We start from the raw sequence: 142,151 nt of genomic DNA, 5'->3' as shown, positions 1-142,151 counted from the left end.
TCAGAGGAAACAAGTAAAACCCACTTTATTCTCTTTATAACCTTCTGAGGATACACATGCTACCAACCCAATTCTGACTTCATTACCTCCATGCAGTTCCACACATGGAAGGAGGCTGCAGGCATGAGCATGGGGGCAGAAGTTGTACAAGTAGGTTGAGGGAGTTCACAGCAGTGCTGCTTTTGTCCCTGTGAGGACAATTACCCTGCTGAAGCACATGGTTGCTGGCACACACCAAGCTCGCTAGGTCAGAAAATGCTGGAGCCTGTCCATGGGCTCTTTGCTTTTTAATCTCAGCTCTCTATGTTCAGAGTAACTAATTACACAGGTTTTTGGAAGAAGATTTTACTGATTTGCAAGGCCTAGGGTAAGTTTTTCCAAAAAATCCCAAGGGACTTAAAAGCACCACTTCTTGCTTTTTAGCAGAGCATAGATTTCAGTGCTCTAATGCACCACCACAAATCAGAAAATGCTCACCAAACTCTGCTTGCACATCCTTGGTAAACAGCCAGCAAAAAACCAGGAGACGAGACACAAAGTGGGATCCTGGCCTCTGTGTCCCTGCAGGGGCAGAACTGGGCACAGAAACCAGCTTCTCACTGCCTCCAGCTAGTGCCAACCATCCAGTTGCTACATTCAGAAAAAATAAAAACAAATTTTCAAAACACAATTTATGTTTTGGCCTGACATGAGCATTGGAAACACTCCTGTTGCAGACTGTAGCCATGAAATATTTCTTCACTAAGAGGCTTCCTCAGTCATAGGAAAAATTTCTTCACTGGAAGAGCGGTCAGGCACTAGAATAGGAAGCCCAGGGAGTGGGGGATACCATCCCAGGTGTTCAAAAGCCATGTAGATGTGGTGCTTAGGACCATGGTTTAGGGGTGGACCTGTCAGTGTCAGGTTAATGGTTGGACTTGATGATCCTAGACATCTTTTCCGACATTCATGATTCTGTGATTCTGTAATATTAAGTAAAAATATTAATCCTCAAATTACAGCAGATTGGAAAAGATAACAGCTGCTGTAAACTAATATCTCTATGCAGGAATCAGCACTGGCTTCCTGAGGAACGAGAGCAATGGGAATTTACACCACATGAACCTCTGCCCCTGAGCACCCACTCTTTGCATGTCAAACCACAAAGACATCTTTAGCATTAAAGGCTCAGCTGCAAAGTCAGACTCTTCATTAATGTAAAGACAAATTATCAAGAGTTTAAGACAGTTACAACAGAAACGCTATTTCTGATCCATTAAGGCATTTTGGAGGTCTTGGTTTAAAGCACTACCTGAATCTGTCCTAGAAACAAAGTAACAGGGAAGCAGCAATATCATACAAATTAGATTTGACTAAATGAAGGCTTTTGGTAAGTAGAGTAACTAGTTAAATATTTTTAAACTGTTGGTAAGGATTTGGGTTCATTTTGTTTTAGAGCAGTGATGGCATAAAGGCATTTATAAGCATAAAAGGGAGGAGGGAAAGTTTTTAATTGCACCAGATATAAAAACATTCTTCTAGACCCACACATATACAGGTAAAGAAAATGTACAAGTGTTGCATCAGTGAAAAAACAACACATGCAGTTATATTGCTGGTTTCTTTTGTATATTTCCTTGATTAGCAAGTTTTTAAAATCCTTTTACAGTCTTCACCTTGCGCTAAGGGAAGTTATTTCTGTTAGATAATGGTGTGGTTTGTTGCATTGTGGTTGATGGATGAAGGTGTAGAGGGGTGATGCTGCTAGGCAGTACTTGTCCAGGGTTCCCCAGTCAAGGTTATAAAGAGCTCCCAATAATTCTTCACTGGCACTGGAGAAAGGAGGGTCATGACCCTCCTGACTCTGAAAGAAGAGTGTTTCTCATTTCTGCTGTTTCACAGGTTGCTACCTTTTCAATGCAGGCTGCAAGGCTATAAGAGGGCACCAGAAGCTCAGAAACCTTTCTTCACCACGACACTTGAGCATACCCCTTCTTGTTCAGACCCACAGTGTGTGTGATATCTTAAAGCTGGATATGGAGCTGCTACACTTTAACATCTCAGCTCTTCCTCGTGCAAAGCCTTTCCCCTTCCCAGCACCACATACCATCCTGGAAACCAGTATCCCATCCTGAGATGGTGGCCACTGGGATTCAGCTTTACAGTCACTCCTGCTTTATGTGCTTTCAGTAACAAGTGAGGGCACTGTCCCTGCAGCCACACAGACCCTCTTACCCACATCATTATCACATCCATGCTGTGGCTTGGTTAATTAACTGTGGTTGTGCCCTTGGGCAAGGTTGAGGTCCATCTGTTGGAGCAGGACCACAGCCTCTGGGAGGAGAGGCCTGGTTCTCTCATTTCTGGATTTCTTCCTCTGGCTGTACCTTGCAGGATGTCTCTTCTTCAGGTCTCACACTGTATCTGTGCAGCAATTTCATGCCTCAAACTGTGATGGTGCTCCTTCAGTTTTGTATCTCGTGGTAGCAGGTTTGTTTTAGACATAGTTGGCCAAAGACTTAGCAATGTGTTAATAGGAATGTGAAGTTGACATTTTCTAGAAACAAACTCAGGAACCACCTCATCTATTTTCAGTGTCTAAACTGAAAAGGAATGTAATACATAAACATACAGTATCAACTGCCATAAGCTATTTCAAAATTATTTTTATCTTTAAATTTTAATATTAAAAGCTCTTGGTCATAAGATCACAGAAAATCTTTGTTTGTTTTCTTTTAAAACAAAAGCATTTTCTGCATTCTTAGGAGATGATTTTTGTGACAACCTGCACTCAAGCCTTGAGATACTCAATACAACATATCATAAATGCATATTCATTTAGCTTTTAATAATGAAGCTAATCAGCATGTTATTCTTTCTCCAAAGGATTAACTTTTTCCTTTGTCACATCTGACTTTTAAAAACAACAGTCTCAGCACTGAGTAGACTGCATTAACAGAAAAGATGAAATCACTTCATGACAAATACTCAGTGTACTGTTATATGCTATTATTTCAAAGTCTAACTGCAAACTTCAGCTTTTACAAGCAGGACACTGGCCAAAGTGCTTAGTTACCAAATGTGTTTGCATTTGTGTTTACAAACTGAACACATCCCTCCCTTCTTTTAATTAAAAAAAAAAAAAAAATCAAATCTTTGTTGTTTATTAAGCTAATCCTGCACTTGCCAAAGGTTGGACAGGGAATGTCCCTTCCAATCACCAAAATTAGCAGTTCTCCCCATCATCCCTTTGCCACACCCTGTGTCAGTGGAGACATCTCCACCCCACTGAGAAACGATCCATCTCCTCCAGACAGAAACATGATGTATGCTAGGGAAATCAGCTGGTCTTTGGCAACTGCAAATTTTCTGGGCACATCAATCACAGTGCAACATGCTCTTGGTGTAAGTGGGGGGGGGTGGTGATAATTCTTCCTTATCTGACAGGATTATCGTGGAATTACTCTATTTATGTTTGTAAGAAAGTCTGATGTTCTGTGCAGTCTGAAGGAGAAGAGACTGACAAAAACCAGGGATGTAGGTCTGCGGAGGATGCTGGGAACTGCCTGGGAAGGGGGATGAATTGGTCCAGCAGAAAGGACATACCAGTGGGATACAAGTGCTCAGGAGAAAGTCAACATTGCATGGACTAATTTTTCTGTGAGCTGATGGAAATCTAACAAAAAAAAACCCACTCCAACCCCTCACCAAACCACCTCCCCCAGCCAACAAACTAACCAAAACCAACAACAACCACAAAACCAAACAAAAACCACAAGTAAAAGCCCCCGAACCCCCAAACCAACAAAAACCAACTTGTTCATCCTGTTACTACAGAACACCAACTAATAGTGACAAACTGACTGATTGGACTGGCCAACACTGTAACATCATATTTTCCAAGGAGGTTATGTTAGAAAACAAAAGTGCACACCGGGGGCAGTCCGCTGGGATTGTCTGTACCGGCACAGCGCCTTTGAAGAAAAACCACAAGCGTCACACAGCTCCAGGACCTCTTTGGCATGTGACAAACATAAATGGGCAGAAAAAGGACTCTTTCTGCTCCTTCCCTTCAGAGAGGCCTTTCCAGGTTTCTCTGTCCCTGAAGGAGAAACAATGCAGTATAGCTTTGGTGGAAAGCATGTAAACAGATGTAATATCAAATACTCATTTAGCCAAGGACTGAATTTTCCCTGGCACACATTACTACACAGTTGCAAAATTTCTTAGGAGTCTGTTGGGGAGATTCCTGTACTGCATGATCAGAGACAAAATTCCCACCCACTTCAGCAGGGCTGGAGTGTAACTCAGTCTCTCATTCCTTCATGCCTTTTTCTGTCTGGAGGGGGAAGCTTGCACTAATCTTTCATATCATGGGCTGATTAACATATACACTCAGTTACACCAAGCCACAGCTTGGCTGTGCACCATCCTTCCGGTGCAGCTCCCCACCTTTATGCCCTTACACAGAACAGCAGCCAGAGCTGAAGGAGCATCCTATTGTTTTCAATAAAAACACTCCTGTGGCCTTTGGATTTTTCAGTTTTGTTATTCCAAGTGAGTCACTTTAATTTTGTGTTACTCAGCCTGTATTTCAAAGTACTTTGCCTCCTGTGGGATCTGAAGTAAATGAAAAGTTATCATAAGCTAGAGGACTTAGAAAAGAAAAAGTACATGCACTCTCTGAGCAAATATGCAGAAATCAAGTCCATTTGTGGGATTCTTACCTTTCAGAAATCCCATCTCTGATGTGCAATAGATAACAAGGTTGCCTGCCAGACATTTATTCTTCTTTCTCCTCACCATGCACAGAAGAAATCAGGGGCTAAACCACAGTGACGCAAGATAAGGATAAAAGTGACAGCTCAAACTACTGTAGCCAAAAGCTGGCAAGAGTGCCCATGATTCCCCACATCAAGGCAGTCTGGTGGAAGTCCTGTGACACCAGATCCCCCCTCTGCTGCCCAGCACAGGGAGTTGAATGAGCTAGAGAAGAGCTCTGCTGGATGCAGGCCCTACAGTGGGGCAGCCCATGGGACTGCTGCATCTCATTCCACTGCTGGGAGTGGGAAGGAGTGCCTGTTCCCACGGGTGCTGGCTGGGGTGCCACTGAGGCCAGCCAGCAGGGAAAACCACCAGTAAAGCTGCTGCAGCATCCCAGAGAGCAGGAGGAGTTCTCCCTCCACCCCAAAGCACCCTATGGTCACAGTGAGGCACCAGCCCCTCCAAAGTGCTGACACCAGCAAAGCCTTTTGCTGTTGGAGGTCTGATCCAGGTGTCCCCACCACTACTGCAGAGCAGGTTCCTGGTGGAGTCACATCATCCTCCTGCCTGTGGGAACCAGCACCCTGCACCCCTGCTCAGAACCCCCTCCTGGGCCTGGGCCAACCTCCTCAATACCATCCCAGAGATGTGCCAGAGAAGGCTCTGCCTCCACTCACACCGGCCACTGAAGCTGCTCACCAGACTTGACAAGGGCATGAAGTCCAGAATGAATACATCTTTACTATGTTTTCCTTAGGAGGGGAAAAATGCCACACCAAGAGAGAAGTTGTGTGAAAATTGAATAGACACATGCAATGCTTTGCAAAGGAGGTCTGACTTTAAGATTAGATCATTTTAATAAGCAGCAATAGCAGTGTCTGCCAAAATACTTGTTGTGTTAAGTCTCTCTCTATCAAAGGACCAAGCAGTGAAACCTGCATGCTGTATGGCAACCCTAATTACCTTCTATTAATTCACATTTATCTCCATACTTTACTTATAAATGTTCAGCTGATCAATTCAATTAAGCTGCACTTAACTGATGTTTATTGCATCTTCATGTCAGTATTACTCTAAGAAACCAGCTAAAACTGGTGTGAAGAACAGTGAAAACCTCAAACCACAAAAAAGGGTGAAGACTAGTTTTTACAAAATGAAGTAAAATGAAAAATATTCTAGGCATAAGTTTAAAAGTTTTTTGACACAGGCACAAAAATTACTCTCACACTGTGTTTTAAATAAAAAAATATTATATAGAAGAGCTGCATATCTAACTGAATAAAATGCTGGCACAAAAATTAGTATTACCATAAAAAAGGGTAAGCACAAACAAGCACATTCTGTAGACCGTGGGAAAGATGAATTAGTCAGTAGAGAAGCTTATGGTTTGAAGTTCAGGAAGTATAAGTATAGAAATTAAAAAGGCAAGTAGTTGTCAAGAAATTAAATATTTTTTCTGCAATGTATAGAAGATAGAAGGACTGAAAAATGTGGCTGATGTGCAAAATGGAGAAGGCTGAAATGAGGGATAATCTAGACAAGTCCTACAACCTGTGCTTTGAAAAAAGATGCTGATCTTGAACACAGGAACAAAGATGTAATGGCTGGCACTAGTTGGAGAGATAAGATTCCCAAAACTAGGATGTATGTAAATTTGAAAGAAGATAATGCATGAAACATCAATGGCACATACATTCCCCATAAGCCTGGAGAACCTACAGCTGGAAAAGGGTGAAGCCATGGTAACTAATGGCACTGTGACAAGCAGAAAAGGCAATGATTTTTGGGGTACAGGACAACTGCTTTCTGGAAGAAGAAAATGTGAAAGACCTGTTCTTTTTGACCTTAAGTAAAACATTTCCCACTGCATTTCTTGTGGGGATAGCAGACTAAAAGCAGAGAACAGACTGTGTTGGAAGGGATGGGTGAAGTTCATCCAGTGGAAAGTATTGGATCTCAGAGCAACGCTTTCAGAATTGACCCGAATGACCTGTTAGTTTTTCATGTGTTAATGAAATTTTTGCTAATGCAACATAGAAAGGAACTGCCAAGAGGCAAGGACTGCGATGTCATTCGGGAAGAAACTGGATGACCTTGAAGTCTGGAACGGTAGAAATTAAATTAAAAGTACAAAGTCACATACTTAATGTCTAGTAGGAAGGATCTCTGCTATATCCCAGGAGTGAGTTTGTGTGAGATGATGGAGGAGACAGACTGAAGTGTGTTACTTACGGTGATGTCAAGCCAAAAGTGTGGTGCATCCATAAGAACAGCAGATGTGATCACAAGATGAAAACAGATATTTTCAATATGAGGACTCATGAGTCAGTGAGATTACACAAAGTTCTTGTGACACCTAATTTGTACTGCTGTGCACAATTTTTTTCTAAAGAGTAAATTAAATTGTAGTAGTGCTAAGTACCCAGTAAGATTACTGGGAGGATCAACTGATCAGAGAAGTTATTCTACACCAGAAGAACAGAAAAACAAGGTTGAATATGTGCAATTGGTCTCTAAAGCTGTATCAGATAAAACACACCAGGGATGGAAAATAGCTTTTTTTCAAAAGAAAGGTTAATGACTGCACAAAACCCCAGGTCAGTAAAAATGGTCTTTAAGTGAAAGGATTGCCTCCTGTCACCTCTGAAAAAAGGTTTGGGGCAGGTATGTAGGCTTAAAGCAAAACCTGATCCACTTACTCTACTTATTCAGTAGGCATAGATGGAGAGGAGAGGGAGTGGGAGGGGAGATTAAGATACAGTAGGAAAAAAGTTACCTCTGAACTGCAGCTCTTACTTCACTGAAAGGGTCATTGGGTTCCAACCCCACCCAAGGCAGCTGTGCTCGAGTTTTTCAAACCAAGCCCAAAGCTTGTGACTTTGTTTTTGGCTGAAAGAGAGAACAGAAGATTGCTTGAAAAGAATTCTTGGAAGGAAGAGGGAGGGTGGAAGAAGAAAGCTGCACATGATGTGCTGGTCAGGGAGGATGGAAAGGGGCATCTCAGAGGTGGAATAATGGAGATCCAGCAGTGGATAGAAATACATGAAAATCAAATGGATAAATTAAGGGTAGCCAATACACAGCATATGGGCATGCAACAAGTGTGTCTGACACAAAGAGCAGACACAGCCCTGAATACCTCTTCAAAGGCTTTTTAATAGAAATTAAATTAATGATTCATCTGGGATTCATTTCAATTTTATTTTATTTTTTAAGGAAATGCTCTACATTTCATCTAATCATTTGCAAATGGATGGAAAAGGTAGGATGTGTTTAGGAATCCCCAATACATGTTTTACAAACAAACCTGCAACTCACTTCCATCATCATTCCTCTGCTCCGGGTGAGTCACCAGCAGACATAAAAAACAAGGAAGGAAGCACTGGGGTTAATGAAAAACAGCCTGCTTGCAGACTTAATTCTTATGTTAACAATCAAAGAAAACAGAAGATACGGTATTCCCTCCATAGCAAAAACATTCCCTTTGTTCAAAGCAAGCCAAAACTGAAACAGGAATAATCTATTCCTCACGGTGTTGCATACGAAGAAAAATATAGAATGAATACACTGTGCATAGGAAAAGCCCTGAAATTTCTGCAGCACTGTCAGTGGTAGCAGGAGCTGTATATGTGGATAAGGGAAGCAGCTCCCAGCCATGGTTAGTCTTTGAGTGGGTCTCCATATGCACAAGAAATGGTCACTGGGTGGCCTTGCAGATTTTCTCAACATCCAGCAGTGATGTCCCACACAGAGGATATTCGTTGGATACTGCTATCAGCATTCCCATTTGAGCTGCCCTTTTAATTTATTAGGGTACTTCATTTCAGAGATGTGTTTTCCTAGTTCGCCTAAATCTTGTCACCCAGTAATTGTGGGCATACTGGGAAACACAGAAGCTGGAAAAAGGAGACCCTGCAGAGGCAAAGGCAATGAAGCCTGACCACCTAACAAGGGCTACCACATCCTGTGGCCCATATTCTCATCACAGTATGTAAATCAGTACTTGTATCCTTTCCTCTGAACTCCTCCTCAGAAGACTTATTTAGTCAGAGGGTCCTAGATGATTTCAGCAGCATAAAGAATTGACTTTTCCAAATAGACCTGCCCTGGGAACTTATGCCACTGCAAGGATGTCAGGTGCTGCTGATGCAAGTACAACGCTACCAGTTGTTGGGATAGCTGGATCCTGCTCCCTGGATGGAGCACTGGGCTGCCTTGGTGGCATTCTGCTGGCATGGTCAGCACTGCCTGCCCAAAACTATTGCTGCATGGTGTGCTCCTTCCTCAGAATCCCCAAAAGTGGCTGTGCAGGCAGAGCTCTTCTGGCAGAAACCTGAGCTTAACATCCCATTCTGTCACACTCCCTACACCAGTCAGAACAGAATTTCATGCAGAAGAATAGGTCCAATACCCTGGGGCATCTCTTTCTAAATAAATCCACAGATCCTGTCTGCAGACAGTATCTTGTGTATCTATAGCAAGATAAAGAAGTCAATGAATCAATCAAGCAAGCAAGCAATCAGCACCTCCCATCCTTTATCAGCTGCTCAAATGACTAAATATTCACCTGCAGACAGCTCATTAAAGTTCTCTTCTTCAAGCCTACATCAGACTCACATCTCTGGATCTACCACCACTATTGTGCTTCTACCACATCTGGCCAAGTGTGACTCTATTCTGTCAGAAAACAATGCTGCTAACTAGGAAGGAGGCTCCTGCAGATGAAAGACAGGAATTCAGCTGCCAAAGGAATCATGCCTAGAGAAATTTCCCCAGAAAGTGTATTTCTTAGCCCTCATGTCATATTATTTGAAAACTTGAAATTTATATAATCTTCAGAAATGGATAAAAGTGTGTCCTTTCCTAAATGGCAAGTTACTTCAGGGACAAGTAGAGAGTTAACTTTCTGTGGTGCAAGTTGCTTCTACTCCTAAAGTCCTCAACCATGAGGCTTTGCACCCAGTATCTATTTCATTTACTGGCTCAAAGGTCTTTACTGTCTTTTAGAAAGACCTGCAGCTTGCTGAAATTATACTGCCTCATTGTTGCTAGTAAATTCCTTGTGCCTTCCTTTGGCAATCAGTCAAATAAGGAAATGTGGGAATAAAAACCTTTTCCTTCTTAACGAGAAATCTTATAAACAATAGAAAAACAAATTACATCTTTACAAGTACCAGATACATAAAACTAAATCTAAAAAAACCTGTACTTTCTGTAGGAAATGTTATGAGCTGTTTACCCTGATCGACAATTGCGAGCATTGACTCTTAAGTGTTTCACTTAGAGTAGCAGCATGGAAAAAAGTTGCAGCAGTGGAAACTATTTCAAGACACTTCTGCAATGTGCATCAGGGCTTGTTTAAGCATAACCCACCCTAGAGATTAACACAAAAATCCAGGCAATGAACATCTCTGCCCATTCTGCTCTGTGTCTGTCCATAGGACAGAGCAGGTTCTCTCCTGTGAACAAAGTATTTAAGTGAGATGAAACCACTAAGCCTTTAGACAATGATTAGTTCATTTTTTTTTTCTCACATAACTATGACCAAGCATCCACACCATGGCTGGTGATGCTGTTTGGATCTGGTGATTCTCCAATCTTTAAGGCCCTTTTCTGAGGGAATATGAGGCTTGGAGACAGTACGGGATGGGCAAACCTTCCTCTACAGAGGTGGCTGCAACCCTGGTAGGGCAGGACATGTTCTGTCCTGATCTTCCTCTCTCACACCAGCTTCCACTCCATTATGCTCAGGCATCCTGGGATGGAGAAGTGGTGCCAGCCATTGGTGTGGGAATGGGAGCAAGGCCACCCCTGCAAAGGAAGGCAGGTGTACAGGTGCTACCACTGCAGCTGCAGAGAGGTGGACCAGGTGAGGATACATTTGTGATGACTGAGGTTCACCAAGTCATTCCCATAAGGTGGAAGAAGAAACACTTCTAGAAGAAACACCTGAGCAGATGCTATGAGACATGGTACAGCTCACCCCCTGACATCCCTCCACTAAGATCTCAGCAGCTCTGTGATGCTCGTAGAGAAGATGCTGAAAGTGATGCTGTGATGCTGAAAGGCTGGCACTTTTGTCTCTGAAGCAACTCTAATTCAGAGTGATCAAAAACATTGACAGACAAAGCCTGAATGTCCTTTTTTAGGATGATGTTGATATTTTTGATATGTCACACTGATACATCAATATCTGACTGGAGATTTCTCATCTAGCCCTGTTGATATTATAAATGTTCTGCAAGAGGACAAAGTTCACCACTTTTGCCTCAAAAAGATAAAAGCAGACATAAATACATAGCAGAGAAGGGATCCACCCTGAAGTCTGTTTCCTTTATAAGTGCTAAAAATATTTGAATAGGTCTTGATGCAGTGCCACAGATTTAAGTCATTATATTCTATTGACTTTGATGTAATAAATTTACCATTATCTACTGACACGTGTTATGATAGTTTCATACCCTGATTGACATAAACCACTACAAAACCTCATATCTGAACTCAGATCAAAAGAGATTGTGCACTAACTCAGACAGATGCTTTTTATTCAGTTCTCTCAGAAATGCCTGGAATTTCTATGGCAAGCCTTCTTGAGACTTTCTGCAGATAGCTGGTCATCCACTGAGCAGTCTGCAGATTTACAAAGGTTGCTGCAGAACTTATGAGAGCTGGAAGGAAACTCATTTTCCATAGCTCAGGCCACATTTTTTTCTTGGAGAGCTCTGCATTCCATGGGTTTCACTGTCTGAGTTTAATATATATGACATTCAAGTTTCTAAATGTGTTCTCTGCGAGTCTTTTTTTTTTTTCCTTCTACCACAAATATTTTAAAGCAGGCATCATGATAGGAAAAACACTGGAAGAGAAGTGTTAGATGATAGAAGAGTGAAGTAACAGTATCATCATTTCCCAAAGGTTGATACACTCAGAGAAACCTGCGCAAGCTGGCCTTTAATTTAGAAAGGAGGGTTAATAGGAGCTGACTGGCAATTTTTTTTTGCTGGAGCCTGAAAGTCCCAAACCCTAGTGACCACCAGCTACCCCTGGTTTCAAGGCTTCTCGAGGTGGACACGCCTTGTGTGTCACCAGAAACACCCTCTGTCAGGAGAGCAGACATGGAGTTTCTGAGCATATTGACAGTTTTTACATTTTCTGACAATACTAACAGTGACAGGAGGAGTTTCTTGTGAGCACAAGCAGCAAGTGCTCTATGTCATAAGCCTGGTACACAGAATTATTTAGATAAAAATTTTATCTTGACACACATCCCCCACTACATAGCAGTAGAGCTGGGGCTGAGCGCTGGGACTCTGCAGTGACTCGCTTGACTTGTGCTCCACAGTCTCTATGGCTGCTTGTAAAAGCCTATTACTACCTGCTTATCAGTGCAAGTGTTAGTGAGATCTGGCAGCAAGAAATTGATAAATGCACAATGACAGTGCAAGACAAGGACTAGTTTCCTGTGCAATGCATGCCACTAAGTTGATGACACCCTTGGGGACAGGGGCCCTGCTATGGCAGTTCTGTGTGCAAAGATTTGTGGCCTTGCTGTGCCCCTGCAAAGCCTTGCTGTGAGCTCCAAGAGCAGCAGAAGAGCCTTTCTTCTCCCTCCTCCTCGTTTACACCTTGGTCACCTTGACCCTCTCAGCCAGCCAAAGGCAAACTCACGATCCTGGAGAGATCCCAGTGCTTCTCACTGTGTTCACAAACACCCTTAAGTCACTGGCCACGTCAGCAAAGCTGGAAGGCAAAGCCCAGCTGTAGGAAGATTTACTAGAACTTGGCAAGTACTAGGTGACAGCTATCTCAGCAAACCTGAGCCCCTTCCCAAACACTGTCAGCTTACAGATGGAGGAGTGGCCATCCAGGATGTCCCCTGCCAGCATGGAGGGAAAAGCTGTGCACTGGGGGAATAAGGTGACCCAAGGCTTGGATTTGGTTGTGATCCATCCTCTCCTTAGATGCAGGCAAGGGCACTGAAATAGGCAGAAGAGCAGTTCTGCCTAAAACACACTTCTTTACAGAGAGCAGTGACATGGAGAGCAGTCCAGAAGCATGATGTCATCCTTTTTATCATCCATAAATCTCCTGCTTTCTGTACTCCTAGCCAACTCTATGATGTGGGTCAAAGTTTTCTGGAGAAGGAATAGGAGCCCACTTGTTATTTCTTATGAATTACCCTGTGGATCTGCTACAAAGGGATATCAAACACTGTTTATCCAAATCTATAAATCTTGTAAGACTTAACATAGAGGTTAGGATGTAGTTTCAGTGCAACTCCATTACATATGCTGTAAGAGAAATAACGTTACCCTGAAGGGATGGCGCTTGCAAATTTTGAGAAACCAGTGCCATAGAATATCTCCTTTGCTTCATACAAATACTCTCTATGAGACTGAAATCTTGAGCCTTTAGCTCTGCTAAAACCATCAGACAGATAAGAGTCTCTTTTATCCAGATAAGCATCATGGGGGAGGAAGTGTTGCCCTGAATTTTAGGACTGGTTTCATGTAAATGCAACACTGTAGATCAGATTGAAATAGAATGATTCAGGAGACATGTAGGAAGATAAAGATAAGGCATATCCCCAGATAAGTATATTTTTATATAAGTATCTTTTTATCTAAGATACTGCTGTCAGTTTATAAGTATGTAAGTATATAAGTATATAAGTATTTAAATCTCATAGGACATAGCAAAAATCCATGTTTAGCCAATGTCAAAGAGCAGGTGACCACTACATGAAAAAGGAACACTCAAGAATATGTTCATCACTGTTGCAATATATTACCTCAGTTTGCTTGGCAAATTAAAAGAAACATTTTACTTGCAATGTGAGTGCAAAAATGTTGGTGAGCTGAGAACCCACGAACGCTCCAAAGCCAATGTGACAACCCCTGTCAGCAGTCCTAGCATAATGCATCCAGCCCAAGGGGACTGTCCTGGGGAGAAGATGTTTATTTGAGGCAGAGCCTGGATCTACAGTCTCCAGCAATCTCTAAATTATCTTCATATAGAAAAACCACTGTGGGGACCCAACGCTAGTGCCCCAATCCCACCTCTATTCCTGTGGTACCTTGTGTTTGTGACTTTGGCACATTTACAAAGAGTTTGTTAAAAGCAGTTTGCTGGGCAGTTGTAGCTGTGGGTGTGATGTGAGGTTGATGTCTGTCAAGTGTGGGGCAGGAGGAACGAGTGTTTTACAGCCCATTCCAGACTGAAGCTTGATCCCTACTGCTGGTCTTGTGGACTGGGCTCACCCCACCACATTTACACCTGCACTCACCAAATAAAGAATAAATTCAGGTTTATCATTCTTCTTCACTGTATGTCTGAACTCAGCCTAACAGAAAGGTGACAAAGGACCTGAGCCTCAAGGTGCTTTTGTATGTCTCAGAAATCCTTGAAGAACTGCTCATCCTTATAAAACTAATACCCTTAAGGGGCTGCCAAACTTATGGTTATCAACAACATAAATGGCAGATGGATAAAAGAAATGTGACTTTGCACAGGACTGGCTGCCAGAACTAACTCCTGAAAGCATTTTCTGACTCATTGGGTAGCCTCACCCTTGCCTGTCACTGTTGACAGGCACAGCACATAACCAGCTTTCCATCCTGCAAAATCAGCAATGTGACAAGAGCACAGATGAGGCAAACTTTGGAAAGAACAGGTGTATTGTTTGGCTCTTGCTGGGTTACTGACATCCATCCTCAGCTGGACTCTCATATACATAAACATGATTGCCTTTGAGCCAAGAGATCTATACTTTGGTATGGACTGAGTTCAGCTTAGTTGTCTTCCCTTCATTCAGACACAGAAAGCTTTGATTCCTGTTGTGTTTAAAATCAGCAGGAAAATCTATAGTGTTCATTCAGTCTTTGCAGTAAAGGCATTTAGGCATTTTTTCTGAAGATCTGTGCAGAACATTTTGCAATAAAACAAAGGCAAAGATTATCCTCCAGTTCCCCACATGATCTCACAGCAGTTCTGCCTCTTGAACACTAAAACCAGGCTTTTCTTTGAAAAGTAACATACCATGAACAACTCAGTCCTCAACAGGATGTGTGTATCAACCTTTATTTTCCTGCAGAAAGGATGGAATAGGAGATACCTGTGTTGTTGCATGAAAAGGAAAATTCCATTTCCCTGCTGCAGGGAAAACACCTAAGATTAAACCTGAGTATTCTGTGATCCACCAGCATGCCCATGCCTGATGTATCCTGCCTGCACACAGTCCTTGCCAGTATGTGTAAAGCAATTCTAAAGGGAGACTATTTTGTGGAGGAAGAGCTACAGCACTGTGCCACCATGGGCAGGACACGAATCTGGTCAGAGCTCAGTGAGCATGTTACAAAGGTGCTGTCTTGTGGGGATGTGGAGCAGGAGATGCCTTGTGTCCTGCAGCCATTAGCAGGCTATGCTGGATTAAATACAACACTGATGGAAGAGAAGGGCACAACCATGCAGGTTGGATGCAGGTGCTGACACTGCTTGGACCTTTATTTGTGTTTGGTCACACCCTCTTCCCCTGTACCTCACCCTTTATCTCACCTAGCATCAGGGGCTATCCAGGGCCTTGTTCTCAGTAAGAAAATGTCATTTAACATCTGCATCACAGAAGCTGTAACCATTCAGGGTGTTACTTGTTGATATTTCTTAAGCAGTGTATCTGGCTAATTCTCACAGCTTGGGAGCCTGGAGCTCTTCTGTTTCTTACTTAGGCTGTTTACAGGAACATCAAACTTACTTTTTGAGAAGTATATATTATTCATATTTATTTATATCAAGGAAGTGCCTAGAAATTCTAGGCATGGACCAATGCACAGCTTTAGGGTGTTATTCAAACATAGAACAAAATGATTCTCCACCCCACTTCAAGCCCATGATCAAAACAAAAGAGGAAAAACAGAGCAGGCACACATGGAGCATAAGGAAGGAACATCTGTGTATGACAAATGTTTACTGTACAACTTGTTTGGTTTGATTGATTAAAGACTGTGAATGTAATTTTGACTGAAACATCAGAATTAAGAATCGTTGTGCTGGGTCAATGTAGGCTGATGAGCTCCTTCTCAGTTCCCTTCACACCATTATGCACGATCTCCTTGCTTTTCCAAGTCCAGGGCTGACACCTTTGCTGCACTTCTCTGTGGCAATGGCTGTTCATGCAAGAATGACAGCACATCTCCATCTGTCTTCCTTGCCTAGAACTCCACATGCAGAAAAAGTGCATTGGGACTTACACACCAATCCTAGAGGTAGTTCAGATTCACACACAGCTCCCAACTCAGGAATTTCCTCTGACCTGGGTGACTGCAACAAAGCCCAAGTTTGGCCAGTGTACTTTATATAAGCTGTACATCACAGTCAGGTGATGATGGCTTAAAACACTCTCAGAGGAATGCAGAGCTATAACGATTTATACAGCTGCTCTGAAGAAAATTCCTTCCTTCCTTCCTTCCTTCCTTCCTTCCTTCCTTCCTTCCTTCCTTCCTTCCTTCCTTCCTTCCTTCCTTCCTTCCCTCCCTCCCTCCCATCCCCCCTCCCATCTTTTGGCTCATTAACTTCAATGAGGAAATTTAAATGTAGTAGAAGAAAAGCAATTTCTGTAACACTGCTTCACCTCCAGAAAGATCCTCATGAAGATGAGATGCAGGTGTGTATTTCTGATGTGCCTACACATCAGCTACTCTTTCAAAGATGAATCCAACCTTTATTCTTAGTTTTCCATTACTATTTCTTGCCCTCCCAATGGGTTTCAAAAGTTAATAGAGCTTCTTCAAAATGACGATAGTGTTCCCTTTTCTTGAATAACAGGAAAATCTGATACTCACGGTAATGATTTATTTGAAAAATCTTTCCACTCACCTGCAGTTATGAGTAATACTAAAACATACTGTAAGATCATCAGTCTGAGACATCTGAGTGAAAATGTTCTTCTTTCTATGATATTTTGCAATCCAACTAATGAGGCTAATGGGATTTAATAAAGACATTTATACAAAGTGAGCAGTGTTGGAGGAGAGTGTAAGAGCACTTTACAGGTGCAAAATATCCGTCACCTGGTCACCCTTTCAGCAGATGCAGGTGGGTGGCTCCAGGGATGGAAATGCTTGTGAATACAGCACTCTCATTTCCTGAGAATCAGAAAAAAGTAGGGGTCCATTGCCTTCCTCTCAGGCATTTTTCTTGTAATTGTTAATTTCCTTTTTTTTTCTTGCGAGTTATTGAAATAACACATTTAATCTGGAGTCAGAAGGGGTATGTCCTGCCAAACTATGGAGGCTTAGTTTGATTCTGCTTCACTGGGTGAGAAACCAGACTTCCTTTTTCACACTAATTCAGTCCAAAGCCAAATAATTTTTTCCCTTAATCAGGGAAATCTTGATGATTTCGCAAAGCCTCACGAAGCCTCACGAAGCCTCACGAAGAACAAAAAGCCCAGCCATGTCCCACACCACCAACAGCTCAAGTACAAGGGGAGAGTCAGGAGATGAGCACAACACTCTTGACTCCTCCTGTCTTTGAAGAAGTGACAAGAGTAGACAAGTCTGTCCTAGTCCCCAAATTTATGGCAAGGACTGTTGTTCCAAATGCTGCTTGCCTTGGGCTTATCTCATCCTTTATTCTGTGATGAACCTTTGTGTAGTGTCTGACATCTCACGGGCACCTGGGATGAGACCATCCCTTTTCAGATATGCCAGAGACCAAAACAAAACTGGAATACTGACTGAAATAAAGAGGAGCTTGGTAGTAGTTACCAAGTTTCTTACACCTCAGATAGCTGCCCTCCATCATCACAGTGGCAGCATCCTCCTGTCAACCCTGTTCTTCATTCCAATTAGCTTGTGGGTGTGTCTGCCCTGGCACAGGTACCCTGGTGTGGGCAGAAAGGAGAGAAAATTCCCCCAGTGGTAAAACAGCAGCTTCCTCTCTTGTGCTGCACATCTGGAAGCATCACTACAACCACCTCAGCTGGCACTTTAATCTCCTCCAGGCTGCTCAGGAGCAACACAGCCTTGTAGCCTGTGCTTAAGTGCAGGCATATCATACAGGGCAAAAGCAATTTCCATGACAGTAGCCAGTCTTTTCTCTCCAGGGGAAATCTCCCCAAAATGCCTGTCTCAGGGTCCGAGTGCTTGGGATTTTGGTAGTGGGTGTGTAATTGATACTGAAGAGGTACAGTCAGTGAATCAAATGCTTGTGGCTAGAAAAGCAAATGGTTTGGCTGAGGCAATCCCCAGTAATTATAGAGATCACTGTAATTAGGAGGTTAATTCTGTCCCAGGAGCCTGGAAAAGGAGCTGTCGTCCTGTAAGGATCAGCAAAGAATTTCCCCTGCCATTCCTCACCATGCAGCATTGCTTTGTCCAGGGAATGTCCTGACAGACATCCCAACCTCCAATCTGGGAATCTGGAAATTCACAAATTTCACATGAAATTCACAATTTTCACATGAAAAACAGCGAATGACCAGTGCTGAGCTCCAGCCCTCAATGGGAGCATCACAAACTTGAGACATTTCCATGGAAATGAGCCATGGAAAACATTTGTCTTATACTAGAAACCACAGCCATGCTATTACAGAGCATTATCTGGGCTGTTCCAGCAGTGACCATCCCAGCATCCTGCTGTGGCTGCCACATGGATCAGCTTGTGGTACATCAGTGCCCCAATCCTCTTTGCAAAGTCACTCTGATTTACCCAAACAGCAATTCCAAAATCTTTCTCTCCTTCTCTTCCTCTGGCCCTGCAGCAAGGCAGCATCTGGGGAAAGTGCAGGTGAAGCAGGAGATGTTTGTCCTACAGCTCCACAGGTTGGACTCGAGGATCTTGAAGGTATCTTCCAACCTGATCATTCTGTGATTCTGTGACAGGCTCAGGCAACAAAGACAGACCTGAAGACAAAGGTCTTGTTCATGACTCTCCAGTTTACCAAGAGCTCTTTTTGGGGTGGGAGATGACAGTGAGGAGGATAGCATGAGTTATCTGCAGGACTTCCTAGTCAAGTATAGAGCTATAAGCATGGGCAGATATGCTTGATTATACAGAAATCATATATGTGTATATATAAATATATCTATATGTGAGTAAATGTATCCGTGTGTATGTAGAAGACATCTCTATACATGGCAAATCCATCAGTGAGCACTCCCACTGTTTGAGCATGCTAAGACCTTGGCTCGGATCACATTATCTATAGAGAAGTAGAACATTATTTTTCCAACCTGTAGGCTGAGGTGACAGGCTGGGTTTTCCTCCTTCAATTGAAAAATACTGAAATATTCACCCTTCACGTGAAGGGTAAATGTGCCGATTCCATTAACTTCCTCAATCATTGTCACAGCATCACCATGAAAACACATTTGTCCAGAGGTGAATTTTTCCCTAATGGGATAAACAGAAGTGTCTGTAAGAAGTATTGTGCCCCTTGCTCCCCACACAGAAAGCTACATGAGAGACCAGCAAGGATGGGAATCTAATGAATCCAAAAGAGCCCAGTAACAAAAGCAAAAGTGGTGCTGGTGGCCTGGACCAAGCCAAAACCTTCCAGCTGTTCAGTTTACTTTCAGCAAGCACAAACCTGGCAGGTAAAAACAGAGAAACGTTTTGGGAGTTGTTGCTTCGAGTTCAGATCTTCCCTTCCTCATGCCCCACATTCCTTGGGGGCACACCAACAGAGCTTTTGCTTTTTCCTTTTGCTTTTTCTTGCTTTTTGCAAGCCACCATCAGGCTCCATGGATAAGAGACAGCAGCCAGCTCTCTGAATTAAAATGACAGGCAGAGGCTTCCAACCATGTTTTCAGTGCAATTACTTCAATTCCTCTTATTGAATTATCTGTCTGCTGCAGCTAATCAAACAGAAGAATGTTTTCTCTGTGAGTCAGGGAAGAGTTTGGTTTTGGTAACAATGGAAGATGACAAACCCACATTTTGCCTTTGGTAATTCAAGAAGATACAGCCCAGAGAACCAGTGAAATTTTTAACCTGCCTGACAGTTAAAGTCCAAATCTTCAACTGGGACTCTTAAAAAATGTGGGGACAAAATTCCCTTCAGAAAACATCATCAGTGGAATTGATGATCAATTCCACACCGTGAGATTGCTGCAGTATAACTCTATAAACAGAAAATGAAAAAAAAACCAAAAAAAACCAAGCTGAAGTTGCTGAGAACCAATGGACACATGGTGAGATTTTACCAGAAAAGATCTGAGGGATAAATACAGAGGGATGAAGAGAACCTGCTTCAGGAGTAGCAGACATACCACAGAGGTGCATGTTAAAATAAGTTGCAAGGAGAACAGTGGTGGAAAAGACAACACACAGTCTCCAAGGGGAGGCAGGTGGAAGAGGCTAATAACAGGACTTCAAAATATCCATTTCAGGACTTAATGATATTCATATTTCTGAATTCCTGTTTCAGACACTGAGCATAGTTGTAAAATGTCTGTCAGCACATGCTCTAAGTCAAAAAATACATCTCATTCCAACACTTTGGCAGCACGTTACAAACAAGTTTGTTGTGTCAATGACACACATTCATGTTCAAATGCTTTATTTAATCTAAAGTTCACTTTTTACCCTCAAACAGGGATTAGAGTTTGAGCACTTTTAAACCTCTATAATAAAACCTTTTCCTAGAAACATATAAGTCCATTGCCCGACTGAACTTTCAGCTAAGCCTCAGCCAACCCAATAAAAGAAGTTATTGGCCAGTCACTAATGTTGATAGGAAATGTTTCAGGCAAAGCAGGTTCCCCTGATGATTTTGCAAAGAGAAAGCCCTAGAAATCCAGTTGCTTGTTGAGGTATTCTCACCCCCATGCTGCTGTGTCTCCAAAGAGGACGTCGTCTCTGCAGAAGTGCCACGTTTTCAGAAATACAGCTAAGAAACTTCTTGGGCTTTCCTCAGTCTCTTATGTTTTGAAGCAACAGGAATAATTTTTCTTGGCAAGCATTCTGTCCAAAATGTGCAGATAGTTCCTATACAGTAAAAATGAAAGATAAAATTGCACTGTACAAGAGGAAAACTTATAAAACAGACTTTCCTGAGAGGAGCCAAACTAAATGTGTCTAGCAGTCTTCAGGAACCTGCTCTGCTTCAGCTCCTGTTGCCCAAACCACAGGGCTTGGCAAGTGCTGGCCTTGGCAAAACCCCGAATGCTTATGCTGTTTACCTGGGGATCCTAGGAGTCTGCAATCCCTCCAGATGCACTTGGAAGCCAGCACCATCCTCTTTTCTGTGACAGGGCCAGAGACTGCCCCCATCACACAGATTTGCTTGTAGAGCAGCACTTCTATACATCTCCAGGCTCATAATCTTTGTTTATTTCTAAAGTATCTCACGTCCTTTCTCTGAACAATTTATTCTCTTCCCTATCGTCCTTAAGGGTCTTCAGATAAAAAAAAAAAATCTTCAAGCTTATCCTCCTTCCCACTTCTCCAGTGAGTCTATGCCTTCTCTCTTTCCTTCTTTCACAGGCCTCCTGCCCACTGTGCCTGTGACTGTATGAGCTCAAACACTGCCCAGGTCTTAGCTGCTCCATCAAAAAACTTCATTATGCACAATCCCTTGTCTGGCTACTGGCAAGCTTATTCCTGTCCTGTTTACTTTGTGGCACATGTCAAATCTGCCAAGGTGCATCTGCTTTCATGAACCAGCTGAAACTGCAAGTTTTTCATCATTTTCTCATGCAACCAGCACCAATTTCTCTCACAACAAGGCTTAAATTTATCCTAAGTATTCAAAGCAGAGCCTTTTAAAGAGCGAAGAGTGTGAGGTCACATCAAAAGAAGTGTGACCACCAGCATTCTTCACCTGTACTCTGCTCTAGTGAGACCCCATCTGCAGTGCTGTATCCAGCTCTGGGGTCCCCACCACTGGAAGGAGATGGATCTATTGGAATGAGTCCAGAGGAGGGCCATGAAGATGATTAGAGGCCTGGACCACCTCTCCTTTGAAGACAGGCTGACAGATTGTTCATTCTGGAGAAGAAAAGGCTCTAGGGTGACTCTTGAGCAGCCTTCCTGTACTTGAAGGGGGCCTACAGGAGAGCTGGAGAGGGACTGTTTACAAGGGTGTGTAGTGACGGGATAAGGGGAATAGCTTTGAACTGAAAACAGGCAGGTTTACATCTGATATGGGCAAAAAATTCTCTCCTGTGAGGGTGGTGAGGCACTGGGTTAGGCTGCCCAGTGGAGTTGCAGATGGTCTATTCCTTGAAGTCTTGGGGAGGTCAGGCTGGATAGGATTTCAAGCAACCTGGACTATTGGAAGGGGTCCCTACCCATGGCAGGGGATTGGAACCAGATGATCCTTAAGGTTCTTTCCAACCCAAACCATTCTATGATTCTGTGAGTCCCATGGCCAGATGTTTCCACTGTTGTAAAGAGGATGGAGGACACACAGCTTGTTGCACAGCTGCAGCTCCATTGAGGCCTGACCCACCTGCTGCTGTACTTTGTGTTAGCAGTCATTGCTGAGTTAATTTGAACCATCTGGCTGCTGCCATCCTCAAACAGCCACACATTTTCTGCATATTTTCTTGTCATTGCACTGCTGTGTTCCGGTGTCTTTGACAAAACATCTGCCCTGAGGATTCCCCTTTTATAATATCTTTAAAATATGTCACCATCTGCTCACTCTTAAAATCTCTTCCTTTATCCCCCCACAAGTAACTGGCCCCTCAGTGACCTCCCATTTCATAGCAAGGTGCTTTAGCAGGGACATTCATTTCTTTGCATCACAACGAGCAATACTCTCTGTCAGGTTTTGATCCATTGGTTTGTTCAGTGTATAGCACAGAAATCCCTCTGCCTTAGCAAACATCGCTTCTCTTGACTGTTGTAGGCTTCTCTGCTTCTTGGCATTGGTGCAATGTCAGAAAGAAGACCTCCACCCCATCTCCCCCTGAAGCAGCCCAACTCCAGGCAGAAATTCCTTTGGTTCTTGTGTTGTAATAAACCATTTTTTCCACTGCCCCAAAACCCATCTGCACCACACAGCAGATGCAACCACTCCAGAATCTTCAGTGCTTGCTCTTCCCCTTGTCACCTTGTTTCCCCTCTGCTGTGTAGATACCACAACCCTGCTGCTCTCTCTAACAGCCCACCATGTGCTGTGTCCATTTGCTTTACCTGTTTTTATTTTTCTCAAAGAGTAAAATCCAAAACACACTGCATGTCATGTCCTCTGGACACATCACAGAATGGCTGATTCTTTACACACCCCAGCTGAGTGAGCAGAGTGATTCTTCCATTTCCAATTCTGAAGAGAAAAAAATTATGAAAATTGATTATGAAGGCCCAAAAGCTGTTTTCTCATGCCCAGTGGGCTTGGTTTCCCATGTAACTGCTATTTTACAGCCAGTTCCTGATACAAGCAGCTAATATCTGCTTTAAGATGAAAAAATTATCCCCAGGTCTTCTGCACAGTTCAGCTTTTAGCTGGGATTTTGCCATGTTGCACAAAGCAAGCCACCAGGATGGTCACAACTGCTAGGCAAATTGCTAGTATTTTAGCTCCAGACTATCTGTATAAAGAAACACAACCTCTTTTTCCATAGATTTGAGAGGCATGAAAATCTATCTTGCTAATATGTCTTGAAACAGAGAACAAGGAGTAAACCTTCCCTTGCATCTGTCAAAATACATACTTTAAAAAGTGCTAAATGATTTGGTTTGCATGAAAATACAGGAAGATCAGAAAAACAGACTTTGATTTCCTCAAGCAAGTTTATAAACTAAAGGCAATTGACTTAGCTAATTTGAAAATGTGAAGTATGGAAAGGGTAAAACAGTTCTGTAAGAACATATCCTGGGCAAAAAACAGGGAAGAAGAACTGCCCAAAGAGAGGGATGTCATTGACACCAGCAAAAGGGTGTCAAACTGGATTTAGTACAATTAGCTTGCAAACTGGGAGAAACCCCTGGACTGGAGTCTGATGAGGATGAAGGACAGCCCCTAGACTCTGCTGGAACAAGCAGAGCAGAATCTCCCCGGCTCCCCAGAGGGGCCTGCTCTGGCAGCTGTGACTACACAGCCTCTCTGGCACCCCTCAGCAGAACCTGGAGCTAATTTGTGGCAGGTGCTGTCTTTCTGCATCTGAGAGCTGAGCCCTACCCCAGCAATCCAGCTGGTCCTGGTTAACCAAAACACTGCAGAATGTGAGAGAGAAATTCTAGCATCTCAGAGACCCAGAGGACGTCACTGCTGTCATTGGACATTATTTTTGTTTGTTTGAATGCAGCAATCTCAACCATTATCTGTGTTACTGTGAGGATCTGAAACTGGAATCTTTGAGATGAAAAGAAGAAATTAGTTGATTCTTTTCCTTTCCTTTCTTTTTTTTTTTTTTTTTTTCCATTTGCTTTTAGTTTATTAAAATACTTGTGAATTTTCCTGGAGATTCACCAGGAATAATTCCAGAGGGACTAATACTCATCATATTTCTGGATCCAATTAAATCTAACATCCACTGCCCTCATCACTAACATATGTTCAACAGAACTAAATATTTCATCCTATTGTAAATAGCATATAATTTGGCTTCTTTGTTTTTCTTTTGTGGGCACTGATAGCTGTTTTCTGCTCTGAATTTGTCATCAGTAAACCAGAACTCATCCAGACAGAGCAGTTAACTGCTTGTATAAAGTAATCTATCAGAAGAGGTTCCCAAATAATGTTTGTAATGGACATTACAGAGAGCTACAACCATTTCTAAAATGGGGAAAATTTTGCAGTTCCTGCCACTGTTCATTGCACAACTTGTCTTCTAAAAATGCTGGCAAACAGAAATACAACACTGCCAATTTTTACAATTGTATCATAGTTCCTAATACTGAACTTTTTTATGAAGTCCCTTCCTCTGAAAGCATCTGGATTAGATGAAAATCTAAATTTTCATTTGTTATAAACACACTGTTTTTCTAAAACACACGGTTAGAAAAGCTTGGCAAAACATGGGTGTCATCTCATCTGGATATACTGTCTGTAACTTAGACACCTCCTCCACTCTACAGTCCGTGAAAGAGGCTGGTACCTGCACAGATCATCCTGCTCTCTCTACTCACTGACAGCTCAAAGTGAGCCTGAGCTCAAAGAGGTGGAAAGCACAGGGCTGCTGTCCCTCCCCTGTGCTCACTGCCCTGCACTGTCCCCCAGCAACGTGATTCAGCCCCCAATAACTTGATTTCAAAGGAAATGCAGCAGTGGAAACAAGAAACAAATCCAGGTGGCTGTGTGGCCCCACCATCACCAGCATTCCCTCTCCAAATGGTGGTCTTGGCCTGAACCTGAGAATGGTGCTGGGTGTTGCCTGAGCCACAAAAACTATCAGCTGCCCTGGCAGAAAACTGAAAGAAAATAGAGGTGATGGAGCTGTGAGCCAAACTGGTCCCATGGGTGCCAAATCATATAGAAGACAAGAACCACAGAACGTGACTTGGGAGATTTTTCGTAGTATTAGGAAAAATGTTTTCCTCAGGAGGCAGTGCTGTGCTGGAGCAAGTCCCAGGTACACAGTGTGCTTCCCTTCCTTGGGGGTTTCCCAAGGACTATCCTAGTCTGCTGGAAGTACAGAGTAGGGCTGAGCTAGTGATCTTAAGGGTTTCTCTCCTGCCTGGGTCAGGAGATGTCACGATATCCTCACCCTGAAAGAAGTGGATTTCCTGTGAGTGATTATGCCAGCCCTCCCTAAAGAGAACTTCTGACACACTCCTCAGGTGCTGCTGGCAGTCAGCAGAGAGCCAGTTTTGAGAGGCATGAATTGTGCTCCATGTGCTGGAACATGGTCTCTTTTAATTTTTAATGCTCACCTTTCATCTTCACTTTCTTAGAGCAGCTGGGAAATAAGACATAATGTTTTAAGAGCTCCCTTCAAAAAATGGTTGTGGCCCTGTCCTCCCCTCTCCTCCCCTCTCCTCCGCTTCTGAATGTTTTATAGCCCCAGAAGGCTTGTTTGAGACTTGGGGATGTTTGATGATGACTGGAAATATTGCGTTAATAGAAGGAAATGCAAGTTCCATGATGAAAAGTATAGTGTGCTATGCAAATTTAGTAAAAGACTATTTGAAAGACAGTTTATCATAGGTAAAAATTATTTTGAAAGAAGTGATGATTAAGAAAACCTAGTACTTGCTCTCACTTTCTAAGGAAGATTCAAAATTTTTAAAAAGCCCACCAGACAAGCTGGAAAACAAGATGTTTTTCTATGTAAGATATAGCTAGACATGGAAGTTCCTTAAGTATGCTACTGAAAGAGCAGGAAATGCCATGGGAGGAAGAATAGAGTAATTTCACAGTAATCTGAGTTTGAAGCTCAATGAATGAGTTTGTCAGCATGGGGAATGCCTCCCCATAGACCAAAAAAATCACTGTATTTCTGCTTCATGAAAACCCTAGATGCTCAAAATACTTTATTTAAAGAAAACCTAGGGAACAAGAAAAATGTCATCACAACACAAGTAGCAGGCATATCTGGACCCCAGAAGTAGAAAGGAAACCAAGGTCTTTTTGGGGGTTGGAAGATCAGCTGCACTGGTTTTGGTGTGCAGCATCTGAAACACCATGAAGGATCTGCTGCAGAAACCATGCAAGGCTAGGAATAAGAGGAAGATTTTTTTTTTCCAAGTCAAAAATTGGTACCAAAAAAGCAAACACAACCCTGCCCAGTGGAGCAACAGCCTATCATTGTATGGTCTTACCTCTCACTTGGCATCTCACAGCAGCATTACCTCATCTTGGCTACTTTGGCTGCAGAAGAGCAGAGGCAGAAACATGCTCCTAAGGTCACATGCAGACTTAGAGGTTACATTACAGAGTACCTACATTGCAGCCAGCAGTAAACAATCTCTGTCCATGTAAGCTTGCTTTCAAGTTGCCATGTGTCCAGCACATGGGGAATGCCCTGGGGGAATCAACACACTTACTGGCAGAATGTGCAGGAACACACACAAGGGAGAAGTGTCAAGAGCAGTGAAAAATTCCCCCTTAATCATCTGTGGTTTTTCCACAGGCTTGAAACAGGGTTTGTGAACTCAGAGCTCCAACACCCCAGCTGTAGCAGGGTCTTGGTGGGACATCCTCCCTCTGAAGGACAACTTCAGAGTGCTGCTGAGTGACTTCCTCCCTGCCCACGTCTGTTTGACTAAAATGGCTGGCTCAGTGTTAGCCCATGCTGCCCTGCATGACCAGGCTTTTCCATCTGTGGAAAGGTCATGAACCAAAATGATGACAGGAGTTTTACACTCCCAGGTTCCTCACAACACGGCTATCTACAAGACCTGAACTCAGGAGAGAGCAGCACAGGGCATACACATCCTGGGGCAGCAGGGGATGGTGCCCAGGTTGATGGCTGGGCAGGAAATTAGTTCAGCCTTTCATTCCTGAAGCCACAGCATTCACATTTGCTCAGGAAAAATTGCCAGTGGGATCCAAAAGCCCTTCAGTGGTTCTCATGGTCAGCCAGGACTTGTGACTAGGAAACATTAATGCTATCCATCTTCAACCACAAAAGAGAGAGCTGCTGCAGCTTTGGGGGTCATTCTCCCCTTCTCAGAGGGATGGGGCAGGGACACCCTCGGGATACTCACATGGATTTTCAGTCAGGAGCAAAGAGGAGGTCAAGCCACTGCTGGACAACGAGCAAAGTGAAGACCGCTTTGAAGGGTAGCTTTGTAATGTTTTTTACATTACTTTGCTGGCTGGACAGCAGCATGGAGCATCTGTTTCCAGCTAGAGAACTGCTCATGGAAAATACTCTGGTGATGGCAAAGACTCCCTTCCCTCTCCCCAAAGTCTCCCCGCAAACCGCACAGGGCTGGATTGCAGGCCTCACCACTCAGGGCATTTTGCCTGTAATCACTGGCAGTAGATTTAGACATGTAGTCCAATTATGTCCCAAAATTTGTGATTATAACAGGGTGATTAATGCTTCAAATGAGAGAGCTAATGGGTCACAAGACTTGTCTTCTATTGTGTTTCTATTTGTTTCCCTAATGTGTTGTTTTTTTTTTTTTCTCTTTCACTTTTGGGGAGCTGGAGTTTGGGTTTTGCTGCTGGTTTGGGCTTTTTCCTGCCAGAGGAGCTGTCTCCTCATGGCTTGACTGTACCAGGCAAGAGAGAGGAGACATGCCAGCAGGAAGCAGTGACTCGACATGTCTTGTACAGTTAATTGGTTTTAATTTATGAGCTGCAGGCAGATGGTGGCTGCAGCACATTAAAGCTTCTTTGGGAAATGACATATAGATTTTTCCCTCTGGTGCCTTTAAATTTTGCAGCCTGAATAAAATTTTGAGACGACACAGCCCAGCATCAGCACTGTGGTAGCACCTGTGTACAGCTGATGAGCCTTAGGCTCCGTTGTTTTCCAGGGCTTTTGTTGCATGAAGGCAGCTAAAGAAAAGCACCAGAGCTCAAACAAAATCAGAAAAGCTGATGACAACAGATGCTTGCTCCCTCTCACCCTGTGCAACACTGTCTTCGTATCTATTTATCTTCCCTGAACTGGTGAGAAACCTCAAAGGAAAAAGAACAAAGTAAAAGCAAACAGAATCTTGGAAGAGAAGAAGAGCTGCTGCTATTAATAAAGGATGCCAGATGGGAAAATCACGGCACAGAAATGCAGCATGAATCACCACAGAAAGAAATACGGCTCTTCTGGCATACCTGGACCACTGAAGGCAGACGTAGTTGCAGACACCGTGTGTCAGAAGCTTGGCATATACTATTACTATTACTAAATATTTCATCACAGGTCACTTGGAACATCTGGTTATAGAAAATGTTTGCAAGAAGACTGAGCAGCCCTCTGGATCTCGCTGCTGACAACTGTAGAAAGGCAGGTAAAACCTTTAATTCTGCTCATGACATGAGGACTCCTCCACCAGTATCTTTTCACCCCAAACAAACTTAGCATGGGATTGCTGCAGGTAGGAAAGACTACTTAGGTTCAAGTGACAACTTTACACATTCATGAGCCAGAAATTCATCAAGAGCTATTACATACTCACTTCTAGCTTATACACAAATTTCTGGAGGATAGAGAAACATCCCTGTGCATTTGCCCCAGTCTTACACCATTCCCTGGCTTTGAGTGTGAGTAATGGCAGGGCTCATCTTGCTGGGCTGGGTGAACCTCTGTTCTGACCACTTGGTTGGTCTTATGCTCCTGTAAGATGCATTTTATGGCAAGTCTGGCCAATTATTGGCAGATCATTTCCACCCCTGCTGTAAGATCTTCCTTCCATAAAAGAGCATGTTACCTACACAGTAGTTTCCATCGGTGTGGTAGCTATTAAGTGTTTTAATGAGTCTGACTGAGCCAATGAAAGCTTATACACAGGCACAAAGTGCTGTAATACTGTTAACTTTGAACTTTTTTTCTTTTTAATTATTTTCATCAAATGAACAGAAATCTGAATAAGCCACTCCTTACCCAGCCTACACCTGTGCTGTCCTATACAGCCACACCAGCTAAAATATTCAATGTTAATTAATCCCTGATATTTTGCATGGAGAACAGGCCTTTTTTTGCAGTTCCTTTGTTCAGCACTATGAATTTGGACACGAATTTTTGAGAGAACAAGCAGAGGTGATACAATGTTAGGGTCTGTCTAGCGTGTCACTCTGCATGCCACAGGGTTCCAGCAAACCCCTCCCTGGTTGTTGAGGGTTGAAATACTGCAGCATCGACACTCTGCACTTATGCCCCAGATTTGAGGAGGTGGAGACATCTTTTCCCTGGAAAGGCTGCTTGGAGTAACAGAATGCCTTCAAGGCATCCAGTCCCCATATGGGATGAGCACTTTGTTCCACTGCAGTGAGGGGAGCAAACCTAACTTGGATTTTGGACTGTTTTAGAATACAAGTATAAATAGGAATTATACCCAACACATACTTCACTCCTTGTAGTGACAGAATGTGCTTAAAATTGTTCTTTCCATTTGTCTGTTCCTGCTTCCAGTAAAATGATTCAAGCTTGCACACCATTCAGAGCTTGAACCTTGTGGGGGTTATTTTACGTGCACGTGTTTGCAGAGATGAGAAACTCTTCTGGCCATAGGGCCTTACTTCATGTTTGAAACAAAATCATATGGAAAATATATTGCAAAGAACCATATTGGAAATCTTAAAGCTTAAAAAATACAGTATTTAAAGCAGCTGACCGCTATTGAAGGACAGTGCAGAAGAAGTTGGTAAAGACTCGTGTCCCAGACAAATCTGCAAACAGAAGACAACTCCCTTCATAATCCCAGTTTGGGATTATGAAGATTCCTAACACTACCAGCAATATGTACTCTATGGTCAAAGCAACCAATTTAACAGGTCAACAAGTTCAAGCTGCCCTTGTGCTCAAGAAAAGAAAGCATTGAAAGTCTCCTGGGCTCATCATAAAGAGCAGGACTGTGCCAATCCACACCATCAATGCAGTGGAGCAAGAGCACAGTTTTTGTTGGCACCACTTGGTGTAACTCACAGCTCAGTGCCTGTTCCAGAGCACAAGCACAGCCTCTGTGGGAAGGCTGCTGGGAGCCCGCTGGTGCCAAGGGGTGGTGCTTTTACCCACTGGCAGCATAGATCCATCCATGTCCTTGTCACCTGCAGGTGGCACAGCGGCCTTGGGCTCCCCCAGGCCACAGCTCTAGAGCAGGGGGGCAGAAGCTGGTGGAGGCTGAGCCGTGTCCCTGCCCTGGGCACAGGGAGAGGGGAGCAGAGCCTGGGAGTCCCTTTCCCACAGGCTGGGTTCGTGGGAGCAGTGCGGTCCCCATCCAGTGGCTCCTGCCAGCACCGCTGTTTTCTCTCTGGGCTCCTCTTGGCTTTGTCCTGTGCAGCTGCGCTCTCCACATCAGAAGGGACTTTTCACAGAAAAGGGAAATTAGCAAAAATAAAGATAGTTGAATGCATTTTGTTTCACCAGAGAGACTGTTTGTGGTTAGCAAATAGACATGAAATGTTATAACATAATTTCTAACAGTACCCTATAGAGATGACTTGTCTGTTAAACATGAAATAAAACTGGCAGGAAACCACCATATTGACTTAATAAGGCATAACACTAACTGACACCAAAAAGCAACTTAGTTAAGAACTAGAAAACTTTACAACCTCAGTTATTTGAAAAATACAGAGGTAGCCCAGCAATTAAATTGAAAGTGATCATTAGGGTAATTTGCACTATTCAGTACACTGCAATTAAATATGATGCCATGAATGCAGTGGGTTGCATTCTTTGACTCCATTATTCTTCTGACTAGTCCTGATCAAAAAAATATTAAAATACTAACTGCCAGTTGAAAACCATACATTGTTTGGCAATATTCATTTAGAGATATTTCTAGCTGAGCCAGTTAAGGCTTCAGAGTTTATGAAGCACACATCTTCCCAGTCCATAATGGTACATACATTCTTGACATACTCTGTGGCTGATGCTGGGTAACTAGAGGTACTGCCTGGGTCTAAGTGAGGCCCTGGAAGCAAGTATTGTTAATCCTTTCTGTCTTTTAACTGGGATTTTGCAGGAACATTTGTGCCCCAAAAAAAGTGAGAAAATATATTAAGATGCTAAGCTAGAAGATAGTTTCTAGTTCATACCTATGCTTCTGTACTGTGTTCACCCCGATCCTGATTTAACTCCTTGTGCCATGGGGCCCAGAAGAGCCTCACATTCTCTGCTGTTCTGCCTGTCATGAGTAGCTTCTTGTAAAATCACAGGATGCTCAAATGGTTGGTGAGGTGGGATCAGTGTGAAATCAGAGAGGTGAACACCACTTGTTCATGCTGCGAGCAAGCCCTTGTGACAGTGCAGCTGTTACTATTTTAATTGCAATACCACAGTCCCAATTCCTGAATGTTTTGGGAATCTAGGGTACCAGATCATCTCCTGTCAGCAAAGGGCTGGTATAAGTTTACCTTGAGGTGGTACATAATCTCAAAGTATGGCCCATAAAGGCCTATCCTATAACTGGATGGGCCCTGACCCTATTCCTCTCTATTCTCCCCACTGTCTGAGGTGTCTCCTTTTTATCACATCTCCTCTAATAGCACAGTCATTTGTTCACTTTTAGATGTACAGCTTCCCTGAGACAGTCAGCAATTACCCCTTTTTTTGCTGAAGACAAGCACAACCCATGTTGGGGTGTCAAGGCTGCTTCCAGCTGCCTTGTTGCGGGGCTGATGCAATAATTCAAACACCCCTGGTGTGAAACAAGAAATACAGCTACTGTAAACATTTTCCCAGTACCTAGACAGCCACAGAAAGAGAGAAAGGTGGGAGTATTTTGGTAGCTGTGTGTGCTTATAGAGTGTCTAGTACCATGGATTATAGCAAGTACCTAAGTGGTACTTCCTAAGTGGTAAAATATTATAAGGAAATTAATTAGGAGAGCAAAGGAATTATAGGGAATAAATGTGTAAGAGCAATTGATTCAGCTTTCCTCCTTAAACTCTAGAGTTGTGGTGCCACTTGTCTAAAGATAGAAGACTTCAAATGCCAACACACAAAGTTTTAATATGCTTTTCCCCTAAGGCTAAACTAAAGAAAAATTGGCTGCGCTTTCCTGGAGTTAACAGGTCGCATTTATCATGCTGCCACTTATGTTCAAGAACTAGCAACTTAATTGTTCCTAACTGGCTTGGTTCAGCCTCCTGAAACTGGAGATGGGCTGAAGTTTTTATGCAATCTTATCTGCTGGAAGTGACTAATATTAGAATAACACAGGACTACAATCTTGGCATGCCGGAAAACTGGTGAGATCCTATCCCAAAATTCTCCTTAAATACTGCTGCTAATTTCAGCAGTGTTTGTGTTATTACTATGATTTATATATATATATATATAGGTCCCAGATAAGTTAACCACGAAGGAAAAAATAATTGAGAAATTCTCCACTAGTCTTCTGAGTTGTTTTTTCCTCTGCTAGGATCAAAATTTCTTTAGAAAAAAGATGATTATTCTCTCCCCGCAGCTATAAATTCCTCAGCCAGCTCCTCTGTTACCATGCAGTCTGCTGGGCATATTCCAGAATTATTTCTGAAGTTTTCTCAAACTTCCATATAAGTCAAAAAATTCCATAGTCCTGCTCCATGCCAGCATGACAGTCGACCCTCACTGCTTGGTATAAATTCTTGAAACACTCAATTCCACTGATGCGGAGCAGCCAGTTAAATTAAGGACACAAAATCCACATAGCACTTTGGGAAAGTGTTGCCACAATAATCACATCCATCTCTCCAGAAGCTTCAGTTCTTTGTTGCAAACCAACCTACCCTAGAAACCATGGGGGCAGAAAGCATCCAGCCATCACCACGCAGTCTAACACCGATCACAGCCAGAGAAAGAGGTGTTGGGGAACATTTATAAAAAAGAGTGAGGGAAGACGCCCGATATCTGTGCAAAAATACACAAGTAGTACAAAACAAAATAACACTTCTCCAGTGGAGGCAAATAAATCACACCCAGGCTACAAGTCAGGCATGACTTGAAGCACTTTATGAAAATAGATGCAGCATTCTCAGCATGGTGGCATCCACAGTGAGGGCTTCCTACCAGAGCCTGGTGTCTCAGGCATGGTGTAGCTCCCAAGCCTACCACAGGCTGGATGTGCAAGGCCAGTGTCTGCTCATGGCCTGTACATCCCTGTTCCCTGCTAAAAGAGCAAGTCAGCCAACAATAACAGTGTTTGTTTTGTTGCCATCTCAGTAGACGCTCTAATAGAGCTAATAGGAAAAAGAAACCTCACCAGAGAAGGGAAAGGTCAGAAGGCTAATAAAATAAATGCAGCTATTGTGCGATCCCTTGGCAATTCATAAGGGAGTGTAATTTTCTCTTTTTTTATCCTCAGCAGCATGAGAATCTTCTAATGAATCCAAAATGAAATTTCAGCTTTCATGCAAAGTTTAAGACAGACAGTCACACCATTGCAGAATTAGGAATATTAGAGATTCAGTTTTATACTTGTTAGATTACCCCCTCATTGAGTTTTTCTTCCAGTCAGCTTTGGCTATCAAAGAGAATTACTGTCACACATGGCAAAATGTTGGCCAAAAAGGTTATTTTACTTAGAGTCCTGTGTTGTCCTCGAAGGGCACAGCTGGCCAGCTGCTGCCCTTTTAATAGAACTGCTCATCTAGGTAGTTCATGTTTGGTTGCTCTTTAATCTAGCAAGTGTTCCTCTGTTTATAATCAAATACCTGCTGAAGTGCTTGGCTGTTCTAGGGCTTTGAGTCAACAAAATACAGTTTGATAAATGGTTTTCTTCCAAGCACACTCATCTCCAGCACTATGTAGCCACCACAGCACTGCTGGATTCAGGGACTGCCATTCCTGAGTGTCTAAGTGTACATACACACCTATGTCCTGTGTCCCTGAGAGTCACAAGCAACACACACAGCTGGAATTTGAACCTCACAGCAGTAGCAAAACCACTATGGCGCTGGAAAAGATGTCCCCATGAATAAGGGATTTAAATGCAGCTGCTGCCCCTTCTCTAGGAAGGATGTCCCTGTGCTCCTCTGCCTTCCAAGAGGAATCAGCAACAGCAGCCTGGGGCTATGGATGAGTGGGCACCTAGAGAAGGTCTAACTGGTACCCCAGTGCCTGCCCTGCATCCAGGCAGGACACACAACCAAGGCAACAAATCCTGCAGCACTGCCAGCCTTTGGCTTGCCTCATACCCTGTGGAGAGGGACAGACTTGGAAGCAAGGCAGCTGCTGTAAGGGATCTGAACACAGGCCATTGTATTAGAAATAACACAGCACAAGCTCGGGGAGAAAATAGCCTGAAAGGCTGTAAAATAATTTGCATGGCCTCACTGAAGTTTTGTTCCCACAAGAACACAAGGAACCAGAAGAGGAGGCCACCTGCTGCAATGAAACTCTCACAGATCTGCAGAAGGATGCACTCAGGACAGCCCTCTTCCCTGCTATGGACTCCTACAAAGCCATCAGCTGAATCAGCAGCATCTGCAACTTCCCTAACAGCCCAAAGACACTGCCTAGTTTAAAAACCTATCAAACACAGGTGAAGGCTATGTCCTGGCTTCTTCTATGGCAAGCTGATGCAAGAAAACACCCAGGCCCCATGCCCTGGGGTGGAAGGAGGGTAGTTTTTTGGTGTGATACAATGCCCTTGCCAGGATATTAGAGGTGAAATTCACTGTGCTAGAGAGGAAAATACACCTGTCATTTCAGCCATCCCTCTACAGCAGTGGGGCTTTTTCCTAGGCAATGTTTGTTACTTTAAAGGGTCCACTTCATGGTTTTTCACATCAATCATCACTGAAGTTATGCCAAGATCACAAAAAAAACTATATTTGTATTCTCATCTGGTACGTATGCTTCACAGATAACAATATATTCTGCCTCAACTTAACTTTACTTCTTTTCTCTATAAAAACAGTAGTCTGAGATTCTCCACAGAGTTAATGGGATGCTGTGATAAATTAACAGGATATTAAGCATCACTCAGAGGTGCTTTTGCCCTCTGCACACAGCTCTGGTGAAGGCAGGACAAGGAGAGATGTAAGCAGAAGGCTGATAACCCTTCATTCAAAGGGATGCTGAAAATAAAGCAGGTTCATAGGTCTGCTACAAGAAAAATTTCAGCTTTGGTTGGAGTCCATGTTCATTCAATTGGTGACAGAATGTGAAGAGAGGTCAGTTTAACAAAGCAAAGAATGGGAACACAAAACTGGTTTGTGAACATTTTTAGTCCACATAAAAACCTATTGCTCATCATGTATAACCTATCCTCTTGGTAATCCAGGTCTCTTGCCTACATTAGTAGTACAGCTCCTTAGTTCTCCCTGAAAGTTTCCTAGCCAAACTCTTTCTTCTATGGAAAAAAATAAATTCTATTACATCAGTGTGATTGAGAGGGGGATTAGTTATTGCTGCCTCTAAAACAAGATATCATAATTTCTTTTTGAGGCTCTCTTGTATCACAGAGAATTGTCTGGCTTTGAAAAACCAGATTATTCCATACACTTAGTGCAGAGGCTCAGACTAGCCACAGGCATCCTACTCTACCAGGTTACACACAAGTTACTACAGAGGAAGGCAAGGATTTGATCAAAGCTTTCTGCAAGGAGAGAGAACTCAACTTCTCATCAAGGAGAAAACCAGAAAGAGTAAACAAATGATGTAGGAAATGAGAAAGGGAAGAAAAATACTGAATTTACAGGCTTTAAAACACAAAGAGACACTGTGATCATCCATTTTGCATAATTTTGCATAAATTCCTGCCAGGCCACAACACGATTGACTATCTCCAAACAAATAGGTGGTTCGTTCCTCTACAGCTGCAATTACAGGTGTTCTCAGAAAAAAAAAAAACCACTTACTTGTATGCTAATATAGAAATAATTTACCAGCATCACCCATTCACATTTTGGGAATATATTCCTATATCCTGTTCCAGATGCTGGATGTGAACTTATGAAAAAATACCTCAATTATGATTAATACATTCACTAGGGAATCTCAGAAGAGTATGGGATTTCCCAAACCTCTTTGTTACAGAACATATATTGTTATTCAAACTTCTTCTGAGTCAGCATCCCTCTGAGGAAGAACTGTCTCAGACTTTTCTTCAAGCTCTTATCATCACAGCAATATTTATGGCTGTGCCTCAGGGCAGCAAGCAGACAGCTTCATCCACCCCACACACAGCCAGCAGTTCCTGGACCCTACTACCCTACTTACACAGAGGGCTCTTTTCATACGAATTTTATCTCAGGCCAAGGGTTCAGGCAATGACCTTCTAGACACCACCACAACCCCAGCAATAATTGCTTGGACTGTTATGCCACATTAAATTCCATAACCTTAATTTTCTGAGTGGTACTGAAAGAAGAGTGAGAAGCCACAAGGTCACAGCTGTTCTAATCCAGTGTTATCAATCAGACATTCACAGACCATTGTCATGCTGCTGGGGGTCCTAAGGACTCCATCGGTTCCCAACAAAAAAATTACAAAACACTTCTCAAAATACTCAAGCCTTCTCCAAATACAATCTGATGTGTTTTCAGAAAGCAGCAGCTTTTTTTTCTGGTCTCTGCTGCTTACGTTCCTTCTGAAATGTATTGATGTCCTATGTCTTAAGGAAATCACAATTGGAGTTTCTTGTAGGACTTGTTAAGAATTAAAGTTTTATGGGCTGAGAATGCAGGACAAGACCAGCAGGCATGACCTCAAGGACTTCTGCAGCTTTAGAGGTGTGTTGAAACTTGCCTGATAGAGAGGTCCCTGAAATGCAGCAGGCTTGTTACTCCATGGCATTCTTGGCTGTGGACACCACACATGAATAATTTAACATAAATCAGAAAGGAATATATTTGTTCAGAATTTAGACCTCAACACACTGACATATGAGAGGCCACAAGAAGCAGATGGGGTTACCATTGTCTGTTCTCTCTTTTGCCACATGGCAAAGTGACATAAAATGAATTATTTTGTTTCTATGGAAATAAATACCATCTCCTGCTGGAAGTGCTCTTCTCTGCCTGTGTAGATCATGGATTAACATACAGCTGTCTGATGGATTCATCCAGATGCATGTTCTGCTTGAGACATGAGGATCTGGGCTGTGTGAGCGCTGTCACTCAGGAAAGGTGGATGTTGGAAGCTGGAATGTTGACACATCAGACAATAAACCCCACAAGCAGCTAAAGGCTCTTCTGAGAGCTTTTCCTTTGGTGATAAGGAGCAAAAGAGAGCAGAGGGTCCCAACACACATTAATGCTGCCTAGTTTCATGTTAGTTCAATTTGAGAGTGAAAAAAATGTGACAATAGGATATCATGTGGTCTAAGTGGGGCCTCTCTGTTATTTGACATATTTTTCTTAAAGATTATTTCTGACAGGGCTAGGGCATGCTTGATGATCCTTAACTGCAACCTGAGAATTCGGCACATGATGGCAATGGAGGTGATGGGTTGTTTTAAATGGATGGTGGTGGTACTACTAACTTCTGTGGGCAGCTTTAAACCTTCACCAAAAATATCCTGCAACAGATAACCAACTATCTGGCTTTCTACAAGCACCCTTTTTTCTTTTTTTCTTTTTTTTTTTCTTTTTTTTTTTTTTCTTTTTTTGGTTTTGTTGTTTTCCAGTTATATTATTTTTCTGATTCCTTCATTTGGACTTTTTTCTCAGAACAGTTTTACAAATTTTTCACCATTGTCAAGAACTTTGCAAATTAGCACGTAAGATAAAAACAGAGCCTTCTTCCTCTCCCTGTCTCTTCCACTGCATTTATTTTTCTGGTCAAGGTGAAGGATAAAACCTGATTGTTTCTCCAGCAGAAGGTGAGGTTATGTGGCTTCAAAAAAGAAAATTATTATTGCAGTTTTCAGGATACAGGTTTGAAAAAATCCCCAAACTATAAAAAAGCTAGTGTTGGGACTTTCCAATAATTTTCTCCCTTTGATCTGCAGTCTGACAGGTAGTTCTTTCTTCTCTTTCACTTATTTTTCATGTCACTGGTTTCTACTTTCTGCTAAATTTAATTTTGCACTATATTTAATTTTGTTCTCATTAACCCAAATGTCACTTCCAGCTGCCACCAAGGCAGTCATTTTGACTTGAGATGAACAAATTCGTTATGAATTCCTTTGGAAAAAAAAACTATTCCACAGCCTGAATGTCTATGGAAGATGGAGCCTAAATTTAATCGTGATAAAAATCAGTAAATCAGAGTTCTTGTTTAGCTGCTGTTACATGTTCTCTGACTCAGTCAACAAATTTATTTCATTCCTCTTCCCCTTTCAAGCCAATAGAAAATAGTTTCATGCAACTGAAAAATGCTTTGGGCAAGACTGGGAAAGCAAATAACTTATTTACTGAATATGGGGTGTTGACTGATTCAAAATGTCTCGCCAATTCATCCGAAGTCACCAAATGCTTGGACTGGAAAGAGGATGTGGGGCTCAGTTCGTGCAAGGAGATCATGCTGAGGGCAGATGGCTCCCCTTGAGCAGTCAGGATACTGCCCACAGTATTTTTTTGATGTCCAGATTCTCCTCACTGGGGCAGTACCTTGGGCACTGGTCTGGAGTGGGTCACATTTGCCTGACCACCTCAGCTTACAAGCATTTCAGTTATTTTGGCTGTAGGAATTCAAAATACCTCACCTCTGAAATGCTCCTGCCATGGCAGACAGGGCACACCAGTGGGAGATGGTCAGCAGTGAATTCCATGCTGCTCTCCTGAATTTTGGAGTGTCTGAAGTGCTTACCCAGACAGCAGAGGCAACACTCCAGCACCCACATCCTCCTTCTTTGCATGAACCGCAGTCATCCCATCTTTTTCATTCATCCACAAATAAATCGAAGACACAAGAAACAAGGTCTCATTTCCCTGCATGTTTGTGTGTGGTGTGTAAGGAAAGCAAAGTGTATTTTTCCTGAATTTCAGTTCAGAGGTTAACCAGAAGCATTCACTTTATTCACTTTATTCACTCATAGTGCAAGACTGACATTTCACCCCTACAATATATATGGGCAACTGCAAGCACAGCTCCAGCCCAAGCAAGAGCTTTTTAAGGCCAAGGTTTTAGTGATGAAGCACTGTGAGAACCATGCACATATACTGCCACTTGGATTACCCTGGAAACACTTCTATGTTAACCAAGTCTAATGGTGGATACCTTCTGTCCTTCCAACACATTGTCAGATCACACTTTGCCACGAGGGACAAGTTCCTCTGCAGCACTCAGTGGTAGTGAGGAATCAAAGTATGGAAACCACATGAGCAGAGATTACACAGCCTCTCAAGTCTGGCAGCCAGATGTTGTCTTGCAAGAGTGAGTGCAACCAGATGGTTTTCCTGCCATTTTTTTCTCCAAACATTCAGAAGAGGTCAACAGAATGACACACACAGAGATAAGTTTGTTGTCATATTTGTATATTTAGACACATACACATATTAGCCCCCTAAAACTATAATCCCTAAGGATTACAGGCAGGACTAGGATTTTCAGATGCCAGGTCCAGCTCAGACTCAACAAGAAGCTCCAAGTAACAGCCAGACTAGGACTTCTCCATGTTGCTGCCCTGATGTCAGGATCAGCCCAAGGGTGTAATCCAGAGAATCCCTTTGCAACCACTTAAAAAACATGCTCCTGGATGCAGTACATAGGGACAGCTCATCAGATGGACATGGGCAGCTTTGCTTTTTTCTACCCATGCAAAACTGCTTTACAGTGAACTTCTGGAGATTTGGAATGAAAAAATACAGCAGGAAGATCACTGCATTGTTGTGACATACTGGCTGCTGGTGCAAAATGCTCAGGCAAAGGCAACAAGGCTTTGATGTGATAATCCTGAATCCCAACATGATCTAGCTGTTGGATACTTCTCTGGGACCATAGAAAACATGCTACTTTCTAATGAAGCTGACATCAGAGCTCACTGGAGAGAAATTTGGGCAGGTCAGCTCAGAATCAGCAGATGTTAATTTCAAGGATCAGTTCAAGGCTGAGCCCTCATCACTAGCCCACACCTCTATCCGTTCCACAGTGTCTGTGCCAGACAGCCACATCTGAAAAAAAACATTTTGTTCTATTTAATATCCTGTGCTTTTCCCTATACAAGACATGGGTTTGCCACTCACATACTCCATGTGCACTGCACAGTCTCACACAAGCTGGAGAGAATGCATTTGGGACAGCAAGGACCATCAGCAGATGGACAACAACCAACACTTAACTGCTATGACTTACATTCTAATAAAACAAAATCCAGGAGCAAAGGATTAGTTCCCAGCTTAGTTCCCATCTAGGTAACACAGAAAAGCAGCAATTCTGGCCTTGAGCTGTTTGTAACTGACCTCGACCTCATGAAGGCAAGTGAAAACTCCCATTGGAGCATTTGACCCTCAGACAGGCTAATTCCAGTTGATTGTTCCCATTTTATTTAGCTATGCAAACAAGCACCAAGTCCTACACTTAAGCTCTTATAAATAATATCCCTTCATCTCCAAAAAAGCCCAGGTGAGAGCTTTAGTTTTGCGACCCTTATTCTTTCATAAGAAAAATAAATAAGCAGAAATCCATGAATACATTTCCTTGTAAATACCAGTAGAAGCTTTTGCAATTAAACCCAGGAAGAGGTGGGGGAGCCCAGATGGAACAAAGTTCAAGTCCTTCTGTAGCAAGTTCCTCTCAGTGACTTGGGAAACAAAGACTGCATTTCCTCTCCTCCCTACAGCCTCTTAACACTATTCTGCTAGAGGGATAAGAGTGGCTGGAAATACCCCAGTGAAGCATTTAGTCAGAAGACAGACACATAGAGAGACGGAGAGCTTTCTTAAACAATACCTTTATGTGCCTAGAGTATTTTGTTTGAAACAGCTGTATGTGAATGACCTTTGGAGAAGCCTGAGGCTTGAAGCCCACAACAGCTGCCCTGACAGACAAGACACCAGACTTCCCTGACAGCTGTAGGGCCTGGGGAGCTTCTGGATTCCTGGAAACACTGACAAGTTGTCAATTCAATCCAGTTTTGACCACAGCCAAATTTCAAAATTCCTGAAAACTGGGAGCCCTTGCTTTTAGCTACCTCGGGTCTGAATTTCTAGAGGCAAAACAAGGGTTGCAACATTACCATTTCCTGTTAAGTTCAAGTATTGAAAAGTACAAATTAGTCCTTCTCAGAATTGTGAGATTACCTCCAAATCTTGACACTTGAATGAACAGATGTTCTTTGCTCTTGCCTTCTCATTTGCAGACCTCTGATGTGTCGGTGGTATTTTTTTTTTTGTAGTAACTGCATAAAAAAATTTTAACTTTCTCTTACAAAAACAAGGCAAAACTGAAATTCCTGTCCAGTAATCTTCTGAGTGTTGCAAATGTTATGGATAAAAGTAGCTGTGTTACCATGCTACTTGCTTCTTGATCTGACCTTTTAGAGCTACAGCCTAGTGCCAGTAGCATAAAGGACAAACCCTTAAGATGCAGCGGTATGGAGCAGCTGGTGAGAAGGAACACAGCTGCGAGGAACAGAACTGCAGAGCACACTCCAAAGGAAGTGGAACTCAGTAAGGGACCTCAGGAGAGGTAGGGAGAAGCCAGCGAAGTACAGACTTGGCTCCTCCTCAGAAAAAAATGTGATAAAAACAAGAAATGACTAAGGAATCGTAATCTAACTGAAGACAGACCTGGACTTTTCAAAGTTTTTACTTTTCCAACTGGGACAAAACACCCTCACAGGAAGCCAGGTTCTGAAAGCCTCCAACCTGTCTGCAAATACCACATGCAATAACCAGCAGCTTTTGTATGCTTCCACAGAGTTCCACAGAAATTAATATTTTCAGAAAACTCTCATTTCCTCTTCGAATTCATATGCAACAGGAGCGCACAACTATGGGGATTGCCAATCACTTCACATATCCCTAATGTCAAGACTTCCCAAGTACTGTGCTGTAGGCAGTTCTCTGAACTCCAGGGATTTCCCATCAGTCCAGACATGTGTTACAACACTGCAGTAGGACACATGTCGAAGCTGCTTCTGTGGTGTCACAAGGCTGTGTGGGTCCACCAGCAGCTCCAGCAGGTCCAGGCAGCAGGTTTACCAATTTGTGCTAATTGGTCTCTCCATCTCTTTAGGTAAGATCCAGTGAAAAGCTGCTATAAAGCAGCAGTTTTAACTGTAAAGCTCTGTGCCTCAGGTTGTGTACTCCCTGCAGACTTGGCTTAATTACAGCAACGTGACAGTCTTCATCCCCTACAGTTAAATCTGTGGTCTCTGGACTTGAAAGACCATTCAGGATGTCACATACAGCATGTTCCCACACAGACACACTCAGGACCCTGTGAGGCAGATGGAAGCCCTAGAAGCATCTTCATTTTAGTTAGGAATACCTCCCTCTAGCCTCTGCCTGCCTGTCTCTAATTACAGTAAATTCTGTATTTGACTGTATGTATTACTATAAACTGCCTTCTCCACAGCAGCATTGTCTCCTCCCCACATACTCTTCACTGAAGAGGGACACTTTAATTATTTAGAAAGTGGAAATCCAAACATCCCCTCCTGAGCAGTGAGAACATCCAGCCAGGTTCCTAACCTGACTCTTGGAAATTCTACTCAGAAGCCCGAAGTCAACAGAGTAAGACAGACAGACACTCCCACCTAGTGGGGAAGGCACAGCTCTGAGTCTCTGGGACTGGAGCTGCTTCAGCTCTGCAGGCACACACACTCCTCCTACAGAACCCTTTGCTTTTTGAATCAACAAGAGTAACAGCTGTGACAAAACCTGAGAGAGCTACTTTTAGTTATTAGGCAGAAGAAAAAGGCAGGTTAAGCCTACCAAGTTACCAGTATTTTTATCTCCTTGGTATTAGACATGACTGCAAATACAACTCTTTCACTTTACAGGAGTGTAATGATTAACTGCTGGAAGGTCAATGCAACAGGCATGTAAAATATTAGCAGAATGGCACAGTGGCATTTTAAACCTACTTTGCTACACTAGAGAGAACTAAATTCTTGAATGCAAAATAAAGACAAGTCACTCATCAGTAGGTAAAGAGGCTTTAATATCTAGGAGAGCATACCAGCTCACAAGCTGTGTCACTGTATCTTCTGGAGACAGTTTAGGGCTTTACTGCTTTGGGGGTTCTTTAATACATGCTGTAGATAAAGGTAAAATAAAAAATTGTAAGGTGGCAATTAGAAGCTGGAGGGGAAAAGCCTCTTTGATCTATTTCCATTTCTGCATGCTCAGTGAAGACATCCACAGACCCCTCATTCTCCAGCAGGATGAAGGTGCCATCCTGAGGGTTCACTGGGGCTGGCCATGGCATCACCTGCCATAGGGGTGGTAGAAAGGCTGCAAGAGCTCAGTTTGGCTGGCCTCAAATTACTTTAATCTGTTCTGGAATAGAATGAGATACACAGACTTTATGATTCATATTAGCCTTCAAATGTCTTTGTGGGTCAGCAGAAAAGTCGCAAACGTGCACTTGCATTTCCCAGCAGCGTATTGCCCTTTTGGAACCAACTGCATGTTTCTGAAAAACATTCAGTCACCACAATCTGCAGTATGCAGACACAAAGTCACTGTGCGCAGCAGCTTTGTCACCTGCAAGTATTTATGACGGGGTCACCCTGATGCACCCTGTTCTTTCAGCCCATGACACACTATAATTTCCCAGGTTTTGGGTTAGGTACTGCACTTTGTTCCCCTCTTGAAAATTATTCCAAGATTTTATTTAAACAGTGTGGCCTACACACATTTTAATACAATAAACTGTGTCTACAAATGGCATCTTCATCAGCAACACGGCTAAGCCCCGGGGTCTGTCAGGATGCAGTTTTGCAATTCTTCTGTTTAGTCCAGGTCAAAGACTAATCCAGCACTGAAATCTGCAAACTCTTTGCTCCTGTCATGCAGATCAAGTCTGCAAGTAATGCCATGCTCACTGGTGACGCTCTGCAGAGATCAGGTTGGAGATGACTTTACACAAATATTTTTACCACTGGGGTTAGGAAGGTCTAGGCAGAACAAATTGTTAATTTCATGTTTGAATAACGGGTCTCACACTTATCCAGACAGGGCATTTGAGATCAGCTGTAAGGTTTTCCCCTTCCTGCTTCTCAATTCATGTAGGAAGAGACCAACCTGCCCATCTCCACAGCAACCCCTGTAACACAAAATGCTAGTTCTCAGCAGCAATTCTAAGTTTACTGCCTAACACAATTAGTAAGAGGTTTACACACTTTCACTGCCCAGTTAACAGCTTTGCTAGCACACTTGCTAAATTACAGGCACATACCCCACCTCATAGTGCCACAAGAACCACTTTTTCCAGATTGCACAGCAGTACGGAATTAGACAGCTTAACCAAGCCCCAACTTTAAATGAATCACAAAGAAACCTTTGTCCTTTACAGCTGTCCACCAGAACAAGCATTAAATAATTTTGACTGCTTCACTGTCCCTATTTGCCTTCAACAGCTGGTAAGTTCTATCTTCCTATTCCACAGGCATTGCTTTTTGTATAGAGCTGAGGACTTTCCACATTCAGACCTAGACAGGACACAAGGTAGCAGGACTCACCAGCTGACTGAAAGCAGGACACCAGTGGAACTTTTTCTTAACCTCCTGCACAGCAGAAACTCAGCCTCACCAGCACTGCTGGGTCTCACACTACTGCCTTTAGAGCCTCAGCAAATGTTGGCTGTGCCTGAGGAGCTCTCCATGGTTTAAAGCCTCACCACCTGGAACTAACTCAAGCTTCCTCCACAGCTTAAGCACTCCTTTCCAGAGCTCCAGTCTACAGGCGTATTTACCTCCTGTTCCTTTGGTGTGGAGTACCAGGATGTCTGGCACACACATTACAGCACTCACCAACAAATCCCTGCCTCAGCAGTCACTCATATCCAGGAGCACTCCACCAGTTTGTCTTTCATCTCTGCTATGTGGTATCTCAGCATACGTAATAAAGAACAGAAAAAAACTCCAGTTTCTTCACCTTCAAGCAGACACCAAGCACAACATGCCAACCATTTCTTTTTCAAGACCACGGGCATGCTCTGTTACACTACACTGGTCACTTAGTCCCTGCTTCAAGCACCAAGTTTAATTTGTTACTACTGCTTCACCAACATGACTGTGCAGAGACTGGTATGTGCATGGAATCAGTCTTTTTAGTTTAAGCATGGTCTCAGACATACCTGAACAGTTAGTATGAAATGAGTGTCACATGCTGACATTCAGGCCCTAGATGAACAACTTGCCTGAGCCAGTACTGTAATCTCTTGCCCAAAGTAATGCTTCCAACAAGCATCAGCGTGATACGCAAAGTTCTCATGTAAGAGATGCAGGAAGGGATAGGGATGACTGAAAACAATCAATTCAGGCAGGCAGAGCAACAGCTATTTCCCCTTCCATTCATCTTTTCAAACTTCATGAAAGCTCTGCAGCCCGTAATACAACAAATTACAAAAGGCATTTTTCTCTTCCAATTGCTTCAAAATCAAGTAGCTAAACCAGATATTTCTAAAAATGAGTCTCTTGTAGACAGTTATAGAAGATTCTTCTTTTGAGTTTTATTTTTTTATAGCAACAGTAGCACATATTTCCACTTAGGTATTTTAGTGCAACAAGGAAATCCATTAAGCTTCAGCAGGGTGACCTATGTTTCTATATGCAATGGAACAGATTAAAGTGTCTCCCTTTGTTGCACAACAGTTTAAAGCTTCAGAACTCTAAGTAAATACCTTTCACAGAATTAAACAAGCAGACATTTTGCTTGATTATGAAATGCTTTTGTTGGATGAGTGAAGTGCTTTCTGCAGTAGAACAATTCATTTGTAAGACACAAGCACTACTACAAGAGTGGTATCAGAGTAGAACTGGTGACATTTTAGTAGTCTGTGCAAGAATTCCACTCTACTTTTTGGAAGCTGCATATCTTGAAGATACATTCTCCCAGTTGATCACATTCCAGATGGCTTTCAAATAATCAGGTCGAACATTTTTATATTGAAGATAATAAGCATGTTCCCATACGTCAATGCCTAGCAAAGGAATGAGACCTGTGAAAAAAGAGGATAAACTCTGTAAATGTATGAAAACACACCTTACATGTAAAGTTTTATACTGCATCCCCAAGTTGTACCCAGTTTCTGAGTCTTAATCTGCAGGAAGACAAAAAGCTCTGCAGCATACTGGTGCTTACTGCAGTATTTTACAAAACAGTGCTCACACACATATACACACACACACAGACACAGAGCATAAACTCAAAGAGCTGATTTGGGTAAACACATCTATAAATATTCTGGAACTGCCTTGAAGACATAACCAAAACCAGATGAAGTCATTTTTGAAAGGTTTCTATCTTTTGCACAGTTATGCAAGCACTTTCATGAAAAATTACATTATAAAGGTTTCTTGCTATGCCAGTTTGCTTCCAATAATTTAATTACAGTCAATTTGTTAAGAGCCTAATTACCTCTGTTTTTGTGCTAAAATACCCTTGTCACTGAATTTTTAATGGTAAATTTTCACAGGAGGGAGGGTGAAATGTACCCCCATTATACACTATGTCCCTATACTAAATCTGTAATTTCATTTCATCCTACTGATAGGCAATACACAGACTGCTGGCAATACATGAAATTCCTTGCCATTCTCTATGAATTCTGCAGAACATGTTTTAAATGTATCTGCAAAATGCTTTGGACAAACTGACAGTGCAGGCAAATGCACTGGTCATGACCTCCTCTCTGTGAAGGGTATCCAGCCTGCCATTAACACTTCTGTGTCTCTCCATGGAAGAATATCTTGGAAAAAGATCACTGCCAGTACTATGCTGCTTATCCAGCTGTAACATTGAACCACATCATAGTGGTTAATAGTTTGGTTAATACTCATTACAAATTATAGAGCTCCATTTTAAACCCAGTCTAGATAGGAACAATAGTTACTATGTTCATCTTCCTCTCTTCCTGTTGTCTGGCCTCCGATGAGAGTGCTGTGAATAGCTCCTCTGCCAGAGAAAAAAAGATCTGAAGGCAAGAGGCTTAACGTTGCTTGCTAAGTGCAAGTTACTCCAGTTACTCAAAAATCCAAGGAAGCTGAAGCTAAAACATTCAAAACATGCAAAAAGCACTATCACAATATGGCCCATCTATTTTCCCTCGGACTAGAAGGACACTTAATCCTTCTGCTCTTCACAGTTTTTAAGTCCTGCTTCACAAATGCTGCTCTAAAAACTGCGTTTTCACTTCTCCTAGAAGAGACATTTGGTTCTTCTGATCTATTTATCCATCAATTTCTTCTCAACACTGTCCACAAACCACTTTTCAGATGTCATACACCTGCCTATCAAATCTACAGAAGCAGAGGGTAAGGAAAGAAACCTGACCTGTTGTTCCTTGCAAAGGGTCTTGATTTGCACAAGCCGCTATCTGTAGGCGGCCCTGATCCTTGTTATAGCCAAGCCACCCCCAGCCTGATCCTTGAACACCAACTGATACAGCTGTCAGCTTCTCCTTGAAGTTTGCAAAGGAACCAAAGTCACGCTTGATGGCTTCCATCAATTCTCCTTTAGCAAAAAAAAAAGCACAGAAATTTCACAGGCATATATACGTTAATCAAAACCTCTCAAGTTTATCACAACAGCTTTTGTGACATCTGTACTAAAGGGCCTTTACATTTAATTGCAGGTCACTTTAGGTAATCAGTACTCTATCCTCCCCAAGGGGATGTCTTCCTTTAGGCTTTAACTGTTAAACTACCCCTATCCAAACTGGAGTACAACTCCAGCCACTAGACTGGATAGATCTGCAGCACATTTCTTCCCTGTCTGTGAACCGAGTACATATGGTAATTTAATTAGCACATCTTTGTATAACTATTTTCTCATATGAAGGTGGAAAGGATATACACAGCAGTTGCCAGGTATTTTGCATAATCAGCTTTATAAATTAAAAATTCTTTGTATGTGTAGTTTTTTATACTTATGGCTTACATCCAAAAAACCCCTGAATACCTCAGAATTTTGGAAATTGTCACATAGAAAGGTGAATTAACTCTGAAAAATAAAGATTCTTTAGACTCCTTCAAAGGGAAAAAAGATCATAAATTCTTCCTGTTAATTAATACCGATGCAATAAACCACTGCAGCACGCACTAACCTTTAGGCTCTCCTCCTCCATTGGGAGAAAGGTTTGTCCAGAAGATGGTGTGATTGATATGACCCCCACCATTGAACTTCAGTGCAGGTTGAAGTGACACCTGAGTTGTAACATCACCTAAGGATACAGAAAATAAAAATACATAAATAAAAACATTATCATCAACACAACAGGCAGTAAGTTTCTACTAGGCCTCCACTGATCTCCCAAATCTTTCTACAAGCATCTAACTTATCAATGGAAAACATAAGGTTTGTACTGTTATCCATGTTTTAGACAGTCACAGACAAACTCTATTAAAGATTTATATTATCTTTGACCCTTTTTTATGCTGTAGTAAGTGATCTGCAATATTTCAACTATCAGGTAGCCCACATAAGACCTACAGCCATTCTACAGCAGAATAAAACAATGAGCACAGCCAGAACTCTTTGAGGACCCAGCATTTGTAAATTCTTCAGTATCATCACTACAAGGAAAGAATATTACTCACCCATTAGCTCACTGATTCACAAACTAAGCCTTTTTCTAGTTCTTAAAACAATTTACAGGGCTAACAGCTTGTGCTTGAGAAAAGTCATTAAGCACACTGAGCACATATGCAAAATGTTCTTCTTCCTATCTTTTGTTTCATTTGGGGTTTTTTGGAGGGAGGTACTCACAGTAAAGTGACCCAAATAATTTTACCATACATGACAGAATCCTGCATCTGAAATCAAGATCAAACAACTCTGTACTTCCTCTCCCTCCACAAAATTCTGTATTCCTTGAAGAATAATTCACTGGTGGCCTTGTGTCTCTGAACAGTGTTACACCACTTCAATACAAGTGTTTTCATTACTATTTTGGCTTTTAAAAACACTGAAGCATTTCAAAGGTTTTTAAAGCTTTTTTCCACCACTCCAGTACATTTTTTAGAAAGGCATCAGTGGAGGAGCTGTTTCCTTCACACTCAGGACTAAGTGGTAGAAATTTTCTGAGTCACCTCAACAACAAAGACATGAAGACAAGCCTCAAAGCAGAAGTACATCTTTTACTAAGGCTTTAACTGAGGATTCTATGCTCTCAGCATTTCCTCACAACCTTCATAGAGAAGTACAGCACTGAAACAAAGCATCCAATGCAGCGTGTAAAAACATTATTTGCTGGATTTAGGTATCAGGTTAAGGATAAGAAGTCTCTCTTTGCCACTTAGATGGCATCTTTGGGACATTTTTCCTGAATTTTGCATTTTGAAATTTGCATTAATATCCTTAATGATACTTTCAAGTTCATCCAGAGCATACAACATATAGCAAGCCAGAAATCAAAAAATAACTTAGAATGCCTATAATGTGTTCATCACTTTTTATTCCACATTTCTTAGAAGAACCCACTCCTCAGAAATGGCATTTCACTGTTGTCCTTAAAAAAATAGTATTTGTGCTGCTGAGCTCTGCACTGGGGAGTTAAAAAAAAAAAAAAAAAAAAGGCAACTGAAAAGGGGTAACTGGCCCTTAAGTTACAGCAGAAGTATACTGGAATTTATTGGTACAGAATCCATGGAAAATTCAGTAAACCAAGACAAGAAGTTCAAAAGCACTCAAGAGAGTAGTCAGCTCAGTTTCTCAGCCTAAGTAATTTATTTGCTTGTAAGAGTGCAATCACAGGTCGCATGATGGCCAAAGAAGAGCAGGGAAAACTACGGTAGGAGCAAGTTTCCAATGAAAATAAGGTTCAAGTTAATATCCTTCAATTAGCAAATCTGACACATTTTGATGGGCCAGCAGTCAGGACCAGTTTATGTTGAAAAAAAGTCCTGTGCTGTCACAGAAGTGCACATTCATTTTTAAGTGAACTGACAACATAAGCCAACAGGATGGCTTTGAGTTTTCTACACAGATACAGATAAATGAAGAATACGTCAAAGATAATCTGAGGAGAATACTTTACTTTCTATTGCTGAGTAAGAGACACTGACATGGTTCTGCTGTCCAGAAAAATTATTATATAGTGATCAGATCTGCTATGTAACCCAACATTGATACACAGCCCAGAAACATTTTTGACTGTGCTCAGTTTTAACATGAAAAAATAATGACAATATTGACAGAATGAGGTAGCAGTTCAGATTTTGCCCCAGTCTTAGAATTTTTCCTAATGAGGGTCAAAATACTGCACATGGTATACTGAGATACCAACTAGGAAAAAAACAAACTAACAAACTGCACAGTCACAAATATCCTGAGTAATTATTTGTCTGCTTTGGTGTGCATCACCACAAACAATATGTAATCTATTTGGAAAATAATCTCTGCAGAATCCTTAAGGAAAAATTAATTTCCACCTCTAAGTAAAACATTTCAACAGCAAGTGATGAGATGCTATCAAAAGCTGTAATTTCTAAAAAAATAACTCAAAGGATCCACAACACTGTGGATGCTTCTGATAACCAGAAATTCTGCCTCCAGTGGTGGCTGAAGCTTTTGTCATTTAACAGCATCAATAACAGCAGCAGCAGCAGACACCTTGTCGTCTTACACTTCAGGCTCCCTCCCCAATTGTGTTTGCACTAATTACATCTCCAGAATCCACCTTTCTTGGATCTGCCACTGGCAGGGCAAGGCAGCAGTCAGTCTTGATCACCTGGTTCTTAATCGAATCTCATTAGGTCATTAATTCAGACTGTACAAGTTATTTTTAGGTTCACTTAGGTACTTGAAAAGCCCCATTTCCTATTTAAATAGACTTGTAATTAATTATCAAGGGATGCATGGTGCAGGTTTACTCAGGTATCAGCAATTCTCGCTTTCACTCAAGTCCAAGCAGTTAAATTCCACTGTGAAGCCACCTAGCAGGCCGACAGGAGTCTATACAGTAATCATTTATTTGAGGTAAACTGATACCTTTTAAGAAGATCATCACAACTGAAAAAAAACCCCAGAAAATATTCCACCTTCTTAAAAAGGTATACCTGTTATTTCACACACTTTCATCAGCCCAACTGAAAGATTCAAAGTCTAGAAAAAATGCATCTCATGTTTTAGTATAGCTCTGGTACACTTGTGAAGTTTTCACAAAAGGCAATGTTATCTCAAATTTTGAGATCGTAACAAAAAATTCCATCGTGGGATGGTTTCCTGCATATTTTGGTGTCTCACACGGGCTTGTGACCTACACAACTCCTTAATTTGACCCAGTGATGTAACTGACACCCAAATCCAGGTCTCTACACTGACTGTTAGATACATTAACTGCATGTTTGTCTTACCTCCACTTGTAGGCAACTGACATTATTTACCAAGACTGAACAGAGCATCTGACGTGAAAACTATCAAGGCAGACAAACTTCCCTTTGTCTAACTTTGCTACTAACCTTTTATTGCAAAGTACTTTTTCAGCAGAATGACTGCAATTTCCTACTGACTCAGTGTTTGTTCAGTTCAAGTTACTAATGGAGTATGGACTAAGCCCACAACAATCAATACATTTTTTAGTTTTACAGCACTACAGAGAACAGAATTCATGCTTTTTACTTACATTTGATTTCCAATTATCACTACTACCGAAGCTACAATAAAAGATTTTCCCCTAAAAATACTGCAATGACATAATCCAAAACTTTTAGAAGAAAATATTTCCTGTTTTGTTTTTTGTTCTCCTGTATCATCTACACCAATAAGCTTCCATCTCACCTGTTGACTGTGAATATACAAACCTTTTGCCAGTGCCTCTTTGTACTTCTCCTCGGCAACGTTCAGGTTGTTCACGTAGGTGGCATGATGCTTGCTGTGGTGCAGCTGCATGATCTCTGCATTAATATGAGGCTCCAGTGCAGCATAGTCATATGGTAAGTCAGGAAGAGTGTGCTTTTGCCTAGAAACCAAGCACCCCAAGGGTGCTACCAACTTGGCACTGCTTCTAGGGAAGAAGAAAACAAAACAGAAGGAAGTAGTTTTATTCAGTAAAACTTAGGTTTTATCAGTGAAATAGACTGAATACACTTGTTGTTGATCAGCTGCTTTAACTACCTGGGGTGATATCTTAGCCAAAGAAACCAAATTTCCATTTCTCAGGAGTTTAAAGCAAGCATACCTTGCAGCTTAACTGCAAAGATGAATTCACACAAAGGTCACATACACAGGGCTTTGCACTGTGAAGATACTGCTTCTCAAACCGATCCTCCGGGCCACTGCAAAGACTCATGTACCCTCCCAAGTATGCACGTGATGGAAATGCAGGGATAGCAATAAAAAGCCAGTAGCAACCTGACGACATTCAATGCTTCACCTAATCTTTATTCAGTAAAAATAGAAGCAAAGATGTCGCCGAAACGTCCTTCCCTCGCTATCCTTAAGGTCCGTGTACTGGGAAGTGAAGACGCTAAAAAACCTGCAGACCCCGTGTTCCCAGGACTGGATCTCTCCAGCATGCACATGGACACGAGTTTCCCTGTCCCCACAGGGGTACCGGGACACCACAAGGGGCGTCACGGCCGCGATGCCCGGCACAGACTGTGCTGCCCTTCCCCAATTTAACACCTCGCACTTGTCAGGCGACACGACAAGGGCCACGACGAGAGGAGAATGGCCGGGCCGGCAGGACGGTCAGCTCTGAGGCCCGCAGCCGTATCGCCGGTGACCTTGACACAAGCCAGGGACACACCGCGAGCAAAGCCCTCGGGACCCTGAAGAGCGGCCGAGTGCGGCGACCCCGGCCAGCAAAAGCGGGAGGGTCTGGCAGCACCGTGTCAGGCCGCCAGAGCTGCTCGGCGCGGGCAGAACCCGAGAGCGCTCAAGGACGAGCGCCAGCAGCCCCCGCCCGGGCCGGCGCCGAGCCGGCGGGGCAGCCGGCAGCAGCGCGACCTCCCTGCGCGCGAAATGGCGGGGGGCAGACACCGAGGGGCGAGAAGACGACCCTCCCGCCGCCTCCTCCCCCGCTGCCGCCCTCCCGTCCTCGGTTCTGCGGCGGAGGCGAGGGCGGTGCGGCCGCCGCCTCCCGGCGCGGGGCTCTGCCCAGGCCCGCGCTTTCCCCGGCGCGGCGCGGCTCTCACCTGCCCGCGGCGGCGAAGCGGCGCAACATGGCGGCGTTCTGGGGCCCGGCGCGACTGTCACGGCGCAGCCGCGGCCCGCCCGCCCTCCGCCCCAGCCGCGGGGGCTGAGCTCGGCCGAGCCGCAGGTGACACACCCCGCGGCCACCCCCGTCCTTCGAATTCGGGCAAATAGCAATTCTTAGCAATGAGAGTAGCTCGTCGTTACGAACGGACCCGCTCCTAGACTCGTTATCTTAAACCTCAGGCCCGATAAAATGCGGCCCGGTGCCTGTGGCCCCGGGAGGGTAGAGCAGCACAGCGCTTTGCAAACCTGCCGCGGCAATACACGTTCCGGCAGGTTAGTGACGGCACCGGCAGCGCTAACGCCACCGTTTCGGCTTTTTTGTCTACGACTTACTTTTGTTGGTTCACTTCTGTTCTTTTACCCAGTTTTTGGGTATCTTGTTTTCACTAACAGCTGCTTTCCTGCACGCAGCAATTCAGCGGCCTGTGGTGCTCATGAAAATCCTTTACCCAATTACCTTAACCCCCTCAGCTAAAATAATGGGTAATGCTTATGCAAACGAGCCTAAAGTTAAAAACTGGCTCTCAACCGAGGTCAGGGAGGAGAAGCTCATCCCTCAGAGTTAGAAGGCAGTCTGCACACAAGACAAACGTTAGGTAAAATTAAAATTGTACGGAATTAATCTCTGCCACCGCAAAACCTTCGATCTTTTGTATTTTGTCTTTTTAAATAAATACATATAACGTTAAGATCCTACAGCACCCACATTTGCCAGACTATAAAAACCTCAAATTACAAAAATGCAGTGGAGGCTAAGCCTGAACAATTTTATTGAGAATAAATAACCTCATCTTGCCAGTCGCAAAGAAATCCACCGGGAACGACCCACAGGGGGAATCCCAGCCCAATGGAAGACACAGAGCTTCCATCCCTCACTTCTCGAGGCATCCTAGAAAAGGACAATAATTCGGTTTCTCTTAGTTTAATTTGTGCATTTACCTGTTTGGTATGTCAAGCTTTTGGGTTGTTTTTTGGTTTTTTTTGTAATCGTTATTAAAGTGCTCTTGGAGGAATCTGAGCAGTGAAAATAGCTGCTTTCACGGTAGATATAAGGCAAATTGTCCAAAATCAGCAAGCTGTTTCTTGGTCCCTGACTACTGAAAATACATACAGTAAGATACAGGTTCGATCTAATTTTAAAGAGGAATATGTTGTGTTTATTGGATCAATAAAATGTCATTTTTTGTTAAAATGAACCAACTACATTCAGGATGATTAAATGTCGTAATCCAGGCACCAATAGCCAGGCAAAACCATGAATATTACAGGCTTTAGCATTCATATATGTAGTAATTACACTGCAGTTCACTAATGCTTGTAGCAAGTGTTCCATGAAAGCAAGTCAATTATGTAATTATATTACTAATTTTATTATTAACTGGCACAGTTGCTGGGTTGCTTTCATTTTGGAAAAACATCACACAAAGAACCCCAGCTTGCTTATTTAGAAGATACCTTCTAAGCAGAGGATGACAAAGGGAATGGCTTGTCTTACACTTTTTTTTCAACAAGTTAACTTGAAGTCTAATGGTATATACTGTATTTCTGATTTTTTTTTTAACATTTATTATTACTATTTGTTACTCTTGAGAAAATCAAAACCTCCTATAAAGATGATTTTAAAGTCACGAATGTCCTGTAATACCTGACTGATTTAAATAAATTCGTCACCACCTGAGAGCTATGCCTTTTTTTTTAACCACAGATTTCCTCACAAGGCTCTTTACCATCTGATCACATAAAGCCCGATTACTATATTGTGTTATAAGCATTTGAAGCTTCTTAAAATGTACATTTTACCATGTACAGGACCCAGGATGTACATATATATATATGCTACATGAGCAAGCAGTATGATGCCAAGATCAAATAAAATTCATCATCAGGGACCTCTGTCATCTAAAAATTCTTTTGGGTGCCAAATGTCAGTACCATTTTTGTATAGATATTTGTTGCTTCCCTTTCATGCATTTACTGTTATTTTTCAGGCAATCAGGCCTGAAGCAACATTCAAAAAGCAACGGGGTATCAGCAGTGGAATTTATACTTCCAGTGACCACTACCCAATTGATTTAGAACATTGATGTGAACCCTATGAAATTAAAATAGCAGTGGTGGGCTGCTATGGACTAGCATGTTTCTAATACAGACAAGTGTACCTGGGTAGCATTTTAATTACATCCATTTCTCTTGGACTGCAAGACACTAATTTACACCACTTAAAAATGCTACCACAGACATCTTTCTGTAACCTAAGAATTTACTGCAACTGTGAATTTCAACAGAGTGCTCTAGAACTTTTGAGAAATACTTCTTTCAAACAAGTCTTGTTTCCACAGTGAACTGCAAAACAGTAAAGCTATTTCTTACTTAGTAGCTACATATGCATTCATTTTATTAGTTGTCTGGTAATTACAAGACTCACAGGTAGAAAAAAGGTTGAAACTACACTTAACCCCACCCTAAAATAAACCACTAAGTACTTCTGTCTTACCTTGAACAGTGCATTTTCATCTTCTTGCTCATGTGCTACCAACACTAAACTAATAGATGGAAAATGAACACCAGAAATCCAGGTTCTGAAATTCATAGCTCATTGCTGAGCAATAAAAGTATGTTTAATTAAAGGGAATTCTGTCATTCTCTGCACCTGTTAAGAAATCAGTTTCCTCAGGCAGGCATTTAAAAACAAAATTACCCAGTTCAAAAGGCTGAATTGCTAATTCCTTCATTTTTTTTAGTTTAATTTGTGCTGTTAGGTACTTCAAGCTTTTGCATTTGGGTTTTTTTTGGGGGGGGGTTTATAATTGTTAATAAAACCAGGTTCAAACTCTATGGTTTACTTTCATTAACTTCTCCTTTCCACCTCCCCACCACCCCCACCCTTTTTCTGCCAGTAAGGACAAAACCTGTGGAACAAACAGTATCAGGCTGTCCGAAATTAGCACTAGCACACACCTAAAGCTTCATGTATCTGGCATACACTGTATCAGATATGATTGACACAGATACAAATTCAAAATTCAATTCAAAAGCAAGGACTATAAAAACACCGCGTACAAGTAAACCACGGAAGCGAATGCAGAACAATGAGGAAATTACATTATTAAAAGTTTTTATTTAGGTTTGGTCAGTACAGGTAAGATAATATTGGAGTCACAGAGCAATATGCATCAACAGGATACAACAGTTCTTTAAAACTGAGTAACTATGCACACAATTCATAACATTCGGTCACCTAAGGAGAAAATGCACAGATGTATGGTGGGAAAAACTGTAATTAACACTGAAACTACTACAGGACTCCTTCAGTAAGTCCATCTTTTTAGTGATAAAACTACTGTACTGGGCAAACTTGGCAGTCATAAACCCACAGCTATTATGACAAATCTCGAAGGTGGTGTTAAGTATAACAGTATGAGTAAGAATGCCCTTACACAGCACAGGTTCTAGATATACACAGATTTGTACAGACATCATTTATGTTATACTTTATGGAAATAGTTTCCATTTCAACTTCACATTAACTCATATAAAAATAACTTGAGCTACACAAACGTCCTTTTAGCAACATTCAACGTAATTAACTGTTAAAATTTCCAAAGTGGCAGAGGTATTGAAGCAAAAAGAAACCCACAAAAAGGCAAAATTGTGACAAGTATGCACTAATTTAAACGGCTCCTGGACAGTATCCTCTCCCAATTTCAATGACACTGTATAAAAATTTTGCAGAAAAATGTTACAAAACTGAACCCTGCACATTTACACTGGAGTCCAAACCATTCTGGACATGACGAGAACCCACAGTTCTGTTACCTTTCATGCTCACTGTTTTCTCCTCTTGAGGATCATGATTGGAGTCTGTGTCATTTGAGTGGTGAGTGAGAGAGTTTTCACTGCCAGTGGGAGAGTCTACACTTTCATACCCAGTACTGAGCTGGTTTATGTAGCTACCACTTCCTCTACCAGTTCTATCTTCAGAGTGGTTGGCCAGCTTATTACCATTCCCTGGAGAAGCTGGGAAGTCATCCTCCGTGCCGCTACCCTCCCTATAAAATCCAGGCCCAGACGTCCGCTGATGGGAGGAGCTGCCATTGCTTGGTCCGTTTGCCAGGCGGCTGCAGTCTTTGCCCACGGCCTCTCCCTGCTCCGTGGGCTCAGAGGATGGAGTCCTGCTGGTACCTGGGTTGGAGGCCTGGGACTGCTGCTGCTGGTACTGTGCCAACTGCTGGCGAGTCTCCTTCAACTGCTGCTGAAGAACTAGAATGGTACTCTGCATACCCTCTACCTCCTCATCAAGCTGGATGATGAAGTCATTCAATTCTATGTAAAGAAAACACATTTGTTGCAAACACTTAATAGCCCATATACAGCTTCAATCTCAGACAAAAAATTAAAATCCCATAACTCAACATTTTATGCTGAAATTTTTCAATGAACTATTTCTCAGCCCTCAGGTATGCACTGGTTTTGATACTCTGCCTCTGAAGGAGAAAATGCTTAACAACTGTGGTATCTACTTATTTTCTATACTATTGAAAATATGTGAGAAAAATTTAATTTCTGGGCAAGAAAGCAAGATATTCAGAAAAAAGCTCAATGAAAACAATTAATATTTTGCAAGCAGATACTAATGTGTCTACTTTTATTCAAGTATAAATCCCCAGCAGAAATACTGTAAAAGTGACCATGAACCATATCTATACATAACAGATCTGATTAACTACAAAATCCTATTCAGCAGCCATAAGCATTATTTTTTCATCATATTTCAAGGAAGTTTCAATTCTTAATGTGTTTGAGCCTTTAAATCCTTCAAGAGAGGACACAAAAAGACCTTCTTACCAACAAGAGTGTTAACTAATTACACGAGACGTTTTACTATTTATGTACCAGAAAAAGGTTTTTACAATTAGTACTGCATTCTGGAACAAAACAAATCGGCCTCGTAACAGTGTAAGAAACACTGACTCAGTCTTCAATTCAACTGCAACATCAGTATGACAGAGAAAATAAAATGCAAAGTGCTTACTATTGTAAAAATAATTTTAAAAAGTGTTCTTGCTGCTATGGAGAACAATCATTAGGAAAACTGTTATTGCAGGAATATCATCTTGATTCATCTATGGGGAAGAAGCAACTCAATGCTGGTAATGACCACATTCAAAAGCAGCAGTCTTTAAAGAATGTCTACACTTGCTTCAATTATGTACTTGGTAAATTTTGTTGAAGTGTGTTACAAAACAGTACTTACTACTCCTAGAAAATGACATTATACAATCATTTACCTTAAGAGTTCTAGTTATTTTATACTGCTATTTTCTCCAAGAGATCAAAATATGATTGGGGGAAGATCTAGCCTTCAAAATGCAGGACATCTCAGACTTAGATGTGATGCCATATCAAGTTGCTGGTATCTTACAATCTTCAGATATTAAACAAAAAAAGATACTCAGGTCTATGTGCTGACTAGATAGGTTATATCCCCAAACTTCAGAAAACCTAATTTAACATTCTGTGAAGAGCCACTGACACTACACAGGATGCAAGACTGAAGACCTTTAAACCTGCATTTTCTCCTCCATTTAAATTATGCAAGAGGTCAGAGTTTTTAGATAATTTCAATTTAGGTTTTCAGTGTCACAAAATTTAGACTGTGAACATGATGAGACATTTTCATTCATCTGAGTTAAAGGGGAAAAAAATCATCAGTTTTTCATATTCTTAGGTATTGTTGAAAAGTTGGTGATTTTTTAAAATAAATTCCAAATGAGTCAGTTAACAGAAAGCTGTTCTCAGTGCATGCCTAGGCCTCATGTAATGTTAACAGCTTTCATCTTGCCAATTCACCAGTAGTGTGCAGTCTAAACATTTCCAATTAAGTAGCAAGACTTACAGTAAATATCTCTATTTCAAACATTGCATTAGTAGAGCTGAGGATCCCACCAGTTCCCCCAAACTTAAGGATTTTGTTTGTTTTTAACTAAGACTACCAGTTAATACTTACGACTGCTCAGTACAGCCCTTTCATTCTAACAAAGATTGTTTTGCATTATGTATATCATCACAAAATTAAACTTGCAGAAGTGCAAAGCAACTTCTATTTTTGTTAAAAAATCCCTTACCATCCTGACTGCTTTTAAGTTCCTCACTATATTTCTTCTGTAAAGCCAATTCTGCCTCAAGCTGTGCAATACGGCCTTGGGACAGCTGCCTTCCAAGCTCTTGATTCTCCTGGATAAGCATTCGACACTTCGCCATTAACTTTTTCCCTGTTTGGCTGCAAAGGAAAGAGCCATCTATCACAAAATGAATATAAAACCTTTAGTTATCTTCCTCAATCACAATTACAGACAAAAAGGAGATGCAATTTCTGCATGTCACAATTCAAGGAACATTATGCTTCAACATAATTGTCATAGCAGAAAGTCTCCCTATAGTTACCACGTGCTGTTCCAACGCCAGTTGATCTTCAGTCGCTGTCCCACAAAGTGGAAGGCAAGTTTTATTACTGAAAATATGAATAAGCATATTGTACTTTTTTGATACCAACATCTGGATTATCAGTATGCACAATCTTGCATGTGCCAATTCTTAACGGAGTTAAATATTTGATTAAAGATGTGTTTTGCAATTCAAAAGATCAAGGACTGCACAGAAACTACATGAGCAAATTATAAGCACAATCATTCCCCATTTGTTGCACTAATGAAATGCAATAGCTGAATTTGGGTGAAGGAAGTTGCTTGGGGGAAATAATAAATCTCATGTTCATTTTTCATATTGACAACCATTTTTCCTTAAAAGGTTTAAGCATTTATTTAAATGCTGTCCTGGTACTCTTGTTTAAAAAATGAGGTGTCTATTTTTCAATGCTACTTGTATGTTTGACAGTCACATGCAGAGTCTGCTTCATGATTTCTATGGTCAGCATCTCTTAAGTACATCTTGTATGAAGAGGAATGCAAGTGTAGCTGAACATTGGAAGGACATCAAGGAAGGGGTATATTATTTACTTCCTTTAAAATGACAGATTTCAGATTGTAAATAATGATCATCAGGACATTCAGTTTCTAAAAGAAATGTGAAACAAGTAGGAACTGACAAGACTTTCTTCACTAAATTGGTAACATTACACATCTTTAATCTTCATGATAAAAATCTCATTGTAAAGCATTATAGGAAGTAGTATGCAAATTAATATATAGGCAATACAGCTGACTCCATGAAAGAAAAATTAAAGTCCTTTAGGACTCTTAGTCTGCCAGGTCAGGATAGCATCCCCAAACAGTTCTTTTAATAGGCTCAGCACCATAATGAAGCTGTCCATCTTTTCTATAGAAGTGTAAGCTCTGCCAAAACCCCCAAACTTAAACAGTTTTATTGTGAATTCAATAGCAAGACTTGCGTTACTTTTCAAGACCAAGAAGGTCATTTAATTTTTTATATGCTTTTAAACAAGTGACAAATACTGAAAAGAAACTGAGGATTAAAAAAATAGAACAGGAAATTTCTGCTACAATCACAGCCACAGTTCTCTCCTGCAACCAAAATACCCAACCAGAAGAATTTAAAACAGCAATTTCCTTATCAACTACCTTCTGAGCACTCAAGTCTTAGAACATCTTTTAAGTTCTCTGCCAACTCTGCCCCATTTAACATTTTTCAACTGACTTTCCCAAATCTTTCAGATGGGCTGCTCCAGAAGGAATCTGGCTGTGTAAAGTCCTGGAGGCCTGAAAATCTGCTAAAAGCAGCAGCCTGTTTTCTTTCTTGATGTGATGTCCAATGCCAGGTCCTTGAAGTTTAAATTGTGCCGACCTAATACAGTCCAAGTCGCACATTTAAGATGCAAGTTTCCTTAGAGATGTTCATTCTGTGCAAAGCAGGACCACTTTGGAGATAACCAATGTGACAGATCCCAAAAGTTATTAGGCAGACATGATTTTTAGCCATTGGCAAATTCCTGTTACTGTATTCATCATTACTGCAAGTAGAAAAAGTTTACAATGCTTAAGTCATTTAATGTTTTTCTCTTCACAAACCAACATCAACTGCAGAATCAGGAAGTACCAGTTACCTTGGAATTGGGACAAATTTAGAATCCCATTAATATCTTCAGGTTAACTCCTGCCAAAATGTAAAATATTTATTACCTGTATAGAAATTTGCATAGTTACCTATAATGCTATTTCTTCCCATCAGAATTTTTCCAGATGTTCTGAACTAGCAGAGAATAACCCTTGCAATTTACAAAAAGGACAATATATTCAAGAACATTAAATCCTTTAACTATTAAAATAATTCCTGTGAACTGTAAAACTAAGTTCAGCATTGTTTTCACAAATCCTCTTGAACATACATGCAACAAAACCTGTAAGAATATAAGTGGTTAAATTTCAGAAGACTAAAGTTTGTTGTACTAGGCTTACTGCAAAATGACATTTCAACTAATTTTTTTCCATATCTATACTCTGCTTAATGATGGTTAAAATGGCTTAGCATAACCATTCCTTTGATTACATGCCCTTTCATTTCCCCCTTCAGACATCAGCAATGTTTATGCTGCACAGCCTTATCTACACTAAGGTCTGGAACTAACTCTGCTTAGGGCTGCAGTTAACATGTTATCCACCCCAAGGACATCAGTTTAGGATCTGAATAGGGCCATTGCCTCTTCCAAAAACCAGGCCAGATGTCATGAAATGAGTAGCTGTGTACAAGGATGGACAATTAAAGCAATTAAGGGGGAGAGGGGCAAGATGCAAAGAGAATAAAAAAACACCTACAAATATTTTACATGAGCCTATTACTTCACCTTTCAAGAAATGAAAAGCAGTAAAATCTTAACCCATTTAACAAAGCCTCAATAATTTACCAGGAAATAACTACAACTTTCTATATTCCAGCCACTGCATGTATGAATTATGCACATTCACACCACTGACTTAAAATTGTATAATGTAAATTAGGGTATGTTGCAGCTACAGAAATAACATTTTCTTTTGACACTTGGGTTTGAAAGGAAGTAGCAAGTTACTCATCTCTTCTCAGCTGTACTCACACATTCAGAGCCTGAGGACTTTAGAAAACCATCAACCTGTATCTAAATGTGTTAAATAATTTTCTGAACTCCAAGCTAGAAATAAGCAATCTGCATGGCATGCCTCTTTCAACACATTATAGCAAGCTTTACAAATGCCTTGGTAACACATTAACGATTTATTAATAGAAGTCTTACCTCTGTTTTGATGCTAGATCAATAAAATCTTAGATACTGCTATAGCAAAATCATTCCGGATGTATCACTTTTAAAAAGGTAAAATTTTTCTGTGGATTTTTCTTTTTGCTGTTAAGTCATTACTCATGCAAAAAAAAATAAACCTGCATAAGTATACTACTCTTTGATCCCATATTAATCACCTGAAGCACAAACAGTTAAAGATACTTCCAAATCAAAATTATGTTACGGCATCTTAATAAAAGTCACCAAAACAATTAGAATACATCACCTTCTGTGACAGCTGAATGTCTTTTTAATTTAAAAATTAATTTTTTTAAACTGAGTCATAAAACGTTGCCCAACTGTTTTGAAAAATTAAAACCTCCGATTACTAAATAGACCTCTATTTGCTACGGGAGAAAACAAACACACAAATGCTACACCAAATCTACATTTTGCTTTACAGACCTCAGAGGTGCACTCCCAACTGTCCCAGATTGCCACTCTTACAAGTAACTTGGGACAACAGAACAGAGGCATCAATAGAGCAGCAAAAACTCCTTCACTGAATCCACCAACAAAAATGCATGCATTTAAGGTTTTCTTGGTTTGTTAAAATACTGACTTCGTTTGCAGCGAACGAGACAATGCAGAAATAACAACCTGTTCAATTCTCGTTCATCCCAGGAGTTTCATAATACAACAGCATATCCAGAAGTGTTCCTTGAACTACGTATTACAACTATTTCAAGGCACATTTTATAGAGAAGCACAATACAAAAAAACCCAGGTGTACAACGGAATAAAAACACCCCACCAACACTGAAGACAGTTGCCATCTTGTGCCTTCTGTATTAAGCATTTGAGATCAGTTCTTAGTATGAAGATCGAAAAATTCTCATTTCTGCATGAAAACATGCAGTGAAATTCTTATCACAACCAGTTTTTCTTATACATGCTAGTTGTGATCAAATGTATGTTGCTTCAGACAATTTTAAACCTGCATTTAGATGGAACGTACATTTTTGTACAGTTCTAATTTTGAGGCGTCCACAATATTACCAACCATCCAGAAAACAGTTCATTATTTAGCAACAGTGACTTAAGGCTGCATCAAGTGCTAGAGCCCAAAGGCTAAACAGTCAAATGTGTACACTACCACTGTTGTGATATCAAATAGCACTCTTGTGGCTATTCAAAACTGGTTAGCAAGTAAACTCTTTAATGCAAAATTCACCTCATCGAGTTTTGACCCAGCAGTTCAGTGAACAAGCAGGAAGTCCACAGTCTTATTGGCAAAACTGACTTACAGTGTCTCTAAGTCACTAGGCTCAAGGTTAAGAGCGAAGCATATTCCACTTCTACATTTTACGGGAATTTTACATGTTCAATTCATGATTTATAATCTCTAGGTTCTCTCTCCTCCAAACTGTCTGTAGACACAGTGTGCCACAGACTTAAGACTTCTGTTTCTCCCTCTATTTTCTTCAAATAGAACAATTTTGCAAATGTCTACATGTTCTAGAAAAGATTTTTTTCGAAGATGGCCATTTCTTCAGAATAGTCCGACGCTGTCAGGCCTCTGAAGCAAAGGGGAGAAAAAAGCTGAAACACAAGGTTCACCTGGTAAGTTTTACATTAAGCATTACAAGCTGGACAGTATAAGAATGTGGCTTTTGCCTCAAAACGTCTGAGTCTTGGTGTGGAAACGAGTACTTGGCTGTCCCACCATAGCATTCTCGTAGTGGGACTGTCAGGGAAGTCTTGACTGGGGAGTATTTGTTTTGTTTACCTATCAGGCGTAAATTTCCAGGCACTCAGTTCATTTTGGGCTTGTTCCAGTTTGTCTTTAGTCTGTTCCAGTTCACCTTTCATTTTTAGGAAAAACAAGTTGATGGCTGGGTCCACCATTGTTGATCGCAGTTGGGCAACACTAGGCTGCTGGACTTGCTTGAGGTACTGAATCTGATTCTGCATAAAATAAGAAAAAAATACTGTTATTCATACAATACTAAAAAAGAACTGCAAGTCATTTCAATACAAATCATTACCCCAAAGTTATCAAGGTAGCTTGCCTTCTTTCATGCTGCAACCCAAACAACACAGGATAAAAAAAATCTCTTGTGCATGCCTCAAACCCTTGTCCGTGTGCCTGCTCACCCAAGCCCCCTAAGCACCTGCCATGATTTACCTTTCACAGCGGATTTCCCTCCAGACCCCAATTATTGTCTACGTGTCAATTTACATTAGTCAGAGCAGTATCTGGATTAGAAGAAATTAGAATGCTCCCTTTCTTTTGTACCTGCCTGCACTCCTTCTGAGGAGCAAAGAGCATATGGAAATAATTATCTGCTTTAAACAGACAGTTAATTCCCACTTCAGTGGAAGTTATTAAGAAACATTACAGTTTGACAATAAATATTTACAAGCAAATAATAAAAAGGTTTTTAGAAACTTCTGAAGTTTTTGCAACTGCAGTAGTCACTTATGATGCAAGATGGTGTTTTTTTAAACAAAATAATTTAGAAATATTAACAGCAATTAAAACAGATTTTGGTTGGATTTCATTCCCTTGCATCGACCACAAGCCAAAGGACATACAAGTTAGCATGTTTAGAACACCTGTAATAGTGAAAATTTCAGAAGTAATAGAAAACAGAGGTTTTGTTTTAAATACAGCATCTATTATTCAAAATGAATGTAAATAAATTATTAACTTTATTAACATTTTATTAACTTTTTATTAACTTCAGATTAATCGTTTCTTCAATTTTAATCCCATCACTCAAATGGTACTAAAAGTACGTGTCTAGAACCCTGCTAATCACCAATACCACATCAGCCTGCACAGAATGTGCTGATTCTTAAATTCAATTTATTATGCTCCCTGTATCACACACATTTCTTCACGAGCAAGAGGTGAACAGACTCACACAATGTTAAAAGACATTAATTGGAAGTCAGATGGCTTGTTTCCACTTACTTGAAATAAAATTTCTGCTTGAAATAAAAAGTCTGCAACCAGACTTGAGAGCAGAGAGTTTCACTGACAAACCCTAAAGGGCAAGAGTCTCCCCTGCACTCTTGTTTCCTTGGGACACACCATGTTCCTGTACGTTCAGTTACTCTCTCATGGGGTCTTTACACAGCAGTGGTGAAGAGGAAGCACAGAAGTCCTATGTACATTCAGTGTGCAGGAGCAACCTCAGTCACTTCTAATTGAGTATAACATGGTTTAATTTACATATAGTTAAGTAGCAAAAACTCCTGGATTTTATTTCAAGTAAGTAGTTTCAAAGGTACTAGAATAACTGAAGTATTGCCTTTGTTACATTAATTTGATATTATAAAAATACTTAGCTACTTAAAAAACTGACATCATCGTACTTTAAATTTTAAATAGACAAAGTTCTACGTATGCAAAAAGAAATAAAAAAGGGACTAAAGCACTGCATATAAATATTTTCAAGAATTAAAGCACTCAAGAACCCACATAAAAACACTACCTAGAAACAAGAAATACAGATTAAGATAATGCTAACAATTCTTGGATGGCATTTTACCTCTCGGTTCCTTTGCCTCACTGAATGCACAATACATCACTCACTGAGTAAGGATCAATTTTATTCATTGTTATTGATGTGTATTTGATGTTCCTTGTCTTCCTAAGGCCCACATTCCTCCCTCTTCCACTAAATCTAAAAATTTTAACAGATTCCTTGGATCACTAGCACACAGAATTGCTGCCACTGCTCCTCGGTCACATCAGAAATACACTTGAACACTCTGGAGGACCCAGCCAATGCTGTGCAGTGCCAGTTATTTGACAGTCTCATGGGTGTCTCTCCAGCTCGCACTCTTAAGCCCAGCAGATGGCACCTGTACAGGACTTCAGCTCATCGTTTCTAAAGCAATTGTGTAGAAAGAACTTATTTAAGCTTAACAACCCTTGCTCATTCCCTCCCCAAACTTAAAAAAACAACAACAACATTCTCTTCCTCTATACTTTTTCCAACTCAAATTTTTTTAATCCCTCCACAAAAGTGCTTTCTCCAGTAGTTAACTCCAGAGTTCCCACCTGCCAGGCTCTTCATCCCTGAAGACCTAGCAACCTCCTCCCAGTCTGACCTGCTCCCAAAGCAAGCCCAAATGTCTTTCCTTGTCTGCAGATTTCCTAATTTTGTCATCCTGCTTAGCCGGTCCAAACCTCACATTCTTGCTCCCTCTAACCACTTTCTAGTATGAGTCACCTCCCATTGATATTCCAGGTGGTAAGAGTTAGGGAGCAGGAGAGTTTGTTTGCCTGTTGCCTTCAGGCTACAGCTGAACATACAGGAATAGTCATGTCCAATGCTAAACCCCAGGGAATGCCCACTCTAACACCTGAAATGCCTACAGACTGTTCATATTCCCAGACATGAAAGCATACACTACCTAGTATATTTCAAAAGCCCATCAAATAGACAAGTAGAGGTAATTTTCACAAACACAAAAATCTTGCTATCAGCTTTCTCTGTGTTTCAACCCAATGCAGGAGAGCACTGAAAGCAGTCTATTTAGAGGACATTAGGCTGTGTGAGGTTTTGTTTATGTGCATTTTTATCTTTTAGTTAAAGACAGACAATAACAATTTCAATCCCTCTAGTTCTCACATTCTTGGAAACAGTTGCATGCCTTCAGCTGCAATCATCATCCAAAAACAGCTACAAAGAACAGACTCTAAACACGAAGAATTTACAAAACAGATTACAGGTGCCTGAGACGAAGTGTAAGCAATCTAAGTCAGATCAACATTATATCCTTCTTACAAGGAAGGAGTAGTAAGGAATGAAGTGCACAACTAAGAAGAGAAAAAACACAACAGAGCTGTAACCTAAGCCACAAGAGTAATGACTACCTAGTGCTACAGTCCAACTGCACCAACAGAAAGTTCCACCCACTGTCATCTCTTGTAGATCTTTTCCATGAAAAACATATTTGAGCAGCAAGTATTTCCAAATTTCTGCCCACTTACTGACTCTCAGTAACTGTGCAGTAGCCTGGAATGAGGTTAAGGCCCTTGCCTGAAGTAGCATTAACTTTACTACCACCTCTGCCAGAAATAAAGCTTTATTGTAGAAACCATAGCCAATATCTTACCCACACTTCCCTAAAAGGAGCAACCTCTTCTAGGGGGTTGTTCCTGCTGGGGGAAGGTAGCTTGAGGCTGCTGCTGAAAACAAGGCACACAAGATGTTAAACGCCTGAACTTCTAGGTAGCCCTTAGTAACCCTAAAACCACAGAGAAACATTGCAGTACCTGTCACAGACTTTTACTAAGCTGATGGCTCTGAAGAAATCCATATATTCTCTTGCTAGACTCAGCACAGAGCACTAGAGAGAATGGAGTTATACACTCCCCTCGCATCTTGTCTCTTCAAAAACAGCACCAACACAGAGTAAGGGCAATGATTCCACTACTGCTACTCTGACATGCACACCTACACTTTAAAGATGACAGCTGGTGACTTTAATAAACTGAAAGCACACTAAAACACTACTATTTTAAAAAAGGGTAAAAACTGAAACACCAAAATAGAGTTCATCACACCCTATTTTAAAACAGAGCTAGTGTACTTTAGTAAGCAAGGTGTTCTAACGCAAGTAATCAGAAAACTCAGTATTTTCCAACTACTACCAGCTGAATGTGGTACAATATTAAGTTTTTAACCATTTAAATTTGAAAGCGGTAAATTTGAAAGAAAATGTCCCAAAAACACATCTGTAGTTTTCAAGAAACTAGACACCATAAATGCTCAGTCCTTCTGAGCAAAATGTGACAGGGAACATTGAAGGCTTACATATAAATGTTACTGATGTACTTTACATGTAAGTGTGAACTATAAAAAAACTAACGAATAAAAATATGGAAAAATTATTTTATGGATTAAAATCAGGCATGTCAAATATTCATCATCATCACATGATGAATAGTTTACTACAGGATTAAGCAACCTGTATCTTAGCTTTGCATCTTATCCAACATGATGTATTTTTCTACTGTTACTGTAGTGGAAAAAACACTCTCTAGTAAAGCCTAGTCCTTCACACCTTCTTAAAACTATGTGCATTTTTAAACTTCAAAACATATAAAGGTGAAAATGTCTCAATTATACACCTCCAGTGTATCCATTTTACACCTCTTTTTCAAGGATCTTCCTACCTCCATATACTATGGAGATTACATCCTTGGTTTAATTCTTGAGTCAGGAGCAGGAGAAATCAAAGCCACATGAGTGTGTGGGCACTTGTCTGTTTTTTGTTTCTTTTTGGCAGGTTGTTACCCACCCTTTTTTCTTTTTTAAAGTACACTGAAAATCAAAGCTCTTCAGAAGTTCTTCTAAACCAATATTCTGGAAAGATTATGCAGCTATAAACATCTAACAAAGTGCAGCCAAAAACCCCTATAGTTCTCATGATATTGTCAAATTCAAAGCATTAAATACTTGAAGTTTATGACTTCAAGGGAGGAAGAAAGGAAAATATAGTACACACGAATTTGCTTTTGGTGAAAAACTTACATTTCTTTTTATCTATTTGTTTTTAGTACTTACTGCTTTAGGTATATGCTTAGAAGTTCAAAAGGAAAAAAATAACAACCTGTTATTACTGCTGTTCCACATAGCAGAATTTATCAGTAAAACTTCACAACTGGAGCAGGACCAATACACAGCTAGGTAAGTGTTGCAGTACAGATCTTCACTGGCATCCTGGGCCACATTAACAGGAGTGCTGCCAAGGCTGAGGGAGGAGATCCTTCCTCTTACTTAGCACTGGTGAGGTATCTGGGGTACTAAGTCCCTATCTGGACACCCCCGCACAAGAAAGACACAGATATATGAGGGTGAGGCCAGTGAAGGGCCATGAGGCTGATTAAGGGGTTGGAGCATGTGACACACAAGCAGAGGCTGAGTGTTAGGGCTGCTCAGTCAGGAGAAGGCTCGGAGGATGTTAGGGATGTGCATAAATACCTGATGGGGAGTAAAGCAAGCAAAGCCAGTGATGCCCACTGAAAGCACAGAAGGTGATGGGCACAAACTGAAGCACAGGGAATTCCACTTAAACAATAAGGGAACACATTCTACCGCGTCAGCAGTTCAACACTGGCACAGGTCACCACAGAATTTTGGAGTCTCCATTTTAGGAGATGCTTAAAAGCCAATAGTGCACAGTCCTGAGTAACCTGGTCCAACAGACCTTGCTGTGAACAGGCAGGCTGGACTAGAAACTGCAAGTCTCTGACAAACTCGGCAATTCTGGGCTTCATTTTTTGCCACTGCAAAGTAAGCATAATCCCCTTTATTTTTTTCCTGTTTATAATACTATTTACTGTGAACTAAAGTGATCTTATGGTCTTAAGAACAGTGCAAGTACTGTGTACAGAGCTCAGTCATACAACTATACCTATACCTGACAGCTCTGAAAAACTCCAGGTAAAAAAGAAAGGAAGATTTAAAAAGCAAAGGAAAGCTACAACACTAGTTATTAGTTCTGCACAGAGTCTGTATTTTTCATACGAGAAGCTCTGAGGAGTATATTACCAAAACTAGCAATAAGCTTTTTACAATTCTCTCAGAAACTGTCAGATTCTAGCAGAATGAAAATTACATTAAGGTAATCCAAAATGAGACAGTTTCCAAGAAACCAAAACTAAATACAGATGTAAAATTCACAAAAAACGGCCAGAAATAAAGAATAAATAAAGATCAACAAAATACGTAACCAGAACACTACAAATTAAGCAGATCTGCCAAAGTTCAAAAGTAGCAACTTCACCTATCCAGAGAGCTTACAAATACCTTGTTATCCAAAGGCGATGTAAGTATCCGCCTAAAACCTCCTAAATGGAACCAAGTAAACTCAGTCATATCCTTACATTTTTATTTGTTCCTGACTCTATAATGACACTCAGAAGTAACATTTTTGTAGAGATATACCGTAGATAAATGCTAAAAGAGAATATATGCAAGAATTAGCTTGAAGTAAAAGCCCTTCCAATCACAACTGGTACTGAAAAATCAACAGAAGTAACTAATATTAAAAAATCCCCAAACTTTAAGAAGTGATCTTTATTAATTCAATGGAAGCTAAAGTACCCTGCCATGTCTTTAAACAGAAATGTAATGGTGTAGATACAAAAAAACACAGCACATGGGCACTGGCTCAACAGCTGATACTGCTGCAACTGTCTGAACACACTTATCCCTTTCTAAATACTTACAGTACACTCTTGCATCTCCTGTTCCTTAGTTGCCAGCCTCATCACCAGAATATTTTCTCTTCGGGCAGACTCTTGCTGTTGCTGTTTCAACTTCTCTTCAGATTCTCTCAGCCCCGTCACATCATTAGCTAACACGTGCAAGAACATACAGAAAGTATGTTTTAGTGTACCCTTTTATAGGAAGCTTTTAAAAGATAGCAAAAAGAATCTAAAAACCAAATTTATAAATAGAAGTCAAACAGCCACACCTTTTACAGTCATGTTTATAACCAGCATAAACAAAACAAAGTATCATTAAGTATTAGAAAAGCTTGACAACAAGTGGCTTTAAATCCATATTCCTGGTCCTTCTTTAAGACTTACTAAAATTTTGAAGATATTTATATAGGAAATCACTTTTAAACTGCTTGCTTAACCAAATATTATTACAACCTGCAGTCTGAAACTTGGGAAGCTGGAACTGCCCAGATACACATAAGAAAAGCTGAGGCCAGGGTGGTGGAGGAATAAAGTCTGTACTCTCACAAAAACCAATCTGCAGTCTGTAAAACAGTGCTGTTTATAGCAATCCTCAAACTGATCTCAACACTCCGTGAGCAAACAGTAATACATTCGAGAACATTCTGTCACAACTAGAATTCTGATCCATGGACATTTATGAAAGTTTATATAAGAAATACATAAAAGGCAGCACATTTCCAAATTACTCAAAAACACATGCAAGTAACCTGATACCAACTGTATACATTCACTCTGCTACTTGTCACATGGAAAACAATGAAAAATTTTAATAATATAGATTTTCATTTTTTTTTCTAATTTCTTGAGAATAATCAGACGTGAATATAACCTGAACATCACAAATTGCTTCAGGACAATGGTTTCTAAATAAATCTTGACAGATAATTCATTAACACTGATTACTACAGCCTGTACTGTATCCAAGATCGAGAAACTAGGAATGTTGAAACAACTTATTTATCCATGTTTAGACAGTCTCAGATGTGAATGGAATCACCTGTTTCCACATTTGCTATATTTTAGTCTCTCCAAAACCCAAAACATTATGAGACAGCAGTAGAAGGATGTAACAAGAGCAAAAGAGAAGACATCCATTTGGACTGACAGAAAAATACCCTTCAAACTCAGTGGTACTATATCTCTAAGTATTTAGACTGTGTCTTGGTCTTCAGGACAGACTGAAAAGGTGAAAACAGGAAATATACCATCTCTAGCTGCCAACATAACTTTTAAAAGTGACTTAGGATGGGCTGTTCAGTCACTCCCAGAATGTATTCATATTTTCTCATTTCAGAGTAGTGTATTTTCCCCATATTATCTTCCAAAGTTCAAGTTTTAATGACCATATAAGAATGACAATCAAATTTGCCTGATCAGATCAAATAATCCTTGGGGACTCATTTTACACATTTACCTCTAAGCACTATTTCCCCTCCCAGTCTTATAGTCCTGGAATATTACCAAAGGCACAGACATTCCTGGAGTATTCTGGTAGATAAAGTTTCCTTTTCTAATGGTAAAGTTCTGAAAGTACACCTATTTATGGGGTTATGCTTTGAAGCTTTCCCTTGCCCACAGTCTGTGTCCTACAGATGCAAAAATAAAGACTTTTTAGATGGGATAAATTTGCAACTGCAAAAGAAGTTGGTAAAAAAGCTGTGAGAGACTGAAAACTTAGAAATGTAGAAAAAACAGGCTCTCTTTTCCTGATAAGTAACTGACATAACAGATCATTATCTCTCATTTCTAGGACCTTTAGAAAGCACATATATTACTTGATCACTCTGCTTTATACATTCTGATAATTTGCACCATTTTGAAACCCAGCTAACTTACAATTAAGGTCTGTGTACTTGCCCTCCAGAGCTTGCACGTATGCTTCATATTGTTTCCACCTGTTGCAGATACAAAGAGAAAAAAAAAAGAATTTTCTGAAGTTCTGTTTACTAAATGAAGGCATCTCATTCCTAAGCTTTCAGAGCTCACACTGATACCATAATCAGAAAACGTCAGGATGGAATTACACAACTGCACAAAAGACAATTCCAGTTTTAAAAAAAGAGCTTTTAATGGTGGAAACAGTTCAATCTGCTTTGCATCTCAGAGGAATAAAATGGTAGCTGTGCATTACAACACATGAAATTGACATCTTAAAAATCACTATTTAGACAAATACTAGGATCAAACACTACTTATTTTGTGATCTTTGTGAAGTACCCTATATACATCTTATTCTCATAGAGCAATTCAAACAAAATTCTGTAACAAACTGTGATACAAATACAACACTAACTATGTTACCAAGTGAACAGGACAAGCAAAAGTGTTATTATAACACCAGAAATAGCAGCCTAGGTTAAGCGTCGTATCAGCTCATTCAGGTTAAGACCATTCCCTGATTATATTCATATCCATAAGCCTAACAATTTAATAACTCTTTGAAAACATGTTATTTAGGCAATTCACCCACAGTCAAAAAACATCACTTAAAAACAGCATTGAATTTTATACAAACTACCAAATCAGTAGCAAATATCCCAATGATTTACAGATGTAAAGTTTAGCATGAAGTGCTTTACGAAAAAAAGTTCACAGCAGTGTTTTGGGATTTTAAAGTAGCACTCTGTACCTAACTGTGTGTTCCCCATGATGGTACAACTGCACACTTTAAAGGAAATTAATGTAGCAGCTTATCACTACAGAAAAAGGTGTTTGTTCCCTCCTCCCAATTACCCTCTCTCCCTGAGACGTATTTTATGCCAGATTCATCACAACTGCTCTATTTGAACTCTGTAACCTACACTACTACTTTAATGGAAACTATAAAATCTACCTCAAGGTAATCTGGACCATTTAGTGAATTCAAACAGCACATTAAAGGACCTAAAGCATCAGGGATCTGTAACAGCAAGCAAGATCACATTATGGAAAAGGAAGTATGAGACCTCTTCCTTCAAGCAACAACAAAACTTTTACAACACTTCAGCTAAACATGGCAACAGCATGAACAAACTCTCAAAGCTCTGTAAAAGAGAGCAGTAGTATTCATACTTAACCCTTAAATTTGACCATTAAAAATTCTATGTTAGTTCAGGAGATTTCATCTCCCAGAAGTAAAACTGAAATGGTCTACTGAACAGCTAATCTAGAAAGAGATAACCTAATTTTACATTAGAAAATCACATGCAGTAAACAGTTGGTCTTCAAATATACAGGACTACTTGACTTTTAAGTTATAGCTCACATCCCAAACCCAGTAATTCTATCAAAATCATGACACCCTCACACTCCCTCAACAGGAGCACTATACAAAGGAAGTGTATTGAGGACATAAAACCAAAACAAAAAAAACCCCAAAATAACCACCCACAAGCAAACCACGTAGCCCATGGTCACCAAGAATGTTGTAGACTCTAAGTCACCTCTCAACAACTGCTAGTATTTAGGCAAGAACTAAACTCCTGGAAAAGAAAATCTAGATGGCACTAGGCCATGTCATGGATTTCAAGTCTTATGCCTACCAACACTTCTAGAAAACGTAACCATTCAGATCTGGCATTTTGTCAAAAACGTGGTAACCCTTGCAGTTGAAGCTACTTGTACTGGGTCTGGCAGAGATGGAGATAATTTTCCCCACAGCAGCCCTTGTAGTGCTGTGCTTTGCACTCAGAGCTAGAATGGTGTTGGTAACACACCAGTGTCTCAGCCACTGCTAGAAGTGCTCACGCATCATCAATGCACATTTTCTAGCATTCCCCCCTCACCAGTGGGCCAGGAATGGGTAAGATCTTGGGAGGGAACATAACCAGACCCTTGACTTCCTTGCCCCAGATCATGCCTTCCAGCACACCTGTAGCAGACTAAAGCAGCTCATCAGTGAATGTGAGTGGCAGAAGAATGACAAAGGCTAAAAGCTAGATTTTTTTTCTCCCATCAGTTTGCTTTCCACTCAATATGGAAGTTTATGTTCATAATCCGATGGTTCAAAATTAATAACCTGAAGATGTGCTACTTGGAAAGGCATTCAAAAACAGACAGGAGAACAAGGAAGATACTTTTTAACCTGTTTTGCACTCAAGGGATCACTTAAAGTCTCACAAGAACTGGAAGGTAACTGAGCAGCATTGTCAGTTACTTAATTCCCTTCATTCTCTAAAAATACTAAGCAGTCTTTATAGAAGTAATTTGAAGCAACAAAGTCCTAAATACTTTTTCTTGAAGCACCCATACTTTATGCTGAGCTTTGGGGTTTGCAGTAAATGATAAGCAGTTAGGGGTTAAGACACACACTGTACCCAGGCCATTCCAAAAATGACTGGCTCTAAGTCCCTGTCGACTGAAGTTTAGTAAAAGCACTGTATTTTCTCAGAAATGCTTGTGTATATTGGAGTGCTTCAGTGTTTTACCAGCTAATTGCTCAGCTAAATGATCAGGGCAATACTGATCAGATTTTTAGCTATGATCCACAGAGTATTTCTTTACCATGCTCCTGGCTCTTCTTTCTCTCAGAAGCTCCTACAGTCAAGCTAAGTAACTGCTGCATTAGAGTGGGGAAAGTTTAAGATGAGTCCACAGCAGTAAGTCATGAGACAAGCAGAAATTCAAGGTCAGATCTAAAGCCTCTGTGCTAGTCCTGCTCATATTTTGTCAACAAAAGTTAAGATGAGCAAACCTGAATTATGTATTTCATGGAAAAGAACAGTAAAATTTGGACTTGTGGCACAGAAACTGACAAAAAAGAGAATAATCTTTTCTACCTATGTATTTCATCACTGTAACTGTACAGCAATGGTGATTTACTGCCTAAAAGATCATTACACGTCTGTCTCAAAAAGCATTTGCCTCACCGAGGCATGGACCAAAAAAATACATTCCAAATCTTAAGACAATCTAGAGGTCAACACATGCTTTTCTATGTCTCAAAGTAATAGAAATGACATTCACTAAAATATGTGCAATAATATTTCGTTCCAGCCTACAAATGAAGCCAGCAGTTACTGTAATAATTGTTAGTTTTATGTGAAATCGCAATTAGAGGTGAACTTACTAGAAATCCATCAAATCTGCCCCCACAGAAAAAAAGTGTTTTCAAGACTGATCAATGCAAACTAGTAAAATGGACATGACCAAAATGCAATTTTAATTTCCTTTTCTGGGTATATTGAAGAGTTATTCTCCTTAAATCCATCAAGTGCTCTTTTTGAGAGCATGTCAGTTTTTATTCACACTAAGATGATTATTCAATAGCAACACAGCTGTCATCAGCAAATTCCCTTCTTCCTCTTCGTTAACACAGGTGAGCTGCTGGCATACTTTACCTCCTTGGGTGTATTACACCCCATTCTCTCCTGAATATGTGCTAGAAATTCATCCCTTCTATCATAGCAATTAATCATTGCAAGTTACAGAAACTGATTACAACTGACAGACATTTTTTGTTTTCACATTATCAGTTAGAAAGCATCACAGAATCTATGCTTTGATATTTTCACATGAATTTTACTGCAGGAAGTAAGGGCACAGCTTCAGAGACTTACGAGTTTACTACTGCCAAATTCTGAGTATAGAAACTTTTATAAAAAGGATCACAAGGCCAAAACCACTTATGAAAGAAGCACTTTTTCTGTTTAAATACATTTTTCTTTACAACCCAAAAGTCTGGATACTCAGAGGCAGACAGAAACCAGTTTTAAATATATGGAGGCAGACTGTGTTTACTCCCTGGAAAAGACTGTAAACCCAAAAGTAGCTGGCAGGATAGCATGTCCAGAAGGGAGGGTAGTTGATCACCACATATACAAAGTGTTGTATATGCAACCCTGTGTTGCTACACAGTTTAGTCTTTGTTCTATGAACCAGCAAAATTTACCTTGAAACCCTAATAAATGCTAATAACTCGGTGTACAAGAAGCCACGAACTAATGTTTACCAAAATGCACAGACTACTCCAACAGATAAATACCCCACAGATGGCTCATTTGGATAGCTCCTGGTTTACAAATCTGGAAATTCAGGCATACAGAGACAAGTGGATTGGGGTGGTTTCTTTAAGCAGGTGGTCTGTGCAACAGAATTTCCTGCAATTGTTTCCATGGTTACATGGACACTTTCTAAACTGAAAAGATGGTCAGGTTCTTCCTTATCAAAGTTGTAGGTGATGAAAACCTCAGTAACATTTTTCTGTTAATATCCAGATATGCTGAGAAGACAACTGCATGGACTGATTAAATGTAAAAAGGACTGGAGAAGTAAAGAGTTGACATTTTTTCCGATGTTTAAAATAACTTACTATCTATCAAGGAATGTAAGCAATTGTATCTTCTGTAGTTATGAGTGAATAAAAAAATCCACTCACACTCATGTTTTACAAACTACCAGCAAAGATTTTGCCTCTTGTGAAAAAGTGTTCCCTCCCAAACTACAAATAAAAATACTTGAGACAAGAGGAGAACTTTACAGAAGAGATGCATCATGAGACAAGTAAAACTGTTTTTCAGAACAAGGATGTTAAAAGACAATGGAAGAGTAAATTCACACATCTTCCACTGGAAGCTCACTAAAATGTTGAGATAGAAAAAACACTTTTTACATTACCTTAGGATAAGCTCATCTCTAGGTAAAACCTTAAAATCTGCTTCACTAAGGCGAACCTATGATGCAAAAAGAAAAGCATAACTTATCAAGCTGTCCCGATAACCAGGAAGAGTGAAGCCACAAGTAATTTTAAAAACACATACCTTCTTTGGGAGAGGTTCTTCATTCGTCATTGTGAACTCTGAAGGGAGAGGAAAAAAATGGAGTTTTATTTAGTGTAGTTTCTAGTGTAAAAGGAACACTGAACAAGTCAGAAACTTGTACTTCTAGCCTTAATTGTTTTAATTTGCAATATTACACCACTGAAATACTGGTTCCACACAATGCAGCACCAGAGTACAAAACAGCACTATGACATGTTTGCTCCTGTAATCTAGATATAGTCAGATGCATTTTTCTAAAAGCTATCTCAAACTTTCTACTTATGTCTAAAAAGCCAACCTGTAATCAATTCTTCCTATTTAACTAATCAAAACCATCAAACTTTGTATCAAACTGACATTTAGTATGTGTCTACATCTATGAACATTGTATTTTACAAGGTAAAGGATAATCAGTGTCTGAGGAAAGCAATTTATACTACTGCGCCTCCTCTTTGGAATAAAAGAGGATAATTTGTGAACATTACAACATGTTCTTGCAAGTACTTACTCTCGTATGATTCTAATAAACAGGAAGTACTGTTATTTTAAAACCCATGTGAATATTTTCAGGAAAAGTAAGATACAAAATAAATGGCTTTGATAGACCATCAAACTGAATTCCTCTAGTGCATACAGAGCATTAAGAGTACTGTATTTTGCTATTTTAAATATTCACACTGCCCTGACTTACAGGACATGCTTCCTTATCTCAAAAGAGTAATACACAGTATTTTCTACAACTATGATTATGTAAAAAATACTGAGTTCCTAAATCTTTCAGGCATTCAAGTAACAATAAATGCAAGATTTGCTGGAGGCATGTATATTTGCAGTATGCTTTCCACCGGAAAAGTTGCATATAATATTAAGAGTTGACAAGCTTGTAAAACTGCTACCATACATATACCAGGGAAAGGATGTGTCAACTCTTTGGTTGTGAACACTTTAGCTTTAAAGAAACAATGCTCTTAGGGAGAAGATATTTTATTTTCCCAATGATTTTTATGGATTACCTTAGTATTTTCACAATGACACGCAATGAACCAATTTAACTTTTCCAAATCCCAAATTGTTGGTTAGTAAAACAAGCAAATACTTTCCAACAAAGCAGAGCCTTATCAACCTGCACTAACTAACACCACTGACAACTACACAGCACCCTACCAAACAAGGTCCTGGTTAACAACATGTGAAACAATCAACACTCACACTCCCTTCCTATAATAAATACTGACATTAGAACCCACAGAAAGAAAACATTCAGAAGAGGCATCTCACTAACGAATGGCAGCTTCCTGTTGCTAGGCTTAGTAACGCACAGGCACATACGTGCTTCCCTAAACTAGGAGGTCCCCTCCACTCCCACCCCCTTCTCCTTCCACTCACAAGAAGTTACTCAAGCACTTTGCTTGAACTTCTGCATGCAGCTCCTTATTTGAGACTGTTTTACCAAAAAAATATATCTTAAATATAAAATACAAGAGTAAGAGGGAACTGATAGAAATTGCCAGTGCCCAACTCAGTCATTCAGAGTAATTTGAGATTAGAGAGGGAACGCTTGTGACCCCTGTATTTAGGCTGCCTACCTTCCCCACTGTTATTTTTCCCAAGATTTTTAGATTTTTTAACTCCTTTGGAATCTGGAAGTAGTCCTGAAGATCTCAGCTGGTGTTAAGTTCCTGACAGAGAGAAACATGCTTTTCAGATGTCACACAACTACAGTTAACACTCACTAAATGGTGCACACATGTCAAGTCATTACATGTGTGTTCCTCAAAAAAGTACCAGAAGCACACAAATGCCAAGAAAGGTGAATTTTCTCCAAAAACCTGGCCTGTAACCCCTGCTGCAGCATACAGCAATTATAAACATGTGACTGCTGTCATATTCATGACTACAAGAAAGCAAAGGTTGATCCTCCATCCAAAGGTAGTCGACACTGCATCTCCAAACCTCACACAAAATTCCAGCACCAGACCAGGCTACTCTGACCTCTACACCCAGCACATCACCATTTACAAAACCACCTCCAGCTTTCAGACAAGAGCACGAAAGACTGAAGTTATGGGCCACTGCATCACAAAAGTTAGTGCCTTACTGCCACTTATTATTACTTGCCACGACAGAACCACACACTATAAAATAAAAACACACTAGCTAAAAATATTCTGTAGGTTACTCTGGAAAAGTTAGGTTGATAATATCTATAGACAAACACTTAGTGCTCTTTCTGCACATACGAATTTCACCTTGCAACAGATTTTTGAGAAGCCGGAGTAACTTAACAAAAGCTTACACATTTATTACTGTTGTATACTGCTATCATTGTGCTCAGAAACCGCTCCGTTTCTCAAAGATATCAGCAGTGCCAGGCTGGCTACAGCAACTGTCACAGTGATTTGCCTTACTTTTCTGTTAATGAGCAGGTCAATCTGTATGCTACAGAAAGCAACTGCAACTGAAACGTTCATTCTTTTAATCTAATACAGTAACTTCTCCAGCACTGTGCATTAAGAGATGCTGCTTATCACTTGGAACTCCTCTAACAGATCATCTCTCTCCTACCCCTATCAGAAGTATCTTGCAAGACCATGATGAAGTGTCACTTTTTACAATAAAAAGCATCAATGTAAACAACATTCCTGCATAACTGACTGGAATTAACACGATTGTATTTTGTGAATTATATTATGAACAGCTTAACTGTACTATCCTAACTAAGCACTTTCATGATTTTGCAGAAACAGTGGCTGCCACACTCCTTCTGCATATCTGCTCCTGGCAGCAAGCAACATAAAACCATATTCCATACTTAGAATAACACTGCCACAGGCACCAAAAGAATTTTTAGGAAAACTCTAGGTTTTAAGTTCTACAGCAGTTTCAATTAAAAGAGATGTGAAATGGGGAAAGCATATTTTTATTTTAGTAACTCCGGAAGAAGCCCACACACCTTTTTCTACAACGTTTATAAAACACAGGATTTAAAAACTTTTTAAAAAAACCTCAATGAACAAAAGTAATTGAATCAGGTATGCAGCTTTACTTGTTATACCCGAATCGAGTAATTTTAATGATATGAAGAATGAGTTCCATGGGGAAAACCCCAGTATGGGCTCCCAGCTCCCAAAGCATGTATATGTTTGCATATATATACAAACATATAATTTACAGAATCACAGAATCGTTAAGGTTGGAAGGAACCTCTGGGGATTATAAAGACCACCCCCACTTCACTACCAAGGCAAGTTCACCTAGAGCAGGTAACACAGGAACGTGGGTTCTGAACGTCTCCAGAAAGGGAGACTCCACGACCTGCCTGGGCAGATGTCCTGAATGAGTGTACTTGAGATTGCTCAAAAATTTCTCAGATCACTCTGCAGCCTAGAGAGAAGTTAAGGGGGAATACACCACCACAGCAGTCTGTTCCAGTGCTCTGCCGCCCTCAACGTAAACAAGTTCTTCCTCATGTTGTGGTGAAACTTCTTGCTTTATTAGTTTAGGGCCATTGACCCTCGTCCCGCCGCTGGGTACCACTAAAAGATTCTGGCACCGTTCACTTTATAATAGCACCCGCCTTTAGGATATTTGTATGTATCGATGAAAGCCTCTTCTCTTTTTAGAGTAAACAGGCCCAGTTCACGCAGTCTCTCCTCACAACAGAAATATTCCAGACCCCAAATCATCTTTGCGGCCCTCCCCTGGACCCCCTCCAGCAACTCCTCTTTCTCGTATTGAGGAGCCTTTTGATGTTTGAAAAGAAAAGCCTCACAGTAGTGCCGTAACCGGTCAGCCCTCACGCTCGCCTCAGCAACCGCGGGGGTCCCGCCCCCCCGCGCCGCGGGCCGCAGCCGCAGGTGTTTGACAGACCCAGCTGCTGCGGCCGCCCCCCAGCCCAGGCAGTGCCCGCCCCGCCGCCCTCGCTCCTCTTCCACAAGGGAAGCGACAAACACGGCTCCCGCAGCCGGGGCGCGGCGGCAGCCCAAGGCTGGGGGAGGAAGATCCCGGCCGCGCAGCCAGGCCGGGCTTCGGGGCCTCGAACAAAATGGCTCTAAGTGCTTCCGCTCCTCCCCCCCCGCGCCTGAGGTGAGGGATGAAGACGCCGCTGAGGGTCGGCACCCCGGGACCGCGGGCTGCCCTGTCTGTCCGTCCCGCCGGGGCGGAGCGCTCGCACGGCCACTCACCTCCCGCCCGCGGCGCGGAGGCCCCGCGCCCCTCGCACGCCGCTTGCCTGGACCGCGCTCCGCCTCACATCGAGCGGGGCCGAAACGCCGCCACCTCCGCGCCTGCCGCCACCGGCTCCGCGGGCGCCGCCGCCCCCAGCTCCGCGGCCGGGACCGCCGCGTCCCCCCCCCCGCCCGAGCTCCCCCGCGCGCCGCTCCCGCCCGCTCTTTATTTGCGGGTTGTCTGCGCTACAAAATGGCGCCCAGGGAGGAAATGAGCGCCCGCCCCGCCCCGCGGGCGGCGGCTGCGCGCGCATCCGGCGCGGGGCGGCGGGAGGCGCTGCAGCGGTGCCGGGCAGGGGCGCGGGTCCCTCGGCCCGGTACCTCGGCCCCCTTATGGGGTGGCCGCCGCGGGGGATCGCTGCTCGCCCCGCCGGGAAGCGGCGGCTCCCGCGGGTTGTTAGAGCGCCGATTTGAAGCCCGTCGGCCGAACGGGCCGCGCAGCGCTCGTATCCGTGGGGTGTCGCGCGGCCTCCTGCCGGCGGGGGGCGCCGCTGTCCGGCGGGATGGGGCAAGCGGCGCCCGTCTCCCGCCAAAGCGGCTGAGGGGAGCGGGACCCGGCGCCTCCTGGGAAAGGCGCTTGGCGCCTTCCCGGAAGGCTGGCGGAGAAGATGGGATATCTGGGAAGGAAAACTGCACGCAGCAGTAATTAAAGTGCAAGATGGGCGCCCGGCTTCTCGGCGTGACTGCCGGGGCTGCCTTCCCACCGGCCGCCGCTCGGCGGCCTCGGTGCGAGCCAGTGTCCTCAGCCAGTAATGAAAGATAAAGGACTTCCAGCCGCTTCCGAAGAAGTTAAACATCAGTTTCCACGTTTGAGAATAAAAACCAATAAAGTGAAGTTTGCCCTTCATTACGGTCTAGCACCGAGTTGGTGCTTTTGAATGAAGTTTATCTGTCTTACTGTCCGTGATTTCGCACGCTGTGATGTTGGGCAAATGCTTTTGCTGGCAAAGTCGTAAAAGTGCTGCGGGCTAAATCAGTCTGTCAGCTGGGTTCCGCTAATGAAATCGATTGTCACTCGCTGTGTCAGGGCTGAAGGTGCTCCAGAAATCTCCCCTGGCTCTTACTGGTAGCAGAAAGAATACAATCGCTACAGAACAGAACCCAATGCACGTGGTCCCGCATCCACATCTATGTATGTGTATGAATACAAAGATTTTTCAGTGAGAGCTTAAAATGTTTAAAAACCACGCTGCAAGTGATTTGACGTAGCTACCCGAGGTAAGGTAGTAAGGTGACCGCAAGGAGAAAGGACCTGAATAAATGCCTTTGAAACCTTATTTAAAAGTGAAAAGAGCTATGCTGTGATTACTGTACAGTTTCCTGCTCCTGCTTTTCTTGCAGATGTTTTAAGCATTCAAGATACAAATTAACAGATGAAGCCATCCCAGGATGTGGCAGCATGGAAGATGCACTGAAATATTAGAGTAGGCCTTAATAAGAACATTAATGCAGCAAGTTTACTTGATTTCCTTGTGTGCAAATGTAAACATTACAGTACTAAAAATATATATAAACCAAGAAGGAGAATAAATTGAAACTTTTTCTACATAAAATAGATGCAGACATACACTCAGGGCAGCTTCTATTCTGTGTATAACATACCTAACATTTTCTGTGTATCTGTGGTGATTTGAACTCAAGACCTCCCAGTACTTTGTCTAGAGTTTGCCTACTTTTTGTTATGTTCAGAAACCAAACCTCCTTTGTGTCTTCTAAGTACAGATAAAGGTCTAGCTCAGATACACTCTAAGGTGTGGGCTGGTAAACCTTCCACAATTGTTTGTGTTCATGAGCATGTCGAAAGTATTCCTGCATTTTTTACCCCTTGTCAGCACCTAGTTGTTTTAAAATTATCTTTACAAGTGTAGATTACATTTGTGGGAAATACGCTAGCTGAGCAAGAGGCAGGCAGCCAGGGACATGTAGAGATAAGTGGAATCAGCCTGCAGAGCTTAATATTCTGGAATGCCTTCCTTCTTTTTTTTTTTTTTTTTTTTTTTAGTTTTTTGAGTTAGTACTTTTGAGTTAGTAAGCGTATAATCAGGCTACACCTATAATTTTTGTTTAGGGAAATAAGGGCAACAATTTAGTAACCAGTCCTCTGATACCTTTGGGAAGAGGACATTTAACTGAAATACTCTTTTGTTGTGTTTGTACATCACATTACAGAGTGAGAACTAATCTGGGATTTTTTAGTGCTGCTGGAACAAACATGTTGACACCCACCTTGGGTTGTGTTTACAGTGTTGTAACTGGAGTAAATTAGATTTTCAAGTAATAGGTGGTTTCATAACCCCCAGCAGCAGAATTGGTCTTTGGGTGAGAGAGCACATCATGACCTGTCCAAGCACCAGCACAAAAGCCAATTTCATATATTGATTCACCTATGAGAAAATGGAATAGGAACCAGATCATGGATGTGTGGGAAGCACAGCTTACCAGGTTTTAGGTTCCTTGAATGATGCTGTGTTACTCATTAACTTAATTATCCATTAATTGGATAACTCCTCCTTGGTTTTACCAGCACAGTTCTGGGTTTCTGTTCCACCCCTTGGTTTCACATGGAAGCCCTCTGGACCAACACAAATACCACGATCTTCCCGAGATCCAGAGGATGCTATTTGTCCCTGGGGAAGGCAGGCTCTGAGGAAAAATGCTTCCTAGTGTAAAACACTCACAAAAAAAATTTAGTCTGCAGGTCAGGAAAGTGAGGAATTAGGGGGAAAATTACATAAAGCCTTTTTCAAAAGGGTTTTTTTTTAAAAAAAAAAAAAAAAAAAAAAAAAAAAAAGGTTTGGCATACCGTACATACTCTTGGCATTTTTTTAAAGGACCTTGAAATATCAGGAACTAAAGAAAGGCCAATTGGCTCTTGCCAAGGCTGTCCTTGACTTTCAAGGACAGGAGATGGAGCAAGGCGAACCCGTGGTACATCTGCAGCAGAGAATGAGCTCACAGGCACACTGGAAAAGGCTGCTACTCCCACAGGTGTGAGAGAGAGATAAAATCTATGGATTGCACTGAGAGAAAAAGTGATACAGAGAGGTCCTTCAGGTAACCACTAGGTAAAGATCTGGGCTGCAGAAAGTCCAAATTTGACATCAGAGAACTCTCTCTTTCAGAGAAGCTTCCTGAATACTAGGCTGCAGGCTTAATGCTCTCTTTTTACCCACTACTAACATGCTTTTATGCGTCTTAGTGGAATTATCACATATTTTTCTTACATGTTTATGGCAAGAAGTAACTAAACTTTTTCAGAAAGCTCTTGCATTAAGTACTTTTTAATTAATAGTAATATATATATATATATATATATATATATATATAGTGAGTTAACTTCAGAGCCTGTCCTGAAGACATTCCCTGACTCATAATCCATCCAGATACAATTACAACCAAATGGTGACTCAAGTTACATTCATTTTTTGAGGATGCTTGATAAATACTACAAGCTTGCATTTGACGTACAGGTCTACATATAGTTGCTAAGGATATAAGTCCAGGTGTTTACTGTACTTTTTTTTAAACCATAGAAAGTCCAAGATAGTTTTAATAGTGCAAATGTTTTCCTGTCTGAGTGGAAGACAACATTTTTTAATTAAACACCAGTTAGATTATGATTCCCTTACAAAGATGGATTCAAGGAAAACACAGATTGCTCTTAACACAGCCAAGGATATTTCATTGCCTTGATTTCCAAGACAGTTGGACTTCCTGTCAGTCAGGTGGGAGACTGAGAAGTTTTAGAAAATGTAGGTCTTTACCTCACTGGGAAAACAGTGTGTCTGTTTTTAAAACATTACTTATCTGCTGAACCTACTCATAGACAACTGAATACCAGTCTACCGCTAAAAAAAAAATGGAAAAAGAATGCACAGCCTTTCTACACATGAAAAGAGGCCTTAAGGTACTAAAAAGGCATCCAGGAAACCTGAATGTCCTAAGCAGATATTAGCAGCAATATTTGTGTATAAGACTTTGTAGACTAAAGAATTTGCTGTCACAGGAAAGTTGTGAAATCTAGTTTTTTAAGAATTAGAAATATATCATAGAAAGATTTATTGATTTAAAGTAATTGGATTTTGTTTGGTTGGTTTTTCTTTAAGAGGTGTAGCTTAGTTTTTATTAAAATCACATTCCTAACAAACCTGGTTTTGCAAATATTCATTGACCAAGTGTCAGATTTAAGAAAAAAAAATAAAGCAAGAGCTTCACATCTTGGTAATAATACAGATATTTTAAAAGGTCCGATTTAGAATAAAGTTATTTAGCAGGAGAGTAAATCAGTGAACATTGAAATCCTCTAAATTTTTGTCTGAATGAAAATGCAAAAATCTTTGTGCCTTGAGTATTTAAAGGAAGGCACATGTCCATTTGATTGTGTTCATAGCAAAGTAGTAAATAAACTTTGTGCAACTGATAGCAAGTAAGATTTCTGATGACATCAGTTCTGATGAACTGATGACTTCATTTCCCAGAGTTTAGATTTCCAAGAAATGGTAAAATGTGCCAGCATTGGGCAGTAGTTTGCTATTGAGTATTATGCTGCTCATTAACTATTGAATTTAAAAGCACACTGCCTACTCCCATTCAGTAGTGTTTTTTTCTGCATTTAAATAACTAAACTTTGATCTGTACTATGCATGTTTCATAATTATTTGCCTTTGTGCGATTGCTACATTATTTTGCTAAGTTACAAGTCCCTTTTGTCCGTATGGATCTCAATCCTGGACACCATCCAAGCAGGGTTAAATAGAATACTGCAGATCTGATAGGCATTCCAAAATAAAATTAATCTCTGTTGTTTTTGGGTGGCGCAGCCTCAAAGACTGGTTTGTCACTAATGTTGAGCTGCAAAACTGTTCTGCTGGTTGGAGCTGAGAGCTAAGCTGGCAGTAGGTCAGCTCACTGGGGTGAGCTAGCCTGAAGTCCCTAAGGCTGCTTCATATTTGAAGTTTTTCTGTCTGCTAGTGAACTGTAGGGAGGGAAGGGGCTGAAGCCTTGCTTTATGTTCAATTCAATATTTGTGGTGATATTTGTAAAATTTTAAATTCAAGAGAATCCTGTTCATAAGGCTTACTGCAGGTGTAGCATCAGTTGCGGACTTTGAACACCTGCTGACATTTAATCTGAGCTCATCTCACATTACTGACTTTGTATTTCCATCAATGGCCTTAAGCTGTAATCAGTCAAAATTTACATTAAGAATGACATATTGTTATATGGAACTGTTGAAAAACAAGGTTACTTGGTGCTGCCCTTGTATATCTGTGTTACTCTCTACTGAATTTTGAAAATGTGCAGGGACTACATTCAGTCATACAGGGTTGCTCAGGAACTGTACAATATTTTTCTGAAACAATCACTGTATTGCTTAAAATCATGCATTCCTGAGTTTTGCTTGTATGTTAGTTCTACTACTTGCTTACTGATAGCCTTTTGAAAAGACACAGACCATGGTTTTCCCCTCCAGATTTAATCTTACATGTTTTTCAGTGTTATCAGCTGCTCTCAGTGCACAGCATCATTAAAGAAAAGCAGTGGTGCATGCATGTTGCACATTAATGCGTCCTTTAATGCATGTCCATGGGAGACTGATACATCAGTCTGCCTGAGCATTTGGCTGCTTGCGGGAATTCCCAGAGATTTCCTTTCCTGAAAATATCTGAGGGGATTCTTCTCTTGCTGAAAGCTGGAAACGCCAAAGTCACTGACGAAATGTTATGACACATGGTTTTCTACTTTGTTCTTACCCTTCACAAAGACCAAAATATCTGAAAAGAGGAATGTATTTTGAGTGTTGGAGTCCTGCACCATGATTTAGCAGAGTTACTGATACAATCTAGCCAATCTTTCTCTCCATAGTTGAAGTAGGATTTTTTTCCCTATCTAGTAACGTCGTAGCTTTTTAAATTGTAAAGCAAGAATAGAGGCTGATAGGAGTCAGAAGAATCCAGCTCAGGTATTGTACTGCTCCTGTTACTCATTGTGCCCACACAGAACGTTCAGATGCATTTTGTGGATGCAGATTTAATGCTGCCAAATTCAGATTAACCAACATGCAGGATGCAACCACCGGTGTGCATTCACTGTATATGTAACCACATTTATGTTAGTCAGTGTTTGTCATCACATGCTGTGTGCTTTTTAGGACTTAATTTGTACTTCTGTTCTCTCTGTGAAAACCTACAGAATTTTACCACCTGGATAGAAAAAAAAAAAAAAATCTCCCGACTTTGTAGCTAAAGCAGGAAAACCAGCACATTTTCTAACCATCTTCTTGGCCTTCAGATGCAAGCTCAATGCAGTGCTTTGGCTGGCATGCCCCTTAGGCCAGATATCCCTGAATGAGGAGGAAAGGAGTAGGGACTGAAGATCAAGGCTGTGCAATACACCAGTTATTTCAGCCTGTGTAATTTTTTTTAACTGTTGTTTGTAGCTTTGACTTACTTTTTTGGTTCCTCCCTTTATTCTGTCCCTTCTTCCTCCAGATATCTTAATATTGTTGCTTCCCACCTTGCATCTCTAGGCTTCCCACCTACATTTCCCTGCAGTGAAACATTGCTCCCTGCCTGCCCTGCTGTGGCTTCCTGTCCTTCCAGGAGCTCCTGCAGCCAGCGCCTTGCAGGCCACCTCACCTTTCCCCTTGCAGCATCGCTTCCCATGGAAGCAGCCTGGGAACAGCCCCTTGCTTGTCTCTTTCATCAGGTCAGACAGGAGCAGCTTTTGGGCCAGCGGCAGAGCACTGCCTATACTAATATACATACATACTATATATATATAGATATAGATATACACACACACACACTAATATATATATATATATATATATATATATATGCATGTGTATATATTTATATATATATATACACACACACACACTAATATATATATGTGTGTATATATATATGTGTGTATATATATATGTGTGTATATATATATGCATGTGTGTGTGTGTGTATGTATGTATGTATATGTGTATATACACATGCACGCTAATATATATATACTAATATATAAATAAATATGTTTTTATATATATATATATATATATATATATATATATATATGTTAATTTCTGCTGAAATTAAGAAAAAAAAATAAAATTAAAAGGCCGAGTTGGGTGTTGGTAATCTCTGGGCATCAGTTGCTGAGCAGATCAAACCAGCGATAGGCAGTTTGGTATAGTTTTATTCAAATTACTATTCTTTCTCCCTGCTCACGCAAATCCTAAGAAATGCCGTGATGAAATAAACAAGCTGTCCCTAAAGCCACAATATGACAAGAGAGCACTTGACGCGCGCGCTTTATTTTGTAAATTAATAATCCAGACGGAGCGGGCAGCCGGCGCTGTGTGCGAGCGGGGGGCTCGGGCAAGTGCCCGACCCCGCCGGGCCGGCGGAGCCGCTCCTCCCTCCGCCCCCGCTGGGAAGGGGCCGGGAAGGAGCCGGCCAAGGCCACCCTGGCCCCATCGATCGCCCCAGGGGCGGCCCGGCCACGCCACCGCCCGCCCGGCCCCCGCGCTCTCCTCGGGTGCCCGGCGACAAATCCCCTGCTCGGGCTCCGTCCTCCCGCCCCGCCCGGCGGCGGGCGAGGGGCGGGACCGGCGCCGACTCCGCTTTCGCTCCGGCCGCGGCCGCCGCTCCGCTCGGGCTCCCGCCGCTCCCGCCGCCGCTCCCGCCGCCGCTCCCGCCGCTCCCACCGCCGCTCCCACCGCCGCTCCCGCCGCCGCTCCCACTGCCGCTCCCGCCGCCGCCGCCATGAGCGCAGACCCCGTCGTCTTCGTGTCCGCCGCCAGGACCGCCGTGGGTGAGAGGCGGCGGCGGGCGCGCCGGGCGGCGGATGCTCCCGCCGGGGCCGGGCGGGTGTCCGGGTGCTGAGCGCGCTCCCTCTGTGTCCCCCCCTGCCAGGGTCCTTCAATGGAGGGCTGTCGTCGCTCCCCGCACACGAGCTGGGCGCCGCCGCCATCCGGGAGGTGCTGCGCCGGGCCGGGCTGGCCCCCGAGGAGGTGTCGGAGGTGATCCTGGGGCAGGTCCTCACCGCAGGTACGGGCCGGGCGCTCCCCCTCCGCGGCCGCATCTCTTCGGGGTTGTCCCATTGAAACGGCTCAGGTTTCACCTCCCAGGACCTCGTTCCTTGCCATTGGGAACACGGTTCCTTAACAAAGGGCTTGAGAGGCATCGTGGCTGCTTGTCCATACGTTCTGGGTGACCGAAAGGATGGGTTTTTGGAAAGGATATTGTGGGGGATAGTTTGGGGTTATTTTTTAATCCATGAAGCAGCCAACAGTGTATATGTGAATGTCAGTTTCTTTTCTTTGTTACAGCATCCTTCTTACCTTGGTCATCTCAGGTCCTAAATTTAACATCCTAAGTAATGGGGTAACTGAGATTTTAAGAGCTAGGCTTGCATTTGTGTTTGTCTTCAGGACCGACCTGCAAGATATGTGATGCCACTTGTTTGGAGACAAATACTTTTATTTAATGAATAGCTGACAGGGAATTGTTTGTTTTGATCTTGCTCCTGCTTTTTCCAGGGTAATGTTTAATCAGTAGAATCATAGGCAGGTTTGTATTTTAAACGTGGAGGAAGGAAATACGTATTTTTATGTTTAAGATGATTCTGATTCCTCTGTATTTTTAGCTTGCTGAATGGTGTGCTGTCCTTGTCCTTTTTTTTTTGCGTACAAAGAGCTTTGGCCTCGGGAGATGCAGATGAAGACTGTTTTCTTTGAATATAGTGCTTCTATTATCTCCATCAGGATCTCAACAGAGACTGGAAGCTTTCAGGTCCATCTGTGCATAGCTGTGCTTTTGGTTTCCGTATGAACTCTCAGGGAAAGTTAACTGCTGGTGATGGACAGAAGATGTCAAAAAGAACCTCTTCAGCAAGTAGCAATTTAAATGATTTCTCATCTTACACATACAACAGGCTAGGGCTGATCTGAAGTAGTGTTTTCTCTGACCTGGCATCAAAAGCAGAGTTGTAGATATAAAACTATCAGTAGCAGGTATTTATTGATCAATACAGATGAGAGAGGTTTTCTGTGTATAGATTACTGCTGGGCACTTCTCTACCCACCAGCTAAAAGCAGGAGTGAGCTCTAAGTTTTTGTGGAATTGGGGTATTGTTGTGAACAGTGACAAGGTGGATGTTTTTGTTTTTAAGAGCAGCCAAAAGCAAAATGCTGCCTGTTCCCACAGGTGCTGGCCAGAACCCCGTCCGGCAGGCCAGTGTGGCTGCGGGAATCCCGTACTCTGTGCCCGCCTGGAGCTGCCAGATGATCTGTGGGTCGGGCTTGAAGGCGGTGTGTCTGGCTGCTCAGTCCATACTGACAGGAGACTCCAGCATCGTGGTTGCAGGGGGCATGGAAAGTATGAGCAAGGTAAAGCAGAGGATTGGACTCGCATTGCGCTGACATACCGGGAGCAAAGAGCCCCATGTTGAAACCCTGTGTTTCCAGGCTGGCACCTGGAGGCAAATCAAAAGGGTCGCTGTGCTTGTGAGTGAATTTACACATGCAGCAGTTGACTTCAGTAGCACGCTTCTTTTAAAAAAGGAAAAGACTTCCTACTGCAGCTGCTAAAAAGGTGCCCTGCAAACACACACTGCGTTTAAAATTCCGTTTTCATTTCCATCTGGCCCTGTTGTGCTGAACGATTTGCCTGTGACAGATTGCAATAGATGGGATTTTTGTATTGCAACAAGCCTAGAGAAGGAATAACTGAAAATGTTATTGCTCACCAAGCAATTAGAGCTTGGAATGAAAGCAAAGCAGTTTTATTTTGAGGTGTTCATCCCAAGGCTGTATTCAGGAATGGGTCTGAGCTGGTGATATGATGCCCAACAAACAGATGGCCTCTTCTGCCAGGGCTCAGCTGCCTGTGCTGACACTGATGCTGACCTTCTGTGACAGCAGAGTGCAATTGGGAACTACCTGGAGCAGGCTAGTAGGATGGAAGAGCCACAGCCATGTGGCCCCAGAAATGATAGATTTGGTCTGTGGAGGGAACAGCACTTGCAGTTTCCCCTTGCTGCCAGGGGAATGCACAGGCCAAATGGCACGCCAGCCGGCAGGCTCTGGAGGGACAGGCGGAGCGGGCAGCCAGAAAGACTGCCAGGATGTGGGATGGGTACTTCCAGCCACTGGGCAGGGGTCTGTCTCTTCAGTGGTCTGTCTGAATTGTGTAGTGGAGATGTAAACATCTCACTCCTTCCAAAATACGCTTTTGCAGGCTCCTCATGTCATTCATATGCGAGCTGGGGTGAAAATGGGAGAGGCTTCCTTGCAGGACACTATAATCCTTGATGGCCTTACAGATGCTTTTTATCAGTATCACATGGGCATAACAGGTAAGTGGTGACAGTCCATAAAATGAAATGGTCAACTGAAAGAATTCACTGACAGGAAATGTCAGAAATATAATGTGACAGATAATGTGTTTCAAGCTGTCCTTATGTTGTAGTCTTGAAAAAGAAAGAAAGAAATATGTAATAATGAAAGGCATTGAAGGCATTTTCCATTTTGTTTGTAAAGCTACTGCTCTGGGTTTTTCTTCTGTCTGAGCTAATCTTTCTGCATCTCTTCTACATCTGAGAAATCTAATTTCAGAAAAAAATATAAATAAAATAATCCCTGTATGTAACTGGAGCGTTCAGCAGCGCAGGTTCACAGTGAGGTGGAGTTACGTAAAGTGTCCTGTGGATATGTGTGGTTCTGCAGCTTCAGGTTATTGCACCCTGGATGGGTCAGCCAACTGCTTTTCCAGACCCTGCTTATGAAACAGAGTGACTTCAGAGCTGCTCCTTTCCCTGAAGTGGCTGTAGAGAGATCTGAGCATTGTTATTCAGAGAAGCAATAAACTACAAAAGGTTGTTTGCATTTCTGTTTACTTTGATAATATCATCTGGGAGGAGATTCCACACAGAAATTTTCACCCTCAAGTGAAAATACAGTAGAAAATCATGAGTAAACAAAATGAGGAAATCGAAATGAAAACAGTTAAACAAACTCAGCTGCTTGCTACAGCAAACATTAATGACTACATTTGTGCTTACAATTTTGCAATTTAAAATTTTGGCATTTCCTGACGTCAGTTTGCATTTTGTTCCCGTTTCAGCTGAAAATGTGGCCAATAAGTGGCAAGTCAGCAGAGGGGAGCAAGACCAACTTGCTGTCCAGTCACAAAACAGGGCAGAGGCAGCACAGAAAGCTGGCTATTTTACAAAAGAAATTGTTCCTGTTCTTGTACCTTCTAAGAAAGGTAGGTGTGAATGGATAATGAGACCAAATTTTAAGGAAAAAATCTATTTTCTGCTATGTCTCCTATAATCAGTGGATGGTTTCCCACTTACACAACCTTTTTGTAAGCATGTAGCCTGTTGCTCTCTTTTTCAGCTTTCAGTGGTTATATTTTAAATAAGAGAGAAGCAGTGTAAATGTGGAGTATTTCAGTGTAGCTTTCTGAAAATATTACTAGTGTGTTTTACTTCAGAGATAGTAACAACCTAGACAAAACACTGACTTAACACATGTTTGGATATGGTACCAAAATCAATTATTTTTCATTTTCTTAAGACTCCTGCTGCACCAAACTTAAAACAGTCATATTGATCTGTCAAACACACCTAGTAAAATACAGAGTGACATTAATTAGGGTTACTAGTTAATTATGTAGTCAGGTTACATATAATGGGTATGCTTCTCTTTACATCTGTGAGGGATATAAACAGAGCTATTACAATACTTGAGCCAAAAGTCTGTTTCAAGAGCAAGGGAATTCCCCAGCTCCTTGTGAGGTAGATGCAAGAACTGAATTTTCCAAAAAGAAATCATGAATCAGTTCTTCAACAATTCCATTGAATAGACCCTGATGAAAAAGTGCTGGCATTGGGCCAGCTACAAACTATTTAATGATACCAGTTTAGATAATTTTTAATGACACTTGACTGCTCTTTGTAACAAGATGACTAGAAATATCATTTCAAATATGGCCTCCTGCTGAAAGAGAAGCTGTTGGGTTAGGAACAGCAAGAACAATACTAACTTTTGCACAACCAGACAGTATTTTAGCTGCTTGTGTTTTAGAAAACCTGAATTGTCTGCCCTGCTAGAAAGAGGGTTACAGCCATTTGCTGCCTTGACTTGGCAGCTGTCTCAGGCATAAGAATGCCTTTTTGCTTGAAAGGAATCCGGTGTATATTCCCACTCAGCGTGTTGTTTTTGCTGTCTTTGAGATGTGTTTGTGTGATGAGACACTCCTGTAAGCATAATGCTCTCTTTTGCAGGTCCAATAGAAGTTAAAACAGATGAACACCCTCGACATGGGAGCAACTTAGAAACAATGTCAAAGTTAAAACCCTGTTTCCTGACAGATGGAACTGGGACAGTAACAGCAGCTAATGCTTCAGGTTGGTCCTTGTGGCTCAAGGCAGGGTCTCTGTGAGGGGTGTGGCTGCTGCATGTTTACTGCTTTGCAGAAAATGGCAATGTGTTTGACAACTTAGGTAGAACTCCATTTTAGATGTGGTGGAGGATTTCTTTACAGAGTTGTCTTTTGTTTCCTTGTTTTCTATAAAATAATACAAAGGTTTGGACAATAACAGAAATATTTGATAGGCTGGAGAGAATATTTCCTTTTAAACTGTCTAAGGGTTTCTGACACTGCAGGTGTGGACAATGGAAAACTTAATGATTCATTGTTTGAAAATGTTACTCCTGTGGGACTGCCACAAGCAGCTTTGAGACATCTTGCTGTGTCCTTATGCTGCCCCTTCCAAAGCCTGCCTAACACATCTGATGTGCTTCTTTTTCAGACTGTACTTTGATTCTTCCACCTGCTGCTTTCCAAATAGAATCACAAACGTGTCTCATTTACAGCAATGTAGTTTCAAGTGTTTGTGGCAAAGAACAGACTTGGCTGATATGAGAAATACTGACCTAAACCAATAAATGTTTTGTGATTTTTGTTTTGTCTAGATTGTCATTTTATGCTAGCTGGAGAAGGTGGTACAGTGAAAGCCATAAAGTCCAACAAATACATACAAGTTGTTTTTTTTTCCACAGGTTTAAATGACGGAGCTGCAGCTGTTCTTCTAATGAAGAAATCAGAAGCTGCTAGGAGAGGTCTTATGCCTTTGGCTCGGATTGTATCTTGGGCTCAGACAGGTATAGATCCATCTATTATGGGAGTAGGGCCCATTTCAGCAATAAGGAAAGCTGTAAGTAATCATTTATCTATGTATCTATTATGTTAAAACTCTTGCTTTTAATTGCTTCTTGTTTTCTGGCCATGTTTTGGTTTTGCCTTGTTCTAAAGAAAGCTTAGTAGGAAAAAAAGAAAACTATGTGAAAAACACTCAAATAGTGTAGTATATGAGGTTAGGAATCCTAGTGCTACTAGGCTAGTACCTACTTGTTGGAAAAAGAAAAACCAAGTGCATATGTGTATAAATGGCCTTTAGAGCATAAACTAGTCAGGTTTGTGGAAGGATACCTAGATAACCTAGGAGGCTAAAGATCAAATTTCAGGGATGTGTGTAACTAACCTAATTCAGTGATTCTGATGCTGTGTCTGGTTAATTTTCAGATCATTGCCTGATCATATTTGCTGTAGTACAGCAATGAGGGAAGGGCCACTGAGTGCCACCTGCATTAGCAAAGGGGATGGTGCCCTTTGTGTTTCAGTTTGGCCTGCAAAAAGCTTGGAGCTTACAAACTGGATTCCTTTCAGGTGTAACTAAACAGGAAGGTGCATTCCAAAACCACATGTACCGTGCTCAGAGCATTACTGCACCCACTGATGTGCTCAGTGTTCAGTCCACAGGATAAGGTTCTCAGTGCCTCAGTGAGCAGCCCTGCTGGTACCATACTGCTTGCTAATACACACATAACCCACGGCAGCCCCAGCTGATTACTGGGTAAAGCTTAGCTATGGAACTGAGCATGGAAAGAGTTAAGAACAGATTTGATTTAATGTTCCTTATTACTTTAATGCTGTATAAAGGCCTTATTTTGTTCATCTCTGTAATGTCCTGGCGATGTGGAGGTCTAACTTGAAGTCATCCAAGCTCTGTGGCTTTTGATACCAGTGTCATAAAGTCACCCCAGGACAGGCAAGAAAATCAGAGCTGTAATGCTGAAGCTTTTTCTTACCAGATGTCAAACTGTTCTTTTAAAGGAAGACTGCATATACAATACAGTTTTACTTTAAACTGTGGGACAGACAAGCTGTACCTTTAACTGCATACATGGTGTGAGAAAGGGCACACCACTTCATAGAGCATGGTCTTAATAACACCAAAGTCAAGGCTTCGGTCCCTTTATGGCCCATTTACTTAAGAGCTGGAGTCGATGATCCTCCTGGGTCCCTTTCAACTCAGAATATTCTGTGATTCTGTGATTAAACTTTGGAATTAATGTGTGTTATCAAATGTTCACATGCTCCATGTTTTGTTTATCACTTCAGAATTTTAGAGTAGCACTTTATAGTGACAGAATCACCATGTTATAGATTAAGTGTTACAATAACATAGTGTATCTTAAGCTTTTCCCAGAAGATTGGCATACTCCATACTGTGTATTTTGCAGAAAAAGGCTCTCCTCCTTGACTGTAGCTTCGGAGGTGCACCACTTGGGCTCGCCTAGGTTGTGAAACATCATTGTTGATGATTCTGATAAAGTATTGCTGTTAGAAACAAAGTGTATATATGTGAAACATGCCTAAGCTTGTACTGGAGTAGGCAATTGCATCACAAGTTTCTCAAGTGAAAACACGAGCCAAAGCATCTTCCAAAATAGTCACCTGTGAAAAGCTTAAAGTGGCAGCTTTCATTGTAAAGGCAGGAGAGTGGAAAAATCAGATCACTAATGGTTGACATCTCACTATTTTCTGTGTAAAAGCCTCTAAGTAAAGACTCCTTAATGGAATCAGGCTATGTCCTAAAAAAATTGCTCTGAATTTGCTGAAGCCTGTTTTTGAATCCAGTGCTTTTCTAGTAAGGGCACCAGGTACAGTTTGATTCTCACAATTGCACCACCACCATTACTTGTGTAAAATTAGTCAAGATTTTTATGAGCAGCCAGCATTATTACAGCTCATTGTACTGACTTGTCTGAAATGAAGTCTGTAGTCTTCAAGAATTCTGTCATCAACCCTGGCTATAAAAAATTGTTTTCCTTCAACTTTTTTGCAGTGGTAGCTTCAAATCATCTGATTTCTGTCTTAGGAAGTTTCCTGTGGTGCTGAGGAAAACCTAAAAGATAAGGTCCTATTTGTATTGTTTTCTCAGATTGACAAAGCTGGCTGGACTCTAGAACAAGTCGACCTGTTTGAAATTAATGAAGCCTTTGCATCACTATCTGTTGCAATAGCAAAAGAACTGAAAGTAAATCCAGAAAAGGTAATGATTTGTAGGCTGGCATTAGTTTGCCCTCTGTAATTCAAACTTGTCCCATTCTGTGCATGTGGATTTTAAGGATGAGCACAGCTCTCTTGCAATCCCTTCGGTGTAAGCAAATAGGGTGGGAGCCCCAGCAGGCATTTCCTCACACTGCTGTCCACTGGCTTTGCTAGCAGTTTCCCAGCTGAACAAGTTCCATTGTTGTTGCAGTGGATTTTTATGCAAATCCAGGCAACTGCTCAAGCATACTTAACAATTTCAGAATTTGAAATTGTTGCTGCAAGTGTATTTGCCACAGTGTTCTTTCAGTGATGGCAAAAAGCATAGGTATTATTCTCCTCTCCCTAAATTTGCCTTTTCAGAGTGAAGATAGCACCCTTGCAGAAGAAAATACTGATTATTACCAGCTGTTGCACTCATATACCCTTTCTTGTATTAAGTGATATTTGGGGTTTCAAGCTCACAAATAATCAAGGGCTAGATTCCAGTAGTTATTTATGTTTAAAGTCAGCTAAGCCAGTTAAATGTTCTTGACTGACTATATTTTTGGGTTTTTTTTAGATCAATATACAAGGTGGAGCTATTGCTCTTGGCCACCCTCTGGGTGCCTCTGGTTGTCGCATCCTTGTAACTCTTCTATATGCACTGGAACGAACTGGTGGAAAACGTGGTGTTGCTGCTCTCTGTATAGGAGGAGGAATGGGAATAGCCATGTGCGTTGAGAGATAAATGTGCGGGAATGAACGAACAGCTAGTGTGAACTAGCTTTGAAACATTTTACTAATAAACTTCTAATAACAGAACTCACATTTTGTTTGTTTTGCCTAAAAGTAGATAAGCTGACACCGTTACTTTTTGACACTCAATCACTGATATGATGAAGAGGGCAGTGGTTACTGCAGGCATGCTAGTTGTTAACACACTAGAGCCTAAATTCTCACTGCAAAGGACCAAGCTTACTTTCAGAAATTAAGTTTGTTCACAAGAAAATAGCAGCAACATTCAACCACTTATTTTATTAACATTTTAGTTATAAGAGTGGGAAGTGTAAGTGAAACAAACATAAATAAAGCCTAAGTTATTCTTCAAGTGCTCCAGACTGAACTGCATCCTCATAGCACCCTCCTCTCTCTTCTTTAGTTTCAGGGTGCAGTTTAATAAGGTCATCAATTCGAAGAATAGTAATTGCAGCTTCTGTTGCAAATTTGAGGCTCTTAGTTTTGACCATGGTTGGTTCAAAGACACCAGCTTGCTTGTTATCACGAGGTTTTCCATTGATCAAGTCAAGACCAATCCTGCAAAGAAGGAATGCTGTCAGACGGAGAGAAACAGCTGGGAGTATGCTCTGTAGCTACTACTTTGTTACAGTAGTACATACACACGACTCAAGGGCAGGGGCAGAGGAGTTCACTGGTAACATACATTTTTTTTAATTATGCAAATCACGGTTCAGTAAACTGGAGAACAATTTTCCATCTAGGTCACCAACCCACATCATTTTTACTAGCCTTCTAACAGACAGATACTTGCCATTTCAGATTTTTGCGATCTGGGTTAACTTGAGCCTCATTGTGGAATGCTCTCAACTTTGCAACAAGATCTGTGGCATCCTGAGCGGCATTTACTGCCAATGTATTTGGAATTACTAAGAGGGATCTTGCAAATTCTGCTATTGCAAGCTGTTCACGTGATCCCTAGAAAGAAGAAAAAAAGTTTTTAAACCAATAGCCAAAACAAGAGAAGAAGAAATACAGCCACAATCAAGAACAGCACTAACAGGTAGGGGTTTTCACATGCAAAACCTGTGCCTGGGTCAAAGAACCATAGAGTCTAATCAGAAAAAGAATTAACTCATATCCTCCATTTTAAAGAACCATATTAGATTCTGTAAGGTGATTAGGTTTTTATGAATCACAGAAATGACTTCTAATAGATGGAAATAAATGCTTGCAGAGTCACTGTGCAAGTCTAATGCATACACACCATTGCTTCTTTGTGCAAGACTTACCATGCTGGTTGCATAATTTTCAAGATATATTGAAAGTGCTGCCTCTACAGCACCACCACCTGGGACAACAGACTTGGATTCCAAAACCCTTTTGACAACACACAGGGCATCATGTATAGATCGTTCCATTTCATCACACATGAAGTCATTGGCTCCTCGTAAGATAATTGATGCTGAAGTACGAGCCTTGGTGCTAAGAAAAAAAGGAATAGAAGTCAGCTGTGTTGGATGGTATCTACATTAAAATTCTTCTTGATAAATTTTTTCTTCTAAAGCAGAGTTCAGTTGAGCCTCACTATTTCAACATTTAAAAGCAAATCTTAATATTGTTATGTCCCCTTGCAGGATACATACATTGTAATGTAGTCACCATTTTAATTTCTAACATGCAAGCACCTAGTTTGAATTCTAGTCTTTTAAAGAAAGCTACCTGTCAAAGTGTGATGACGAGATATTTTCCCTTCAAAGAGGGCAAAGTGTACTTAGTAAGAAAGACACCTTTTGCACAGCCCTCAAGTAAGCTGACTGCCAATGTTATAGAAAAGGCTGTCACCATGTAGCTGACACACAAGTGCCAGAGGTAGAGCATTTAATTCACACTTAAATGACACCACACAAACATGGACACCCAGAAAGGATAAATACTGAAGCAGTGAAAAACTTATTTTCCAAAGTATGTTCTCGTTAAATGAATTGATATTTAAGTCTCCAGGTACCAGACAGCAGTAACAGCAGCACAAGTGAACACTGCCTTTCACTACAAATGGAAAGATTTAGCTCACACCTCATTATTCAGATGAAATTACTCAGATGATACCTATTTCCCTTTACCATCTCTAAAGGGAAGCCAATTTACAAACACTTGTTTATAAACAAAAATTTAAGTAAAAACTGTCTAGTAATCTGCTTTTCTCATATACTGCAGTTCACAAAATGTATCCAGCTCCAGCAAAAGAGATTAAATACCAATATTTTCACCTCTAATTTGCACTGGATTTGTGTATAACTACTTTCCCATGTGTGTAACTACTCCAACCACTTAGATAGCATGAAGTAAATAAATGGAAATTTATCTCAAACTTAGTAGAGAACATACACAAAACTGAGTATTTTTAAAAGGATCCTTACTTCTTGATTAAAATCAGCTCATCATCACAGATTCTCTCTTGAATCACCTCTTCTGCCTGTCCCAGCATTAATGCCTCAAAACTCTCCTCACCTTCAAGGTTTGCAAGGGTTGAACATACGGTTGCTTTAACAAACAAACAAAAAAGTGAAGTTAACATTCAATTCCTGCACATCATCCTTTGCTCGCTTCCCAGAATAGGTGAACATAAAGAAAAACAGAAATAAAAGCTGTGTTAAATAAGTTTTCTTAAACAAGACTTCTAGTTCTCAGGCAGCAATTCAGTATTTCAGCTTGTAACTGGTAAACTGACTGCTCCTTTTGTTCAACTTTTACAGCACTTCTTTTTTCACAGCCAGTACAAGTTCCCAGGTTTTACCACAATGAAAATATTTTCTTCCAAATTTAAGAACTGACAGATAAAAGTATGTACAGGATCGGTATGTATTTAGTGACTTAGAAGTTCTTTACTCTTCTTCAACTATCTAAACAATGTACTTAACTGTCTAAACAGAGGCTTATGAATGCATGCATAATAAAGACTTCTAAATAAACACAGATTATGGCTACTACTTCCCCAAGAGGCCAGTCTGCACAGTGCAAGGCAGCTTTTTCTCCTCCCACTGTAAATCTTCAATAATCAAGACTTACAGTACTATTATACTTTGACAAAGGTCACTTAAAAGCAACAGTAAAGCGGTAAAGCTAAAAAGAAGCGGCTCAGCTTCACTCATCCTGACCTTGAATGTTAGGAAGCTGTATTTTAAAAATCAGTAACAAATACCCTAACAGCAACTTCTGCTTTTAAGAATAAATTTATAAACCAGTTATTCTTATATAGACATACCTCCCGATGCCTTAGCAATCCGCTTAAGGTCCTTTTTTACAACTCTTCGTACTGCCATAGCTCCAGCATCAACAAAGTATTTCAGACACATATCATCAATACCTCCAGTGGTGAGAATAACATTGGCACCAGTGGCCAGAATCTTCTGGATTCTTTCTTTGGTAATATCTGACTCTCTGCAAGATTAATGTCAAAGTTATTAAAAGGTATTAAAAAATAGACTATCACATCCTGTCATGCAATTTCCTGAAACCTTAAGGCAGAGCTCTTCAAGAATGGACCACTGCACAAACGTGCTTGCATTTCATGAAAACTGACTTAGTACTAGTTCTGCCTCTGGAAGTGAAGGCTTTTTCCATTACTATTTGGTATAGCTGGGAAATGTTAACATTCAAAACTTTTTTTACCTCTTGCATTCAGCCAAAATCACATTGAGCCATCTCAACTGAAGAGACCAAATCAAGCCTGTGAAACCCCACTGCCTCAGTTATTTAAGCTTCCACACACCTCTGCCTGATCTGGTCCAGCTTCTCAGGGTCTGAGATAACAACCTGAACACCAAGCTTCATTTTTGCTTTCTGCAGGCTGAAGTCAAGGCATGCAATCTTTGCATTAACTATTCTCTTGATCATACCTGATGAGGAAAAATAAGCAAGAAGGATTTTGTCAAGTCAATTTAACAGTACATCAAGTCAGCATTAGAAATTAAAATTAACATTACTTTCACATTTCAGATTTCTGTTTGCTTCTCCACCTCCAGTTCTGCCCTACTGCAGAAAAACACCAATCAAGACCTTCCTGTGTTACCTTTTTACATACCCTGTCCCCAAAATGTGAATGACCATGACAATCTCACCTACCAGTCTCACATCCTCTAAATCACTGAATCACAGCACAACTCTGCTAAATAGAACAGTTCTCCACAAACCTGGCACTGGCTCTCCTCCCCACAAGGGAAGCCTTTAAGTTCTACCAGACCACAATGTTACCTTGCTGACACTGAGCTAGGGAAACTACAGCAACTCACCAACACTTTGTGGATCCCTGCTAGCTGGCAGGCTCTAGTCTAACACAGGTGAAGTGCAGTATTTCATGTTCGTGATTAATTGTCCTAGAACTGAAAACCCACGTGATTTGCAACAAACGCAGCCAGTAAGAAGTGATGCAGAAAGATGAAGAGGACTGAGGTGACACAGATTTCTGAAACACAGCCTGTTCTTACCCTGTGAGCCCACCACGCAGTTCAGAGCGTAACCGTTCACAAGAATGCTCTCTTTCTGGCTGCGACCATGCGCCTTCAGAACATTAACCGAGTTGATGGGGTACCGAGCCTGACCCTTCTGGTCTGTGTATTTAACTGCCAGTGCAGCATCCACCACCATGTTAGCAAAGAAATCACCATCACTGAAAGGCTGTTAAGGTTAAAACTGAAGATGGACACTAGAATTATGTTTAAGGAAAAAAGAAAAACTCAAACAAACCATGAACAGAAATAACTGTCAGTGCCCAAAATATGTGTCCAATAAAGACCTTCAGAAAGGCACGAAAGTGCTAGCTCTCCTTACCAATGTCTTAAAAGAATGAGTCATTCTAAAAGCTGAAACACTGGTAAGAAAATTATGACAGACTAGTATGAAACCTGCATTTTACATATCTTTGTTGCTAAAGAAAAATACATATCCTATATTCAGTCTGCACAAAACCTAAAACTGCAGGTTTTTCTGTGCCCGTGGAGTAAAATTCAGCTTTCTTCCCTCTAGATTCACTCCCTAGGTACTTCTGTAACACATTCTTCCATTCACACAACTCTTTATCTAGTGTCCCTAACAAGCAAAGCAATTGTTAGGAAACAATACCCTTTAAAAGCTATCACTATATGCCAACCCAGATTTAAATAAATTGGGAAGAGTTTGAACATGGTTTCCCTCAGGCCAGGTCACAATATCTGTAAAATTCCTGTTATAAACACAACAGCTTCAATACTGTGTCATGTTCATAAAAACTGCTGCCAAGGATACTCTAGCCTAGCTACTGAAGCTCTCCAATTAAACACTCTCACTTCACGCACTTGATCAAGTTAAAGGATACACTCCTATAATTTTTGAGGACATTGATGTTTTAGCAGCATTAATTAGGCAGTCCCTGCCCAACTCATCTGTGTTAATAACAAGATTTTCATTGATGTAGCGAACAGCTTCCCTGTAAAATAAAGATGAATAACCTGGTAAAGAACCACCCCACAAAAAGGCAAAAATTTACACAATTTCAGCTCTTCTAAATGTTACCTCAAAGAGCAAAAGGAAAAAATCAATTGCTCTCCAAGGACAGTAACTTGTCATTCCATTATGTGATTACAGAAATACAATTTAAAAAAAAGAAAACCCAAACCAACAAAAACCCCACCACCCCTACAACAAAGCACCACATTCTAAGTGACGCCTAAAAGTCTTTATTAACCCAGTCACAAAATGCAGAAATTCAACCATATCAGCTTCTTACTTGCAGGCAAGTCGGTATCCACCAATAATGGAGGTAGGATGAATTTTCTGTTTCACCAGCTCATCTGCATTTTTGAGAAGTTCTGCAGCAATAATTACCTGTTTGAAATGCACACACTAAATACAGGCATTCCACATAAGCAAAATAACTGCCCTGTTCAATGCAGAACTAAAACAGTTTCTGTTGTGAGGTGAGAGCTAACTAATTCCAACCCCCAGTCTCTGTAGTATCTCAAGTTTCAGGCAAGTTTTCAATACTCAGTATCCTTTTCGGTACTTCACTTCTTGCAGTTAAAAATTAATAAACCTAAATTCATATTCTATCACCAACCCTCAAGACAGGAAAAAAAATCAACAACGAAACAGAAGTAAGAAAATTCCCTTCCAGAGCACCACTTTGCATATGGAAACTAGCATCTATGGAAAATACCAAATCCAAACACTGACTTTTGATGTATCTGCCTTGTAAAACTTGCTACATACCACTGAGGTGGTCCCATCACCAACTTCTTTGTCTTGCAGGTCTGCCAGCTCACAAAGGACTTTTGCAGCAGGATGTTCCACTTCTAGCAGTTTCAGAATGGTTGCACCATCATTAGTAATGGTCACGTCCTAATTTTCAAAATCAAATGTGCATATGAGGTATATTTCTACTGCACTTTCACTCTTGCATTTCATAATGTTCATACAAAAAGAAATCACTCTTTGCAATTGCCCGCAAAATAACTATACCAGAACCTTCCTGCTTCTTTTTAATGAGTACCATTCTAAAAACAGAAGTGTTACCAGCGCAGAATCTGCAATTTCTTTTGATCAGAAAAGCCTTTGTTTAAGAAACTCATCAACAATTTTGCAAATAATGGATCACCAGTCATGCAAAGACCTCCCTCCAACACAGTATTTTATTACATCAGCCTAGAAAATGACAACCTTTCTTCAATTGCTTTAAATATTTTAAAATACCAACTATTGCTTAAAAAATTGTTATCAATTACTTGATTTTTTTTTTCTTCTAATGTGGAGACCAGGATATATACAAGTCAAAACTTTAAACCTGAAACATGGTGAAACAGTTCTTGCAATCTGATCTGTATGTTAAGTGGTTACAAGAACTTACCTAGAAAAATGAAATAACTGTCCCACATAAATTACTGCCACCATAGATGGAAATAAACCGATGCAACACACATTAGACAATGCTCAATTTTACCACAGTTCTCCTACCCCTCTCAAAACCACAGAAAAAACAGGCATATGCACATTAGGCCTATGAAGCACACTAAATGGAAGCACTTTTACACAGGAATACAAGTCCTCCTGACACTCCTTAAAGTAACATTACTTACCCCAATATCATCCACCAACATCTTATCCAGACCAACTGGCCCGAGAGAACTCTTCACAATATTGGCAATAGCAGATGCAGCAGTAACTGAATAAATGAAAGAAGTATGAAAAATAAAGTTTTATCTTCCCAGCTTTAGAATGATTCCCAGGTTTATAAGAAATAGTGCCAAGAACCAACAAATCAGGAACTTGACAACAAGTGATCTAATGTGATCTAGTATCACATTTCAGCCTATCTAACCTGGAGCTTTACCTCACTTTGCTAGGCTTGCTGCTACTAAAAAAATACAATCTGCGCCAAACCTCACTCTTCCCTCCCAGCTGGTTTAGCTAGGTAACCTGGCAAAACTGAGTGACCAGAGAAAGAATGCTTGCTCTGCTGTCTGGGTAAGATGGAGGGCAGGGCTGAGGTCAGAGGAGCAGTGGTGTTAGATTAGGAGGGGTTGGTAGCATTGTTGCTTTTGACTGCAAGAGTTCACTTTCATTTAATCCTCAATTCTGGGCAGACAGAGAACGACAGAATCATCACACATCAACTAGTAAAACATCACTGACTTCTGAAACTAAGTCACTGAAAAGTGACCTTTGAGTCACTACACAAAGCCTCTAAAACACTCATTTAAAGTTTGTTCTGCCATCTTCATATAGGAAAAAGATACAATCAACCTTTTCCTTCAGACCATGGCAAGTTTTTCTCTATCCCACAAGCATAGCCACTTAATCTAGAAATTGAAAAAGTGGTAGTTAAATGGGAACAGTTATACTCAGACCCCTTCAAACAACACAACAATTTGTTTTGCTAATGACGATTAATGGCAGCTTTCTGGAAGAAATAGCGTTGTACCAAAGCTGACATTATCACGTGGAATCTCATTCGTGAATTAAGGCAAGGCTCGTAAATTTAAAGCGGTCTGCCTAAAGTATCAGAGCTACAGGAATGAATCTCAGTTTGATCAGGAAGCAAGTCTTTGGATACTTCCTTTGTCTTTTGTCCACTCAGAATCTGAGATCGGTATCGGAACTTGCAGCCTTCCCCCAGGACTTGGGGTACAATCCCGAGCAGTGAGTGTTTGAGAACCACAGTTACAGACAGACATCTCCAGAGCTGTCCCCGTTCTCCGAAGCAGTTTATTCCCTGTGCTGGGCAGCGGAGACCTTCCCCTGCAGAATTCCCCACAGGCCTTGCAGGCTCAGGCCCCACGCGGCCGGGATGAGGCAAAGCGACCTCCGAGCAGCAGCAGCCGCCCCGTCCCGGTGTTTGCTCCTACCAAGGTAAGGAGGGCGGGGGACGCGGGATCGCGTCGCCGCTCAGACTCCTGGAAGCGGCGCGGGATGGCGTATCCTTCTCGTCCACCTGCCTCCCTCCCTCCCTCCTTCCTTCCTTTATTTCCTCCTTGGAGGCAGCAGCGGCCCGGAGCGGAAGCGATCTGTCGTGTGGAGCGGCAGTTCCCGGGCAGACCGAGGCGGGTGAGCACATGGCAAGGGTGCCCATGGCCGCGCCATGTTCGCTCCTTCCTGCCCCTCCCTTCCCCCCCCGCTCTCCCGGCCCTTGCCTCCCCGTTACCGTTTTGCGTGCGGACCGTGTCACCACTGGTCCGCTCGCCGAACACGGCCAGGGGCCCCTCCATCGCCGACATCTTCCCGCCCGGGCGCGGCGCCACACGCACAGGGAATCAGGGAAGGGACGGGAGGGCGCAGAACGGCGGGATGGCCGGGGCGCGAGGCACGCTGGGAACGCGCCCCCCTGCGCGAGGGGGCGGTGGGACGGGGCACGCCCCTCGGGGGCGGGGCCGCTCTCCGAGCCTGCCCAATCCCGGGGCGCGGCACCGCCCGACCTCGAGCCGCGATTGGCGGGCGCGGCTGAACAAAGGCGCCGCGAGACGGGGCGGGGCAGGCGCGCTTCCACGAGCTTCTAGAAGCTGTCGCGGGCCTCGGCGCGCAGGCGCGGGGGTCCCGCCGGTGGCGGGACAAAGAACGGGTGCGGGAATGGCGCCCGCTGCCCAGCACCGGGAAATAGCCTGCTTCCCAAAGAGGGGACCTGGACATGCATGGCTGTAATTGCCCTTCTGAAACACGTTACTCATTGCTTGGGATTCTACCCCGAGTCCTGGGGGAGGGCTGCAAATTCCGAGACTGATCTCAGGTTCTGAGATGGCAAAAGATGAAGAAGCTGAGTATCTGCTTCCTGGAGAAACTGAGATGCAAGCTGATGCTTTAGGCAAAACACTTTTCATGACCATTACCTTAAGTCATGGCTGCGATTGCACGTGGTGATGGCACCATTGTATCGTTGGAAGTTCTCTGAGCTGTAACTGTTCCCATTATCCTACCACTTTTCCATGTCTAGGTTAAATGGCAATGCTTGTAGGATAGGGAAGGACGTGCCACAGTCTGAGGAAAAAGTCTCAGGGAGTGGCGGGGAGATAGGGAACGGCAAGGCTCAGTAGGGGCATGTAATGGGTGCAAGATTCGTAGGGCACGGTGTGAACAGGCTTCTTGTATTTTGACAATCGGGAACATTGTGGGGCCAGGCGTGACCTCCAGAGCCAGAGTTGTGCCTGCCTCCTGCGGCAGTGACCAGGGTGGTGCCAGGGTCTTACCCGGCCTTCAGCCTCCTTTCAACACAGTTTGCTCTTAGTTCTCTCATTAAATGTATTTTCAGGACTACAGCAGTTAAATACAGCCCTGAAGTAGGATTCCTGCACAATCAGGCTTGCAGGAGAGCGCTGTGAGAAGGCAGAGAAGCTCTGCTGTACCTGTGTGCTGCAGGAAAGAAGCCTAAAACAGGATGATAGTAGTTCCCGAAACACCCATTGTTGCTCTTAACCTCTCCCCTCTTCCTTACACCCGTTTCAGGAAAAGCCGACCCAGTCTCTGGAGGCCGGCATTTCCTGAAGCCCTTTTTCCACGGGGAGAAGTTAAAAGATGATCCCCGGAGTCAGGGCAGCGTTTCTCGCTTTGCTTTGTGAGACGCGCGTACGGCACAGGGGCCCTTCCCCGGGGAGCTAGCGCCGGGGCGGCTGAGGCGCCGGGGCGGGAGCGGCGCTCGGTGCTTCCGCCTGACCCCGCCGCCGGCGGGCGGAATTCCCGTGGCCGCTTCCGAGGGAAGCGCCGCCCCTCGCGCATGGCGGCGCCCGGGTGTCCCTGAGCGGAGGGAGGGGAGTGGCGGCCGCCCGGGGCTGTGGCGGGCCCAGCTCCCCATGGCGCTGAGCAGCCGCCTGCTGCTGGCGGCCGGCGGGCTCCGTGCAGCGGGTAAGCCCAGGGCTCGCCCTGCCCGCCTCTCCCGGCGGCGGCTCCGCGGCCCCCGTGCTCCCGGGGCCATCCGGCGGCCGGGTGTCTTGGCGGTGCTTCTGTGCCAAGGATGAAGGGTTTATACCTTGTTATTTGGTAGCGCTGTCTCTCGTTCCGTGTGTATTTCGCTTTCAGTGTTTTGTAAAGCTTCGGTCCTAGGGATCTCCTAGTCACACGTGAGTTTATATTTTATATACGAGCTTAAGAAACGTGTAAGTTTCTAACTGCTAATGTACTTGCAGTTCAGCTCATAAACTAGGGAAGCAGGTTGATGTCTTGTCATTCATCTGTTAAGTGCTTAAAACATAAAAGCAAGATCATTTTGCCCTGCTGACTTCTATAAGCTGTGTCATTCTGTACTATATCTATTCTACTGTCTGCGCTACGTGTTTTTTTTAAACTTCGGTGTTTTTTTAATCTGGTCTCCCCGCCAAGGTCTTCGTTTTGCATCAACTACAGCCAGTCTCAAAACTGAGACTGAAGTGGACACAAGTGAAAATGAGGTTGTTGCCCCAAACTTCACTAACAGAAATCCTCGCAACTTGGAGCAGATGGCCCTGGCTAGGAAGGAGCGTGGCTGGAAGACAACGTGGCCAAAACGTGAGTTCTGGCACAGGTGAGTCAGGCAGTTACTACCAGAAATGAAGACTGCAAAAGAAGAAACAAAACAACAAAAAAAACGCCCAGAAACCCGCATACACAATGTGAATTTTGGGTTGCTGAATCAGTTAGCACTTTAGTGTTTCTCAAACAGCAGGCATCTGTGTTCAGAGAAGAGCAGACTAGTAGCACATGAAAGCATATGTGGTCAAATTTTTTCCATCTATTGTTAAGGCAACAGTAATGTTGCCTAAGCAACAGCTTTTTAACTTGGGATTCTCTCACTCCTGTGCTTACCATGCTTCATGGTTTTATTTGAGGCACCATAATAGTCTGTTTGGAGTTGTTTTATGTTTGTAGGTTTTGTTTTAATTTTTTAATTTCATGTGTTCTCTGGGAAATAAGTTTATTTTGAGCTGGCATTTCAAAGTCCTTATTTTCTTCTTCTGGGGAGAGCCCCATCCAGTTTGTTCATAGTAGGAAAGCTGACACTGTCTCAGTGCAATAAGAAATAATTGCTCCTAATAAATATTCTACTGGTTTGTGTGGAGGTGATGAGGTACTTTCTGACCACTTGTATATCTCAACAAGTTGTTACTTGCTGTGTCAGCTCAAGCTTTTAAGGGACTGCATAGTGACCCTAAAGTTCCATTTCTGTTGGAGCAGTTCCCCTCATATATATCTGTTCCACACTGTGCAGGTGTACAGTGCTTGGAGTGGGTGCTGGTCTGAGGCAATGTAGGACTGTGACCCTGAGTAACTGATGAAAAGTTGCTCTTGTAATTTCGGTCTTCTGAGCTAGTAATAGGAGTTGTGTGAGTTGACACAGGCAGGCAGCTGGAACAACCACAGAACTGTGGCTGAAATGCAAAGAGTACACCTATTGCATTGCCTTGCTAACTGGAGGATCTCAAAGCAACACCCAGGCGGAGGAAACATGCAGACCTAGCCTGTGCAGGTGGTGAGCCTGCTGTTGGCACCCATTTATTAAGGGCATTTAGATTTACCATCATGCTGTGGTGTCCCCTGTGCTTTTAATGATCTCTGAGCTTTGATCTTCTGTCTGTCAAAACAGAGAGCTCAAGCATATCCATGAGAGAGGCTTCAAGGCTCTTGAAATACCTATGCTATTTGTACACAGAGATTCTGCTTCTCAAAACAGAAGATAAGCAGTAGTCATAATCCATAGCAATATTATTCTCCAGGCTTGGGCATTCCCAGCTGCAAGGTCACTTAAGCAAATCCTCCTCACCATTCTTCTGCTTTTAACCCTTTCCTCCCAACATGAGTCCTATTTTATGTCTTAATAAGCAAAAATATTAATACAATAATACATTCAATTTTATTTCATAAAGGGAGTAATTTAAGCATTTGACTATGTTCTCTGGGAAAGACATTACAATCCTCTGTTACTTCTTTCTTGCACTCAGATTACGGCTTGAGCGGACACAGCATTACGTAGAAGCCTTTGTCGAGCGCTCCAACGGGGATGTTGTGGTATCTGCCTCTACCCGAGAGTGGGCCATAAAGAGACACTTGTACAGTCCCAAGGGAGTAGCCGCATGCAAAAACCTTGGCCGCGTAATGGCACAGCGCTGTTTGGAAGCAGGAATCAACTTTGTGAACTTTAAAGCCATTATCCCCTGGGAACACCATTGTGACTCGGCAAGTACCCATCTCCTTATTCCTTTGGCCCTTTTTTCCTTTTTGGGCATTAATTTTACTTCTCTTCACCATTAATTTTCTTATGTGGCTTGACAGTCCCTCCTTTCAACACTCAGAAGGGCAGCTTTGACAAGCTGCAGTTCCTGGTATTATGCTTCCATGAGGCTGTTAACCTCTACCCCTCCATATAACATGTCCTCACTGATATAAAAGTGCTGCTGGCTTTTTTTTTATTATTATTATTTTATTTTATTTTTTATTTTTATTTATTTGTGTCTATCTTTTAAACAAGATTCAGGAATTTGAGAAAGCTATGGAAGAAGGTGGTGTCATTCTACATGAGCCACGAAGAATCTACCGGTAAAATGAAGACTGTTGGGACGTCTTTTCAAGGAATAAGGATCACTTCTTCGGGTTTGTGTACTGGCAGAGGGAAGTTCCAGAGCTGGAAAAAGTTGGAATGTGTCCTCCTATAATAAAATATTTTCAAATGGATAGAAGTGCATCATATTCTTTATTCTAAAATGATCAACATCTTTAATATAGAATAAATTTACCATAGTTCAGCTTGACAGAATTTATTAAAAATTCAACGTTTTAAAAATATATTTTATTTTTAATATTTGATTTTGTTTATTCCAGCCTGAACTCTGGGAGTGCTTTGATATTTGATCCCTTCACACTGCCAGTCTAACCTACCAAAGTGTAGTCATTACTTGTGAATGTATACAACTGTGATAAAATAATGCACAAATCTTGGAGAAAGGACTGAACTCCCCCAACTCATCTTTGCACTTGCAATCCTGAGATTCTAACTGCTTAACCACACGGATGGGTCGAGGAGGGAAGCTGTACAAATGCGTGCTGTAAGGAATAAGAAGCTCCATTCTCCCCTCGTGTGTCTGCCTGCTGCTTGGCACAGGCTGGTGCTGTCAGCGTTTCTGCCTGATGGCTCGGCAGAGTGCGACCAGGCTGTGACATCCCCACAGTAAAGTGTGTTGGAAGCCCTCTGACGGGCAAGTTCAGGGCGGCCAGCCTGGTCAGTGCACCTCCTGTACCTGTGTCCCGGTGCTGTACTCGTGTTTGGGGCAGGAGAAGGGAACACCAAGGGTGTGTGCCGGGCTTTAGCGTGCGGGTGAGCTCGGCCCACTTCTGGCATCTGTACGAAATCCTCAGTGTTCGACTGACATAATGAAAAAAAAACCCCACTGTTTTACTGGATTTTTACCTAATTGTTGGTTCATAATAATAACAACTCTCGGATAGTGACGGCCTCTGTGCGACCTGCATTTCCAGCAGACGCGCAGTAGGAGCTGCCCCTGCGCTCCCCGTGAGAGCGGGCTGTGGCGGGCGCCTTCTCAGCCTCTCCAGTTTCCAGCCTAAACCTCCCCGTCCTTTGTTACCGCCGCTCGGGTCGCGCTCGAAGCTCCCACGGCGCTGCCTTTCCCATCCCTTACTGCGGATCGGGCCCGCCCCGCGGGGCAGCGCCGGGCACGCAGGCGCGCCGGGCCGGGCCGGGCCTCGGGAGGGCGGCGATGGAGGTGGGCGCGGAGGGCTTTGCCCGGCACCTGCCGCGCCTCAGGCGCCTCATCCTCCGCGCCGCCTTCGTGGGTGAGCGTCCGGGGCGTCTCGTCCGGCCCCAGTGCTGCCCTCGGGCCCTGGCCGACGTAGGGTCCCGGGCACTGAGGGGTACTGCAGCCGATAATGGCGCTGCTGCGCCCAGAACAGCGAGCGCTGAGGCGCGGGGATTCAAATAGGCTGGAGAGACTGGAAAGGGAACCCCGGCTGCGGTGCTGGCCTCGGCTCGGCGTGCTGGGGCCGGGGGTGTTAAGGGTTCGGGTGGGGCACGAACACTGCACAGGGTGAGGCAGGCCCCTCTGAGGGGCGTGGGGGAGGTGTCCCTGCCTCAGGAAGGAGGCGGCTGGAGGTGTAAGCCCCGCTGCTCACGAGCCTGCTTCCTGTGGTTTGACAAAGATTACGGTGAAAAGAAGCGTTTGAGAGCCGCCGTCCTGGTGCTGGTGAAGCGCATGCCTCATATTTCATATTCTTTTGTGTTCTTTCCACCTCAACAGCCCTTGATATGGAGTTTACTGGTTTGCATTCTCTACAAAACAACGAGCCCAGGTAAAGGTGTTGGACTTGAAGTGTGAGAGAGACTTATTGCTCTAGCCCTGTGAGAACAACCTGTGTATAGCAACCCTTCACGTGTCCGCTCTCCTTTCCCCAATTGTGGTTTTGTTCTAGCCTGTTTGACTCCCCTGCGGAGCGGTATGTGAAGGCCAGGCAGAGTGTTCAGCGCTTCACTCTCGCTCAGCTTGGTAAGTGCTGCTCTGACATGGAAAGTAATCTCCCGAGGTCGTACAGGTACCTGGCCTTTTGCTAACAGGTCGTCATGCAGGTGACTCTGGCCGTAATTCACTCATTCGAGAGACATTTGCTTGTTGGGTTTTTTTTTCCCTCAGCTTTTTAATAAATCATATAAAGTCAGGTGGGCTATATAGTTTTTACTGGTCTAAAGTTGACCATATTTAAAGGTCACAGTTAAAAATACAAGGCTTTTAAATCAGAGGATGTGAGCAAGAAGCATATGACGGCAGTTCCTGTTCAAAGCTGTCTCATTTGTTACAGTGCGTTATGAGTAAGGGGACTCTGAGGATAATGAAGGCTGCTATTTTTGTTATTCCTAAAATAACAAATCAGCATGAGAAAGGGCCTATGGAGGAGGGCTATTGACAGTTAAGAAAGGAGTCAAGCTGGCTCGAAAACAGTTTGAAATATTGTTCAAAGTCTTGGGGTATGTAAGATCTTAATATGCCTTTTAGGGATTAGCAGAAGAAAAAAGAACCTGAGAAGTAAAACCCATGTTTCAGTCCTCTGTGGTGCCTAGCTTGTTCCAGACCTTACTGTGGTATAGTTGAATCTGCATACTCATCTGTGTATGTACAGTCAGAGACTCATCACCATCTCACCTCTTGCCCATTGCTCAGTCTGTTATTTAATTCAGATTTGACTCCATTTCCCACATAGCAGTGAAAGGTTGTCCCCTTCAGCTTTCAGGAATCCAGGGAGTGGCCTGGCAGTTGCTGCAAGGATTGGCACAGTGACATTCGTGAATGGAAAACATGTATTTCTTGAAGGGTTCCCCACATCCCCTATCTAATTTGCATGCTATGTGTAGACGTACAGCTAAACGTTGCCATCTCAATAGAGGTTTCTTTCTTTTAGGGCTGGCAATATTCTCAGCAGAAAATTCAAACAAGTAAGTAAAAAAGCAGTTTTATGTTACAATGAGGATAGTGCAGTAGAGATTTTTTCCATAATTCCCTTTGGGTGGAGTTATGTCTTGTAATTATCTTCTAGAGATATTTTTCTTTTCATTTTAGGTATGTGGTGCATTCATACAACTTTTTTCTCTTTCCCTCCACACTGGGAATAAGGGATGTCGAATTTACCCTCTCTGCATCTAGTATTCAGTTCCTGTCTCATTATGGCTTTGACTACAACAAGGTATGTAATCTGCTAGAAATGCAGAACAGAGGAAATCTGTGCAACTGCAGAAGAAATCAGATTAGTATCCTTAAATATTATCTTTCTGGGATAAATAGAAGCTTCCTAAAGTATGGATGCATCATGCAGTTGATTATGAACAGGGGTAATGAGTGCTGAACTAATGTAAAGACAATAACCACATCCTCAGCAGTCTCAGACAGGCAGCCTTCCTCAAAAAAACCCCAGAAACCTATCTCTGGTGAGCTAAGGATTTACTAAACACTGGGGGTGTCTTTATTATCCATGACGGTGCAGAAGTATCTGTTTACCAGCATCCTATATATTGCCACTTTTCCCGTAAAATAGAGACTTTGTCATCCTGTAAGAGTACTGTTTTGCAAGGAGGTGTCTGACTTCTTGACTCTTGGAAGCATCTTATTAAAGGAAAGGTAAAATTAGAGCAAAAAAAATGATTACAGTTGACAGATAATCCTTTTCTTTCCTCCATACCTGTTGTATTGCTTACAGTTTGTTTGTCCTGACTAACCTGCCAATTCTCTAATGTGCTGTGAAAAAATCCAGGGGAATGTAACCAAACTGGCATTTCGTCTCCCCTCAGTTTCTCAAAGATGGAATCCCATACATGAATGAGGTACAGGAGAAGATCCTTAGGCAGCACCTCTTAGCAGGTACCTGGAAAGTCTGCAGGTGAGCACTTCTCAGAGACGTGTCTCCTCAGTACTGAGTTCATGGCTCAGCTTCACTCAGATCACTTTTTGTAGAAATACTGAAACCTGCTGGTTTGAACACCTCGCTGCCAGCTGTTCCAGCATGCTGTGGTGTCTGAAGGAAGATTGAGATCGCAGGATGTTATGTGGAGAATTGGGTGCATGTTGGGAAATGAAGCTTTTGCATTCCTACAGCAAGGCACAAGGCTTCATCTGTAAAGAGCATTTCTCACATTGCCTCTTTCCCCTCATCCAGTGCTAATAATGCAAACAGGGATGTCCTGAAGAAAGCTATTGATGAAGTGACCTCTTGGATAGCTGCAGCAAAAGAAGAGGATACTATGATTCTGCAGGATCTGAATGGTATGAAACAGTGCCTGTCTTAGACACCTCTGGGCTCTGAGTGGCTTCATCATTTCTTGTGAACTTCTGGGGCTATAACTGTCCTTTCTTCTGTTAAATTGCTCTACTGAGAGGGAAAGCACCAGTGCCCATCCTGCCTTTACAACTCTTTACCCCAGTTTATACTTGGGTTCTGCTTTTCTGCTCTGTTGGGGTGATGGGTCTTTCTGAAGCAGAAGTGGATGTTTGGATGCTTGGAGCATGCTTTGTGATAATGGACTTCCATTTTGTGCTTCTTCTGAGCAGCAACTGGGGAATTTGTAGTTACTCTGAATCAGGATAAGGTTTTACATGTTTTAAATCCTGGGTGATCTGGCTTTTTGTTGATTTTCTTCCTCTCCTTTCAGAGCTTAGTCCCTGTCATGTGGAGCAACAGGGAGCCCCATGGAGACACATACATGCCAGTGGGAATTAACAGGCTACTTACTCCCTGTGTTAGGTTTTGGGAGCACTGTAGCAGAGCTGAGGAACTTCTGTGCTGGCTTGAAGAACAGGGAATTTTTGCAGGGAATAATTTGTAGGTTTATTCACAGAACCCACAGCTTAATCTTCTAGGTCAGGGAATAAAATATAGAAAAGATTAGGAAAACCAGAGTATTCAAGGCTTTGTCTGTTGACTTTTTTTGCAGAGTATGCAATAAGAGGGGTGGAGACTGTGCTGTGCTTTTTATCTGCTTTGTCAGCTATATGAGATACTGATGTTTTAATAGAGTCTGGCACTGGTGAGCACCTGTGATAAGAAAGACTTTTAAGTAAGCAAGAATACTGATTCAGGTGTCTCTTTTAATGCTATTCACAAGAGGACAGGGTTAATTCCTTATCAACTGCGGGGGAAAATGCATTGGTACCCTTTGTGTGCTTGGTTTCTGGGTCTGTTGCTCTGAAACTGTCCAAAACAGCATCTTTTTCAGTGTAGTAGCCTTCTTCCCTCTTCAGTCTTTTCCTTTCCTCCATGTCCTTACAAAAGCTCATTTGCCTGAAATTTTCACTGTGATTTTTGGTTTTTGGGTTTTTTTTGTTTATTTCTGTGGGTTTGTGGTTGTTGTTTTGGGTTTCTTATGTGTGTGTGTGTGTCTCTGTATTTTTTGTTTGTTTTGTTTCTGTCATTGTGTATGGTAATGTACCAGGATCATTTGTTGAATAATATTTTGTATACATTGGGGGAGAAGCACATGGTCAGTCTGTCTCTCTAGAGGAATGATGTGTTTTCCTTAATAGGCTTGTCTGCACCTCTGAAGCTTTTACTGCCTTTTTTTTTTCTTTTTTTTTTTTTTTTTCCTTGTGTCATAGGCTATCATATGCTTGAAGTTCAGCTGGTTCTGAGGCAGGCTCTTGAAAATGTTTGGACAGAACCTCTTGGAGACAAGAAGGTGAGATGGAAATGTGGACATTTTGAAAAAGAGGATTTCTCTCTGGACAGACAGGGTCAAGGAGGAGGTGAAAACAATGACAAAGGAAATGTTGATTGTGGGATCCTAAGAAAAGGGATACAGAAAACTGAGCAGCTCTGGTTTCTGTTTGTCCTGTAGCCCCAAAATCCCTTTAAATGGAAGTGCTTGTCCTTGGAGCTCTTCTGGAGGCATCCTGTCTGTGTCTTCAGACTTAATATAAAAGTCCCTCCTTCAATACCTCCACAAGAGTGTACAGTTTTAGCCCTTTTTGTGGTTTTCTTTTGTTGACTTCTGCCACAAAGTTGGAGACTTTTACTCTGTGTTATTTGCTGTTTTGCTATTCACTACTGGTATTTTACATTTGGTGCAATATTTTCTCTATTAAAACTATGGCTGTGAACATCTCAAACATGGTTACGAGTATGATATCAATCAGTTTCTTAGATTTAGCTTACAGAAATCTTTTTTTTCGTATTGGTCTGATAGCCAGTGTCCTTGGAATATTAGATTTACCCAGCCTTCTCATCTGAAGCATTGACTTTGGGGACTCAGCTTCTATGATTGCTGTTTGTTTCTGGGTTTTTGGTACCATGAACTTTACCATATTATGAAGTTAATGTTGAATTAGGTTCATTAATTAGGTGCTCAAAAAACCATGATACCTTCCTTTGGTAGGAATCATCCTTTTAAGTAGAGAAGCACAATTAACACTCGCTTTGAGCAGGCCTGTTCAGTTACTGGAGCACTGATCTCCATATGGAAATGAGACAGTCCCAAAGTCCCAGGGGATGCAGTTTTTCTGTCCTTGAGTGCCTTGAAGCTGGACTTGACCTCAGCATTACTGAACCCCAGTAAGCAATGTACATACAACTAACATGGGAGGCTGAGATCATCACTGACTCTTCTTTCCAGGTCATGGTGAAAAAAGTGAGTCCAAAGCATCGTCAGCTTCTGGAGAACTCTTCTTATGACCACTGTCAGAAAAAGCTCATTCTCCTGTCTGCCCGGGGCTTCACCAACCTCTTCCATATACTTGTTAAAGCCAAGAAGGTAAAATGCCTTAACCCTACTCTAATTTTGCTGTGTTAAATGCAATATTAAAAATCATGGTGTTAGAGTCACCATCTAAGAAAGCTGAGCAGATTCTTGCCTTTTGGGCACGGTGTGCTTTTCAGCATGTGACAGACTGCTGGTCTTTGTGTGGAAATTCTTACGTTCTGTATGCAGCTTATCAAATGGATTTTAGAGCAGCGTGTGCAGCAAAGACCATCCCTGCCCTTGTGAGTGAGCATATAAATGTGATGGCTGGAATCCTGTTCAGCTGAACTGAGAATCTGCTTAGCCCTTTAGGTCCACTGGAAATGGAATGCTGCTGAGACAATACCCTCTCACAAAGTTCACAAGTCTGATTTCCTGCAGGCTGTAGTCCTGTGAGCCTTGCAGCCTGAATGACTCCTGTGCGAGCATGTGTGGATGTCGTTTGCTGGAGGAAAGGGTTACAGCTGTTGAGTGTGCCTGTGTTGTTTATCTCTGAGCTCACTTCAGAAATGTGCTCCAATGGGCTGCTATGTTTATATTCCTCCTGTAGCCCCTGGTGGGACACAACATGTTCATGGACCTTATGCATCTTCACGACAAGTTCTACAGGCCTCTCCCAGGTACTGCTGTGTGTAGCTGCTGTCCCGGGCTCCTGCCTTTGCACTGGGGGTGGAACAAGAGGTGCAGTGGCCATTTGCCACCACAGACACCTGCAGGGCTTAGCAAGCAGCAGGGCTGGTTGCCTCTTCTGAATTCTAAATGCTGGAGGGGGCATCGTTGCCTGCTGTCATTTCTCTTTCCTATTACTTTGTGATTCCGTTGGATTTTCCCCAGTGTCCTGATGCCTTTCTCCACATGTGCTTTGCTTTCAGAGAGCTATGATGAGTTTAAAAGGAACATTCACACCCTGTTTCCCATCATCATAGACACCAAGACTGTAACAAAGTCTGTGCAGAAGGTGAGATGCACAATTTTTTTTGTTTGGAGTTCAAACTTGTGTTTCACCCAAGAGAAAGAAGGTATCTTTCCTCAGTGCCCTATGATGCTAACAGAACTGCAACCATTTCTCAGTGTTACCTTGAGAAGTTCTAATTTTAGATCTCATTTAACAAATTGCCAATGCAAGTAATTGAATTCACCGTAAGTTCTGTCATGGTTGGTTTTCTAATACAGTCTTTTTTATAGAAATGTCTGTTTCCTCGAGTATCCAGTCTTTTGGAGGCATATGCAGTTTTGTGCAGGTAAGCACTGGCCAGTAGAGCTTTCAGCAATCCCTCTGTCTTCTTTGGAAAGATATTTCACATTCAGCCGTTTCCCATGTTCATACTTTCCCTCCTCTCAAATGTTTTTCAATTGGATCCTTGTCTTTCTAAATTTAAGAGCAAAGGATTTGCACATCTTTCTTATAAAGGAATTGTGTAGTAAATTATTTGTTCTGAGTCACTTCTTGCATTGAATCACCATTTTATTGGTCACGAATTTGGTTTACGTATAGCTGTACACGCAACTTGAGAAATATTTTGCTTATGTCATGTTCTGAAATGAGATTCAGCTCTTGGTGAAAATACATCCTAATTTCAAATGCCTGTCCTAAGAGAGGCTGCACCGAGCCCAAAGCAGTAACTATAGGCAGTGTTTAAATGGAACACATGAGTAGATGTTGTGTCTCATGAGCTTAGTTACGATGTGGTAGGAGACTTATTTCACACTTCTTTTGTGAATTAGTTTTCTCCATGTCAATTTTGCTAAGGAAAGGAAAATTCTGCCTGTTCCCCATTACCTCCTAGTTCCAAGAAGAAGATGCAAAATTATTATTTTTTTAAAAAACAGTATTGGGAATCTGAGGGTTTGTTTATTAGCAATTTCAGACTGCATATTCTGCTTGATTGTTCTCTTTTATTTCAGTCATTCCAGTGGTATCTGTTTATCCTCTAGGGTTCACCATTCAAATAGAACCATATAGTCAACCTCTTTCCCTGCAGTTTTGCTCACTTTTTTTTTTTTGGGTATGCAAATAGAACAGATTTGCTGCTTACAAGTTTTGAGTGAGGGAAGAGACTAAGGAAGTATTTAGGGGTTAATTTTCAGGAAGAAAACTGGTAGATATTACTCAAGTAAGTATTTGGCCTTTTCCTAGAGGCCTACCAAAGTTCATTTTAAAGTCTCCAGTAGCTTTTTCTGAAGTGACAGGTCACTAGACAACAGTAACTCTTCTCTAACATACTGAGGAAAGACAAAAATCTCACACATCCACTTGTCTTCAGCAGCAACCTAAATCCCAAAGGTCCACCGTGCCCTGTTATAGCTCTTGCAAGTGGCTGCTCAAGATACGGTATGTTCTTAAGCAAATCTTCACAGTCAGATAGATCAAAAGAGGTTTGTTGTACTCCATGAATGACCACATGTAGAGCATGAGGGAATGCCAGTGGATCTGCTGAATTTGCCCAGAGTTGCTGATACACATTTTTGTCCAGACCCAAAGCCTGGGCTCCTAAGACGTGTATTTTGCACATCCCTGGTGGCTGCTGAGGGTAGTGCAGGGCAGGTTTGCCTCATGCTGCTGGTACAGACACCATTTACACTATGTTGGGCTGATCTGAATCTGACTTGGGCTGTGAAGAGTCAGAAGCCCTTGGAAAGGGCAAGGGGAGGTGGGAAACAGCTGTCTTAGAAGGGAAAGTAAAAGGAGCTAATGGCAAAGGAGCAGGAGTTTGGTGGCTGGTGTGCAGGGTTAGTGATGCCTATGCAGGAGGTTGTGTCCAGGACATGGTGTGATACTGGCTGTGAGGCAGATGTTTTCTGGCTTCTCCTGGCAGCATCGTGTCCTGCAGCACAGGGCCTCCTGTGTTTTGAAATGGTCCCCATGCCATCAGTAACATAGATGACACAGTTTGGTTTAGACTTTCATGAAAGTTAAAATTTTTTAATGTGCATCCTGCTAAGCTTTTCAGACATTCATGTAACTGCTGCTTCTTTTTTGGTGCTGTTTTAAAATGCATGTTAGAAGCACAGACTTTTTAATGAGTGTAAAGTTTTCAGGGTGAGGAAGGAAACAGAGCTGAGGGGAGGGGGAAAAGAACCTTATGAATTAGGATTCTGCAGTGTAGTAGTTTTCACAGCATGCTGGATGTGTTTATTTCTTACTGATTTTGTTGGACACTTACAGCTGAGAAGAAATGTCCTCATGAGGCAGGCTATGATGCATTTCTTTGTGGTTCAGGTAAAGTGCTTCTTAAAAACTCCTCAGATACTGTGTTGGGATTTGGCAATCTTTTCCTTCTCTTTAGATCTATTTGATGCTAAGAAATATTTGTTTATATACAGTCTGTTGCTGTTAGTAACTTAGCTGCACTTCAACACATTTTTGCTTTCTATGTATTTAGCTGTGTTTCTCTAGGTTTTTTCTAATGCTACCTCATTATTCCTTTCTCTAGTTCTTCTGATGTCAGCTCATTTGCTACTGTGCAGATCCACAGAGTGAGTAATGCTTAAGTGTTGACTGAAAATTGCATTACGTGGGATGTTTTCCTATGGAAAAGAGTCCTCCGTTTGCTCTGGCTGACTTTTTGTTTCACAGGCTGGCCTTCCTTTTGGACAAAAGAAAGTGTCATTGAAAATGTCATGTTCTAATTAGATTTTTATTTTATAAATCTGAAAGTAGTAGTTTTATGTCAAAGCTGACATTTTAAAAATGAAATCAGGGCCATGTGATCAGGGCTCAGAGGTTGGGAAATGACATTGTGACTTCTTTATTCTTGAACAAGCTCTCTCAAGTTCAGTTCACTTGGGTAAGGGTCAAATAATTTTCCATTAGTTTCCATTTTTGAAATGTCTGTGAATCAGTGCCTTCAGTTAAATTCTCTTTTCTTGTAGCTTTTTGACTTCTGTAGGAAGCTACTAAGATCTGAAATTTCTGTTCTGTCACAAATTGAAGAGCTTGACACTATGTAGCAGTGCAGCACTGGAGAAGCAAAACTTTGTTCTCTTTTGTTTTCTGATTCAGTGATGCAGTGGAGGCTGATCCTTCTTTCTCGCAGTATCTCACCGTGTTAGCTGAGCATGTGAACAAAGTGAATTTCATCCGAGGTGGTGTTTCAAGCATTGTGCGTATGAATTGCAGGTCTGTGACCTGTTTGTGGGGTGCATAGGTCGGTAGCCTACTTGATAGCTTCCTTAGAGGAGAGGAATCCACTGGTGCTGGGGCCCACCTTGGCAGAAATTGTCGTCATACAAGTGATGCAGTGGGCCTTTTAAAATGGCCAGTGAGTTGAATTTCTGCTTTGCAAAATGTATTCATGATGTTATTCTGTAAGATGGCATTAGCCAGTTTACATTGCTGTTTCTCAGGTAGTTTCTCCTAGGTAGGTGTGACAGTTTGCTTTTATGATGATATTAAATGAATCTTGGGGCAAAAAAAAAACAACTTTTACACCAACAGCAGCATTATACTGTCATTTATTAGTCATGTTCTGCATATTTTCTGATTATATTAATAATGCCTCTGTAGTATTTCCAAATTCAGGTATGTCTCTATATTGCACATTTTCCAGAATTTGTCTGGGGAAGATGCTCCTTGCCGTCATCCCCCTGCCTTGGTTGTTCATGTCCGAGGCTGGCCAGGGCTGACCGAGGGACAGATTTACCAAGAGTTTAAAGCTCGCTGTCGCTTTGATGTCAGACGGCTTTCAAAGAACCAGTTCGTTCTGCTCTCCCAGAAGTACAAGCAGTAAGTGATCAGAAAGTCTTAATTTTCAGTCCTTTCTTCCTCTCATCCAGGCCTTTGTCCCTAGCTCTCTCTGCAATGACAGCTCTTGGATAGAAATTTCTGTCCTGAGCTGTGGGGTGCTGTAAGCACCCTTCGGGCTGAGCTCAAGCTGTGCTTTCATTGCAGCGTCAGGCTCGTCCTGCGGGACTACAGGCACCACCCTCACCTGCAGGTCTCCATCTATCGCCACTGGAGGCACTCGCCGAGCGTGAACTGCCTGCTGCAGTGAGTTGCAGGAGCACGGGAATGGGGTTGGGGGAAGCATTCCTTTCAGGTCCGAGGTCCTGGCACAGCAGCAGCCTGCCACGTGTTTGCAATGTCCTCCTGCCAGCCCCTCGGAGAAACAGGGGACTCAGAAGCAGGTTTGCTTGCTGACTGCTGGGTGGCTGCTTGTGAGCTTTCAGCCCTGGGTGACTGGACTTTAGTCTCACTCATGATTAACCCAGGAATGTTACCCTTTGGATAGCACAAAACTGTGTTTGTGCTGTCACAGCAGAGAAGTGGTAATCTTACGAGCTGTAGCACCAGCTCTAATAAGCTTGGTGAGAAGGAGGCAGAATCTCAGGTGTGGGATGGATGTGGGGTTTTTTTTCCTACAGCTGAGTTGAAAGCTTGGTAGTGGAAGAGAATTCCAGATTCAAAGTGCACCCCTCTTGTGAGGTGGTGACTGATGATCATGGAAGGTGAATTTCTGCCTTGACGTGGTTTGGAAAGGAATCTAAGCACTTAATAAACATAAAATTAAGCTGTAAATATAAGTAGCCTAACAGCATTTTATTATTCTTGACTCTTAGAATCTCCAGTGTTGTGGCACTGTGGTCTCTGTTGGCCTTTGTGCTCGGAGGAGCTCGTAGCTGTTGACTCTAAAGGACTGCTGTAGAGATGAGATGTGAAGAACACTGATCTTATTTCTTGTGTTTGTTTTGTTTTGTTTCATTCAATAAAATATGAGAAAAAATTAAACAAAAAAACCCCCAAAACTATGATTACTGTTTGAATTATTTTCTTGGAAATGTGTATTTAAAAAGGGGGTGTGTTGGTTTGCAATTTGTGGTATTCTGTAATCTGCTCAAAACATCATCTCCTGAAGGGGGAGATGAGTGTTTCAATGCCTAATTTACTTTGGTCCTGTACAGGTTCTTCACAGCTGTTCAGACCTTCAGTTTGTTCCCAGTGGCAGTGTTCACTGCATAAAACACATTTCTGATAAAGTTTGGGAAGTCATGAAATGAAAGATGCTGGTTCTAGTTTCAGTAGTAAAGCAGGGAAATGTCACTGTTTACCAGATGAAAACGGGCAGAGTTGATGGAGAAACCACTCTTGTGGCTCATGACAGATTCTGGGGGGAATAGTAAATAATTTGCAGTGCTGTCAGTGTAGTATCATGCACTGGTATTTTCAGTGGCAGTGTAATTGAAGTTTGACACAGATAAGTGGAATTTATCAGGTTCCAATTTGTGCAGTATACAGAGATCAGGTGAGTCAGCACACATTTCTGTTTGCTTCTAGAGCAGAGCATGTGAGCAGTCCTTTATCCAAAATAGCATGAGACATGCTTTGTGCATCAGTTTCTCTTGATATACCAGGAGTGTTTGTCAATCCAGGGAATTTGGTCTTCTGACATTTTTCTTATTAATCTCTTCTCTTCTTAAAAATAACTTGTTGATCCAGGGTTTCCATATAATGATTCCTAGATGTCATTAGTCAGACTTAATTGGATGGGGCCTATGCTCACCTAAAAAGCAGGATCTGCCTTTAATTGACTGTAATAAGGTGGGAGTTGCTGCAGGGGGCCTTAAGGCAGCAGCACAGCTCTGCGGTGTGCCTGAGGATCACATGCTCTCTGCTGCTGAGGGCCTGCTGCTCTGCTGCTCTTGAGGGGAGAACGGCTGCGCATCTTCAGATGTGGTTCTTGAGTTCTGCACAGCTCGTGGTTTACAGCTCTTGAATCATAAACAAGCTCCTACAAGACAAGTAACTGACTTCTTGATGATCTTTTTATAGCTCTTCAGTGATGGGGTTCTCTGTCACAGTGCTCCTTCAAGTACAAGTGTGTCTCCCTGCTTATTCTGTAATGTTAGTTTGCCTTCTAGCATCATTAGACATCCCCCTTGTGTCAAGGAGGGCACAGGCTCTTTATGTTGTGTAGGTTTAGGAAGATTTTCTCTGGGATATGTTTTCACATAAGAACATTTCTTGGCTTATGATCTGGGAAACATAATACTCTTGTTCTCTGGGGTCTGGATTCAGCTAGCCATTTAAATGTGGGGAGACAAAGCCTCCCTTGCATCTAATCTTTACAGTCTGGGGATCATGAAGATACAGGTGCTGTTGCCTATGAGAAGCTCAGCAGTTTTCAAGGGAGCATGCACTTTGAAGTAACAAAGAGATGGTTCTGTCTAAATTTTGTTCCTCCCATTTTCTTCTCAGAGTGTGTAGTGGTTAGATTTGCTAATTTCGTTTTCCCGGCTTTAAAGCCCTGGCTTTACATCTTAAGGTGGTGTTCACAAGTTGATCTCATTTCACAATGGTTAAAACATCCGCCAGTTCTCAGAAATGACCGATAATTGGTCAGGAGAAAAGACACCCATCAGCCTCCAGCAGCTTCAACTTCCTTAGCTCCTGAAGCTATCTTAAAGGTAAAGTCACACCATGACAGAATGGCACACAAATAATGACTCAGTTCCCTGCAGTGTTGTTCTCTCTCTTGTTTCACCCTCTAGAGAAGCACACTTCCCTATGAACAAAAGCAGAGATCCTCTCACCCTTTTTAGAGAAACAGTCTATGGGTCTGACCATGTGTTTTCCATTTCCAAGAGTCAAACACACCTCATGTAGCAACGTGGTGTAGTGAATCAAAAGACTTGATTTTCCTGCTTTAGAGATGGGAGAAGGAAGTGACAATTGCTGTAGAACTACTAGATATTCCTAGTATAAATCAGTTAAGTTTATGTGCAGAGTAAAAACATGAAGAGATCAGAGTGAGTTGACTATGTTCTGATCTTCCAAGGAAAGACTTCAGAGAAACAAGTTGCCTTCTCTGATAATCAAGGGTCACTTGCTGCTCAGAGCCTCTTAAAGAGCTTACTGAAATGTACTGGCAGTCAGTTCCTATGAAATGTGTTAGCTGGGGGCTAGTCAAACAAATCACAGCAGAGACATCTGGCCCTGGGAACAGAGCTACGAGTTTTTCTGACCAGCTGTTCATCAAGACACAATCTTCCTTAACATGTCAGTCTGGCCATTCCAACCTCAGCCATTGCTTTTGTTCCACACTAGGGGATTCTTACTAATTGGACTTGGATATATCCAAAGTATTTCAGGTTATGCCTGTTCCTGCCTGTCTCCTGAAAGGAATAGGAGACAGTTTAGAATCTTGTGAGGCCAATTCATGGTGGTACAAGCTGACTTGTAACTCTGGCCCTGAAGAGATGCATGTCAGAGCTTCTGAGTTGTTCTGAGGGCTGGCAGTTCAGAAAATCAAACTTGTCTCCTTTAGACAGTGGTAAAACCACAGCAGAGACCCTAGCAGCAGTTACAGCACATCTGCTTCTTATCACTGTGAGAAATTTGTGCTTCAGCTGAAAGGCTTGAAAGGATAATTCCAACCCTCAATTAAAAAAATGTTAAAATTCAAGTTGTGAAGGTGTACACTAAAAATATAACCCTGCAAATGGAACACTGCAGATCAAAACATATTTATTTACAAGAACAATTTGATTTTTGATATATTGACTTTTTTTAATGTGTTCAAGATTAAACATGTAGGTTTTGATATAACATCTCTACTTCAATGAGAAAGCATGGAAGAGGCAGAACTATCTCTGAATAGTCCTCTGTTCTGCTGCTGCTCATGGCTTCAGTGGTAATAGGCCAGAATCCTGCTGGCACTGGAGGACAGGAGAGCAGGATTTACCTCTCTGAAAAGATACCTTTTCATATAAAAGAAGATTTTGTTTAGTTCTTGTCGCTAAAGGACACAAAATTATTCACACGAATGTCTCTCAGTGTTAGAACAGGAAAAGGCCACTTTATTCTCTGACTCCAGTATTTATAAATTCTCGACAGTGACCAGGGATTGGACAATCAAATTACCACCTTCCCAAGCACACTGGTCATGAGAAACATCCATCAAAAGATGTTTCTTAGAAGGAATGGGATAGACAACCCATGCTTATAGAACTTTCATGGGAAAGTAACTAAAACTATGAAAACATTATCAGAAGGCTTTAAGTCTCAGGGTGGCAAGTTCTATGCTTTCAAATGGTGTGAATCAACAGTTCTTCTTCACAATATGTTTTCATTCAAAAGACATCATGGCAGAAAACCTTGGAACGGTGAAGTTGCAGATGTCTTGCTGGATGAATGAAGTGCAACAGCCTGGTGCCAAGTGCCAGCCGTGCTCAGCCCCTTGGCGGGAGGTTCTCTCACAAGCCAGAATGGCTTTGGCTGTGTTGCAGCACCACAGCTGGGTCAGAACTTTGTGTGCTGATGAAGTGACTGACAAAGTTTCCATATGCCTTAGACATAGGAAGATCTTGCTGTGCAACTGCTCTGTTAACACATTTTTGTGGTGTTCTTTTATATGCAGCAGCGAATCTGATTTTTATTTTCTGGTTTTTATCTCCTTTTTTCCCATGGCTTTTCCCAACAGCCCCTCTCCACTGGTTGCTGTAGTCTCCAGCACTGGAGAACGCCCCAGGAAGGCTGAGTGAAGGGGTAGTGCATGAAATGCCATGGGTGTATTTCATTCAACAACCCTTATGCTTAAGGAAGAGGGGGCGATTGTAGCCAGTCTGACACAAGGGACCCTTGGAAGGAGAGTGTTGCATCAGCCCAGTGCCATCTGAAAGGCATCTCTGTAAAGGCTGTACGGACCAGCAATGCTGGGGAGAGCCCAGATCTCTGATCCCTTGGTTTGCTGGAGATGTGTCACAGCTGACTCCCGTGCTGGCTGTCCTGCAGAGCTGTTGCCATACATCCCGAGGAGTGCTGGTGGAGAGCAACCCACACGAGTGTCTGTCAGTGCTGTGTTAGAAAAACTGTGGCTGAGCAGCGGGGAGGGAAGCAGGACCTGTGCCCCCAGAGACAGGTGGAGCTCACAGCACAGAAGGTGGCAAAGGATTGCTGTGATGCACAGACTGGAAGGAGAACTTATGTGGGCAGAAGCCATGAAAAGATTTTTTTCCAGAGGCCCCTGAGGAGCTGTGAGTTTGTTGCAAGGCAGGAGGCCATGAAAAGTGGAGAAGAGTTGTAGTAGTCAGCATGCATGGAGGATGAGGGAGAGTTTCTGCCTAGTGTGTCACCTCATGCTTTCTCTTGCTGCAGAAACTACCTAGTTCAAGCTTGTGGTTTTAACTAGTTTTAACAAAACCAGTGCTTCAGTATTATGGGAGTGCCTTTGGGCTTCCCTTCTGGGAAGGATCTTGGAACAGTCCCATCTCTGAGGGGTACCTGGGCTGGAGTTGCTCCCTTTTAAGCACAGACAGTATGTAAGAACACTGCCACCTGACATTCAGACTGCTGCCCTGCAGCTTGGACAGGGGGATGAGACTCATATCCTCAGAGAAAGTGGATTCAAATCCCATCAGTATGCTAACAAGTAGGTGAGTAGTTGAATCCTCTTGGACTTTCTCCCCAGCTAAATGAGCATATAGACAGACAGATGTTTCACCAAAGGTAAGATGAAGATGGGACTTCTGCACCACTTCCTCCTCGTGCAGGATGGCCTAGGACACTCTCCAGACACATACTGGCATCCATTCTCCTGTTTCTGGAGATGGCTGTGTTAACCCATTGATCTTCCTCAGCCAAGTTTTAAAAGAAAATAGCAACAGCAAGTGTGTTGGCAAAGAGCCTCCTGTCAGTGATGTAAGTTAGGCTGGATTTTAAAATACCCGTGTGATAGAAATCTGTGAAAGGTAATAGCTGCTGTGCAGGGGAAACACATCCAGTTAAAAAGGAAAATAAAAAAGAGTGGTATTTAGAACTTAAAGACATCTTATTAAACATCACCTAGGTGCACACAAATTAAAGAAATCCTTAAGTACTTCTAAGTTTGAACCTGGTCCACCCATGAACACTCCTGGAGTTTACCTGTGTTTATAAGCGGTGGATGAGTAATCTGCAATCCTCATTTTGAATTTTGAAGAAATACAAACCATTTTACTTGCCCCATGAAACTTGGCACTATTGTTTGGACAGATCTGTCACATGTTCTGACCTAGCTTAAAAAGTTGCTGCTAAAAATTCCTGCTTTGCCTCCAGCTTTTGGTTAACAAAGGTACAGCTGTCTTCATTTCTCACCCTTTAACAAGATGCTTGCTCATAAGAACAGCCAGCCTAACCAAAACAGGCAGTCATTCACTCACTCTGGAACTCATCTGTCCTGTGCATGAAACATGTACAATTGACTTTGTTGTTCCTGCATAAATGTGAGGATTTGAAAACCCACAGGCTCCCACAGCTGCCTGCAGTGCCCAGAATTTGCCCCCTCCCCTGGGATGCAGGACAGAAGCAGCTTGATGTAATTGTTCCACAGGGCCACTGGGTCATGGGAAGCAGTGCCACAGGAGACATGCTGGGCTCCTGGGCCTCCCTTGGGCTCCTGCAGCCTCCAGAAGCTGGGCAGTCTCCAGGGGCTGGACTGGGTCTGGCTGCTGAGTGAGGGGTGTCTGGGGGCTCTCTGCAGCCAGAGGCACCCCTGTGAGGGGGCATGGCTCCATGGCTTGCATTGGAGTTAACACAAGAGTAGTGCACGGTGATGGGGGAGCAGAACTGCAACCAGAGCTCTTCCCAGTTCCACAGGCACCTGGCACCATCTTTAGACTCCCAAGTAACTTGTACGTCTGGCAGACACCTCTGAGTCTACATCTGCTTCCTGCTGAACTTACCGTCCTTTACCTGCATGCTTCCAGTGGTGTCAGTGCTGAAGGAGGCACCTGAAGGAACAAGCAGTGCCTGTCAGCAGCTGCTGCTCATGGTGGGCTCGAACTGAGCAGGAGAAAGGGCTGTGGCTTCACAAAGCACCGCCCCATCCCCTTGCTGCAGGCAGTTCCCAAGGAAGATGTGCTTGCCTGTCAGCTATTTCTATGAGTATTTGTGCTAGAGCAGTGGCCACGAGCTCCTGGCACACATGCTGGGATTAACAGCCTCACTGCTGGTAGGGCAAGAGGACCCTGACCCTGGGATTGGCTCAGCTGGTGACAGCATGGTACTGATAACATGCAGGCTGTGGGTTCAGTCTCTGTATGGGGTATCTGTTTGAGAGTGGGACTCAGTGATCCCTGTGGGTCCCTTCCAACTCAGAATATTCTGTGAATCTGTGAACCTTGGTCCCCCTTTTCTTCCAGTTTTTGGCCCCCGCCACATCCCTGGAGCAGCAACCACAGGAGAGAGATGGACTTTGTCCTTAACAGGGAAGAAGACTTGGAGAAAAAGTTGGATTTGGAGAGAATGGGCAGGAATAGGTGACAGGGAGCTGGAGGTGATGTGAAAGGGTTTGCTGATGATGATCTGCAGGGGGAAAACAGTCTTTAGACAGGAGATTTTGGCACTTCAGCTGCACAGGAGTTTCTTCTTGCTGAAGGTTACCACTTCTCTCAGGGTTTTGCACATTCACTCTCTAATTTGCCACATTCACCACAAATCCCACCAGAGTCAGGCAAGGGGGCTGGAGCAGCTGACATGGACCCAGCAACCTTCAGTAAGGGTCAGTGTTTCTTTCCTGCTACTCTCCTCCCACAACTCTGAAGTTCAGAGATGAACACAACTTCCTCTGTAAGTATGGATTTCCCCTGACACCAACATTTTTCTACTGTGGGGATGGCACTGGCTCTGTGTTCACAAGGTCTTGTTGTCAGGCAGGTGTCCTGGGAAGCTGAATACAACCATGGTTGTCTTGCTCTGCACCCAGCTCACCACAGGCACAGGAACCAGCCCAGACTGCTCTGTGCTGGAGCTGGCTTCTCTGCCCCTTTTAGTCTGCTCAGCTGGCTTGTTCATACTCTGTGTGGAAATTTCCCTTGAATCACTCTGATAGGGATCCTGTGTGATTTTATTTTTTCTAGGGACAGGCTGCCTACCTGGTAGGGTGGATTGAGCATTCCTTCCTTCACTCCTTATTCCTGCAATACCCAAGCATCCTGTTCTGTAGCTACTTGTGGTCCATTTTTTGAGATGTGAAAAGCTGTATCTTATTAAAGTTTAGAAGATTTAGTGGGTTTTGGTGTTTTTCCAAGGAATCCCAAATTCGCCGACAAATGGAGTTTTCACCACAAAAACTGGGACTAGTAAACTTTACCTTTTTTCCCCTCAAAAACTTCTTTCCTTTGCCAATGGCAAAATGCTTGATTTTGTCACACTGCAAATCTGACACCACCACCTGCCACTGGTTTCACCTCCCCCTCAAATCCACTTGTGCTGAAGACTGTGGCCCTTCTTGGGTAATATGTAGCAATTTGCTGTCTTTATAGTCTTCAAAAATCTGAAAAACTCATCCACCTGCAGAGTGCATCCCTTCAAGAGGGTATAACTGAACTTCTGGGTTTCCAACTCATCCTGGCTCCCCCTATCCCATCCATTAAAGCTTTCTGCAGGGCTCTCTGAATGGTTTCTCCAGTTATCTTCTTCTTTCATTCCCTGACACAGAAGGAGGCCAGGGGTTTTGCACTGCTGGTGGTGACACTGAATGAAGCAGAAATGTACACGAGCCTGAGTGCCAGCAATGCAGGAAGCCTTTGTTTCACAGTGGTTTGAGTCCCACTGCACAGCAAGGATGAGGAATGTCATGGCACTGACCACCATGGCAAAGTCAAGCCTCGTTTGGGGGCCTCTTTTAGACAGCGATGAACAAGATCAAACTGGGGAGAACTGTGAGTGCGTTAAAAACGAGATAATTAATGGCTGAAGATAATTATTGCATTGTTGCTCCCAGAGCCCTTAGCAAGCAGTTTGAGAGACTCAATTTCAGGAAATTTCATTTCCTGAAATCCTCCATCCCACTGAAACCAAAGTAATGAAAGATTCTTCTCCTCTTTTGATAAAGATCCAGGAAATATAACCATGTTGGCAAATTGCCTGAATTACAATGTGATTCATCAGCAACTAAGTACTTAACATGGAAACCAATCTGATAAAGTTGTCATTACCATCAAAGAAAAAAATCAACATCTGGATAAAGTCTTGTTTATGTAACTGCAGTTTGTAATTTTTTTAGAGAACAGTGATCTGTATCTCTCTGGGTCAAAATGCTAATTAATGCACTGTGTTAATAGATAAATATATGTTTATCTATAATATATCTAAAATATAAATTTACAAGTATAAATTTGCAAGTAAAGATAGTTCATGGTATCATCCACAGATAGCCTTTTCTTATCTAGCGTAGTTCGCTCATATTTACATAGACTTGGAAAAGTACAAAGTACCCAGCATCTTTTACCCCGTTTATGGTAAAGCAGCTGATAATGTTCAAACTTTGGAGAGAATAGGTCCTACATTTTCCACAAGTCATGAACTTTGTTGTAATTTGCCTCCAAGGATCCAGCTGGGGGTTCAGCACTGATCTCTCACCAGTTCAGCTCTGGTGGGCTGATTTCAATCAGTTCTCTATATCCATCAGAAAAGGGGAGAGCTTGGTTGTGTCCTGGTCTTGTGCTCCCCGAGGCTGTGTCTCAAGGCAAGGAGACTCAGCCTCAGTGCCTCTGTTGTGAGGAAGGGCTGGTACCTGCCTCTGTCACTGTGACCTTCCCCAGTGTGTCCCGGCTTATCTCCTGTCAACAAAGGCTAAGCACCACCTTATCAGTCTGCTTTTAGAGACCTAACAGTGAATGTGCATGGGCATTTTTAGAGTATATAAGTAAGAATAAAACCCTACTGTTGCTCTTTAAAAAGGGACTATAAAAAAAAATAGTTTAGGATGAAATATTTATTTTGGTGCATTTGATCGCCAAGTTTTGAATGAAATGGCAGAAACTCTTTAGGCTGTTTAAATACTTATTTGTGGACTCTCTTAAAAAAGACACAGAAAAAATTGGCTACTAGGTAGCATTGATTTAAAACCATAAGTCAACCAGTATTATAATTCAAATTATTTCTCTTCTCTTGTAAGTAAAGTGGCTCAGAGGCTTTTGTTAAGAGTCTTGCTTTATGCTCACGGTGCCCACACCTCCCACCCCCTTGTCCTTCTTGGTGGGGCTGCATGTGAGCCTTGTGGCAGCCTCATGTGTTTTTTGTTTCCTGTGAAGGAGGAACTGTGGGCACAAAGGTGTAGTCTTGCTATTACCATTGTTTGAGGCTGCCCTGGTCTCCTGAGACTCGCAGGAGACAGCCACCTTCTTTCTCACACAGCTCTTGCTTGCAAGACCTGAAAAGTGAAGCAAGTGGGATGCTGAAGGCTCCACTGGTCATACAAGCGTGGAAAGTCACAGACATACTCATGAACTAGACTGAAGCCAAATAGGCAGAGATTATTAGTACCACTCCTGCACAAAAAGCACTTGAATCCAGAATTCCCAAGGGCAGAAGAGAAGCAAAGGAAAATGCGCTGACTTTTTTTCTGCACTACACTGAAGTAAGATCATTAATGTGCTCAAGAAGGAATGCAGGACTAGAAGAGATCTCTTACTTTGCAAAGCTGAATTTCTTTTTATTGCAATAAAAAAAAAAATAATAAAAAAATCCCATCTTTAAGCTGGTTATTTTCTTTCCTGAAGGTATTCAGGATTTTCTGCCTTTTCTTATTCCAGGCCATCCAGAAGCCATAGTCCTCTGGCACCAGATCAGTTTCCAGCCTAGTTTCACTGTCATGCTAGAGGTGATACAATCTTGTCAGCAGGCAGTCACTCTGACACTTCTAGATAATGTCCAACAGAAGTAATCATATCATTTCCTAACTGGAGCAAAAAGTGTGCTTCACAGGCAGTTTTCCTTAATTTTTCAGAACAAAAAGCGTAAGTCAACATTCAAGCAAGTATCAGGTCGGATCCTGATCCCAGTGAAGCCAAGGAATGAGCTTTGCTGGAGGTTTCAGTGGGAGCTGCTGTGGTAATTAAAATGTTTAAGGTATGTGTTAGACATAATTATTTTTATCTTAAAAAATGCCAGCATGCTACTTTTTGCAGATAATGGGTACTTGTGCATGTGAAGAATTGCAGACATTCAGTGGCAGCCACCGTGCTCATGGTGAGGGGACCCCCAGCTGATCCAGCTCATGATTTCTTTGCCGAGTGTGTTAGTGGTGTTCCAAGTCTGTAGATGAGCCATAAGGGAGGAAAGTGAAAGATAAAGCTGAGGTAGGTCACCATATGCACTCAGACAAGCTCTGGGGCTGATGTAACTGGAGGGACAGCATAATGCCTCCAAAAAAAGGTAACATTTCTTCAATGCTCAGTGTATCTAAAGGGTTAAGGTGACAGAGGTTTTCTTTTCTGCCTAAATTAGGAAAGAGAATAAACTTCTGAGATTCTGTGTTTTGTCTGTATGTCTGTGTCCTGGAAGATCTCTACCAAATAAAGACTTTACATAAACAATTGGACAAAAATAAATTTTCTCCCTGAGGTAGAAGGAGCACGTTGTAAGAGAGGCTGTAGGCAGCCCTCTGGAGCCAGCGGGTGAGTTTGAAATGAGCATGTAGACAAAGAAGAACTTTAATTGCTGGTGGTGTGACAGGAGAAGGGTCTGAAGCAGGTTATCATCAAACTAGTGGCTTGCTGAGTAGAAATGCAAAGAGGACATGGCAGGGAGATACTGAAGATGCCTGCACATTCCACACTCTCCATATTTGTTTTACTCATGCTTTGGTGGCTCTGCACTGAAGTTAAGGAAAATGTCCCATGCCTCTTGGCTTTACAGTTTTTATCTTTGCATCATTCTTCTTTCCATATTTCCAGTCTCTCAAGTCTTACCTGGCACTTCAGGTGTTCAAAAGAAGAAAGTGAACATCTCAAGGGAGAGCTGCAGAAATGATGAGAGAAAGGACAAAGCAGAAAAAAAAAAAAAAACAACAAAGAAAGCCATAAAGAAGGAAGAAGGAAACAGAAACGCCCAAAGCTGTGGACATTGGAGTAATATGGTGGACAAAGGAGGCAGAAGAGTCATTTCAGTACTGCTTATTTTGTTCCTTCTGCTTGGTCCAATTCAACACAGGGCTGAAAGTTTGCAGCCAATGCGGTGGCAGAAATGCTATTTTAAGGTCTATTTGTTTTCAAATCAGCTGTCAAACAGTAGATTCAGCAGCCCAGGCCTTTGCCTAGCCCCAGGAGGACATCTCTGGCTTCTACAGCCATCAGACTGTGCAGCTATCCAGAAGCAGAAAAGAGCAGGGCAGGTGCCCAAAAATGAAATGCTTCCCCTCCTTTCCCCAGAAGTGTTTCCAAATCCTCATCTGAGCTTGGCTTTGGTATATGAGAAATAAATGATCCTAGGAGAGAGGAGCCACCTGTGCCTATTACAGAAGAATTTTGTCTCTTACGCAATACTTTCTATGGAAAGAAAGGCTTTGAAGTACACAAACACATAATATGCCTTGAGGTGCTACAACAGCCACGTCCGAGAGCGATACAAGGGGGTGATGTGCTTGTGACATAATGGTGTGTTTGGGATGTGTGAGGAACAAGCGAGAATATGAGCATTGCCAGTTACAGATCGTGCCAGTTACTGCAGAGGGGAAGTGCTCTTGGCTGTGAATTAGGGCAGAGACTGTATCTCCTCTTGCATTAACACAAAGCCTGTTCTTGGAAGCCAGAAGGGATAATTAAGCTTAACCAATCGCATTTCCCACCAGGGGAGTCTGTTTCACCACTGACACAAGGAGATGAATGCTTGAAAAGCCTGACCTTGTTTTGCCTGGCACGATGTTCCTTCAGGAATCACACACCTACAGTTTAATGATCATTCTGAGAAAGATTTACATTTGCAGTTATGGAACAGGCAGTACCACCCCTCAGCTGTTTCTTCCCAGCTGATGAAAATGTGAAGACTGAAGAATTTAAGCCTTGGTTGAATAAAGCGCCTGAACACAAGCTGGAATTCAGGTGGCATTTAAGACATGTTGTCATGCCATCCTGACATGAGCTTGCCCTTCAGAACAGTTTGTGGTTTATGTACCGTACAAAGCCTTTGTATTCAGAGCCTGCACCCATATTCCATCCTGAGGTGCAGATAGCAGCTTGCTTAAGTAGCTGAGAGGATGCAAGAAACCCCTGTAAAATGAGTTAGCTGGGATCAGGAAGCAGCTGGTCTCTTTCCCTGGTTTTGGGCCCACATAGTCTGTATTGTAGTTTAACTCTGCCAAAACAGAATTAGTAGATGCCCACTGAGACTATCACAGGTGACAGAAAAAAAAATGCCCCATGTTTACAAATTGTAGCCAGCATCTACTCATATTGCCTCCCCTGACCCAGCAGAGTTATCAAACCAACAGCCATGGTGCAAGAGACACGGACTCCAGTGACTCATCTGCCACGTGAGGGATGAGCCCCACTGCCGTGCCATCCTCACATGGTGCTGCATGAGGCTCTGCTACAGCACTCTGACACTGGAGCTACCTTCCAGCTCTGAATGCTGGCACTCCATCTCTGTTCAGTGTCAAAAGACAGCTCTGATTCTGGTCTTCAGTCTCCATAACTTTCCGGTGAAAAAAAGAGATAGAGATCATCAGGTTATTTCACAAATCTCTTAATCTTCTTTTTTTCTTCTGACTCATATGGCTTCTACACAACCAACTGTATTCTAGTCTCTTGCTGATTCTTCCTTCCCCCATCTCTGTCCCTCAAAAAAATACCCCAATGCCAGAAACCAAGCCTTTCCTCCCCTGGGAGAGTAACAAGTTTAATTTTGGTAAGATATGTGAATAAATATTATGCATATTATATGCCATACAGTCATCTGGGTGGTTGGTACGCTTGGCCTGATGAGGAGGAGATGTATAGCTCTGTAACTGACACTTCTATATCTCCTTCCATTGATCCATAGTTGGAGGATGACTAAGAAATAGCTTTGCTGAGACTATGTCTCAGATTAGAGTCTGATCTCTTTGTACTAAAGCAGAACAGTCCACACAACAACACAGTTGCAGAAAACTCATTAAGTGTATTTAAGTGTGCTCTGAGTCATGCTTGTAAACTCTGCTCCTCCACCTCACTGAAAATGTGTATTTGTCAGTGGGAATGTGGGTGCATGTAAACCACAACAAGGTATTAAAAGATTAAGCCAGGATCAGCGAGAGAAAAAATAAGATAATGAGAGAGAGAAACAGGATAGATGATACAGAGCCACCAGCCTTCAGTCTTTTGCAGGTAGGTGCCTTGTGAGCAGTGAAAGAGCTGTGTTGCCAGGGCTACATCCTGTGGGACTGTGTTGGCCTGGGGGCTGGAGGTAACCTGAACATTTCTGCTCTGCACAGCCATCTCAGGCCCACTCCATCCCACCATGGGTGCACAGCAGACATGACTGCCCACCTGGGACATGCCCTGGAGCCCTACCTTGCATCAGCCTCTGCTGTGATCAACAGCACTTACAGCATGGCCGAGAGCCAGACAGAGATGCTGCTGTGTTGCTCACAGGGCAAGGAAAATCATGTGTCCTTATCATCAAAAGATAAAGGCAAAGTATGACAGAGAATAAAAAAATGTAGTCCTGAGAAATGTGTTCAGCAGGAAATAGAGGCAGTAGTCATCCCTGGAACATATAAATTCAAGGAAAATATTTTCTATTAAGTAAAGACTGAATCTTCAATTGACTCTGAACATATTTTAGTCCTTGGAAGTCCCTGTTAAGGAGAGAGAAAGCAGTGGTGTCTTTAACCTCTCCAGCTCAGAGGAAGAAGGAAACTTACGTTTTGATCCAGGAAGAAGAAGTGGAATTCCTAAAAATCACAGAATTGCAGGTTCTTTATTTCCAGCTGCAATTTGGTTGGTTGTTGTCCACTACACAGCTTATTTAGTGTTATCTCAACTCTGCAGGGCACATACTTTGTTACCAAATCAAACCATGAACAGAAGAGGACAAGTCAATACTGTTTCTGAATGCAAACTGATGACACAGCCAATATAGATGTTTATGTTGGAGCTTTGGCAAGATGTACCACTGCATCACTGCACAAGGCAGAAATCCTGAACTTGAAATCCTCAAGAGCAGCCTTTGTTCATGTGCAGGGCCTGAATTACTACCTGGTTTAATGACATGGATTTCCATGTGATGATTACCACAGCTTAGCATCTTGTCCCATTTCTGTTGAAGGCATAAAGGAAAAAGTTGAAAAAGGTGGAAATATATAAATAAAAAGCCAAGACCCACTGTTTTTCCTGTCATAGAATCAAACTAATTTCTTATTGTTTTTGTGAGGTTGAAGCAGTAGGTAAATTCCTTGTATTATTAGTATTTATATTACTATATTAGATAAGTATCTCACAGATTTGAAGTGCTCCCATGCTACTTCCGTTTTGCAGAGGAGGAATTTTGATGATGTTGAGGCAGTCTGAAACAGTAAACCCAGGCCTCCTGACTTCTACCCTCAGAGTCATTGTCCTGCACTCTTGCTACACTTTAACAATTCAATTTTTCAGAAAATATAATGGCCTTTTTTATATTTTAGGACTCTAGATCCACTCCATATATATATATGTACATCTGACAGAAGAGTTCAGTGTTTTCACTCAGTGACCTTCAGTAAACCCACTGCATGAGCTTGTTTTGCACTTGTGTTCAAGATGCATCACCTTGAAAAATAAAAATTATCTCTGAGTCTATGTTTTGTCTTTGGAAAGAGATGGGGATTAGAAGCAATTTGGAAATAACAGAAGAATCTTACTCAAAGGAAAATGTTTAGCTACTTGAGAATCTTCACATAAAAATTCAGCATTTGGGAAAAATCCTAAAGCAGGAGGAAGGATTTCCCTTCTGCAATGATATTTTGATGCACTGTGCTCTGGTTCTCCTCTATCAGTCATGCTCACAGCTGGACACCAAGAGAAAAAAAGGATTGTAATACAAAGTCATATTCCATGGTGCACTGTGGGAGGTTCTGCTCAAAAAGGAGAACTGAGACATGAGAAAACTGGGCTACAGTTTCCCTGCAGAACCACAGTGTGATATACACAGACCCATCACAACACTGAAATTTCAATTTTTAAAATATTGAATTAATTCATGGACCTTCAGACCACTTTTACAGTTCTGATGGAAATTCCTTCTTTAAACCCCAGCAACACATCATAATACACATCTCATTCAGGCGTAGTATTATAAAGCTCTTGTTGTTTACTGCTTATTATCTAACCACAGTCATACACAGTAGTTCCATTTTCAGCATGTGTTTAGATGACTTGTAAAGATGTTGCCCTAAGGAGTCACAGGCCTATCCTGGCTGATTCCAAAGAGTGTCCAGAACATAACTTTTTAAGAAACTCCTGTTTTTTTATGTATGCCTCCATACACCAGTTATCATCTTTTTAAACTATGTTCCAGAAAAGGAATCCTCAGCAGTATAGCTATTTTCTTGTGCAGAGGATGGGGAGACAGGTGAGCCACCAGACTTTGGGTGAAAAATCTAGTGAACTGGACAAAAGAGATTCAGGTTTCACAGTAACATGCATCACTTACTTAACCACCTATTCCTGCAGTACAGAGGGCAAATAAAGAATAACAGCTAATTTATGTGATAGGTTGGAAATGCGTGCAAAAGATAAATATGTGATACAGATTAAAAGTAAACAGGGGTAAAATACAGATTAGTACAATCAAGAGTAAAAATTACTTCAGGGCCATCTTTCTTACTAGGGCAGGCACTTGACAGACATATCTTAGTCTGACAAGCAGCACTGTTTCAAGGAGGATTTGGACATATGTTGATGGAAACATCCAGGAATAACCTGGGTTGAAAGAGAGAGCACCATGGTATCAGACTCTTCTTTCATTAACTTCATCAGTAATACAGAATGTCTTACTCTATGTGCACTGCTGGCTAATCAGCATTCAGAACTTTCCTTCCAACATTTTATCATGGGAAGCTCTGACTCATCTCTATCATGCCTCAGTCACATTTCCTGATGTGTAACTTCTGCTTTGCACAACTCAAGCTAAAGTGGTTTAAACCGCCTGTACTAATCAAATATGCCAAATTATTGCTGCCATTCTTACCCCATTGTCTCCCCAGTGGTTTCCTGTATTGTTTTATACATACAAAATGAAAAGGTAGAGAGAAAGCACTGTTTCCTGTATTGTCTGACATTACATAGCAGTGGTGGCCCTAACGCTTGGCTGCTGTTGGGGCTCACAGCAGACAGGTGCAGTGTACTTTCTCTTTTGATGCGTGACGATGCTGGGTTTGGTGCAAACATTTGTGCCATCACTAATCAGACCAAGAGGGAAATAAGACTGAGAATGGTTTTAGCAAGGATATATTTCTACTGGGTACAGACTCCACTGTCCTCAAAGTAAGAAAAACCACCTGCTATGCATGTTGTGACTGAAGGTAGGTCTGCAGACAGCTGGGGAGCCTCTGAAACCCAAGGATATAAGGAATGAAGATGGGCATTAGGAAACCTTGTTATTTTATATTCATTTTCCCCAGCTCACAGCAACACTAAGAGCTCCTCACTTGCTGATACTCTCTCTGATTTGGGAAACTCCCTGCAATTTACTCTGGCTACTTCTTCACCTGCTGTGACGTGACACAGAGGTATGAGCTCAGACCCAGAACACAACCTATGCTGCCACCCAGGAGGGTAAACACTGACATCTGGTATTGTGTGAATATTGTGTGAAGTCTGTACAGCTTCTATAGACAAACTGGCTGATTTCCCCTCTGGTTGTGGGGAGTGGAGCCAGCTCTGTCCCCCCAAAACCCAGCAGACACCTGGGTGAGCAGCACACACCCCAAGGCTGCTGAGCTGGAGCTCTGCTCTGGCTGCTGCTGGCATCACCCCTGAGTGCTGAGCCCTGGCTTGCCATGCAGAGCTGTGCAGGTCAGAAAAACGAAAGTGTGGCTCAAGTCAGCAGCAGGAGGAACATCTCCAAATCCTCCCTTGCTCCTTGCTTATAGACAGCCAGTCAATAAAGTTAACACGTAACCAAATCCTCTAACCTTCCACCAGCTTGAGCAATACCATCAGAGTACTGGACCAGACACCTCACTGCTTCCAGAGATCTGCACACTTGTTTGGGGCTCACCTGGCCCTACCTTTTATCTGCTATTAATTACCCTTTTCTTATCAGTATTTTCAGAGCAGAAGCTAAAATTCATGAATCATTCAAAAATATCTCTGACAAAGAATAGAAAAGTAATCAGAAAACAGCTGTGCCAAACTATTTTAGGAGCCTGTATGGTCCCAACACCAACCATAAACTGACCTCTCTCTCACTATATGCCTTATTCTTTCCTCAGGTAAGGTTTTTCCATGTTTCCTGCAGTACATTTGGCTCCCAGGCTCTAAATCCACTTTCATAAACAAAATGTGGTGGGTCTTAACCACCCACAAAATAATATGATTAATTCACCTCTACCAACTTTAGATGTCAAAATTTCTCAGTAGGATTACAGGATTAAGCAGTAATCCTTGATTTAGAGCCTACTATTCCATACTGTTCTCATGAAAACACAATCCTATGATTGCCACTAATAGGATTTTACAACTGGCCTTACAGCAACTGAGCAGCCACCAAGGAGTTTTCAGCCTTACACCAATTCCAGAATTAGTTATCTTTGTCTTATGTTTTCTAGGATTTTAACTCCTACTATAACCTTACTTTTGGCTATTAACAGATGACCCATGTTGGCTTCAAAACTTGCTGGTGGCATATATTTTCATTTTGTTTTGCAGAAACCAGCAATAAAGCCAGCTTTCACGCCTTTTGCCTATAAAACACAATCCATCAGCTACCACCTTTTAGGGAACTGGTATGTGCTAGGATCATGGCTGGTACAAGTAGGATAAAAGATGTCCAGCAAGTTCTGTGGTAAGTTTTGGGTTAGGGTAACCTTAATTCTTAAGTTTGCCCCACACCTAGCTCCTACTTTAATGACACACTCATATCACCTACTGAGAAGTATCCATAAGTCATCATGGCTCTTCCAGTCCCTGTGAGGCTAAGGGGTCTTAAGACCCTTAGGATTCATGCATTTTGTAGAGTCACAGGATGGTTTGTTTTGGAAGGGATCTTAAAGATCATCCAGTTCCAATCTCCCTGCCATGGGCAGGGACACCTTCTACTAGATCAGGTTGCTCAGAGCCCCAGCCAACCTGACTTGGAGCAGTTCCAGGCATGACGCATCTATGGCTTCTCTGGGAAACTCATTCCAGTGCCTCACCATCATCACAGCAAAGAACTTTTTCCTAATGTCTGATCTAAACCCACTCTCTTCCAGTTCAAAGCCATTTCCCTTTGTCCTACCACTACATGACCTTGTAAGAAGTCCCTCTCCAGCTTGTTCTCTGTGTCCCACAGTCCTCTGCACCCTAAAGCTTCCTGTTTAGTCTGGCCCTCTTACGACCTCTGTTTCTCAGTGTGTCCTTCAGCCCTCTGTTTGTGGTTTGCACCTAGATCTTCAGTTCATACTCTGAAACCTAAGCCTAACTCCCTGGAAAGTGGTAATGACTGAAT

The 142,151-nt window shown here is 42.1% G+C and overlaps 6 protein-coding genes, 1 long non-coding RNA gene and 1 other non-coding gene across 23 annotated transcripts; 3 read left to right on the top strand and 5 right to left on the bottom strand.

Moving 5' to 3' along the window:
* Positions 1-16,998: 16,998 nt before the first annotated feature.
* LOC147654833 (uncharacterized) lies at positions 16,999-23,804 on the bottom strand. Its single transcript, XR_015283244.1, has 2 exons — positions 20,925-23,804; positions 16,999-20,730 (listed from the first exon to the last, which is right to left on the bottom strand). It is a non-coding gene; the product is annotated as an uncharacterized LOC147654833 (long non-coding RNA).
* Positions 23,805-45,769: 21,965 nt separating this feature from the next.
* SOD2 (superoxide dismutase 2) lies at positions 45,770-55,155 on the bottom strand. Of its 3 annotated transcripts, none has more exons than XM_086877187.1 (5): positions 53,422-55,155; positions 52,087-52,289; positions 48,390-48,506; positions 47,618-47,797; positions 45,770-46,283 (listed from the first exon to the last, which is right to left on the bottom strand). In XM_086877187.1, the coding sequence occupies exons 1-5, from the start codon at positions 53,448-53,450 to the stop codon at positions 46,138-46,140; spliced, it is 675 nt and encodes a 224-aa protein (XP_086733313.1). In that variant the 5' UTR covers positions 53,451-55,155; the 3' UTR covers positions 45,770-46,137. The 3 variants fall into 3 exon arrangements, with proteins under 3 accessions (XP_086733313.1, XP_086733314.1, XP_086733315.1); XM_086877188.1 differs by having other exon boundaries at positions 52,087-52,286; XM_086877189.1 differs by lacking the exon at positions 53,422-55,155 and adding an exon at positions 52,910-53,386.
* A 1,428-nt stretch (positions 55,156-56,583) lies between these two features.
* On the bottom strand, positions 56,584-82,059 carry WTAP (WT1 associated protein). 10 transcript variants are annotated; one of them, XR_015283240.1, is made up of 9 exons: positions 80,981-81,744; positions 79,313-79,405; positions 77,727-77,764; positions 77,584-77,639; positions 72,826-72,884; positions 70,969-71,096; positions 63,177-64,679; positions 59,611-59,765; positions 56,584-57,808 (listed from the first exon to the last, which is right to left on the bottom strand). XR_015283240.1 is itself a non-coding variant. In XM_086877184.1 (9 exons), the coding sequence occupies exons 3-9, from the start codon at positions 77,754-77,756 to the stop codon at positions 57,225-57,227; spliced, it is 1,191 nt and encodes a 396-aa protein (XP_086733310.1). In that variant the 5' UTR covers positions 77,757-77,764; positions 79,313-79,405; positions 80,981-81,874; the 3' UTR covers positions 56,584-57,224. The 10 variants fall into 10 exon arrangements, 3 of the variants coding, with proteins under 3 accessions (XP_086733310.1, XP_086733309.1, XP_086733312.1); XR_015283243.1 differs by having other exon boundaries at positions 63,730-64,679; positions 81,499-81,563; XM_086877184.1 differs by having other exon boundaries at positions 64,501-64,679; positions 80,981-81,874.
* Positions 82,060-89,511: 7,452 nt separating this feature from the next.
* Positions 89,512-98,157, top strand: ACAT2 (acetyl-CoA acetyltransferase 2). The gene is made up of 9 exons (XM_086877181.1): positions 89,512-89,761; positions 89,863-89,997; positions 91,156-91,337; positions 92,188-92,305; positions 93,073-93,216; positions 94,241-94,363; positions 95,019-95,173; positions 97,244-97,354; positions 97,916-98,157. The coding sequence occupies exons 1-9, from the start codon at positions 89,713-89,715 to the stop codon at positions 98,081-98,083; spliced, it is 1,185 nt and encodes a 394-aa protein (XP_086733307.1). The 5' UTR covers positions 89,512-89,712; the 3' UTR covers positions 98,084-98,157.
* Positions 98,158-98,344: 187 nt separating this feature from the next.
* Positions 98,345-108,260, bottom strand: TCP1 (t-complex 1). 2 transcript variants are annotated; one of them, XM_086877180.1, is made up of 12 exons: positions 107,937-108,260; positions 105,180-105,265; positions 104,317-104,445; positions 103,835-103,932; positions 103,424-103,534; positions 102,558-102,739; positions 101,843-101,969; positions 101,336-101,511; positions 100,491-100,614; positions 99,363-99,555; positions 98,885-99,048; positions 98,345-98,649 (listed from the first exon to the last, which is right to left on the bottom strand). In XM_086877180.1, the coding sequence occupies exons 2-12, from the start codon at positions 105,198-105,200 to the stop codon at positions 98,433-98,435; spliced, it is 1,542 nt and encodes a 513-aa protein (XP_086733306.1). In that variant the 5' UTR covers positions 105,201-105,265; positions 107,937-108,260; the 3' UTR covers positions 98,345-98,432. The 2 variants fall into 2 exon arrangements, with proteins under 2 accessions (XP_086733306.1, XP_023780363.1); XM_023924595.2 differs by lacking the exon at positions 107,937-108,260 and adding an exon at positions 106,745-106,929.
* Positions 105,801-105,936, bottom strand: LOC111927714 (small nucleolar RNA SNORA29). Its single transcript, XR_002863717.1, has one exon. It is a non-coding gene; the product is annotated as a small nucleolar RNA SNORA29 (small nucleolar RNA).
* MRPL18 (mitochondrial ribosomal protein L18) lies at positions 108,247-111,236 on the top strand. Its single transcript, XM_086877182.1, has 4 exons — positions 108,247-108,432; positions 108,907-109,087; positions 110,502-110,736; positions 111,029-111,236. Exons 1-4 carry the CDS (start codon positions 108,381-108,383, stop codon positions 111,098-111,100), a joined length of 540 nt encoding a protein of 179 aa, XP_086733308.1. The 5' UTR covers positions 108,247-108,380; the 3' UTR covers positions 111,101-111,236.
* Positions 111,237-112,218: 982 nt separating this feature from the next.
* PNLDC1 (PARN like ribonuclease domain containing exonuclease 1) lies at positions 112,219-123,529 on the top strand. 4 transcript variants are annotated; one of them, XM_023924593.2, is made up of 19 exons: positions 112,219-112,347; positions 112,809-112,860; positions 112,981-113,054; positions 113,962-113,995; positions 114,120-114,243; positions 114,845-114,933; positions 115,210-115,316; positions 116,646-116,725; positions 117,659-117,796; positions 118,335-118,404; positions 118,657-118,742; positions 118,970-119,025; positions 120,052-120,116; positions 120,951-121,004; positions 121,219-121,261; positions 121,788-121,887; positions 122,335-122,510; positions 122,676-122,774; positions 123,344-123,529. In XM_023924593.2, the coding sequence occupies exons 1-19, from the start codon at positions 112,272-112,274 to the stop codon at positions 123,408-123,410; spliced, it is 1,590 nt and encodes a 529-aa protein (XP_023780361.2). In that variant the 5' UTR covers positions 112,219-112,271; the 3' UTR covers positions 123,411-123,529. The 4 variants fall into 4 exon arrangements, 2 of the variants coding, with proteins under 2 accessions (XP_023780361.2, XP_023780360.2); XM_023924592.2 differs by having other exon boundaries at positions 112,220-112,347; positions 120,049-120,116; XR_015283236.1 differs by having other exon boundaries at positions 112,222-112,347; positions 121,788-121,904.
* The last annotated feature ends 18,622 nt before the right edge of the window (positions 123,530-142,151 follow it).

The sequence above is a fragment of the Cyanistes caeruleus genome, chromosome 2 (genome assembly GCF_971803275.1).
Source record: "Cyanistes caeruleus chromosome 2, bCyaCae1.hap1.1, whole genome shotgun sequence".
Lineage (NCBI taxonomy): Eukaryota > Metazoa > Chordata > Aves > Passeriformes > Paridae > Cyanistes > Cyanistes caeruleus.
The sequence above is the reverse complement of the archived record's forward strand: the minus strand, read 5'-3'. Positions and strand labels throughout refer to the sequence as shown.

Coding starts and splice junctions, on each gene's coding strand:
- SOD2 (XM_086877187.1), bottom strand. CDS start 53,450: ATGTTGCGCCGCTTCGCCGCCGCGGGCAG. Junction 52,290..53,421: donor CGCTTCGCCGCCGCGGGCAG/GTGAGAGCCGCG, acceptor CTTCTTCCCTAG/AAGCAGTGCCAAGTTGGTAG. Junction 47,798..48,389: donor TGGAGGAGGAGAGCCTAAAG/GTTAGTGCGTGC, acceptor TTTTTGCTAAAG/GAGAATTGATGGAAGCCATC.
- WTAP (XM_086877183.1), bottom strand. CDS start 77,756: ATGACGAATGAAGAACCTCTCCCAAAGAAG. Junction 77,640..77,726: donor AAGAACCTCTCCCAAAGAAG/GTATGTGTTTTT, acceptor TTTGCATCATAG/GTTCGCCTTAGTGAAGCAGA. Junction 71,097..72,825: donor CAAGTACACAGACCTTAATT/GTAAGTTAGCTG, acceptor TGCACGTGTTAG/CTAATGATGTGACGGGGCTG.
- ACAT2 (XM_086877181.1), top strand. CDS start 89,713: ATGAGCGCAGACCCCGTCGTCTTCGTGTCCGCCGCCAGGACCGCCGTG. Junction 91,338..92,187: donor GCATGGAAAGTATGAGCAAG/GTAAAGCAGAGG, acceptor ACGCTTTTGCAG/GCTCCTCATGTCATTCATAT. Junction 97,355..97,915: donor TGAAAGTAAATCCAGAAAAG/GTAATGATTTGT, acceptor GGTTTTTTTTAG/ATCAATATACAAGGTGGAGC.
- TCP1 (XM_023924595.2), bottom strand. CDS start 106,817: ATGTCGGCGATGGAGGGGCCCCTGGCCGTGTTCGGCGAGCGGACCAGT. Junction 101,970..102,557: donor CTGCGTGGTGGGCTCACAGG/GTAAGAACAGGC, acceptor TTTCCTCATCAG/GTATGATCAAGAGAATAGTT. Junction 98,650..98,884: donor GATCGCAAAAATCTGAAATG/GCAAGTATCTGT, acceptor CCTTCTTTGCAG/GATTGGTCTTGACTTGATCA.
- MRPL18 (XM_086877182.1), top strand. CDS start 108,381: ATGGCGCTGAGCAGCCGCCTGCTGCTGGCGGCCGGCGGGCTCCGTGCA. Junction 109,088..110,501: donor AAACGTGAGTTCTGGCACAG/GTGAGTCAGGCA, acceptor TCTTGCACTCAG/ATTACGGCTTGAGCGGACAC. Junction 110,737..111,028: donor GGGAACACCATTGTGACTCG/GCAAGTACCCAT, acceptor CTTTTAAACAAG/ATTCAGGAATTTGAGAAAGC.
- PNLDC1 (XM_023924592.2), top strand. CDS start 112,272: ATGGAGGTGGGCGCGGAGGGCTTTGCCCGGCACCTGCCGCGCCTCAGG. Junction 113,055..113,961: donor CTTCACTCTCGCTCAGCTTG/GTAAGTGCTGCT, acceptor TCTTTCTTTTAG/GGCTGGCAATATTCTCAGCA. Junction 121,262..121,787: donor CTACTGTGCAGATCCACAGA/GTGAGTAATGCT, acceptor TTTCTGATTCAG/TGATGCAGTGGAGGCTGATC.